We start from the raw sequence: 141,075 nt of genomic DNA, 5'->3' as shown, positions 1-141,075 counted from the left end.
GCGTGCGCGATATGTCGGCCGGCAGGTGGGGCTGGTCCGGGCGCAGGAGGCGGCAGAGCAGGAGCAGCAGGGGGAGCCAGGCTGGCCGAGCTGGGGGTGATCACGTTTGTCTCAGGCAGCTCATCGCCTGACATCCCCGGGAACGGGCTCTGCCCCGAGGCCTAAAATGAGGGAAGATGAGGAAATGGGGGTGGGGACGATGGAGAGGATGGAAGGGGCGGGGGGGTGCGGTGGTCTGCGCGGTACAGCAGCGTCCCTGTGGGTTCCCCTCGTTTAGTCCTCAGAACAACCTTGCCGCGGGTTGTGGTTGTCTCTTTTCACAGACGGAGAAAAATTGCTGCAGGGAGACTGCTCTTGGCCTCCCCTCAGCTTTTGTTCAGCATCGAAGGGGCAACATCTGTTCTCAGAGTTGGACGCCCAGGTGTGCCTGAATTTCATCACAGCGGCCCCAAAGTGCTGACCATGGCTGTGTCTGGGTGTCTCCATCCTCATCCCGTCTGTGAACTAGGGCTCCACCTGGGTCAGGTACCCTAAATACTGTCAGGAGACTTCAGTTCCAGTTTCTGCCCTAACACTTTCTGTGTGACTCCAGGACAGTCATTTAACTCTCTGGGCCTCAACAGCCCCATTGCTTTGTGCTTGATTAGGTAAGCACGTCCTGGGCTGAGGAAATTTTCTCTGCAGCCTAAGCCCCATGCTGCTCCTCATCCCACACCTGCTCTCTGGTTAATGTCATCCTTGGCCCTTGGCAGTCCCCGAGCAGGACCTCTGGAGTGGTCCTTCAGCCATCCCTTGCCCTTACCCAATCCAGGCAGCTGGCAGGTGCTGCTGAGTGTGCCCCTTAAATACCCTGCATTCAGGGTCCTGAATGCTGCCCTCAGCTCTGGCACTCATGGCAGCCATCTGACTGGCCTCTCGCTTCACCCCCCTGCCCCCCAACCACCACCCACAGCTCATCCTCTGGCTTAAAAAAATCTCCTATTCACTCATGGAGTAAATTCATTACCTACCTCAGCAGGCAGTGGAGGGGATTAGGGGGGATGATGGACAGAAAGTACTGCACACCAGGCCCGGTGTTTGGTAGATGCCTTTCTTCAAGGCTAGTTTTTTTTTCTTACCAGTTCCTCTTTCTGCTATGAAAAGGATCAAGTGATCTGAAAATGTGAGTGTCAGCCAGGCGCAGTGGCTCCACGCCTTTAATCCCAGCACTTTGGGAGGCCAAGGCGGGTGGATCACCTGAGGTCAGGAGTTTGAGACCAGCCTGACCAGTATGGTGAAACCTCATCTCTACTAAAAATACAAAAATTAGCCAGGTGGGGTGGTGTGAGCCTGTAATCCCAACTACTCAGGAGGCTGAGACAGGAGAATTGCTTGAACCAGGGAGGCGGAGGTTGCAGTGAGCAGAGATGGCGCCACTGTACTCCAGCCTGGGTGACAGAGTGAGACTCAGTCTAAATAAAAAAAAAAAAAGAAAATGTGAGTGTCACTGTGACACAGCCGGATTCCTGAGCCTCCCTTCTCACCTGTCTACCTGTCATGGTACCCCAATCCCCACCCCAGAGGCTGAGGCTTTAAAACAGTCTATCACCCAGTTCCCATCACATGACCTGGGGCCAGGCTCTCGTGGCCCCCTGGGTGGTAGTATGCCAAAGTGGTTAAGCACAGAGGCTTTGGACTCCAACCCCAGTTCTGCCACTAACTAGCTGTGTGACCTGGGCCAAGTTGCTTAATCTCTGTGTGTGCTTCAGCCTCTATATATGTAAAGTAGTTAGAACAGTGCCTGGCAAAAAAAAAAAAAAAAAAAAAAAAAGCAACCCACAAAGAAGCATTCAACAAATATTAGTTAGCTTTTGTAATTACTGCCTAGAGTATAATAATAACCTTCCAAATGGTGTCTTCCTGCTTCCAGTTTTGTTCCCTCCAATACATTCTCCACTCAGTGCCCAGAGAACTTTCTCTGTTGGTCCCATGCAGGATTGCCAGATAAAAGACAGGATGGTCAGTTCACATTCAAATTTAACTGGATGTCTGGTATTCTTATTTGCTAAATTTGGTAATTCTACACCCATGCTTAAAATTTTCCCTTGGTTCTCCATTACCTTTAAAATAAAATCTAAGCTTTGTAGCATAACATTCAAGCTCTCCATGCTTCAAGCCCCTGCCTTCACCATTTAATCTCATCTCTTTATTTCTTATCACCCACAGCCCCCTCATCTTCTGCTCCAGCCACTTCCAACTGCCTTCCTGGAATCCCAGCGACTGAATCAGAGCATTTTGGAGCTAGGCAGACCACTTGCCACATTTTCAGCTGAGGCAGTTGGGGCCCAGAGAGGTTAAGGGCCTGCCCAATGCCACACAGCCAGTGGGTAAGGCCTACAGTGCTCTTACCAGGACCTCAAACCTTCATTCTGAAACACCAAAAGCCGCCGTCAGGCCAGAGAAGGACCCTTTTGAAATAAACATATTAGCTTTGAAATCCCTGGCCTCAGGAGGACCAGCCATGTGCTTCTCATTTGCAGAGTAGAGGGGAGGCTGGATTTGCTGGCCTGGAGCAGTTCCTAGGGACTGGCCTGGCAGGCTGGAATGCCCAAGAGGTTTTGAGGGGGCAGGAGAGATGACCTGGAAGTGTTTGGGACACCTAGTGTATAGAAGAGTGCTTCTGGGACTTGAGGCTGGAAAAGCAAGGCCCTACTTGCAGACCTGTACTTGGGGGTTCAGCCTTGAATGGAAACTTATTTCCTTGACTCCAGGCAGCTGACAGTGAGGACATGTTAGGCTGGGGATTCTGAAATGGGCAGAATCATTCTCGGGGGCAAACACTGAGTGGAAGTCATCTTGATGGGAGGGGATGCCTTTCCCACTGGGCATCTGGGCAGGTCTCACCATTCTGCAGTCACTCCCAGCATAAAATATGAAGTGGAACAGCTTCCCTGCCAGATCCCTGGGAGGCTCTGGCTCCGTTACAGCAACTCGATGAAAATATCTCTGCTCAGTGCTGAGAACTTGGTCTTAGTAATTGACTTGTATAATGTCCAAAGACTGTACATATAACTGGCCCAAAGTGATACATCATCTTTCTCAAAAAGATTTATCATGGAATCTGCAGCAGCCTCCTGTTTGTCTGGAGCAGAAATAGGAACAACTGCCCTTGCCAGGAGTCATCCTTTGTCTTCAAAGCAAATTCCTCCATGGTTGGAAGCTTCCTGGGCCCAGGCTGAGGCCTATGGCCAACTTCCTGGCCGAGGTCCCAGAGCCCCAGCACGTCTATCTCAAGAACCTCAGCCACAGGCAGCAGCTCCACAGAACGTGGAGCACTGGGTTTAGGAGTCCTGAGTTCTAGGACTGACTCTGCCATCAGCTGGCTTGTGACCTTGGACAAGTCACTGAATACCCCCGGGCTTTTCCTTCTCCATCTGTAAGATGGAATTTGTGATTTCTGCTTGAACTATCTCACAGGAGAAATGGATGAGGAGTTACCCATCACCCACTGTGTAGAGGGGCCCCATAGTATCATGGTTTAGAGCATGGGCTTTGGGATCCGAAGGATCTAGGGTCAAATCCCAGCTCTGTTGTTTGGTTATTTCACATTGGACGAGTTTCTTAACCTGTTGAGAAAGTGAGGATACTAACAGTATCTACTTTGTAACGTTGTAAGGAATAAAATGAACGGATGCACAAGGAGCGCTTAGATTATGCACTCAGGTATTAGCTGGAGCTTTCATTGAGTGTACCCAGCTGCCTGGGAGCAAACAGGAAGCGTGAGTGCAAATGTTTGTTGTTATAAAACAGCTCCATCACTACATGTCATATCATTTAAACGAACCCTTCAGTAACTCAAGATGAGGAAACTGATATTGGAGAAGGTAACAACTCACACAAGGTCACCCACCCAGTCAGTGGCAAAGGCAAGCTTTCAACCCATTTCGAACTGACTCCAGGGCTTGTGTTTTTCCTGACACACACTGGCTTATACTGTAGTTGAAGTAGTTGGAGAGAGTCAAGATTTCAAGTGAGTAACAGTAAGGATGCAGAGCAGCAATGTGCAGCATGTGTAAGCATGGGATTGTAGGGGCTTGGGCTTATTTTCCACTTTTGCCACCTTTTGGCTGTGTGATCATGGACAAGTCAGTTACCCTCTCCAAGTCTCATATATGTCAGATTCTTGGCACAGTAAATGGTGTTCCATGAGATACTTCTCACTGTTGCTGTTACAGGCAGGGTGTGCTATGTGCTGAAGGATGGTGCTGTGGCCACGCATAAGTGCTGGAAGAGTTGGCCTGTGGAACATCACTCTGGGTTGGAGGTGATCAGGCAAGACAGGTAGGAATGACATTTAAATGGGACTTTGAAGGACAGAGAGGCTTTGGATGAGTGGAGCCAAGTGGGAGGACCTTCTGGGCAGAAGGGATGATGCACAGAAAGGAGCTAGGTATGAAGTCTCAGGAGAATTCGAGTTGAGGTGGAAGCTGGAAACCCATGAGGAAATGCTTCCATTCATCCGCCTACTGTAATAGAAGTGACTACCTTCAAAATCACTTTCTATGTGCCACTTTGTAATCATCGCGTCTACTGTTCACAGCCATTCATCAGGGCAGGTGACATTATCCCCTTTTGCAAGATAAGCAGTTGAGGCTCAGATAGACTAAAGAAGGTCCCCAAGGCCATGAAAGTAAGTGACACAGCCAGGACTGAGATTCAGGTCTGTCTCCAAGGTGTGCCCTGTCTGCACCGGCATGCTAAATACCAACCCCTCCCAGGCCCACCCAGATGACTTTGTGCTTCCATTCAATGCACCTTGTTACAAGCCAGGGGAGGGGTTTATAGAATTAGGTTGGGCATTGTCTCAGGACTCCAGCAGCTTGCAGTTCTGGTAAACACACACAGCATGGGCGCTCAGCTGGTTGAGAAGCACAGAGGAAGTGTGGCATTCACACGGGCTGTCACAGCCTCCCTTATCAGACTACATGCTCTCACCCTTCCAGGTGGGAGGAGGCTGTGATGGTCAGTCTACTCTGCCGGCAAACAGATGGTGGGGTGGGGACAGGTGAGGTGCTCTGCCTTCTGCTTCACCCCTGCCTTCTGCCCTTACCCCTAAGATCCACCAGGATGGCATCAGTGAAGAAGGAGAGAGGCAAAGCCTCAGGCTGGGACACTCTGGCTGCTACCAGGCTCCAGCATGGGGAATTTTAACCTCCGTGAAGCCTGCTGGACTGCTGTCTCAAGACCAGGTGGTGACAGAGCTCACAACGGCTGCTGACAGTCTTCCGGCCCCATGATGATGTCTGCTTTGTTCTTGGTCTCTTTCAGGAATATTTCAATGCAAGTATTTTTTTGTCTTCTCTGAATCCATCTCCTCCTGGACCCTCACTGCCAGCTGCTTGCGCCCACGTGATTGAACCATATGAATCAGCTATGCGATTGGCAGCCGACCTATCTGAAGGCTTGGCCACCTCAGTCAAATATACTCTCCCCTACCCCGCCCACTTAATTCCTGCTCCACTATCTGATGCCCCTGAGAATGTGCCTTCTCATCTGCCTGCCAGGCCACTTCCTTATCCTCACCTCCTGCTGGAAGCCTTCCCCAACTCCAGTGGCCTGTCCTATTTCTAGACCTGAGAACTCCCTAGAGCATAGCTTCTTGGGTAACAAGATTCTCTTCTACTTACTTATCCATATGTACGTAAGCATGGGAGGTCTGTGAAGGCAGGATGCATTCTTTTCCTGCCTCTTCATCTTATCCCCAATACCCAGCAAGGAAGGGTACAGGACTTGGTGATGTTTGAGGGATTCAGCAGTGGAGGCAGATCTGAGACATTCTGATCAAAAAGAGATTTCCATAGATTACCAAGGATTACATCTAGCTTTGCTCAATAATGCAAGACCTCTCATGATTTATTAGCCACTGTCTCCCACATTTATTAGCCAAGGGGCCAGGACTGAGCCTTGGCACAGATGAAATGATCTGTTTTTACCTCCTTTGGAGGACCTATGACTCCAGCTGTGTTGAATTACCTGGGTGCAAAGGTACCTAAAGTCCCACTCATCAGAGTCACACTTAAATCTGTGGCCCACCACAAACCCCAGCCCAGAGGCCCCAGTTAGATGGAGAGGAATCTGACAATGACAAATAGCCTGGTTCTTGCCCCAGTTTTGCAACTGGCTTGCTGTGTGACCTTGGAAGAGTTAGTCCACCTTTCTGAGTCTTGTTTTCATCTGTATAATCAAGGGTAGTGGCCTAGAGGATTGTTACGATGCTTTCCAGCTGTAAACCTTTGATTCTCTGACTCAAAGGCAAGGCTTCTTGAATAAATATATTCCTCTCCTGACAGCGAGCCTGGGGAAATCGATAATTCTGTCAGAGCATCCTTGCAGTAAACCTAGAGCTCTGCAGTCTCCCCCAAGGCTGGAAACTTTATCTTTATTCATTGTTCAACCTCATTCTCCCTCTCCTCGGCCCTCCCTCCAGCCGTGTTTCGCTACCCCACTCCCAATCCAGGACGCTGCAACCTGTCATGAATGAAGAGTGGCTGGTCACATGGCCCGGTCACCATGGCGACGGATCCCCGCAGACAAAGTAGGCATCAAAGTCACATGAGAACCCCGGAAAACTGGCTGAGGTATTTATAGAAGCAGCGGCTGGTGCCTTTATGGAAATGGGTCTATATTTGACTCTGGTACTGAAACCTCCATGCTGTCCCTGGGGCAAGGCAGGTTTTGCATCTGATTCTCTCTCCTCATGCCTGGTGGGGCAAATATTCCCCTCCCCTTCTTGTTGTCTCCTGGCACAACCCCCCACCCCTACTCCCAGCTGATGCCGGTCCTGCCAGAGCTGACTCCCCTATTCTATTTACATTGAACGATGCTTCCTTCCAGGCTGGAGTTTGGGGCCCCAGGATGCTGGGTGTGTTGGGAATTTGAGACACCCTTCTTTACCCTTTTCCCCATGTACAAACTGGAGGAATGTCCTTGCTGCTCTCTAAATACTAGAGGGATACTGCTTTTCTCAAAGCCTTTGCCACTTGTTTCTTCCTTAAGAGTTTGGAGGTTGCTGGTAAAGGGAGGGAGGATATTTCTGTGTCCAAGCCACAGAAAGGTTCAGCCACCTCTGCCCTTCATGGGTATGATAGTCGTGTTGCAGAAAAGCGAGCCAGCAGGAACTGTTGTTTTTGAGCACTCACTTTATAAGTTATCTCATGTAATTCGCACCACACCCTATAACATACTGCTTTTATCCCCATTTTACAGATGAGGACGAGGACGCTCAGAGTCAGTGTGAGAACCTGGATCATCCAATTCTAAAGTCCATGCTCTTCCCACGGTGCCCTCCCATGGAGTGTGGCAGATAGTGTGCTCAAAAGGAGGAGGCAGGAGGAAGGCTGGCGCTGAGGACAGATCCACAGAAAGGGCAGTCTAGAGGAGCAGGGAGAAATGCATTTTGTTATTTTAATGAACAGGTAACACAGGCACATAGTCAAGAAAAAGAAATCAAACAAAATTAAAATAAGTCCAATACTAAGTTTCCCTTCTCAGGGTCCTCTAGAGGAAGTCACTGTGGCTGGTTTCAGATATTCTCCTTCCAGAGATCTCATGTGCATATAGGAGCAGATATGGATGTACTGAATATATATGGTACAGACATATGGCACGAAATTCAAAAGGCGGATGATGAAAAGTAAATCTTTCTCCCATGCCTGCCCCCACTCATGCACTTCTTCACCCTAGAGGCAAGCATTATTATGTTTCTTATGTACCATTCCAGAAGTATTCAATGCCTCTGAAAGTACCTGTATCATATACAAATGGCCATACCCGCTGTACACTATTCTGCATTTTTTTTTTTCACTTAACAATGTGTCTTGGAGATGTTTCCAGATCAGAACCTATAGGGCAGACCTGTTCACTTTAATGTTTGCAAAGAATTTCATTGCTGGAGGTACCATAAATTATTTAAATGGTTTCTTGTTGATAGACATCTAATTGTTTCCTTTTTTTTTAAATTACAAACACTGCTACAAGGGGTATCTTTAAATGAATGTCTTTAAACAAACACGTGCAAAATGAGTATGTGACTTCATAATTTTGATAGATATGGCCAAATGGTCAATGCGTATGTGCCTTTATAATTTTAATAAATATGGCCTAATTATCTTCCACAGAGATTGTATAATTTAACTCTTCTCTCATTAGGAACATGTGTGTTATTAACTTTTGGTCATTTGTTTTAATTATTTGCCAACATAATAGGTAAAATGGAATCTCATTATTTTTCAATTTGCATTTCTCTGATTATGAATGAAATTGAACATCTTTCTACATGTGTAAGGGCCTTTATATTTCATTTTCTATGAGATTTCTATTCATACCCTTTTCTATCTTTTTCTTACTGATTTTCAGAAGGTTTTTGCTCATTAAAGAAATCTGTCCACCTTCTTTAACAATCACTCAATGAATATTTCTGAACACCTACTATGTGTCAGGACTGTTCTAGGCGCTGGTGATACAGCTTTCATCTAGTTTGCTTTCATCTTCAAACAAATGAACAGGAAAGTGAGTGGAATGCCAGATGGTGATACGTGATTTCAAGAGCAATAAAGCAGAATGAGGCAAAGGGAAAACCGGTGATCATGTCATATTTAGAGAGGTCTCACCACCCATTTCACCCAACATAACAATTTTTTCTGTGTTTTCTTTTCCCATAGTATTTTTATGATTTTTTAAAAAATAATTGGACTTTGCAAAAACAAACTTTTTTGATACAATTGTACATACTTATGAGGTACATAGTGATGTTGTAATACATATAATGTATAGTGATCAGATCAGAGTAATTAGCATATCCATGATCTCAAACACTTATTATTTCTTTGTATTGGGAACATTCAATATCTTTCTTCTAGCTATTTGAAATCATATAATATATTATTGTTAACTGTAGCTGTAACTGTAGTGCTATAGACACTAGAGCTTATTTCTCCTATCTAGCTCCTATCCCTCCCTTCTCTCTACCCTTCCCAGCCTCTGGTATCCCCTTTTGCAAAGAACAAACTTCTGACTTTGGTAATCCTTTCTATTGTATGTTTGCTTTCCTATTTGATTAATTTCTACATTCCCTCCTTCTATTTCCTTTGGGTCTATTTTGTAGTTCTTTCCCTGCATTTTTGAGATGGTTGCTTGGTTCATTTATTTCAACATTCCTTCTTTTCTATCTATTTAAAGCTATAAATATCCCTCTATATACTGCTTTTGATGCATTCCTGTGGCTTTTTTTCATTTATCAATATTGATACATCTACAATTTATTTTGGTATGAAGAGTAAGGTAAGGAGTCAAACTTACTTTTTTCAAATGACCAAATCAATATCATTGATTAAAAATCCATCTTTCTTCTGCTCATTTAAAATATAACCTTTATCATGTTCTAAATGACCGTATCTGAGTTTACTTCTGGACTGTGTGTTCTGCCTCATGTATTTCTCATAACTAAGTCCACACTAATTTATTTTTATTTACTTATTTATGTATTTTTGAGGCGGGGTCTCACTCTGTCACCCAGGTTGGAGTGCAGTGGTGCCATCTCTGAGTCCACACTAATTTAAACTTGTAGCTTGTAATGTGTTTCACCCTCTGGTAGGCTAATTCCTCACCTGACACCCACTAATTCTCCCTTTCCTAATTCCACTGCTTTTTCTTTGTTTCTTTTTCTATATGAGTGTTAGTTTAACTAGCTTGTTTAGTTAAAAAGAAGAAAAGCTTTTGTTATTTTCACTGGGGTCATTTTAGAATCATGGATTAATTCAGAGAGAATTAACATGCTTCTTCTGTTTTGTCTCCCACTCTGAGGACATATAATTTCTTTTCCTACGTTCACACCTTCTTTTGGATCTCTGAGTAGCATTCGGAAGCTTTCTTCACTTAGATTTTCTAGAAATCTTTTAAAGTTTATTCCTAAGTATTTTTCTTTTTTATTGTTGTTGCTATTGTAACTGAAGCATTTTTTATATCTTCTTACTACTGGCTGTTGTATATCTGAAGGTGTAGATATTTAATAAGTTAATTTTGTATCCAACCATGTTACTGAATTATCTTGTATAAGTTTTTTAGTTGTAAATTATTTTTTATTTTTATTTTTATTTTTTGAGACGGAGCCTTACTCTGTAGCCCAGGCTGGAGTGCAGTGGCATGATCTTGGCTCACTGCAGCTCTACCTCTTGGGTTCAAGCGATTCTCATGCCTCAGCCTCCCGAGTAGCTGGGATTACAGACCGCACCACCACACCTGGCTAATTTTTGTATTTTTAGTAGAAACGGGGATTCACCACGTTGGCCAGATTGATCTTGAACTCCTGACCTCAGGTGATCCGCCCACCTCAGCCTCCCAAAGTGCTGGGATTATAGGCGTTAGCCATCGCGCCCAGCCAGTTGTAAATTATTTTTTAAATGAGGCTTTCAGCCTTTAAGGGAAGAATGCACATTATATTTAAAACCCCCAGGGTAAATGGCTATTTAAGGATTCGATGAGCTAATAAATGTAAGTTGCTTAGAGTAGTGCCTGGCACATCTTCTGAGCTATCGCTAATAGCAACAGTGATAATATTGCCTTGACTTTACAGAGTTTCATCTCATTTAATCTTTACAATGACCCCCATGAGGTTAGAGGACAGATTTTACTTCCATTTTCCAAATAAAGATTCTGAAGGTCACATTCTTTTGACATAGTGATATGTCAAAAGTCACCTGTTAGGCCAGACATGGTGTGGCTTACGCCTGTAATCCCAGCACTTTAGGAGGCTGAGGTGGGCGGATTGCTTGAGTCCAGGTGTTTGAGACTAGCCTGGGCAACATAGCAAAACCCCATCTCTACAAAAAATACAAAAATATCAGCTGGGTGTGATGGTGTGCACCTGTGGTTCCAGCTTCTTGGGAGGCTGAGGTGGGAGGATTGTTTGAATGTGGGAAGTGGAGGTTGCAGTGAGCTGAGATTGCGCCCATGCACTGCCTGGACGCAGAGTGAGACTCTGTCTCAAGAAAAAAAAACAAAGTCATCTGTCAAGGTAGTGCTTGGGTCAGAATCTGAGTTTTTCTGACTATATACATCACATTGTCTCGAAGAAAAGAAAGAGAGGTGAATCTTTTTGTAAAGTGAAGGGTCCTTCAGAATCACTCGTTCCAAAGGTCTGCTTTGATTTTCACTCTGGATGTTCACACACAGGTATGTTTAGCTGGGGGGCACGCCTGCCCTGCTCGATAAGGATTCTATAGAGTCAGATTCTCCAGGGGCAATATGCTGTGCCTCTGAGCTCCAACAAGCCAAAGAGGCACGGCTGCCTTGGGAGTTTGGGCAAGGGGGCCTGACCTCTATTTGCGTATGCCTCTTGCTCCTGTGAAGAGTTGTCCAGTTGTCTCCTTCATCACGGGGCATGGTGGTTCGGAGGCTCCTCTGAGTCATGACGGAGGAAGGTGAGGTGACAGGCATGGGAAAGGATTTGGAGGCACTTCCTCTTGGCCTCCAGGGCCTCTGACCCCTCTCTGCCCCTCTCTCTCCTCACATTCTGCCCCATTTCTCCTCCACCTCCCTCAACCCTGCTCGCCACTGGGGTTTGTTAGTGTCAGGAATCCTCCTCAGGCCCTGCAGGGAGGCTTCCATTTTATAGTCTGAATGAAGAACTTTCTAGAAGTTCCTGTGAGGTGGAACCTGGGAATAGAAATTGAAGTCTCCTCTCAGGGAGTAGGGATGCTTCAGAAGGGTTCTGAAGTTTCTACCTCCCATTTAAGCCTAGATAGAAAGTCATCCCCACAATGTCACTATCATGCTCTAAAACTTTCAATGGCTCCCTATTATCCTCTGACATAAGTAGAGGCTTTCCACCGTGACATGTCAGGCCTCCACATTAGAGAATCAAGATCACCTTCCAGCTTTAGTTTCCACTAGTTCCCTAAGCCCACAGCTTCTAAATGGCACACCTGGATCCAGACCCAGGTCTGTGAGATCGGGTACATGCTGATCTTCATGAGCTAATCCCTGCTTGTTCTCTGTTTCTTTACAGTGGTTTCCTAGCTCCGATAGGAAGCTAGATGGACTTGTTTAATCATTTTTTGTCTGAAAAATGTAATTCTGTTAATGCATCTCAAATTTAAGTTTACTGTTTTAGTGGCTGTTTCACATTGTTGCCTCATTTTTCTTTAGCTTGGAATAAACTAAAACTCTAGGTAGTTTTCATATACACTCTGATGGAATTGAGAGATGTATATGGAGAGAGAGAAAGAGAGAGTATCAATTTTCTTTCTTTCTTCAAAGCAACATAACAAAGTCCCCTTGTCACTGCTTTAGGAAACATCAGGAAACATCTCTTATATCTGAATGAAGTTTGTCACTGTCTCTCCTTTCCTCTGGAGCTGCTTTGGGGCTCTTACTAGGCCCTGGTCCCTACAGAGGAAAGTTGTTTAGCTCCTTGACATCTTCCAAGTTGTCCTTGGCTGACTGTAAAACCTTTCCTCTGGATTCTGCCAGGTGCTGGCTGAACTTGGCACAATACCTGACGGACAGTAGATTTCCCCCAAATATGACTTGCTGGACTTGAAACCCAGACCACTGCCTGCAGACAGGAGCAGGTGGGCACGGAGATGTGGGAAGGGCTGCCACACCCAAGCTTGGCACCAGGTGGGCCAGGGGAGAAGGGGCAGCTGCCTACTCTCTCCTGAGTCTGCGCGAGGAAGTCCCTGTCCCCTTTCAGATTTTCACTGCTCCTTGCTCAACACATGGCTCATGTTGGGACAGGTGACCTTCTGGACAGCCTGGCTTGCAATGCAGAGCTCCCTCTGTGGGATCAAAGTTCTGTTCCATCCACACAGGATCCCTGGATGAAGAGCTCTGACCTGAAACATCCCTCCCCACCACCCCCCCGCCTTCCAAACTCCTGATCCCGCCCCTCACAATGTTGTCATCTTCACCTTCATCATCATCATCATTATCACAGCGGCAGCAGTTTACATATATTGAGTCCTCGCAGTGTGCCAGGCTGCTGTTATAAACGTGTTGCTTGGAAAAAATCTCATTTATTACTCAACACCCTGTGAGGAAAGGAACTGTTATCATCTCCATTCCACAGGTGAGGATATGCAGGCCCTGAGACGTCCCAAGCTGGCAATGATGGGGTGAGACGATGAACCCTGGCACCTCCACTCCTGGGCCGAGTTTTTAACCACACCCTTAGTGTGCTGTCTTACTATGCTGCCCCCTCGTCCCTGCCTCTGAGAGCTGAAGCTTCATGTCTCCTCATTTTCCAACCCAGGGTGGCAAATGTGCTTCATTTCTTCTGCTGACTCCACCTGACTGGTGATGTAATGAGGCCAAGTAGGGTTTCAATGGGAAATCAAACCAAAATGTATTAGGGATGGTGGCCATGGGCAAGGAAAGGGAATGAAGGAAACTGGAGTGTCATGGATGTGGGTTAGCCCTGCAGAATCATGGAGCTCGTGTTCCAGGTCCCAGTTTCTACTTCCCCCAGGGAATGACACTGGCATTTGCCTCTTCCTTCATGTAGAATGCCACCTACCCACATGGATCAGCTTTTTCCTCAGAGGCCACAAGAGGATAACCATATCTCAAGGCACCACACAGCCTAGCATTCATTCTACAGGTACATTTATACAGTAACGATGGGTGGCTGGGGACTTTCTTGTCAGCTGTGTTTGAGATTTTGAATGCTAATTTGGTGAGGTTTACTCATCCTCTTTGCTGATCTAACACAATCTAGGAGGATGGGGTTCCTATGATGGCTATGAGAAGAGGCCCCACTTACTGCTTACTGGGTGAGGGAAATCTCAAAGGTGTGGAGGAGCAGGTGGATAAGTGGTCCCCGGTCATCTTGCTACTTCCACACTTATTCAATGATTACAGGGATGTTCTGGTTATTTATTGCTGCATAACAAATCATCCTATACTGTAGTGGCTTAAAACAACAGTCATTTTTTCTCCCTTGTGGTTTCTGTGGGTCAGGTGTTTGGGAAGGACTGAGGGGCAGTGGTTCTGCTTCATGCAGTGTCAGCTGTGAGGCTTGGCTGGAGGCTGGAGGAGCTGCTTCCAAGATAACTCACTCACATGGCTGGCAGGTTGGGGATGGTTGTAGGTCAGGAGCTCAGCCAGGGCTGTGGGCTGAGGGTCTCAGTTTCTCTCCCATGGGCCACTCCATAGGCTGCTTGGGCTTCCTCACAGAATGGTAGGTAGATTCCAAGAGCAAGCATACCAAGACAGAGATAATGGAAGCTACTGTGTTCTTATGGTCTGTGTCCAGAAATAAACATGATATTAATTATCTTGTTTACATAGTCTCAGAGCGCAGATTCAAAGGGAGGGAATATAGACTTCACTTCTTGAAGACAGCATTGTCAAAGAATTTTGAGGCCATGTTTTAAAACACACACAGTAAGGAAACTCTAATAACTGTGCCACCAAGAACAAAGGAGAGGGTGTATCTCAGCATCTGTATGTTTAAGACACTCAGAAACACAAACACGACTTAGGTGAATTGCAATTTGGGTTGTTTCCATGTCCTGGGAAAAGGCCAATATGTCCTCCTACATCTTCCTACTTAACATAGTTGGGAATAGTATCTTTGAGGCTTATGTAGAAGAAGATGAACATTAGGAACATCACTTCAATGCCTTTCTTTTCAGGAAAGCAGGCTTGAGTGGATGGGGGATAGCTGGGAAGGAAAGGTTAGCCAGTACACGTGTCTCCTCTTTCAAGGAGGACTAGTGCTGGGATGAGTGGATTAGGTCATCGTGTTGGATCCACCATGTTTGACACGGCTACCCAGTGTGTAAGCTTTGACTGAGCACCTACTGTATGTAAGTCACTGTGCTGGGGCTGTACGGCATGAAGCTATGAAGAAGAAAAGGTCCCTCCCCTGTAAGGAATCACACTCTAATTTGAGAGGAAGGCATAGACACGTGAACACAGACGTATGTTATAAAGCCCTAAAGGTTGGGATTGAGAACAAGGACTTTAGACCCAGGATGCATCTCACTGTATGACTTGGACAGATTATCTAACCACACTAAGCCTTGATTTTCCCTTTAGTGAAATGGGAATTTGAATAATACTGACCTTATAATATTACACTGCATAAGTTTATATATTTCCATATGCCATAGAAAAGGAAGAATTTGTTTTCTAGATGCTCAGAGGAGAGTTGGCCACTGACAGCTGGAGTGTTCAGGAAGATTTCATGGTGGAGGCCTTTCTTCCCATTCCATGTCAGCCCCTTCCTGTGGCTTCAGGCCCACCTCCCCATGAGTGCTGTCATTGAGGACACCTCTCAGGCTTCATCTTTTTAACTTTGCTGCAGATTTCAACACTGTGAACTACCTTTCCTTCTTACAATTTTCTTTCTTTTGTGATACATGTCATCTTCTCAGCTCTTGACTCTTCTTCTCTGTCTTCTTTCCTGCCTCTCCTGATCCTCAGAAATAAGCACGTCCTGCCAAGCGTCTATCCTCATGACCATCTTCTGTGTGCTTCCTCCAGAGGGTCTCGCCTTCCCCCAAACCCTTTATGGTTATGACTTCCAAGTGTGTGTCTCCTGCCCTCTTTCCTGGACTTTCTACTCATATTTCTAACCACACCTTATGTATTCTTTCATCAACTATTTATGGACAGTCTACTCTGTGTTAAAGTTGGGCATGGCCTCTGTCCTGTGGAGCTTCCACATCAACCAAGGAGACTGTCCCTAAGCAACCAGTCATGCCCTCAGTACTTAATTACAATTGTGACAAGGGCTAAAAAGGAGGAGAAAAGTCCAGCTGGGAGGTTGACCCAGTTCTTCTCCATGGTCAGGAGAGGGTCCAGTTCATGGTGAACTCTGTTGGACGAGTGGGCAGGCAGTGAGGGAAGAGAACAAGGGGGACTGAGCAGATCCCTGTCAGAGAGGGCTTATGGGCTAAAGTCTGAGTCAGGCAGGAGTGGGAGGGTAGGAAGAGCTGAAAGAAGGGTGGTGTATTAGTGGGCTACAGGGAAGGCCATGGGGGGAGGGGTGTGAGATGAGGCTGGAGACAGGGAAGGTCCCTGAAAGACATGCTGAAGATGTGGTTGCAACTCTGCAAGCTTGAAAAGGGTGCGATTATATTTGCACTTCTAAAAGATCACTCTTGCTGCTGTGTGGAGAGAAGGGAGTAAGACTGGAGTTGGTGTCAAGAGGGGACTGTGAGTCCAGGTGAGTGATTATTGTAGTTTGGAATAGGCAGTTGGGGCCGGGAGGTGATGGCAGCAGAATTAAAGAGAAACGACCAGATCCCAGAGGTGAGTAGCAAGTAAGATCTCCAGTATTTACTGATAGATTTTATGAAGGGGGAAGTCTCAAGGGTGATTATTGGGGTTTTGGCTGGCTCAACTATTCACAGAGCCAGGGAGCACAGGAGGAGAAGCAAGAAGCCAAATGCTGAATGTTCTGCAGGGTAGATCTTTGAATGTTGAGTTCATTTCTTCAACATGTGTAGCTCTGTGGAGCCAAGTGGAAAGGTGGAGTTGGAGGGTGAATATGTGGAGCTCAGAAGACTGTCTGGAATGGAGACAGACATGCAGAAGTCATCGGTGTAGGAGATGGTCTAGGAAGGGTAGAGAGTGAGAAGAGGGTTTGGCTGGGAGACATCCAACACTTAAAGATCAGCAACGGAAACTGACGGGTGAGCAGAAGGCTAGGAGGAAAACCTGGGAGTGCGGAGTTCCAGAAGGGGAGGGAACAGAGTGTCAGAAGGAAGGAGACGGCATCCACAATAAGCATTACAGAAAGGTCAGTAAGATGAGGACTGGAAGATGTCCTGTGGATTTAGTGACACAGAGGTCACTGGTGACCTTAGTGAGATCCTTCTTGGCAGCATGATGGGGCAGAAGTGTGTTAAGGAGTGTGTTGGGGTGAGGAAATGGAGGCAGAAAATGAAGAAGAAATGAGGGATGAGAGCCTAGTGACATTTTTTTTTTGAGATGGACTCTAGTGACATTTTAAAGGAAGATACTTGCATATGCTCACGAGCTGCTAAAAAGGATCCAGGAGAAAGGGAAAGTTGATGAGACAGACAGGAGAGACTGAATTAACTAATGGGTGGCTGAGGTTCTCAAGAAGGTGTGGGGCCATGGGACCCAGGGGACAGCTGGGGGCTGGTCTAGAGAGAAGGAGAGACTCTCCCTACTGTATCCAGGGAAGAGGGAGAAGAGGGTACGTGCAGATGGAAACAGTTTAATTCTCATTGGAAAACCGAGGGGGCTTCCAAATGAAGTAAGGCAGTTCCTGAGACAGCAGGGAAGTATGCCGTGGGGGGAAAGTAGCATGAGTGTTTGGGGAGAGTTCTGGTTGGAATGGCCTTGATCAGAGTGGGGAAGTAAGTTGACCAGAGAATCACAGGGAAGTCCTTAGGAAGCGTGAGGAGCCCACTTGAAGTTGGTGGCCATAAAGACAGACAGAGACTGGTCTGTGGTGTGTTTCTGTCTAGAGAACTTGGCACAAAGAAACCAGGTATTAAGTTCATTCAAGGTTGGGGTTTCACTGGGTAGATGTGATAAAAGGCAGTGAAGCAAAGGCATCTTCTAGTTGTCACCTTGATAACTCACAGACATGTCATTTTCAGTATGTCCCAAATCCATTATCTCTTTACCTTCTTCCCCAAATCTGCTCCTCTTTCTAAATTCCCCATCTTGATTAATAACAATACAATCATCTAGTAATACTCCCAATAACAGTTATTTATTAAGAACATGCTATCCGATATGATAACAGATATTTTACTATTTTTTTTTTTTAGAGAAGAGCACTTGCTATGTTGCCCACGCTGGGCTTAAGCAATCCTCCCAACTTGGCCTCCCAAAGTGCTGGGATTGCAGGTGTGAGCCACCGTGCCTGGCCAATACCAGATATTTTAGAACAATCATCTCATGATCATCATAACAACCTTATGGGGTATGTACCATTCATTTTACAGACATGGAAACAGAAGTTCAGAGAGGTTATGTCACTAGCTTAAGGTCTCTAGTAAATGGCAGTCAGGATGAAAACTTAGATCTATGAGGCTCCAAAGTCCTTCCCCTTTCCCATGACCACACCACCTGTAAGTTCTCTTGCCTTAACACTGCCTATCTCTGATAGGTTCCTTCCTCCCACCTCCCACACCACGTCAGTTGTCACATTCTATTTGTTCATCTCTGTCCTGTCTCTTGCTACTTCCTGCCATGCCACTCCACCCCATCTGCTTCCCTGGTTGCTTCCACCAGAATGTAAACCCTATAAGGGCAGAGATTATTATCTGTCTCATTTTCTGCTGTCTCCTCAGGGCCTGGAACAGCGTAAAGTAACCATTAGGCTCACTAAATAGTTGTTGAAAGAATTTTTCTATCAGGAGATAATTCTCTATGGGTTTTTTGTGTTCCCACAAGTCTTGTGGGCAGAGGCACTGATGACTTTTTTGTTCCCATTATCTTTTGGAGGATGGTTGCATAGCAAACAGCCTCCAACGATAGCGTCTCCCTCTAGCGGAGAGCAGCTCTGTTTGCTGTCCAGTATAATAAAGATATGTCTAAGGCAAATGTCGGGCAAGTTTGCTTGCAGCGCATTATAAAAGATTGGGGTTTCCTAAGCTTGGAGTTTCTCAGTGTGTGTGGTCCAGTCTCATGTCCCTCCCATAGGACTTCAGAGTTAAGGGAAGGTGATCTGAACATGAAGCTTTTGCAGCCTGCTGTGCCATGAGTAATTAAAGTCCTTTGTGTCTGGCCCAGAGTTTCCCGTCTTCCACTGGCATCCATGAAACTGGCAGGGTAACTTAGATTGTAAGTGTAAAATCTCAGACCCTTCAGAGTTCTTGACAACTGCCCTTACCACCTTTCACTAAGACAAGTGAGACAACCTCCATGTCCCATTCCTCCCAAACACCTCCCTTGGATGCCAAAGGCCCTCTTAGTGTTCCCTAGAGGAGAGAGAATTCATCCAGACTCCCGTAACAGCCCCCCAAGGCCCTGGCAGGATGGCTCCTGCCTCCCTGTCTAACTTCACCTCTCATCATCCCCACCCCTGCTCCAGCTGAGGCAACCACAACACCACCCCACGCATACATTTCTACTCTCTTGCATCTATGCCCTTGTCATGCTGTCCACTCCACAGGGGTCATCCTTCTCCCCTTCTGACTGTCCATCCTTTAGGCCAGGATCTTCCAAGAGGCCTACTCAGAGACCCGTCAGAATTTCCCTGTCACTGTCTCCCCACTTTACTCATCTTGTACGGTTCTCCAATCCTTTCGCTTTGTACTGTGAAGACCTGGGTCAACCCACACTGCCTCTCCGGGAGGTTCCATTCCCTCAAGTCTGTGATCCTTTCAGCCTCTGCAGCCCCTGGCATACAGTAGGTGCTCAACAGATGAGTGATGTCCTGAAGAGTTGACCTGCACAGGGAACGGCCTTGCAGAATGGTAGGATGGAAGGACGGAGGAGTGGAAGGACATCTCGAGGAAAGGGAACAGAAGCACGGAGGTGGAAATGTCTAGGGCAGGGGAAATAACCACATGAATTGAGATTGAGTTCATGAAAGAAGGCCAAAAGAGGTGAGTCTGAAAAGAAGAAAGTGAGGCCCAGGGTCCAGGAGGGCTTTAACCATTGGGGCCCCATTCCTCTCCGAGGGCAGAAGCCCTGGCGAGGGCTCCAAGGTCTACATCCCCTGACCAGGCGCCTCAAGAAGCTAAGCCCGCTTGCGACTCCCTCTCCCGCCCCACGCCCACCCTCTCCGCCTACGTCGGCCATCAGAGCCTCGCTTGCTGCCCGAGAGCCTCGCATTGACGCGGGCCCGCGCGTGAGTCAAGCCTGCGTCACGGCGCCCCGCCGCCAGGGTGGCCTTTCGGAAAGCGAGGGAACAGTGCGCGCAGCGCTCCGCCCAGCTCCGTTCCGCTCCGCAGAGCCGGCGCGGCCAGGGCGCAGGGAGGGCGGCACTCGGCCCCTGTCTTCGCAATCCCGCGCGCTGTCTCCGCCGTGGGACCTGGGTCCCCGCGCCGCTCCTCTGAGCCCCGAGCGCGCGGCGGGCGGGAGCCAGGTTGGGACTGGTGGTGAGGCAGGGAGTGAGGAGCGAGCGGTGTCGCGTGCGCCGGCGCGCAGCTCCGGGTAGCCCCAGCCCCAGCCGGGGGCCTGTGGCCCGGGGGAGGAGCTGTGCGTCCGCGACCCGTCGGGGACCGCAGCTGCTCGGCCGGAGTGCACGGGCCGAGTCTGCGCGACTACCCACGCGTGACAGGTGAGTCCCTGGCCGCGCCCCGCCTGGCTTTACCGGGCCGGCCACTGCAACTTTCCTTGTTCTGGCCCCGCCCCAGCCAGGGAGGGCTGAGGACCAAGGTGCGAGGCGGCGCTGCCCCCGCATCCGCCCGACCCTGCGCTGGTTCCGGGCTCCTCTCGCCGCTCCAGCCGCCGTTGCCTGGCGACGGAGCCCCGGGGCCGGCTCTCCTTCGCGCATCGGGGTGCCCAGCGGCGTACGCACGGGTTGGACACCGGGCTTCAGCTTCTGGTGCTCAGAAGGGCCCAAGAACTCCGGAGGAAATTGGGCTGAGCTGCGGAGGCAAGCGCCCGCGGAGAACCGGAGGGGGCCTGCCCGGCCCATCCGCGGCTTGAAACTGCGCGCCCAGGGCGCAGTTCCACTGGGAGCCTCCTACGCAGCTGGAGACCCCAGCCCCAGCCGCTCGGCCTCAGGCCTGTGACCTTGACAGTAACATTGGCAAGCGAAGCAGAACTCTCACGCCCGAGATGAATATTTAATTCTCAGTCCTGGGGCTGGTCCTCGCTGGATTCGGAGCTAGCAGAGAGCCCTTCCTCCCTCGTGGGAAGCGCATCTGGGGAACGGAATGGCTGAGACAGGGGACGTGCGTGTGGTGCCCATCTGGAGGGGGCGCCGTCCTGGCCGGGCGAGAGGCCTCTGCTACATTTATGCCTGTGTGCGCCGTGCTCTGAAGCGATGCTGGATGCTCGCAGTACTATGGGGAGGGCCGCTCCCCTAGGGGCGCGGCCGCCTTGGAAAGAAGCGTGATGTTTCCTTTTAAAGCCCAGACAGCCCTGTCTGAAATCAAATTCAGAAATCCCAAGGCCATTCACCTTACAGGACCTAGGCCCTGTCAAGTTGGCTTTAGAAAATATGTTTTGATCCCATTCCTCTTTCCTTTTTTTTTTTTTTTTTTTTTAAAGAAATACTTTAACAGGCCTTTTGGATTAGGAGATTTCTAACCAGAGCTACCTTTGGGGCAATTCAGCTGTGAACTTGAGGCAGGTGAGGGTGAGTTGGGGAGACAGGGAAGTGGTAATGAGGAGGAAGATTCTTTTCCGGGCATTGGCCTTGTTAACAGGAACTTCAGGAACAAAGACAATCCTGTAATGGCTCCAAAAAAATTCAGCCAAAACTTTAGTTAGCGCCTAACTGTTAAGGCCTTGCTGGACACGCTCACTGATGTCTGGAGAACAAGGTCAGAGTGTGTTGAGGTTAACAGTGGGAAGTTCTTGTGTCTTCTTCTGTGCTTACGTTATCCCATGGCTCTGTGAGGCGGACCCATCACCTGGGCAGGAAGAGCTTTGAAGTCACACCTGATTGTCCTTGGCCATGGCCCATCCACGGGGACCATCAGAGGCTTTAGCTCCACTGCCGGATTTTTCTCCAGTGGAACATCTGTGGCTAAGTAGGTGGTTGAGTTTCAGCGAATCCCTGCAGCTCAGCCTGGAGGGTGACTCAGTGCAGAAGGCAAATGGTGCCCACCAGCTCTGATTGGAGTGAGTTTGTTTGGCCTGAGTCACACACAGAGTCGTGTGTCAGCTGTTTGTGAGTTGATTGGAGTTCTTTACCAGGACTCGTGAGCAGGAATGGCCTGAGCCCAAGTGTTTTGGGCAGAGGTGGGCAAGTCCTCTGAGGGAGCTAAGCAGAGCTCTGGCTGCTGAGCAAGGGTCCTGGAGCTCTGACTCCTTGGGAAGGTGAGCAGGGCCAGGCTGGGCTAGGCAGGGAGATGGGGAGAGGTGAAGGGGAGGGTAAGGAAAGGCTCTGTGATTGTGGTCAGAACTGGGCCCAGTGTTCTGCCATGTGCCAGTGGGGTGACCCTGGGCAAGTCACTTCACCTCGGGAGTCTCAGTTTCCTCAGTTGTAAAACAGGGATGCCCATGATATTATTTCTGCAGGCTTATTTTGAGCCAGGTGCTAGACACAGCAGGTGCTCATTAGATGTTAGTTCCCCATCCCTTCCCTTATGGGCCTTAACCAGAGGCAATTCTTTCTCTCCTTGCTTCTGCTCCATCATGAAAGGGGATGTGGGGACACATGAAGGTTCGGTGCTTCCCATGTGATTAAGAAGGACCTGTAACTCAGCTTCACATAGACCTGTTTCCAACCCTCAAGTCTCCCCATGAGACCCTAAATTGGGAAGCTTGATTAAGAGCAGGATTAGTGTTGGGGTAGGGGTGGGGTTCAGCTGTGCTGGGTCTGCTGGCTGCCCTTGGCCACCTGCAACAGCTCTGGGGTGACTCCAGCACCACAAACCTTGACTCTTTGGGGTTGTTTCTGACTGTGACCTGGTCCCAAGCTGCAGCACGTGCTGGGTGGACTTCAGGGGTCATTTCTCTTTGTTCAGGTCTTGCCATCCTCCTCCCCACCCATTCTATCCATAATAGAATTGAAAGTTACAGGAGAACTGTTCAGGAGAGCTGAGACTGGCCTCTCCTGGAGAGGAAAGTGAGGTGTGTGATTCCTGTTTTCCTGAAGGACCCTGGGCCCCTAGTTTTCTCCGTCTATAAAATGTCCAGATTTGGTGCTGAGCTAAGATGTGTGTGCCTTAAGAGTGAAGGAAATAAGGGGATCCCCAATGCAGCAAGAAAGAAGCCATGCTGCCTCAGGGGACTCTGATCTGCTACTGGAAATGGGTGTGTGTGTGTGTGTGTGTGTGTGTGTGTGTGCGTGTGTGTATGCATTGCATTCACCATTCATTCTGTAGCCAATGCCCTCCCCATTGGATCCAGGAGCAAATTCCAAGGATGACAGAAACAGAGATGAAAAGATTCCAGAGAAGCAGGTTCCTTCTGCTTGTGTACCCTCCCTTCCTTTATACTCCTTTTCTGTCCAGGTTTGCTGCAGCAGGACAATTCATCATTAATCCCTTTAAAGCTGCTAAGATAAGCAGCAGAATAGTTTAAAGGGAAGATGGATTTAAGCTTTTTTGCTAGAACTAGCTCTGAGTTATCACTCGCTCCCAGACTGAGCTACAAGAAGTCCTCACAGCCAAACATCTGGAGCACCAGGATGGGGGAAAAAAAACCTGTCACCTCAGCCCCTGTGCTTCCCTCCCCTGAATGATGTTGCCGGCCGCCAGAGGTCAGAAGCACAGTGCCATAGGTAGATCTGATTGCTAGAGCACTATCCCAAACTCAAGTGGGGCAGTGATCTGTGAGGAAATGCCTACTTTGCATGCTTTTAGGAGGGGTGAGTGCTGTTCTGGATTCCAGTGGCTCACACTGTGCTTGGCACAAATTGATAATATTCAGTTGCTTATTGAGGCTTCTGTGCTGTGCTAAGTGCTTTATTCCCAGGCCATCTCATTTAATCTTCACCACAATCCCAGGAGACAGATATTGCTATCTCCAGTTTACAGATTGTAAAATTTAAGGTTCAGAGAGGTTAAATAATTTGTTCAAGGTCACACAGGTAGTGAGTGGCAACTGGAGAAGTGGAACTCTATCAGTCCAAACTTCATGTTCCTAACCTCTATGTGATACTTTTCCGCAATACATTCTTAATAAATGCTGACAACCTAGGCATTTACCCAAACAAGATTGTCTAGAGCTGTGGGTCCAGTTTTTTTAAGTTAGTGCCCCGGGAAAGGGGGAAATGGGCCTGTACTAATTGGAAATTGGTGGAAAACAAACATAACCAAATGTCCAAGGTTTGGGGAATATGGTATTTGGCTCCAGGTGGGTTGAAATCCAGAAAAAGATCCTAGGCTCCATCTTGGTGCTTTCTTGTCCTTTCCCTGCCCTTCTCTTCCTGACCTCTACTGCCCTTGACCTCATTCCCTTAAAATCTGTGCAAGCTAGGGGTTCGTGTGTAGAGCAGTGAGAGGAGTCAGAGCCGGTGGATGTTGCCCTGAGAATTTCTGCATATGCAGAATCAAGGACGGCCACTTGCTGATGGGAGCTTGGTGGGTCAGGTTTCTCTGCTGAAGAGTGTATGCCAGGGATTTGTAGCAGTTTCTGGTGAGGCCCCAGACCCCAGAGAAAACTGCTAATGCTTCAAGGTTATTTACAGCAGCTGCTGGCAGGGCTGCTTGGGGAGATTCCACTTGCTTCTCCGTGGATCTTTTCCCACGGAGAGCCCACTTTCTCCTCACTCCAAAACTCTGCCACACGTGTCCGTGGCCGTTCTGGGAAACATGGCAACTGATTCCTCCAGCTTCTCTGTCTCTTCTCTTTCTCTCAAAAATCGCCATCCCCAGAACAGGCCCATGCTGTCCTAGCCTGCCCATCATCTTCAAACCACCTGAGATCTCAGTGGGGAAGTTCCTGAAGGTGGAGAACTGAATGTAAGTATTAATGCTCCTCACTAGCAGTGGACGAAGAGGACTTCCCAGAAACCTTTGCTCATAGGCAGCCATTTTGTGGAGATAAGTCCTTTGATAATTCTCTTTCTCTTCCTCCTCCTCCTCCCATGAGTGATTCTTAAAACATTGCTCATTTATGGGCAAATCCAGTTTTTTTTTTTAAATACATAGTTAGACATTCAATATGTACAGAAAATTCACATGTAAGAACATAAGCTCAGATGCAATATGAATTACTGTGTACGCTTATTCTCATGTTCAAAACCAGGTGTGTTTTGTTAGAGAATGATTCTGGGTCAGGTGAGTTCTAGGCTGCCTGAGTCCCCAACTAGGGAGTTGAGGCACAAAGCCCTGTCCAGTCTATGTCCTCTTGTGGAGTGGGAGTGAGGCACATATAGAGCAGAGGAGTGAGTACCCCAGCTCACAGGCCCTGGGGTCACCTCATTAGCTGCAGTTGTCCCACTGAGCTGCCACTCTGCCTTCCCGAGCCTACCTAGCAGTTTATTTGAAGATAACAAGTTGCCTGTCACTGTACGCCATCATTTCTAATTAGTGGTTTACTTAGAATTTCTGCTGGATTCTGCATAACACTAATTTACCACCTTCTATTTTGCTTGCAAATGGAATTCACTGGTCCACACCCCAAAATTCTGCCAGTTACATTTTTCTTTAATTATAAGACTCCTGGGTTCCTGAGGCTTTAAATCCCACACCAGCTCTAAATGGAGCAGAAGCAATGTTTGCTAAAACTACCTTGCAAGAGGAATGAATAGTCACTCGATATGGTGGTTCCAGAATGTACTGCCAAGTGAGTATTCATTGAGGACATGGGTCTCCCTTCCTTTGCCCAGGTCTAAAGGAAGGAGAGCAGATGTTCTGTACTGCGCAACCTGGGGCTGGCTCTCAGAATAACCCGGTGGGCGCTGTCCATGGTCCTGCCACACCACTGGAGCCATCTGCCTGCTAGTAATTTGGGACTCCACATAACAGCTGAAAGGAATCTCCTTGACCAGTTCCCCAAATTGCTTTATATTGTGAGTTTTAGAAGAGAACTTGGTCAAGTGAGGAAGATCCTGCTCTCTGGGAGAAATGGTGGTAGATGGGCTCAGTCCACTGTTGACTTCCTGAATGTATCATTTTGCAAGGCTGCATGGTGCACTGCAGAACTTCCCAACCAGTGCCACAGATGGGTAACATGTGGCCCAGAAATAATGATGCCCTCATCCCTTGGAATAGCCTGGGATGGCCTAGCATGGTGGCGCCTCCTCCATGTACCCCAGTGTGCCATGCTAGTGTTATTTTCTGTGTCATGACATGCAAAAGATTGGAACATACCAGTATGTCAAAAAGAATATAGCTACAGTTTAGTAGATGACAGTCTGAATCCCCGCTCTTCCATTTTATGGCTGGGTAATCTTGTACATGATAGAGGCTTCTTTGTCTTGAAGATAATAATTGTATTTTATCTTAAGTTGTTGGGAGGATAAATAACATATGTAAGCACAGTGGGTCACCTGTGGCTTGTCCCAATAGGATGTTTTTCTGCCCAGCCCTCTACAAAGCTGCACTGGAGGCTGGTGAGAAAAGAGACACAAACCCTTCTCATTTTCAGGAAAGAGACATCATGTTGGGACTGTAATTAAGAGTTTCTGATCACTATTCCTTCAAGAGCTCTTCAGCAGTCCTTTTGGTAACTCAGGTAATTGAACACCCTTGGTTCTCTCTGTCTCTTTCTAAGACAACAGAAAATAGTGGTTTTAAGAAAATCCAGGTCAGATTATTTTGGCAGATGCTGTGAGGACTCATCTGTCCCCATGCTGGTCCCCCCATGAATGAGGAAAGAAGGGAATGAGGCTTTCACTAGTTGTTCCTGGACTTTTATATGCACATCTGGTTTTAAAAATTTTTCTTTTTCCAAACTGGTATACTCTCACGGGTCCTTTATCTGTCTGAGACCTGGTGTGCCCTTCAGCACCTCAGGTCCTCAGTTTCCCTTTTTCTTCAAATCTTAAGTCTCATCCAACAGCCTGATCCATATCACCATCATCACTTACCTACCCTCCCTGTTTCTTCACTTGTCCTACCGGCAGCCATTGATCCCTATAAAAACAGTCAGGTCAGGCCGGGTGCAGTGGCTCACACCTGTAATCTCAGCACTTTGAGAGGCCGAGGCAGGTAAATCACGAGGTCAGGAGATTCAGACCATCCTTGCCAACATGGTGAAACCCCGTCTCTACTAAAAATACAAAAATTAGCCGGGTGTGCTGGCATGCGCCTGTAATCCCAGCTACTCAGGAGGCTGAGGCAGGAGAATCGCTTGAACCCGGGAGGTGGAGGTTGCAGTGAGCCAAGATCGCGCCACTGCACTGCAGCCTGGGCGACAAAGCAAGACTCCATCTCAAAAAAAATAAATAAATAAAAATAAAATAAAATAAAAATAAAAATAGTCAGGTCGCATTACTCCTCTGCTTGAAAACCTCCAACAGCTTCCCATTAGCCTTGAAAGAAAACCCTAACTCCTTTCCATGCTCCTTGAGTCCTGCCTGCTCTGGACACTCACTGTCTTCCTAGCCCAGCACCTCCCACTCTTCCATTGTTCAGGGTGCTCTAGGCACATGGCCGTCTGTCTGTTCCTTGTACTCACCGGGCATGCAGGTCCTGCCTCAGGACATTTGCACTTTCTGTTCCCTCTGCTCTGAATGCTTTCCCAGGACATCCACATGGCCCACTCTCTCACTCCGTTCAAGTCTTTATGTCACCTTATCGGAGCATACTTCCTTACCCCCATCTCTGTTGTAGCATCCCTGCTGTGCTCCACCCCCTCATACTCTATATTGTATATGTTTATTTGATATATATACTATCAGATATAGTGTATGTTTATATGTACATTATAAATTATATATTTGTCTGATTTCTATTTGTCCCTCTGCACTAGAATATAAATCCAATGGAGCAGGGACATTATTTGCTCTGTTCTCTGTTGTACTAGAACAGGGCCTAGAACATAATGTTCAGCAAATATTTGTTGAAAGAAGTAAAGGAAAAGAAGGAGGGAAAGAGATTTAAAAATATTTTAAATCCCATATTTTAAAATCCCATATTTCAGCAGTACCTCTAGTTCATAGGAGTTGCTGGGCTGTATTCTCCTTCCAGGCCAAAAAGGGAGTAGAAGTCGGAGAACTGAGCCCCAGCATCCCCTGTCAGCCCACTGTATCCTTGGGCTCGCACGTGCACGTCCCGCCCAGCTCCAGGGCATTGTGGGATGTGGGTGAGTACACCTTGATTCCTGGCTAAGCCCATTTCCCACATGTTCTCACATGAAGATGGTAGCTGGCACTGGTTGATGGCATGCCCCTGAGGGCCTGGCCTGAGCGGAGCACAACTCTTTTGTTACCTCATTTTATACTCATGACAACCCTATGAGGTGTAGCATCCTTCATCCCTATCTTTTCGGGTCCAGAAGGTAAAACCAAGACGGGTTATGTACTTTCCCAAAGACTAACATTTCATAAGTGGCAGAGCAGGACTTTAGGTTTTCCTGGCCCTAAAACCCATGATAGTATTGAGGTTGAGAGTCAGGCTCCAGGGTCAGTCTGTCAGTGCAGATCCAGGGGCTTTGGATGACTTGCCTTATTTCATCAATTCCAAAATGCGTATTTTTGCACATTGCCACATCTTAAAATCAGGACATGACATGCAATCAATAGCTGTTTCAAAATGGCTGTGGGTCTATGGCAGCTCACCCTAGTTGGGTGGGAAACTTTGATGGACCCTTTCTGGTAAGTTCAAGAAAGTGCCAGCATCAGAGGATCCTAGATTCAATGAAATATAGGTAATTATCCCTCTCAGCTTCCATGTCTTCATTTGTAAAATGGGAGTAACAGTGGTGTATCTACCTGATATAATTACTGGCAGGATTAAAGGAGCTAATATCTGTTTGGTGCTCAGCATGGTGGCTGCCACAGAGATGGGACTCAAGAATTATGGCCTATGTGCTGTGTTGTCATTGTTATTATTACTACACCCCACTCTGCCTTCAGAAGTTCCCCCAGTGGATCCCTCAGCACCTGAATTCTAGTAAAGAGAGAATGCATGGGTTGGGGGGGTGCTTCCTGGGGCTGCCCTTGTTTACATGCACACAGAGCATGCGTTCTCCCACGTGAGATGGTAAAATGGAACCACAAGATCTGTTTGCACTGGCCACACCCACATTTTTCAGTGCCAGTTCCTCCCCCTCTGGACCATCTGTCCCCTTTCCTGCTTCCCTTCCTTCTTGACTAAGAAAACAAGATATTGACTCAAGAGAACAGACTCGGCAAATGCAACAGGAAAGTAAGAAAGGGCTGCAGAAGGTGCCACTGGCTCCTCAGCTAGATTTCTTGTTGGAATGGTCCCACAAGTCCCAAGCCATGCTGTGTGTCAGGACTGTGCCCACCCAAAGGTGATTTCCCCGAGGTGAGGATGGATTCTGTCTACAAAGTAGGGAAGGTACAGCACAAATACTGGCTCTTTTGAAAGTGGCCAAAAGTCACAAAGGGATGGCCAGGCTTCTTAGTGTATCCTGGCTTTCAAACTGTCACTTGGGGCATCCTTGGGTCATGATATGGTCCTGGCATCAGAATATTGCATCAGAAAATGGAAAAAACTAGAAGCTGGAAAAACACATCAGACTCCAGGAACTTTGGGGTGTTCAAAAATGGATCAATTCATTTATGCACTCATTCAATTCCATCATATCATATTTATCATGCTCATATTATAATAAGATACCAGGATTTGGCCTTGCAGAAGCAAAGATGGTGTCAATTGAGGTATGAAATGGAAGACCAAAACACAAACCCGACAAATCTGTGAAATGGAGTAAAAAGAAATCACCACTCTGTTCATTTGATTTTTCAATAAGCTTCTGTTTCTCTTTCTCCTTCCATCCATGTGGTAACCAGATGCAGCTGGTAGGTAAGCAGGCAAGCACTGCTCCTCATTTTACAGACGAATAAGAAACAAACTGGCTTCCAAGTCTTGGGGCTCTCCCCATGTGTGCTGCAGGGCTGCACCGGATTACAGTCCCCCTGGCTGGGACATGCAGACTTCCGGTAGGTTCAAATGTCTCTCTAGTCACTGCTGTTCGTGTTTTACCCCGCCTCTTTGTTTCAAAGGTGAGGCAGTAGTAAGATTTCAACATGAGAAGCAGGTTGTTCTCAGAGGGTTGGGAGGCAGGGACCCTAGAACACCTGTAAATACCATGTTCTGCCCACAGATATGTGTAGGATAATCTGTGTGTGTGAAGCACTGGGTGGGTAGGAAGCAGTGAAGGGTGGGCACAAAGCTGAATGCACCTTCGCTCCTGCCTCAAGGAGCTTGCTGTTCAGAAAAGGGATCAGGCGTAACGACAACTAGTTGTACCAGACAGCCAAATAGTAAAATAGTGTAAAAGAGTGTTACGAGGAGTGTGCTGAGAAGGGCAGAGCGTTAATGCTCACTCACAGACTCGCAGGAGTTGTCATAGAGGCGAGGCAGGGGACCTAGAAGGCTTCAGCTGTCAGGATGGGAAGTGGTTAGTCTAGAGTGAGTGGTGAGTGGGCTGGGAGGAAGTGGAAGCCGAGGCCCGGGAGATAGAGGGGGCCCAAATGCCTCGGAAAGGGCCTTGGGCTCCCTTCAGTAGGCAGTGGGAGTGGGGCGGCGTGGCATTTCCAGAAGATGCCACTGAAGGCAACGTGTAGGATGCCGGCGGGGAAAGTGAGCTGGGAGCCTGCTGCAGGCATCTAGCCAGAGAGCAGGCTTGAACTAGAGCAGAGGGGTGGGAAGAGGACAGAGCTGAGCACACCTACAGGACTTGTGACACCTGGTGGGGGTGGAGGAAAGAGAGGTCAAGAAGGGTGCAGGGTCCCTGCCTGTGTCCTGGGCCAGCAGCATCCAGGGGCAGCAGCCTCCAAGTCAAGGCCAGGCCCTGTCAGGAACAGTTTGCCCCAGGTGACTGTCAGAGGTTTTAATAAAACAATTAAAAATAATTTGTGTCTCTGGTAACAGTCCGGCCTGTTTTGGGCTCAGTAAAAGCTCAGAGGCTCTTGAGGTTAAAATTAGAACAGTTTGGGCCACAACTGCCTGTCATGAAGAAATCAGGAAGCTGCCAAGCATCCTCTGACATGGTTCCTACTCACCACCAATTATACCTGAGTTAGATGTTGGCTTTGAGGTCCTGAGTGGGGACCACTTCCACTGATTTCCTCTTCTTGGGGGCTCTTCAGGGTGCCTGTTGGAACACCCTGAAGAGGTGCTTTTTAAGGATGTGCTTGGCCACAGCCACTCTTTCCAGAGCCATAAGACCCAAGGGTAGCAGGGTCAGGAGCATGGGGGGTGGGGGGGAGGCGGGGCAGGGTGGGTACTGTGGTGTCTGTGGTCGTTGTAATTAGGTGACTGCCTGCTTCCCCAAAGATGGTGGCTCCCCCACTCACCTCCCCTGGGGAGTCTGACTCGGAAAATAAATGATTCTTTTTGTCTCTTGAGTTACCTGAACCTTCCCCAGCAAGAAACACCCCAGGCCCAGGAGGTGGGTGCTCAGGGAACTGCCTTCATCATTACAAAAGGGCCCCTCTTCCCGTTTCCTCCTCTCTGGCTGCTGTGGGGTGCAGGGGCTCCAGGCTTTGTCCTGGTGCCAGGGTGAGAGCAGCCATCCCCCACCACCTTGAGCTAATTGCCGGATGCTGTGCTTGAAAAATTTTCATGGAGCCCTCACCCCTCTGGCAGGAGATATTTTTACCTGTCTGCCTCCCAGTCACACTATTTTTTCTCCTTTCAGAAGATTTGCAGTTCACTTGCTCCGACCTGCTTCTCTCACAGGAGCTATTCTGAGCTGCAAGCCACCTCTGTTGCTAAGTGACAAGCTGGCACCGAGGGCCTTCTCGGTGCTCGTGCCCCTCTGCGCTGTGCTTTCAGGGATGGAGGCACTCCTTTAAGAGAGTACCTTGCAGCTTTATCATCCGACGTGTTGCTCGTGAAAGCCACTTCACAACCCACCCTAGCTACTATGGGGGGGATAACTAGAATATGGCTGGGCTGGCTGTCACCACATCTCTACCATGCTCCAGTGGGCTCTCAGCTGATGGAGGGTGGCAGGGCAGACAGAACTTACCTTTCGCATCCATTGTTACAGGTGCCTGGGGCAGGTGGCTCCTTGCTCACACCCACAAGCAGGAGGGACTCTCAGTAGATATCTGCTAGAGCTGAAGGGGGTCTTGGAGGCCATCCATGCCAACCCATTTTACACACAGGAAAACTGAGATCCGAAGAAGTTAGGGCAATGGTACCAGTTTGCACAGTAGGTTGGTCAGGCCCAGCACCTAGCTGGCCTGCTGATACCTGGATTGTGGCTGGTTCCATGAGATACATGGGTATGGGAAGAGAGGAATCGCCCCTCTCAGGGTCCTTCTCTGATCCTGATGCTTCTCCCAGACAAGGCTTTGGGGTCATTGGCTGGGTACACTTTGGATTCCCAGGCCCTGCCTGCTCTAAAAGCTGGCCTTTCACCAGCACATGGCTTCAGGGAACTGGGGGTGGAGCAGGGAGGGTTGTTCCAAGTCACTGCTTCCACTGGGGTATGAATTGAATGAGAGCTGAAGAAGAGGTACCATTCGTGAGCACTTCTTGGGTGCCGGCATCGTTCTAAGACCAGTACAATGTATCCTCCTCACAGTATGGTGAGGTGGACACCACTGGCACCCTCCCTTGACACATGAAGCTCAGAGAGGCTAGAAAAGTTGCCCAGGCCAGGTGGCTGGCACACAGTGAGCTGGGGTTGGAACCCAGGCCATCTTACTCCTGAGCAGGATCACCAACCCATGTTGGTAAAAAACAAAAAAAAGGTTTTAAGTGGTCTCAAGCTATTCCAAACATGAGGTACATTTTAATAACAATAATGCTAAACTTTTAATACAGGCCTTGTTTTTATTAATAATAATATTGCTGGTCTTTTGGATCCAAGCTGGGAGCTGCGGGACCTTTGCCTGGCTTCCTTTGACACTGGGGTGTGGTGCATGGTAGGACTTTCTAGGGCACACCCTAGGTGGACACCAGTTCTGGAGAAGAAAGTGGGCATTGCTGAGGTGGTGCAGGTTGCTTCTCTCCACCCACCTCCACTCCCATGGTCAGCTCTCTTTGGCCTTTCTTGAGAAGAAATGGGATTGATGGGACCAAATATCAATATGGGGACTTACATATTTTTTAAATGTATAAAGGTAAACAACGCAAGGCTTCCAGGCAGTGGCTGCTACCATTTGGGTCCTTTCTGTGTGCCAAGTTCTATGCCAGGCACTCTGTGTGCGGCCACTCATTGGACCCTCACAGCAGCCCTCCCTGGGAGACGGGAGCCATCATTAAATGCAACCTTTTCACCTATGAGGAGACAGACGCTCACATAATTAAAGTGCCTTGTCCAAGAGCACGCAGCTAGTGTGTGGCCAAGACCCCAGGGCTGCCCACCTCCCTCAGAGCACCTGCCCCAGTCCTCACACACAGCACAGCCGTGCTCCTCCCTCCCCAGCACACCTCTCCCTGTCTCCGCCTCATTCTGCCCCGGGGCTCTGGCCACCTTGCTCTTCCTGGAATTCCCAGGGTTGCTTCCTTTTTGGGAGCTTTGTGTCTGCTGTTCGCTCTGCCAATGCTCTTTCCTGTCATTCACGCCTCTGCTCAAATGTCACCTCCTCAGAGATGCCCTTCCTGACTGCCCCCCCAACCCCCGCATCCAGCATAAAAGAGCCGCCTGCCAGCTTGCTCCACCCCTCTGGTGTGATTCTCTTTACAGCATGTATCACCCCTGGCCATTACATTATCCATCGATTTCTTTAGTATCCGGCCCTTCCACATGAAATGCAAATTCCACAAGAGGAGACACTTCGCCTGTTTTGTTTGCTGCTGTATCCCTCACACCTAGAACAGAGGTTGGCATATAGGAGGCATTCAGGAAATGTATGTCAGGTGAGTGAGTGAGTCAATGAATGAAGTGAGAACTCTCAACTCCAGGCCTGTCTGGCTTCACAGCCCATGCCTCACACTCCCACACCCAGTGATCTTCTCCCTGTGTCCCCCACCTCTACTGAGTCTGACTCTGTCCCAGACAAGGCTCTGGTCAGGGTGTTAGGAGAACCTGACTAGCTTTGGGCAATTCAGTTCCTCTCTCTGGGCCTCAGTTTCCTCAGAGATAAAATGGGAACGTTGAGTTGGACAATTGCTAGGGTCCCTCAAGCTTTAATTTCTGAGTCTGACCCTGCTGTCACCTGGGCATATTCACTGGACACAGAGGGTTCCAGTCATGACTGCAGCCCAGCCCAGTGCCTCAGCCTGGAGGTTTGTACAAGCCCTTTGCATCCTGCAGACCTAATGGCACAGGAGTCCTTGGGCCCCCATCCCTCAGTGCGGCATGCGCATGGCGTCAGTGACATCTTGGGAAGAAGGAGGAAGCTCGTATTAGCTGATGCCCTGTGGTTGCTGGATGCTGCTGTAGGTATCCTTCTTCTGCTTTACCAGAATGTCCTTGAGTCCTCCTCGTTTAAAATGATGCTTTTTTCCTCCCAGCCCTTTCTCATCTTGGTGACCGAAGCTGCCACTCACTAGGCTATTTATGGAGAAACATGTGCTCCAATTGGTCAGCAGCAAGATAAATTCTGCAGACTTGCAGGAAACCCCCTTGGTTTTCTCTAGTTGTGGCTTGATGATCAGTACATCATACCTAATGCACTGCAGATTGCTCTGATCAAACCCTGCTGCAGGTAGAGTGGCCGGAGACAGGCTCTGAGCCAAGGAACTCTAGTGATTGCAGGCTCTAGAGGGACTCACACCCTTCTTCCCAGCTCTCGTCTTTAGTAACAGCTCTGGATGTAAGCTGTAGGGGAGGGGGGAGATGCCTTGACAGGAAGCCATTTCTCTGTTTGCACGCACTGCAGACAGGGACCTGCTGAGTGAGGAGAGGAGCTCATCCTGGCAGCCCAGGCAAGGACACAGGCCTCTCCATTGCGTAACTGCTAGGGCCGCACTTCACTTGTGTAGCACAGGCAACACGGCAGCCCTGGGGGGAGGCCCAGGGCTGAAAGTTCCACAGATGCACAAGTGCCACCCGTGGGACACCTTTCAGGACACAATGGGGTGTTCAACTGACCCACTGTGAAGTGAGTCCCAGCAGAGAGCTTCTTATAGGCTGGACCTGTCATAGTTACCCCCAAAGCCTAACCCTGTCTATTCTTGAGGTGTGAGGGGGCAGTCACTAAAGACTCACTGTCCCCTTGGAAGAGGAGGGCAGCAGGTATCACCTGCTAATGTGGTCCAAGACCTGGCCTAGGGAGGGCTAGCCAACCCCATAAACCTCCCAGTTTCATTACATGTGTAACAGGGCCTGGCTGGCAGGTCTCCTTGATGGTCGGGCCTTGGCTGGGGTCAGCCAGGAGGTCTGGGTCAAGGCTGGCAGGAAGGACGGGCCTGGCCCTTGTACTGCACAGCAACCTTGCCTGTGCCATTCAGGTGGCATGTACCTACGAGGAGAACAAACAGGGAGCCCGGCTTCCAGAGACAGCTCTTTCCCTTAATAAAGTAATTACAGAGCTGGGTAAGTTACATCCCTAGAAAGATGCAGGGCAACCGCAGGCTGGGGTGTGTGTGTTTAATTTTAAATCCTCCAACCTTCCCTTAATGAGGGGGTGCCTTGAAATATAACGGAATGGTGGAATTCTTCAAAGGCTTCATTTTCTTGGTGCTTTATTTCTTTAAGGGAAAGCATGAAAGACAAATGAGGACTGGCAGGAGCAGGGGAGGGTTTTGCCTCCCCCGCCAGTGTTGTGCAGACATTATCTGCTGTAAAACTGTCGCTGAAGGATGGAGAACCAGCTCTTGGCTGCAGAAGTCCTCAGATAATGTCAGTGCTGAGCAATGACCCAAGATTCGTTGGCACTGAGCAAACAGCTCTTGGCTTCTGGTGCCAGAATCTTTAGCTGAGCCTGGTCAACCAGTCCAGCCAGGGGAATGGAGATGCCATAGGCACTGGTGTCCAGGGGCCCCCTGGTGATGGCTCAAGAGCCTTTTTTTTTTTTTTTTTAAATCACCTAGGGATCCTGTAAAAAGGCAGAGATTGATTCAGGAGGTCTGGTGCGAGCCTAAGATGCCCCTTTCTAACCAGTTCCTGGTATAATCCCTGCATTTTGAGTGAAAAGGCCCTAAGGAAGGAAGGTGCTGGCTTCCGTGGCTCCCGCCAGGTGGGTTTGGCTAAGCAGAACACCTGGAAGGGGAAGGCTGTATGGGCCTCCAAAGGGGCTTGAGCACTCTAAGTGCTGCAGTATGGAAGAGAGAAATGTCTTCACGGATAACGCTCTACTTGGGTTTGGAGTATGGCTTTGCCTATTTTGCCCCTTTAGGTTTACTTTTCAAATACTGCTCGGGTCAGGCCTCTGGAGGAACTGAGTCTGTAGGCCTTGAGCTCCTCACCGGGCAGCCCCTGATGGGGAGGGAGGGCAAGCTGAATATATGAGGCCCTTGACCTGCCTCAGAGTGTGATGGGGAGTTAATTTGGGTTGTGTCCACGTTGGGCTCCTCACGTTCCTGGTGTGGTCAGATAATCCTCTACTGCTCACCTGGTTTCCTAGGTCCCTGGATGAGAAGGAGCTGACAGCAGCTGAATTCTATCTTCTCTGTGTGCTGGGGAGCAGGGCTACACGGCCCAGGTGGCATCAATGCCGAAGAACAGCAAAGTGACCCAGCGTGAGCACAGCAGTGAGCATGTCACTGAGTCGGTGGCCGACCTGCTGGCCCTCGAGGAGCCTGTGGACTATAAGCAGAGTGTACTGAATGTGGCTGGTGAGGCAGGCAGCAAGCAGAAGGCGGTGGAGGAGGAGCTGGACGCAGAGGACCGGCCGGCCTGGAACAGTAAGCTGCAGTACATCCTGGCCCAGATTGGCTTCTCTGTGGGCCTTGGCAACATCTGGAGGTTCCCCTACCTGTGCCAGAAAAATGGAGGAGGTAAGAGACAGCTCTGCCTGCATCAGGGGTCCCCTGCAAATAGGCCGGGCTGAGGGGTAAAAAAGAACACCCCTTTGCTGAGGCAGAACTGGAGCCCTTGTAGGTTGGAGCTCAGGATTCCAGAGTAAGACGCCCCAGGAATAGCTATAATGATGGTTAGTAGCTACCAAGAGACTACAGGACATGATAAGAAAGTGGGCTCTGGCCCCAGACTGCCTGGGTTCAGATTCCAGCCCTGCCAATCAACTTTGGGACCTACTACAAATTGCTTAACCTCTCTGTGCCTCATCTGCAAAATGAGAATAATAGTAGCTCCTGCCTCACAGGGTAGTTGGGAAGATTAAATGAGCTTTACATGCAGAATGGGCAACACACTACCCGACACGGTAAGGAGCACCTGTTGGCCATTATTACTAAATGCTTACGAGGTACTAGGCACTGTTCTAAGGGCTTAATGGATAATGGGGCTAAGTGCCTGAAACTGCTGATATTTGAGCATCTTAGAACAACCAAAGCACGAATTTTATGTGATTAAACCATCAAATCCTCCCAACAGCCTTATATGAAGGAGTTGTTATCATCCTTGTTTTACAGACTACAATACTGAGGCACAAATTGGTTAGGTAACTTGTTCAAGGTTGTGGGTGATCAAGGTTACAGCTAGTGATAAAGTCAGGATTCAAACCTGGATAGGCTTGCCCAGAGCCTGGGCACTTAGCCTCCACACCTACTGCCTCCGCGTAGGAGGGGCCTTCACATTGCCCCCTAGGCTTGAATCCCTCTTGAGGATGTTGCCCCTGGTATCAAACCACTACCACCACTTCCAGCCCCCAGGAATTGGCCAAAGGCAGCTTTCCCTGAAACCAGGGATCAACTAACTAAAAATAAAGAAAACCCCAATAGGCTGGAAACAAAGAGGTTTGCTAGCCCAGACCTCTGGTCCTGGGAAAGTCAACTAGCAAGAGCTCTTGTACGCCTGAGTCCCCGTGCCTGGCATGGCATGCTCCAGCCTGTTGGGTGGCCCCAGCTTGGCAGGCATTTTACCCCAGCTCCTTCCTTCCTTGCTTGTGGAACTCTTGCCATGTAACCTTTTCCAAAGACGCAGTCCCCTCCTCTCCAGGATGCATCTTTCCCTAGTTTAGAAGGCCACGTTTGGCTGGGAGGCTTCTCCTTTCCAGTTTCTTTTGAAGGGCAGGGAGTCAGAATGCCCACCTGAACTCTTATGATTGAATTAGGCCAAAGGCGTCCATCTTTCCCCCATAGCATGTTATATTAGCTGCATGGTCTCCTTGCTTGAAAGATGTTTTTTACTTTTTAATAAGTAACTGTCAATCAGAGCTTGTGGCCTGCAGGGCATGGTAACTGAGTTGATGTAAGACTAGCCCAAAGCAAAGATATACAAGTATATGGTTACTTTATGCCCTGTGTGATGTTGAGAAGAGCTCCAAGGCAACTAAAATGACTTCAAAGGACATGTGGCATTGGAGTACTTAGCTGGGAACCTCTAACCGTGTTCTTTCTAGCTTAGATGATCAGTACTGCCTGGGCACTTGGTGATGAATTACAGAATCCCTTTCTATGCCACACACAAGCACTCACACCCAGGGTAGTGTTCTTGCCACAGTCTGACTGTTCACAGTGACACCAATCACCATGGCACCAGACATAAAGAACTACCCTAGAGGAAAAGCATTGTCAACTCTCAGAATTCTGAGCTTTCTATTCCACATTCCTGCCTTCCTTTTCCTATCTTCTCTGATTCCTGCAATCCCTTTTTATCTCTACCTTTAACTGTCTCGTATTTTTACAGGTTTTTCTTTGTTTGTTTTTTGAGACAGAGTCTATATCAAGTTGTCTTAAATATGTTTAAGGAGGAGGCAAATTATCACAGGAAGGAGACAGCTGTTTGGTCTGAGAGTTGAGTCTGTGCTTTTGAGCCATAGTCGATGTAATCAAACTTTGCATAGTTCTGGACAGAAACTCTGGAACACTCTCCTTAGCTCCACGAAATGTTGACAGCTTCCTAGTTTGCTTTTTCTTCTGTTTGTTTTTATGAGAAAAAGACAAATGTTCAACCAGTGCTTACTATGGGTAAGCCACTCATTCAATCTTTGTAACAGCCCTGTGTGATAGGTGTTGGGTCAAAGCTTATGAAATGGCCATTTTTGTAAGTCAAAAATGGTCAAATATCAGCAATTTTATACATAACGTTTTCATCCTCTTTACCCAGATGAGAAAACCAGCAGCACAGAGAGATCGAATAATTTTCCCAAAGTCACACAGCTAGTAAGTCATTAAAACCAGGAGGTCTGACTTCAGGACCTGGCTCTTACTGCCAAGATGGTCTTTTAAACCCCAGGAATAACCTCGGGGTTTGCCAGAAGTAAGGCTTAGAATACTGACTGAGGCATAGGTGATTAGAGATCCAGAAGGCCTCAGAGATCCTGGATCCTGGCCCTGTCCTGATAAATCTCCTAACATCCTGAGCAGTGCTCCCTGCTATTCGGATGAACAACTTTAGGCTCCCGAAAGCTGTTGAAACATAAAAGGAAATCCAATTGTGTCCGCAAGTTGTATTTTCTAAGGCGGAAGAGGGTGCTGTTGCATTTTCAAGTGATTGCAACAAAGGTTGATATGAAAAAATACCTCTTATTAACCACAAATTCTGCCTATCTTGACCGCGGCCCCCTGAGCACTCTGGTTAGTTTAGGCCTTGGTGTGGTAGAGAGACCTGCAGTCAACTCGGCCTGGCGGCCTGCCTGAGGTGGACAGAGCCTGGATGGTGAGGGTCCAGTACCTTGTCTTTGCACTACCACCCCTGTCACTTTTTGGCGGCAGTTACCTGGAGGCTTTCCCTGATTCTTTGGGGAGAAAAAAGAGGCATCCATAGAAGGTGCCAACCCACTTTGCAGACACCCTGAAACTCACCTCCCTGCACATCTTGCCCCACCCAGAACACTGGGGCGAAATACAAAACCAGTGAGGCTGGCCAGGCGCAGTGGCTCACGCCTGTAATCCCAGCACTTTGGGAGGCCAAGGCGGGTGGATCACAAGGTCAGGAGATCGAGACCATCCTGGCTAACACGGTGAAACCCCGTCTCTACTAAAAATACAAAAAATTAGCCGGGTGTGGTCGTGGGCGCCTGTAGACCCAGCTACTCGAGAGGCTGAGGCAGGAGAATGGTGTGAACCCGGGAGGCAGAGCTTGCAGTGAGCCGAGATCGTGCCACTGCCCTCCAGCCTGGGCAACAGAGCGAGAGTCCGTCTCAAAAAAAAAAAAACAAAAAACCAGTGAGGCTGTCTCCCTTTGACTTTCTGCAGCAGATCACTTAGCTCCTTTTCCATTTCCCCACACCCAAAACCAAGAGACCGGGTTAAAGACAGACCTAGGGGTCTAAGCATGTGGCCCTTTGGGCCCTCTCCCCTTTGAGCACCATGATGGGGCTGCTTGTTAGTGACGAGTTGAATGTATGTGTGCATGTGCGCATCTAGTGAGTTAGATGCTGTCATATAAAGCTCGGTGGGTTGCCTCCCCGGTAGGCTTTCCTGATTAGCTCCATTGGACCCTGGCCCCTTCCTCAGCATGTATGTGCTTGGTTGGCCTGTGTGACTAGTCTGTGGTGTGTGTGTGTGTGTGTGTATACACGTGCATGCTCATATTGCTCACGTGACTCTGCCTGCCTCCCCGGCAGATCGTGAACTGTTACAGGATAGTGTCTGTGCCTTCTGTTACTCCACTGTCCCCCCGCTGCCTGTGCATGGCTCAGAGTGGACCTGCAGTAAATAGCTGATTGTTGCCAAGTGCCAGAATTTGTGCCTAGGAGATGGCTGATTGCCAGTGTTCATTGGCAGATTGGGCACATGTTGGTGAACATGTGGGATGTTATGTTATGGGGGCAGAGCAGTGTAGCTGGGGGCTTCTGGAGGCTCTCTACTGGCAAGGCTTAGTCAGAGGGTGCTGGGTGACCATCAGGGCCCTGGTGACTGGGGCTGGCCTGACAGTGTTTGACAGACAGGCAGGGCCTTGCTAACAGGACTAGGTTGTTGGCACAGCTCTCAGCGGGGTGCACTCGTCTGTGTCCAGACATGGTTTTAATTCTCCTGCTAAATGCCCTGTCACTTGGAATTGAGATTGTTTCTGCAGTGAGACCCAGGACAGCGAGATTAATTTATCATCTGGACTCTTTAGCGAGACCCATTCTATCCTTTATGGTCCTCCTGGCTATGCTTTCCTGAACTGCTAATTTCTCTCCTGTTCCTCTCAATTAGCTGTAGATTAATGGCAAAGCTGGTCAGACCCCCCTCTCCCTGGAGAGCTTCCAAGCTCTGCTTCCCTGGAGCTGCCCAGTCTGCTGCATCAGCGTCTGGTTCAGACTCTGGGAAGGCTGCACCCGGTGTCTGTGCATCTGGGGGCGAGTGAGCCCCCATGCCATCTGGGGCTGCTTCTCTGTGGTCAGGAGGGGGTGTGAACAGGTGTCCACGGAGCGCCTCATGAGGTGAGTGTGTCTGCTGCGTGTGACTTGACATGTGGATTCTGGAGAGGCAGTGCAATGTCTGTCTGTTTCTGAACCTAGCCTTGTGAGTTGACATACATACGCTTCCTCCCTTAGTGTTTCGGGTCAGGGGAGTCAAGCGGGAGAAGGAGGGTCTGGGTGGGCTGCTGTGTGGTAGGCCACACGTATGGCCAGATCATTCATGGAGGAGCACGGGGACTGGTGACAATTTGCGGATGACCAGAGATGTGGCTGAGACTGGAGGACATGGCTGCGGCCCCTTCCCTCACTCTGCTGCTGTGCTCCAGAGCCCCTCTGCCATCCCTCTGCTCTCCCCACAGGTGCTTACCTGGTGCCCTACCTGGTGCTGCTGATCATCATCGGGATTCCCCTCTTCTTCCTGGAGCTGGCTGTGGGTCAGAGGATCCGCCGCGGCAGCATCGGTGTGTGGCACTATGTATGTCCCCGCCTGGGGGGCATCGGCTTCTCCAGCTGCATAGTGAGTCAAGGGCTGGGGCAGGCACTGAGTGGGAGGCAGGGGGCTGCTCCTGGGCATTGGAGACAAGGTCACCGAGTTTCCAGGCCAGAGTCCTACGTCAGGACAAGGGCAGGGAGGGTGATCCTCAACATGGGAATTACTCACAGCTGGGGTTCCAGGACCCCAGTCACCATGTTTCCTAAACTGAGAGTCGACCACATTGCCTGAAACAGCATGGAAGATTTGCCATTGGTGCTAAGGAGGAAAAGCCGGGACATATTCACATGGGGCTGCCTGGGACAGTGCAGCCAGAGTTCTCTGGGGACATATGGACTAGCCCAGATGCCCTTCTCTGCTTACCAGTCCCTCAGCTCCCCATGAGGGAGGTCCCTCCTCTTTCCTTGGTCAAAGAGTATTTTAAGAAGGCAAGCAGGGAGCTCAGGAAAAGGCAGGCCTGGGGCTCAGGGTCTCCTTGCCATTTTGCTGTGCCAAAGAGCAGAGTTGGAGAACTTACACAGGAAACTTAAGGTCAACCCAAGGGGGGTGAGGCTTTGGAACAGCGAGAGACAGGGAGACTCCAGTGGCCCTGGATGGAGAACTTTGTGAGGTCTCCAGGCTCATCCACAAGGCTACAGATGAGACCCTGCTCAGAGCTCTAGGTGAGGAAACAGCATCCCTTAAGGGCAAAGCCTACAGGGGCCCATGCTCACTGCTCACACCTGGGATAAAGACTGGAATGAACTTCTGGAAGGGACTAAGGATTCCGCCAGGCCTGGCATTAGGGCCAGCCCAAACTTGCCTCAGGCAGAGACTGGGAGAGGGCCTGTTGCACCCCACTGCTCTCACGTCAGCCATCAGCTTTGCACTGGCCAATGCCGTGTATTCTGCTGGGGCTGGCTGTGTGCTGATACACAAGAGCGTATGTATGGTCTCCCACTTGGACTGAAGTGGGAGTAAAGGAAGTGGGTGTCTCACTCTGTCTATGCTCCCAGAAAGTTCTGCTGTATGAGCAGCTGCTCCTGCACACACGTGCTCAGGTGAGACTGATGAAGCAAGTGGCCCTCAGCTCTCACACTGACGCCAGTCTCACTGATGCAGGAGACAGCCAGACCTCTGGAAGGGACCACTCTGTGTCCAGAGTGGATGTAGCAAATCCCTGCCCATAGAAACATTGCTTTCAAAGAAGCCCCTTGGACCCTCAGGCAGAGTCCATGCACTCCTATTTTAAATAAAATTCTACCAACGTTAGTTATTGTGTTTCCAAGAAATGACAAGTGCCATCTTTCTAGAGGCAGGCTGCTAACATGCGCGAGAGAGTAGAAACACCCACAAAGTCTCTAAAAGCACAGCAATCTGGGTCTGTTTACCATAGGGGCCAAAGCTGTGCATGCCTTCACAGTCCTGGAGAGCATCTCTGTCATTACAATCCCCAGTCTTCAGGAAATGAGGAGGAGAAAGTACTTCAAGTATCTTAGAAGAATTTCAAACTGGAAAGGATTAACATTTTAAGAGTTTGTTGCTTAAAAGAGAGAACTTTAACATCTGAAAAATTCCTTTGTGGATTCCCTGAATACCAGATGAATGGAGCGTGAGGGGAGCTCCTCCACGGCCCGCACCCCATCCCTCCTTGCCTCCCTTGAGGCTGTGCTGCTGTGTTTATGGCGCTGCCCACGTGCTGGGCCTCGGGTGGAGCGTGGGGGCAGCGTGGAGTTGCCTGCAGCCTCAGTGACCCTGCAGTGGGCTTGTCCCCAGGTGTGTCTCTTTGTGGGGCTGTATTATAATGTGATCATCGGGTGGAGCATCTTCTATTTCTTCAAGTCCTTCCAGTATCCGCTGCCCTGGAGTGAATGTCCTGTCGTCAGGAATGGGAGCGTGGCAGGCAAGTATGGGGCCCAGCTGGGGATGCCAGCCAGCCCTGTCCCAGGAAGGGTTCTCAAGGCTTAGCGCACACATTTGGCATTTCAGACTTGTTGTGTCACCTCGGATAAGTCACTTAACATCTCTGATCCTCATTTCCCCTTCCCCAGTGGGAATGGTCTCTTTTCCAGCCTGTTTCTGACAGGATTGAATAAAACAGTGAGTGTAGGTAAAACTCTGGAAAGTGTGACTTTAATTGTCATTACTCACCCTGTTATTCCATTCCACAGATGAGGAAACCGAGGCCCAGAAGTGACTTTCCCATGTTCACACCACTCATCTAACCAATAATCTGGGATGAGAATCCAGGTCTCTAGCTCCCAGCTCAGGACTTTCCCCAAGGAACTTTAGGCCAATTCAGCCTCACGTTTCCTCCCTTCCATGGAGAGACATGGGCAGCAGGAGGCATGGGTGGGAATCAGCCAGGCCGGTGTGTCCTGAAGCCTCCCAGACCCCACTGGGAGCCTAGGATTCCTCAGGGTCTGCCAGATCCCGGCTAACCCAGGATGAGCACAGCCCCTCCCAGCTGTCCACCCTCAGCAGCTCCCTCACCCACTGCTGCCCTGAGTGGGGGTCCAGCAGAGGAAGTGACCCCATAGGCCCCGCCACTGAGGCCCTGTGACCTTTGCTGCTATTTCAGTGGTGGAGGCAGAGTGTGAAAAGAGCTCAGCCACTACCTACTTCTGGTACCGAGAGGCCTTGGACATCTCTGACTCCATCTCGGAGAGTGGGGGCCTCAACTGGAAGATGACCCTGTGCCTCCTCGTGGCCTGGAGCATCGTGGGGATGGCTGTTGTTAAGGGCATCCAGTCCTCGGGGAAGGTGAGTGCTGGGGGGGGCACCCAGGACCCAAATGGGGAACAGCAGAAAGGCACAGAGGACACAGGGCTAAGAATTCCAGGCTGCCCCTTTCAGGGTCCTCCCGGTGGGCTTGGGCTCCAGATGGCTCTGGATGATAACACAGGCCCCCAGAGGAGGGTGTGGAAGTATCATTCCTATAGTATTGCTCACCGTGGACAGCCCACCTGGAATGGAATAGCTGGAAAGTCATTGCCCTGGACCCCAGCTGCTTCCATGCTCAGATAACTCAGGCCTGCTCTAATGCAAACATTAGAGAGGAGGAAAACTAGAAGTATTACCCAGGGACATCTGTCTAGATTCTAGACCCTCAGGTTCCCAAGAGCAAAAGCTCTAGAAGAGCCTGCTTTGAGCAGTTTTTGGTGAAAACCAGCAGCTTGCCATGCCTACAGCTAAAGGGCCCTTTGAGCAGGTAGATGCTATGAGTGAAGGGGGCCTTGGAGGCCTCAGGGGGCAGCTCCATAGCAGTCTCTGAGGGGTAGACCAGCCAAGCCCTGCACCTCTTCCCAGCATTTCAGATCCCCTTTAAATAAGGGCCCTTTCTTACTTGTCACATATCAGTATTCATGTGCTGCCAGGGATGGGAAGGATTGAATTAGAGATCCTGTATCCCAGACTACTCATTTACAGACGAGGAAAGTGAGGCCCAGAGAGGGGAAAGCACCTCAGCTAACATCACGCAGCCAGTCAGGTCTCAGAGCTGCAACTAGAACCCTGGCTGTTTGAGGCTTCAGGTTCTTTTCCAGATTTGATGAGCAAGGAAGCTAAGCTCTGGAAAGGTAGAGTGACCCCAGCCACTGACCTCTTCCCTTTCCAGAGGCTGAAATAGTAGCTGATGCTTCATGGCACTTCTCAGGTACTGCCACCTGTATGAACGCATTTGGTCCACAACAAGGTTATGAGTTAGAGATGATTACACCCATTTTAGAGATGAGGAGATGGAGGCTCATGGAGGTTAAATGAAATGCCTGAGGTCACATGTTCGTAAGTGGTAGAGCCAGGGTTAGAACTCAGGCAGCCTAACACCAGACTTGCATTCTCTGAGCCTTTACACCACCCTGCCCTCATTTGTTTCAGTGAAGCAAACATTTTGTGAGCATCTCTTGTGTGAGGCCATCTACCACGCATGCAGGGATATAGACATATGCGAGAAATGCTGTGGTAGAGAAGAGTACACGATTCATCCTCACAAGGGGCTGGGGACTTCTTCAGATGTCTTCTGTTTGGGAGCCGTGTCTATAACCTCCTGAAGGTCTTCCGTCAAAGGAGCTCTAAGGACAGAGGAGATCCTTAGGGGGCCCACTGGGGGAATGAGACATGGGAGAATGAGGAGGGGACAGCAAAGGACTTCCTCACCCCCTTGGCAGCCCTCTGGGGTGAGGAGGCTGTTAGCTCAGCCCCAGCAGCTCTGGAAGGGAGAAAACCAACCCCAGGCACAGCCATGCAGACTCCAGCTTGTCCTGTTCCTGCTTCTGCCTTGGCTGCGTGCCAGATGTGTGGCAGGTTTGGCCCTATGCCCAGGAGTTCCAGGGCTCTGCTTTCTGCTGCCATCGGGGCGGCTCATGTGCCCCAGATGTGAGCAGGGATGGGGGGTGCCAGCTGCAGGAAGGGCTCTGCCTGATGGGGGGGTCCCTGTCCTCTCTGCAGGTGATGTATTTCAGCTCCCTCTTCCCCTATGTGGTGCTGGCCTGCTTCCTGGTCCGAGGGCTGTTGCTGCGAGGGGCAGTTGATGGCATCCTACACATGTTCACTCCCAAGGTAAGGGTTTGGGGCTCCCATATGCCAGGGAACAGCAACAGGTCTACTGGGCCTGGTCAGCTTCCTGCAATTTCATGGAATTTAATGCACTCCGAACACCTGCTATGTGTTGGGTATTGTGCCAGGCCCTGGAGAGATGCACAGGGAAGGGGACATGGGCCCTGCCCTCCAGGTTCCAAGGAGAGGCATGTCACATCGATTTGGGTGAAATTAGAAAAAGCTTCAGAGAGGAGGTAACATCTGAAAGAGCGTTAGGGAGCAGGTAGGATTGCAGTGAGCTGCCATAGGACATTATAATCAAAGGGAACTGCATGACCAAGGGTGTGGGAAAACACTGGGCATGCTTGAGGCAACAGTGGGAAGTCAGGTTTGGCTAGGGCATGCGAGCAGGGAGCTTCATTCATTCATTCATTCATGGGGGCTTTCATTGTGTGGCAGCAGGAACCAAGAAGATGCGTAAGAGAAGAAAGCTCCTGGGAATCTCCCCTTGTACCCAAATCAGAGGAAAGGAGTTACTATTTTATTAAAGATAATAGACTACATGAGTAGTGACTTTAACCTTACCAAAGCCATTCACACTTCCTCTTAATTCTCTCAATAGCCCAGGGAGCAAGATGAGCAGGATCACTGTTCACATTTCACGAAGGGTGCAGTAGAGGCACGGGCATCCTGAAGATGTATACCCAGGTTCCCTAAAGATGGTCTGTCTCCACCCATGGCCTTGCCTCTCTATGACCCTTCAGACCACTGGGCACAACTGGCATGCCTCAGTCCATGGAGGAATAAAAGATTTTCAAATGCAGATTGGCAGTCCCTTCAAGTTGCCTCAAGGCATGTACATCAGAAACTCCAGCTGGTCAGGCTGAGAGTCCATCTCTAAATGCCAGCTGGTCAGTAGCAACCAGCAGGGACCTGGTGAGACTGTAGCCCATGGGCACAGGGTCAGAGCTCAGTCAGGCCTGCTTGAAGGCCTCAGTGTTCATTGGTGCCATCTTGCACATATGTGTACAGACACACACACACACACCCCTTTACACAGACAGTTCGTGCAGGATGACGCAATGACACAGGAAGAAGAACCCAGATCTGATAGGGTTGGAAATCCCCGTAGGCTCCTGATGTCTCAGCGGTAGCACTGGCTAGGGCACACGCCACTCCATAGTCACCAGACAGTGCCTAAATGGTCCCTCAGTGTTCTTGGATATAACATCTGAGGTTTACACATGACCAACTTCAAAGGTCCTCTTTATGAAGCACTTAATGAATCTCCTGAGGCATGAATGTGAATCCTGAGCCATGTGGCTGGCTGTAGGGTTGTTGTAAACACATGATATCTGACAAAGAAAAAATAAAAACCTGGTTTATTTGGGAGAAAATAGCCATGAAAAGAAAGCCAACTGTTTTTAACAAATTAGAACTGTGTCTCTAGAACCATGATCAGTCTAAAATGTTCACTTCAGTTTTCCAATTCTACTTTACTAAACTTTAGGAGGAAATTATATGCTCTGGTGTTGTTCCTAAGGGTGGACTTTCACAAAGGTCTCCAGATGGGCCCCTCAATGGTGTTAAGGGCCCCCTGTATGTAACTCTAGGAGCAAGAAGAACAGATTCACAGGAGCAGCTGCTGGTCTCAACACACACAATACTGCTCCCCACTGGATTCAGACACACTTTAAATTATCTCTTTAATTATGAAATATCTCAGGCATATAAACACATATCTAATAATATAATAAAAATTCTTAGGAAATAAAATATTACAGATGCCATTAAAGGGCCATTGTAGCCCTCCCTGATCCCATTCCCTTCCCTTCCCAAAGATAGCAACTGTCTTATTCCATTCCTGCTGCTACTACAAAAATTCCTTAGACTGGATAATTTGTAAACAATTGAAATTTATTGCTCACAGTTCTGGAGGCTGGGAAGTCCAAGATCAAGGCACTCAGCTTCAGTATCTAGTGAGGACTCTCTGCTTCAAAGATGGTGCTTTCTCACTGCATCCTCACATGGCAGAAGTTCAAGGGAGCTCACTTGAGCCTCTTTTTATAGGGGCACTAATCCCGTCAGGGCTCCACTGTCATGACCTAATCACCTCCCAAAGACCCCTACCTCTTAATACTATCACATTGAGTATTAGGTTCTGTCATGGGAATTTTGAAGGGATACTAACATTCAGATTGTAGCAACCACTATCCTGAATTGGGATTTGTCTTGATCATACATTCTTTGAAATTTGTTATACATATATCTGTATCCATAAACAATGTTTAGCATTTCTGCATACCTTTAACCTTTACATAAATGGCATCATATTATATGTATTCTACAACTTGCTTTTATTTTTGCTTAACATGATTTTTTAAGATTTACCAATTTTGGTGTATAGCTCTAGTGCGTCAGTTTTCATGGATGCATAGTATTTCGTTGTAGGACTAAACTGAAATATATTTATTCGTTCTCTGGTTAATGATCATTTAAGTTGTTTCCAGTTTTCACCATTGCTAATAATGTTACAATAAACACTACGCAGGTCTTCATGCATACATGTTTCTCTAGGGTATCTATGTTTAGGAGTGGAATTGCTGTCTCACAGGATATGCATATCTTCAGTCTTATTCAGTGTTGACTAAATTGCACTCCCAAATGGTTGTATCTGCTAACACTCCCACAAGTTGTACATGAAAATCCCAGTTGTTCCACATTTGTCAGTCTTCAATTTTTGCCAATTGGATGGGTGCAAAATGGTTTATGTACGCTTTGAGCAGTAGGGGGTGCTTCTTTCCTTCCTTCTTCCTTCCCTTCCCCTCCTCTCCCTTCCCCTCTCCTTCCCTTTCTTTCTTTTTTGAGGCAGAGTGTAGCTCCTGTTGCCCAGTCTGGAGTGCAATGGCACAATCTCAGCTCACTGCAATGTCCGCCTCCCGGGTTCAAGCTGTTCTCCTGCCTCAGCCTCCCGAGTAGCTGGGGTTACAGTCATGCGCCACCACACCTGAGTAATTTTGTGTTTTTAGTAGAGACAGAGTTTCTCCATCTTGGTCAGGCTGGTCTCGAACTCCCGACCTCAGGTGATCCACCCGCCTTGGCCTCCCAAACTGTTGGGATTACAGGTGTGAGCCACTGCACCTGGCCTTGGGATGATTCTTTCTAAAACAGTTTCCTGGATGTTCAGGAAACCATGTGAATCCACTTTGGCATTTGCAGAGGCCAGGGTCTTCATGAGACTTTAAAAAATCAAATCCAGGAGCCAGGCGCAATGGCGTGTGCCTGTAATTTCAGCTACTTTGGAGGCTGGGTGGGAGGATCCCTCGAGTCTAAGAGTTAGATACCAGCCTGAGTAACAATAGTGAAACCCCATCTCCAAAAAATGATTAATTAATTAAAAATCAACATAAAAATAAAGTGACTCTCCTGAAGCTACACAGCCGGCAAGAAGCAGAGGCAAACCTGAACTCATGTCCACAGACTCCACATCCCATGCTCTCCAGCTGATAAACTGGCTTCATGAAAATTGGTGGCTGAAGGCCAGGTGGCAAGAGTAGAAAGTTAAATAGAAATGTCCCCTACCTTACAATTTCATCTAAAATCATTCCTTCTTATATTCCTGGGAATGGCTAAAAACAAACCCACATTTTGGGGGTTGGGCAGGAGAGGTTTTGCAGGAACAAAAAGCCCAGCACGCTACTGCTAATCTGCCTTTCCGCATCTCACACCGCATAGTTGAGCTCAGCTGGCTGAGAAGGAAGCTCTGGGGGGCTCCATCCAAGCCCCCTCAGGGAGTCAGGCAAGTGAGGCCAATGGTGATGGCTGGGGTGAGGTTCCTATTTACAAATCCCTCTAAGTCATCTGCAGAAAGGATGGGCCGACTCTCAGAAACAACTGCCTGACAGTCTATATGTGGCAAACTACTGTTGCAGAGCTGTGACTGTTTCAGCACAGGATTGGGGAGATATGAGGGGTCCTAGGAACCATTTCAAGTTCTTGCCCTAGAATGATGCTGTAAAGTACCAGGTCACTGTTCTAGCTGCCCATGCTGTGCACTGCTCCATTCATATAGACTATAATGTAAAAGACATCCCCAGGGGTCATGCTGTTTGGTACCTCTGGCAGAGTCCAAGAGTTTTTGGCCAGGGCATCTCAGAACCCATGTGGGAGAAACATAGGCTCTCCATAGATTGTGCTAAATGACCTGGAAGGCCTTCCCTTCCATAGAGCCTTCCAACATCAGAAATAACTCAGGCTATTGGATCTGGACTTTGCAGTCCATGTCTTCAAGCAGACAGTTACCGGGTATGATGAATGCAATGTGGCCAAGCTGCCATGATGACCCACTAGCATCGTTGTTAGGACAGTAACTCATGTTGATGGCTAATGAACTTCTTGAATTCCTTGGGCAGCTTTTCTCCTGATTACTTTCTTTCCATGTAGGTAAAAACCCAGGTCAGCATGGGCTACCTGCAATTAATCATGTGATTTGCTCAATATAAAGTGGTAGATTATGGTAGGATTTTTAACCACCAAAATGTTCAGAGAATGTTTATCAAAATTACAACTGTTCATATCCTTCAGCCCAGCAATTTAACTTCTACATATTTGTCCTACAGATGTACTCATACATAAGCAAAATGATCAGTGTACAATGTTGTTCATTACAGCATTTGTTTTAGTGGAAAAAGATTGAAAACAACCCAAATAACCATCATTCACTTATTCATTCAACAAAAGTTTATTGAACGCCTGTTACATGCACTGTTCCGAGTCACGGGATCCAGCAGTGAACAAAGCAGACAGACTTCCTGGTCCTCATGGAGCTTACGTTCTGGTGGAGGGAGACAGATGTTGTCAGATAATATAAGATAAAGAATTGTCATTAACTGTTGATGCCAAGGGGAAAAAGAAAGCAGAGAAAGGAGATTTAGGGCATTCGGGGAGAAGAGTTGCAATTATGGACAGTACCGTCAAGGAACGCCTTGCTGAGAAGTGATGTATGAATGAAGACCTGAAGGAGGCCAGGGAGCAGACTGTGGATATTTAGAAGTAATGCATTCCATCCTGAACAGAGGGAACAATGAGTGAAAAGGGCTTGAGACTGGCTGTGGCTGGCATATTCAAAGAGGCCAGTGTGGCTCGAACAGGAGGGGAAAGAGGTAGGACATATGGTCGGTAGTAATGTACAGCCAGATCATGCGGGTCCTGTGGTTAAGGTAAGAAGTTTGACATTAACTGTGGTGAAAAGGGAGCCATTGAGTGTTCTCAGCAGAGGAGTAGCATGATCTGACTTCTTAGGATGATCATTCTAAGCCTCTTAAGTGGCTTCTATAGAAAATCTGAGGGAATAAGGACAGGACCGGGAGACCTGCCAGGAGGTCCTCCAGGTGAGAGATGACTGGGGTTTGAGCCCAGGTGATGGCGATGGGAGTGATGAGAGTTGGTTCGACGGAAGATACATTTCAGAAGCAGAGTCAGAAGGATTTGCTGTTGGATTGGTTGTGAGATATGAGAGGAAGAGAGGAGTCAAGGGTGAGTGTGGCCCTTTACATGAGCAGTTGGAAGGATGGAATTGACATTCATGGAGATGGGGAAGACAGTGGAGGGAACAGATTTGGTGGGGAACATCAAGAGTACTCTTTTGGACATGGCAGGCTTAAAATATCTAATAGATCTCCACATGGAGATGCTGAGGAGGCAGTTGGATGTATGGATCTCGAGGTCAGGTGTGGAGGTCTACATTTGGGAGTCTGGGATAACAGAGAGAATTTAAAGCCATAGATTGGTTCACAATCACCTAGAGAATGAACAAAGACAGAGAAGAGAGCTGAGCACTGGGGCCCTGGTGTTTAGAGGCTGAGGGCGGAATAGCTGTGGGTGGGTGGTGGCGGGGAGGTTGAAGAATAGGAGCAGAGAGAGAGAGACAGGCAGGCTGACAGACAAACAGACATTCTAGACACAGAGTGAAGAAAATGTTTTAAGAAAGAGGGAACAATCAGCCATGTCCAAAGCTGCTGAGAGGTCAGGTGATGAGGTCTGAGAATTGACCGAGGCACTTGGCAACAGAGGGGTCACTGGTGACCTCAACAAGAGCTACTTTGGTGGAGTGCTGAGGACAAATCTAATAATTAATGGGTTGAAGGGAAAAGGGGAGTGAGGAATTGGAGACAAGTAATAGATACCAGTTATTCTCAGGAGTTTTGCTATAGAGGAGCAGAGAAATGAGAAATGGGATGGTAACTGGAGAGGGCCATGGGGTCAAGGGTGTTATTTCACAATTTATATGATAAAAATAATCCATCATACACCACTGGTGGGAATGTGAAATGGTATAATGGCTTTGGAAAACAGCCTGGCAGTTCCTCAAAAGGTTAAACAGAGTTAGCATATGACCCAGCAGTTCCACTCCTAGGCACATATCCAAGAGAACTGAAAGCATGTTGACACAAAAACTTATACACAAATGGTCATAGCAGCATTGTGCATTATAGCCAAAAAGTAGAAACAACACAATGTCCATCAACTGATGAATAAATTTTTTAAATGTGGTATATGCATACAGTGGGATATTATCCAGCCATAAAAAGGAATGAGGCAGTGATACACATTGCAACATGCAACTCCTGAAAACTTTAAGCTAAATGAAAGAAGCCAAACACAAAAGACCACACACGGTATGATTCCAATGATATGAAATGTCCAGAATAGGTGAATCCATAGAGAAAGAAGGTGGATTAGTGGTTAGTACTGGGCTTGTGGGGAGGTTGGGGGAGACATGGGGAATGACTCTATGTGTTTGGGTTTTCTTTTTGGGGTGATGAAGAGGTTTTAAAATTGAGTGTGGTAATAGTTACACAACAGTGTGATATGCTAAAAACGATTGAATTGTGCACTTAAAAAATTCAAAAAAGAGGAGGTAGTTTATGTTATAGGAGAGGAGAAATAAGCAGGAGGAAGAGACTGCAGTGCTCAGCTGAAAGATTTGGCCTCAGCTAGGACCACACACAGTCCCCATAGTAGCAGGAGGGAAAGGTTGGGCCATGGCGCATGGACGCTGGCAGGTGAGATGCTGTGGGGAGGAACTCTCTTCTGATTGTGTCATTTTTCACAGTGAAGTAGGAGACAAGGTGATCGTCTGAGAGCAGGAAGGGAGGAGGAGGACTTGGAGAGCTAAGGAGGAGTGAGTGTGAAGTAAATGTGTAAGAGATGGGAGAAATGTGTGGGCAGCACGAAGGGCCCCCTGGAGGCTAGGGGTCAGGAGTGTGCAGTGGACTCTCCAGCATGGAGATCGCCAACACTTCTGCAACTCCGAGATAGACAGTTTTTCACATTTGAACATCTCTGAAAGCACGCTGTTTCTAACAATCAGTGAGGCAATTATACAAGCCTGTTTTTTTGTTTTTGTTTGTTTTTTTTTGACGGAGTCTCGCGCTGTTGCCCAGGTCGGAGTGCAGTGACGCGATCTCGGCTCACTGCAACCTCCGCCTCCTGGGTTCAAACGATTCTCCTGCCTCAGCCTCCCGAGTAGCTGGGACTACAGGCATGTGCCACAATGCCCGGCTAATTTTTTGTATTTTTAGTAGGGGTTTCACCATATTAGCTAGGATGGTCTCGATCTCCTGACCTTGTGATCTGCCCACCTCGGCCTCCCAAAGTGCTGGGATTACAGGTGTGAGCCACTGCGCGTGGCCCACAAGCCTGTGTTTTACAATGGATGGTGCTTACTCTGTGCCAGGCACTTTTGTGTGCACTTTGCATATATTAATCCATTTAAACCTCCTAACAACCCTGGAGAGGTCGGTACTCTCATTATCACCACTGTGCAGATGGGAAAACTGAAGCACAGAAAGGGTGGATAACTGTAGGGAGGAGGCTGTGAGTGGGCAAGAGCAGAGGGGGCAGTGTGCCAGGAGCTCTGGGACTCTGTGGGTTCCCAACTTAGCACATTGAGGAAGTGCCGAGGCTGGGAGCAAGGGCAGTGGCCCCAGAAGTGTGGAGAGTTCTGTGACCACTCTGGTGTGGACAGTAAGGAAAAAGAGGAACACACCCACACATATTCACGTGCGTGTATGTATATGTGTATGTAATGTATGTGTTTGTGTATACTGCTGGTATATGCATAAAATATCACAGGCGGGTACACAGGAAACTGACATCATGGGTACATCTGGAGAAGAAGAACCAGGTGTTACAGGATACAGGGATGAGGAAAAGGAGACCGAGGGATCAGGGGTGTGTATCAACTCCTAGAGAAGAGAAGTGGGATCTCTGCAAGTTCTGAAAGCCCAGGGGTGGAGGTTAGGGGTGGAGCTTCTTGACTCCCACAGTTAGAGAGAGGGCTTCTCAGCAGGATGATAAAGGTGGCCCAGCCTCATTACCAGAGCGTGGGCTCTGGAGCCAGACGATCTGGTTCAGACTCTAGCTCATCATTCAGCAGTTGTTGGGCAAGTTCCTTTGCCCTCAGGGCCTCAGTTTCTGCAATGGCAAGATGGGGTAGACAGTGGCACCTCCCCAACGGGGTTGTCGGGAAAGTGCTTAGGACTGCTCCTGGCAAGTGGAGAGCATGTGGTAAATGTTAGCTATTATTATCCTCGTCCCTTGTGAAGGTGACACTGTTCTTGGGCAGCGGGAGCCCAGTGCTCCAGTGCCATCTGGTGCCTCGTGGCCCCGGCTGGCTCCACACCAGCAGGTGCACAGCAGTGCTGAGAAGCAAGGTGTGTGCTCCTGTCACACATGCGCTCAGGCTAGGGCTCAGCAGCTGCTTGTGGACTCAAAAGCATCATCATGCCCATGAGTCAAATGCCTTGATACACTTTGTTTCCCTGAGTGAGGAAGTAGTTCAGCCATCATGCTGAAGAATTGGCAGGAAGCTGTTCCTCTGTTTTAGAGCAGACACCCCGAGGAGGGGGTGAGCCTTCTTTTCTGAGGGAAAAGCCCATTGCTCATCCTCCTCTTGCAGTCACATCCTGATGCCTGGAAGGGGTGTAGGGTTTTCTGAGTCTGGCCAGGGGTTCATCTTCTATTGCTGTTTGTTAGAATCATGCACCATCACCCCAGGAATCCTGGAAAGAGCCCCTTTAAATGCAAGGAACAATAAGCATTCTGTACTGAAGGTGCCAGGCTCAATTTACCCCCAGATTAGCGCCGGGCATCTGTGGTCATCTCCATCAGCAAGAGTAAACCTCTGAGCTGCAGGCTGGAAGGGAGGGTGCCCAGGGACCACCTGCACCAGGCACTTTTCTCCTCAAAGGTCAAGTTCACCCTCAGATGCTTTCCTGGGCCCTATCAACATCAGATTTGGTTCCATCAATTTGCTGGGTGATACGTATGTGGGTGATGGCTATTCATTACACTATCTTCTCTACCTTTGTACATTTTATAATAAATATTCCATAATTTTTTAGTGGAAAAAGAGCAATCTTAACAAACAAATTTTTGTTCTATCCAAAGTTGTTGAATATTCCATTCTCCAAGAAATCTCCAAGCTATATAGGGCCAGCTCTGATCTGCAGTTTGGGATTGTGGTATCTTCCCAGGAGTGGCTGTCTCCATTTATGAAATTTGACCCTGAAGTGTGACTAGGCTGAGGAATTTATTCACACCTTCATTTATCCTAAACCTTTTAGGTTTAGGGTGTGATGGAAATCTTAATGATGATATGAATTTGGGTCTCACAGGTAGTCTGGACCTTTTTGTAAAAATGATTGACATAGATAAAAAAGGAAATAATTACCAAAAAAAAAAAAAAAAAGGAAAGAAAGAGAAGAGGAAAGGATAATAAAATGAGGACAGTGTTAAAATAGCCATGTTTTAGAAAGTAGAAGTTTGAAGTCCTAAGATCATCCTCTTATTCTAGAAGACAGCATCTTAGCCCAAAAGGCTGGTACAACTTTGTAGCCCCTTGTCTGGTTCCTCCTGCTCAGCTCACAACTCATAGAAAAGGGTTAGCTTTTGTCTAATCTCTCTCTCTCTTGCTCCCGACTCTTTCCTTCTCTCACACATGCCGGGCACTGTTCATACAAACAGGAGAGGAGATGGGCTCCACCCCTAAGCACAAAGTGTTGAAAGGAAGACGAGACACATAAACCTGTGACGCGGGTATTGACAAGAGCTGTGAGAGCTCAAGGACCAGAGGCAATTAGGAAAAACTTTAAAGAAGAAATGATATTCATGGTGGGTTTTGAGAAATTTGTAGAGTTTACCAGAAAGTGAGTAGGAGGAAGGGAATTTCAGGAAAAAATTACAGCTTAGGCAAAGGCCAGAGGTGTGAAAGACCGTCATGCTTTTGAAGAGGAGTAAGTTACCTGCATGTAGAATGTTCAGAACATAAAGGAATGGAAAAAGATTTTCTAGAAGACAGTGGGGAACCATCAAATATTTTTCAGCATGCAAGCGACGTGACCAGAGCTATGTTCATCTTGTTAAAAAAACAAAAACAAAAACAAAAACAAACACTTCAGCTAGATTAAATGTAAAAGTTTAATTGAGCAATGAACAATTCGCGAATCAGGCAGCCTTCCGAGACAGAGTAGGTTCAGAGACTCCAGTGCAGTCATGTGATGGAAGATTTATGGACAGAAAAAGGAAAGTGACTTACGGAAGACGGAAGTGAGGTACAGAAACAGCTGGGTTGGTCACAGCTTGGCGTTTGCCTTATTTGAAGTCGGTTCGAACAGTTGGCCACATTTGATTGGCCAAAACTCAGTGATTGGCACAAGAGTAGGCTACGGTCTGTTTACACCTCCACTTCTTATAGTTCATGATGTACAGAGAAACCTTTAGGCCAAACTTAAAATATGTAAGGAGGCAGCTTTAGGCTAAACTTGATTTAATCATCTCAGCATACCTTCTTTTAGAAAACTTCATAATTCTTCCTAGTTAGAACTCACCAAACTGCTCAGAGCCCTCCCATAAGGTGCTGGTTTCTAGCCTAGGAGAAGCGCCCAGGCTCCAGCAGATTGTGGTAGAGCTGTTGTGATTGATATTTGCGAATACCAGAGGAGGCCAGCCAGCATGCCTTCCAGGCATAAGTCACCCTTATGCCCATTTCTGGAGCATTCTTGAAAAATTATTTTTCAAAAACTCACCCAAGAGATGGGAATTAACACAAGTCCTTTCCCAGTGGAACTATAATTATTTTCTTCTCCTTTTCTATTCTCCAAATTTCTACTAGGCACAGTACAGGCCCCCATTTCCTTATCCACAATACCAAAATCCAAATAGCCATGAAAAACAAAAGTTGGTTTGGTTTGCTTTTGATCCTCCAGAACTCACTTGGAAGCAAAATGACCTGCACAGATGTGAGGGTATTTATAGTCTTTATTGATTCACTTAGTGTGAATATTCATATTTTGCTGCAGAAATACTAACGTGTTTGATTACAGGGTGCTGCCCCAGACCCCGCTGGGGGTGATATGTAATTAAGTAGCATATGCATCACATTACCTTTCTAAAATTAAATGCGAAACAAAAGTTTGTATTCCGAAACCAGTCGGCCCCCAGGGCTTTTAGATAAGGAACCGTGGGCCTGTATTACTTTTGTAAAGAAGGTAACATTTCATCTTACTTTAAAAACCAGACATCCGCCTATGCAAGGGGGTGGGCCCCCAGCAGTACAGGACAGCCCTGCCCTGTTTCTCTGGTCACTTGGCTTTCCCATGCTCCTCTGTGGCTATTTTAAACCCTTCCAATCCTTCACACCCTCTGACCTTCCTTCCGGCATACTCATCCCCAGCAGATGATTTTACCTCCTGCTTTACAGGGAAAACAGAAGCTGCCAAGAAACTCCCTCAGATGACAGAGACAGAAACCGACCATAAAACCTGCCTGCAGCTGCCCCATCCTGTCCTCCCTCCCTCCTTTCTCAAATGAGCAGCCCAAGGGTGGTCCTATGGAGGATAGCTTCCCACCACACCCCGATCCCTACCCTCCAGCTTTTCAAGACACTCCACTGAAAACAAAAACAAAAAAGAAGTCAAGACAACATATAAAAATGCAACCCTCTGTTGATTTCATAGCCTTCTCCTGATACTGCCCTTCTCCTCCTGATCCGAGTCTTGCTTCTCCGAGGACCTGCTTACCCACATTGCCTCCATTTCCTCCCCTCTGCCTCTCTCCTTTCTTCACTTCCCCTGGCTTCTTGCCAGGGAGCAACTCTGAGGAAGCCTCTGAAGCCCCCTGCGGCCTCCTGTGCGGACTCCCTCAGGGTCTTTCACTGGCAGCACTGACCCTTCCTCCTCCAGGCTCTGGGTTTTCCTCTTGCCTCTGCTGCTTCTCCTTCTCTGACTCCCTTTCAGGAGACTCTCCCTCTTCCCTGCATTCAGTGTTAGAGATAGGAGCAGGCTTTTGCTTCTTATCCCTCTGTAACTACCGCCACAGCCTCAGCTCCTGCCAGCACACCTGCTACTCAGAAAGTCTGTCTCCAGCTTGCCTCTCTCTGACTCCAGGCTCATCTGTCCAGCGGACCACTTGGCATTTCATTTTAGATGTCTTAAAGACACATTCAGCTCAACCTTTCTAGAACTAATGTCCTGATCCTCCCTGCCCAACACCATCGACCTGTTCCTCTCCCACTGTCCCCGTCTCCACCTGCTCAGGTATGCAGGCCAGAGACATGGCCCTCACCTCGGCCTCTCCCTCTCCAGCATCTCCCATCTCCAGTCCATCCTGAAGGTCTCCTTGGTTTGTCCTGTGAAGATCTCTCCATTGGCACCACCCAGCCCCTTAGCAAAGCCACTGTCTCCTCCAGCCTGGACCCCAGAAGCTGCTTCCTCAAAGGTCTGCTGCATCCACTTATTTCTTTTGGAAATGCACATGATTGTGTCCCCACTTCTTTAAACCCCTTGGTGGCTTCTTGGGTTAGGTGGTTTCTTAGGGTGAAGACAGGATCTGTACAGGCCTTTGATCTAACTTCTCTCCTGTCCCAGCCCTGCCTGTGCCACCCCCACCTCGCCCTCACTGCTTCAGCCACCCTGGCACCTTCCATTCCCTTTTACACACCATCCTCTGTCCTATCTCAGGACCTCTGTCTACGCTTCTTCCCAAATGCTCTTCCCTCTCCGTGTGGCCTCGCTTTCATCAGCTTTCAAATGTCAGCTTGAGGACCCCTTCCTCTGGGAAGCCTTGCCTGGCCTCCCAACTTGTTCAAATCCCTTTCTTATGGGCTCTCCGAGCACTGGGTGCCCAGCCTTCACAGCCCTTGTCACATTTGCAATTTAACATTTGTTCGTGGGATCATTTGACCAATGTGTCTCTCTCCAACTAGAATGTAAACTCAGAGACCCTGATTGCCTCTGTTCCCCATGGCCTCTGCATCGCCTAGCACCAGGCCTGGCCCACAGCAGGTGCTCAGAGATTGATGGATGAGTGGCTACATGTCATTACCACAGGGAGGCCTTGACACCTTATACCTAATAAGTACACAGGGGTGGACTGGGGAGAGGGTCTCCTCATGGATGCCAAGGGGCCCTTAGATCCTTAAGGCCTGGGTTCTGGGCTTTCTTGGTGGACTAAAGATGGTTTTACTTATTTTGTGCTGGATGGGGGACCTTAATCTCCCCTGGAGTACACGTGCTGTCTGATCAGACAGTCCTTTTGGGTCTCCATTTGTGCCCAGGCCCTGAAGCTCAAAGGCTCAACTACCGTCCCCCACCTCTTTCCTCTCAGCATGGGGGTGCTGCCCTCAGCCTCACTGCTCTGCCAGCCCTCTGAGCTTGCCAACATCTCAGCTGTTGGAGTGCTGCCAGGAGTTAAGACATGCCTAGGAAGCTGCTGAGATGGTGGCAGGTGGGCCCTGTGTCCTGGATGTTATTTAGGGCTGTGATATTAAAGATAACTAAAGTCCAGACGGACCCTAAAGTCCAACACCTCACTGTTCAGGTGAGGACTTACCACAGGTACTCAGAAGGGGCAGCCGGGCCAGGACCCACACAGGGCTTGTCACCACAGGGAAGTAAACTCTCTTAATTGGCTCCTTGCCTCCTTAGTCTGTCTGGAGTGAGGTCACTTAGGTTCACCTCAGCAGCAAAGGTCGCAGGGGAAAATGCTTTAGAGAGTATAGGTGATAGAAAAACTGAGTCAGGAGTTGGTGCTGGGGCCGGGGGCGGGGGCCTGGCCCAGAATATCTATATTTTAGTTATCACTCTGCCCCGACTAACCGGCTCCATTACCTTGAGCAAGTAATTTCATCTTTGGGGTCTCAGTTTACCCTTTAAAAATGTGAATAGTAATCCTTGCTTCCTGCACCCCCGCAAAACACAAAACACCCTGTCCTGACGAGGTCAGCGTCATTCTGTTGGGATTGAGTGCCGCTATGTACAGGCATTACTTGTTGCTTTACATTTGATCCTCACATTCACTCCGAGACTCTATTACTATTCCCTTTTCTCAGATGAGTAAACTGAAGCTCATAACACAGTCAGTGCCACTTACCGAAGGCTTCATAGCCATTTAAAGATGGGAGTCAGGATTTGGATCTGGATCTGTCTGAGACTCTAAAGCTCTGTGCTGGGTCCAAGGCTTGGTCCCTGCCCCAAGGAACAAACAGTAAAAGGAAAATAGGTTGGAAAGGGGCTTTGGAAATTGCTCCATGCCATCCAAATGCTGTTGCAGTTCAGGCTCCTGTCAGGTGTGAGGGCAGATGGAAGCTTAGGCGGAGGCCCTTTCTCCAGGAATTGTCTAGGTTCTGTGCTTCAGGTTGGGTGGTGGTGGGGAAAAGCAGGTGGTTTGGGTTTTTTTTCCTTTCATGAGGTAGAGGAGTTTGAGGTGGAGAAGGCGTCGTGGAGATTCTGGTATTCTCAGTTTTCTTGTGCTGCTGTGCAAGCTGTTCACTGCAGGACTCTAGGAGGCACCTGTCACACTGTAGTCCAAGTGAATGGCACTCTCTAGAGCTATGTACTACATGACCATATGCGATGGCCTTGACGATGTTCCTTAGTATGATGTCTGCATGGGAAGCCATGGTGGCAGTTAAATTACTATGTAAGCATTCAGCATTGATGTTGTCTTACCAAGGCCTCACAGTCATCCTCTGAAGTTGATACTCTTGTGATCTGCGTATTGGGGAAACTGAGGCTCAGTTTCTTACCACTATGGGCTGCTGCCTCTGAACTCTGTTGAGGCTGAGAAAGGGGGTGTGCATGTGAGAAAGGGGGTGTGCACATGAATAAAACCATCCTCTCTGTGTCTCTTTTCTTCCTCGCCTTGGTCTTCTGCCATAGCTGGACAAGATGCTGGACCCCCAGGTGTGGCGGGAGGCAGCCACCCAGGTCTTCTTTGCCTTGGGCCTGGGCTTTGGTGGTGTCATTGCCTTCTCCAGCTACAACAAGCAGGACAACAACTGCCACTTCGATGCCGCCCTGGTGTCCTTCATCAACTTCTTCACGTCAGTGTTGGCCACCCTTGTGGTGTTTGCTGTGCTGGGCTTCAAGGCCAACATCATGAATGAGAAGTGTGTGGTCGAGTAGGTGGCATCTCTCCTCCCGTCCCTCCTTCTCTCTGTCTACCTTACCTGGGAGTGTGCGGGGGTGGGGGCGCAGGTGTGCATGGGGAGAGAGGTCCCCTCCACTCAGGCTGCGGAATGGAGATCAGAGGAGCACTCTCTGTCCCCAGCTCTGGGCCACAAGGACAAGCTCAGAGATGCCTCTGTCAGTGACCCATGAGGGTCCCACCTGGGTGCCTGGGAGGAGCCTCCAGGATCTCACCCATTGCCCACCCCTGCCTTCTTACCTGGCCCTCTCGGTTTTGTGCTGCAGGAATGCTGAGAAAATCCTAGGGTACCTTAACACCAACGTCCTGAGCCGGGACCTCATCCCACCCCACGTCAACTTCTCCCACCTGACCACAAAGGACTACATGGAGATGTACAATGTCATCATGACCGTGAAGGAGGACCAGTTCTCAGCCCTGGGCCTTGACCCCTGCCTTCTGGAGGACGAGCTGGACAAGGTGCGGGGACAGGCTGCCCTTCCCAGGACAGGCAGGAACCCAGAGAGCAGCTGTGGCCGGCAGGAGCTTGGGCTCAGGCCTTAGGATGCTGACAGGTAGTCATTAGTTTACTTGGTAAGCAAGGATCTGCTGTGTGTCCAGAGGGAGTGAAAGGGAAGAAAGGTATTGGCCAAAGTCCCTGACCAGAGGTAGGCTTGAGCCTAGACAAGAAGTAAGGCAGACACACACCTCTCAGAAGTCACAGTAAGTGTATGGGACGATGTTTCCATTTACTGAGTGGGCTTCTCGTGCATCAGTCACTGCCATAGGTAATGTACTCAGAACAGTGCCTAGACATGGTATGCATCAAAGAAGTGTTGAAGTTAGTGTTTGCCCATTGCTGTCTATCTCCTTTGACGCTCAAGACAGCTCTATGAGTTGAGTATTCATATCGTTCCCTACCTTACAGATGAGTAGCCTATGAGATGGGGGGCTTGATCAAGGTCTCACAACTAGTAAGTGAGAGAGGCAGTTAGTTGGGTCCAAATCCAGTTAGTTGGGTCCAGAGCCCATGCTCAGAATCACCTCTTGATGCTTCTGCCCCTCCCCAACCTGTTCCCATTCCAATCTCACCGCCGTGATGACACTTAGACTTTAGGGTGGTGCTGGGGGTGCTGACTCCTCCTCAATGCTCAGGCCCAAGTTAGGACACCTTGCTTCTATTTATACTTACATAGCTGGACACTTTCAGAATGACTGTTCTGTTAGAAGGGGTAACAGGAAAGGGACATACCCACAGCATCTTGGGAACCAGGCTGGAGCCAAGGCTCACATGGGGCAGAGCCAGCTCCCATCAGCCTGGGTCAAGCCTGTCCTTCATGGGACCGGGGAAGGAAGGGGGTGCTTTCCCTGGGCTCCATGTTAAAAGTCAGCTCCATTGGACGGTACCATCCTAATGCTGAGGGAGCAGCATCCTGCACCCCGACCCTTTCCCTGGGGATCAAGAGCAAAAGAGCCCAATCTCGGGCCCCCTGCCCTGGTTTCTTCCCCAGGTAACTGGCAGCATAAAGGACCTCCCCTTTTCACACTCTCTGAAGCATGGCCTGGTTCTCTCATGAGCATGGCCTGGTTCTCTGAATAAAACTAGGTTTATAGCAGTGTTTTCATACAACTCCGATAGCATTCAAATGACAAGAATTATACATTCACTTAGTGGGGAAGAAATGTTCCCTTACAATCACTGAACATTACAGGGCAACGTGTAAGTGACAGGGGGCAGTGTGTGGTCACCGGACCCACAAGCATGGCCCAAGCATTAAAGCAGTGATTCTCTACCTTGGCTACCCATTAGAGTTCCTGCATTTTTTTTGTTTGTTTTAAAAAAAACTCCGACACCCAGCTTCACCCCAGACCATCCAGTCATTGTCCCTGGGGTGAGACCCAGGTGTCAGTGTTTCTAAAGGCTCTAGTGTGCTTCCGTTGAGAGCCAAGGCTGAGACCACTGCATGAAGATCTGCAGTTCAGAAGTTCTGAGCTGGGAGCGGCCACAGTGTAGCTGGAGCAATCAGGAAAGACATCTTAGAGGAGCAGGGTCCTGAGCTGGGTGTATTTCTAAATGTGAGCATCTTCATTTGAATCACCTAAGCTCCTAGTACAACCTGTAGATTCCAGGTCCCACAGGTGAACTCCCAAGTTGGTGTTTTTGAGCTACCTCTAGGGGATTCCAATGCCTTCTAAAGTTCGAAATCAACAGGCCAAAACCAACAGGATTTAGGTGGAGGTGGGAACCCCTGTGAAAGAGGGAATAGTTATTCCAAAAGTTCGAAGGGCAGAGGGAAGGAAGCGGTGGGCTCCCCCGGGAGGGGTGACCTCACAGGCCCTGCTTTCCACCCCACCTTCAGTCCGTGCAGGGCACAGGCCTGGCCTTCATCGCCTTCACTGAGGCCATGACGCACTTCCCCGCCTCCCCGTTCTGGTCCGTCATGTTCTTCTTGATGCTTATCAACCTGGGCCTGGGCAGCATGATCGGGACCATGGCGGGTATCACCACGCCCATCATCGACACCTTCAAGGTGCCCAAGGAGATGTTCACAGGTAACTCCTCCCTGCCCCCATGCCCAGGCTCTGCAGGCTGCCCTTGTGGACAACAATTCCATTCTGGCTTCTGACTGGGTCCTTCATGACCCCACACCCAGAAGGCTCCACCCCACACTGGGACACAGCTGGAGCCTGGCTGTGCCACTCAGTGATTAGCACTCACAAGCCAGGAAGAGAAAGCTACTTGGAAATCTGGAGCAAACATGAGCCGGGAGGCCTGCATCTAGGCCCCTTTGTTAGTTCACTTGCCCCTCTCCCCAAGGGCCTGCTGAGTCGTCTTGGGCAGGGGTGCTGAGTTGTCTTGGGCAGGGGCGCTCACTGGCCTTGTGCCCTGTTCCATCTTTGTCACTCCGGTCCCGGGCTGTGTCCACAGTTCCCTTTGGGGTCTGCTGAGTTGATCTAGGGCCCATAGAGGGATACCTCTCATCTGCATCCCTAGAGCGGGGTATCTTTCTGTTCTCAAATGGGGAAACTGAGGTGGAGAAAAAGACTGGTAACAATCAGATGAATCATTTAAGTTAAATACAGCAATTAAGTAGAGCACCTGCCACGGGCCAGGCACTGTGCTGGGGCAGAGGCATGGGATGAAAGTTAGACACAATGCCTTCCTCAGGTGCTCCCCTACTAGTAGAGTGGGGCTCAGAACCTGAGCATCTGGATCCCTCGTTCAGGACTGGGCCTGCTAGCAGGAGGGCTGCAGGCATGCTTGGGGGAGGGATGTGATGGGAGGGGCCTGGGTGCCGCCGAGACCCCCAGGGCCCCACCCACCCTGCACCTTTGTCCCCAAACCGGCCTCCCGGCTCTCTGTAGTGGGCTGCTGTGTCTTTGCATTCCTCGTGGGGCTGTTGTTCGTCCAGCGCTCTGGAAACTACTTTGTCACCATGTTCGATGACTACTCGGCCACCCTGCCACTCACTCTCATCGTCATCCTTGAGAACATCGCTGTGGCCTGGATTTATGGAACCAAGAAGTAAGAGGAACATGGGGGAAAGGTGGGACGGGAGGAGGGGTCTGTCCTATCATGACTCCCTGGAGAGGCAGATCATAGAGTCACAATGGCAGAGCTGAAAGTGCCCTTACAGATCATTTAGGGAAACTGAGGCGTAGTGCAAGGACATGGCTGCCTAAGGCCACTTGTCCAGGGAGAAACAGAGCCAGTCTGAGGACTGGGTGTCCTGGGTACAGGTCCTGGCATCATCCTTAAATTACCACAGCACCTTTCCTGGGTACCAACTCTTCAGAATTCTGTTAAGTTTTTGTGAAGGGCTTAATGGGTCTACAAGAGGCCCTTGCCTTCAGAGAACATGTAGACTTCAGCAGCCTGGTTCACAATTGTAAGGGCCTAGATAAGGGTATGAGATGAGGTGTGATTTTGGCCCCAAGTTTGGGGTCGTGCAGGGTAAGAGGATTCAGCTCTAAGAAAGGATTGGGTCTCACAGCCTAAGCCTAGGGCAGTTGTACACTTACTGTAAACTCTTGGCCTCATCCCTCATGTTAGGGCAAATACGTATTCCCAGGAGTTCTAGAACTAGGTCTCTCTGACTCACTCAGCATCGACCATGATCACATTGTCCTTGTCCTTGGCAAGACCCACCTCCACTAACCCAGTTGGTCTGACCCTCCCTGATGCCTGGACCTGGTTTGGCAGTGGGGCTCTTTCACAGGGGCCGTCTGCTTCCTAGGAGAGCACAGGAGGGGACAGGGAGTTGGGGGAAGGACACTCCTCTGCTTCCACCCGCTGTGGGCCAGGGCTGTAAGACACTGCCACAAAGGACTCTGGCTGATTTTTGTATCCCGGACTCCTTCGGCAGTCTGGTGATGTCCCTGTATGTTACTTTAAATGCATAAGATAAAATGTGTAGGGTTATATAAGAAACTTATTATATCGAAAAATAGCGAAATATTGTTTAAAATTTGTGATATAGTAATGTATGAGCACTTTATTTTTAATGCATTGTTACAAGATCTAGCTATAGATCTAATAACAGTGGTAACTTTGAAGTAGTGGTGAAAATCAACGATGACTCAATGTTTTCAATAACTGGGATGTAATATGAAAATATAATTTAATCTATTGGTGACAGTCACAGGTATTGTCAATGCTACTGTGTTTGCTTGCATTCATAATATAATAGAAAGTAATGCAAGATTTCAGTTAGGGGTTATTGAGGTAAAGATGATTCTTTTGTATGCCATTCAAGCACAAGCCTGCCTGCCCTCCGGAATTCTGCTCACCCCTTGGTGAGAAACCCCTGAGTCAGCGCAGCTCTCTACCTTTGGACTCTAGAGAAGTGCACTTCTACTGCTTTTCCAGCAGGGGGAGCCTTCAGCCAGGCCAGTGTGAAAGGGCTAGGCACTCCCTGAACACACAAGCTGTCTATACATAAAACAGACGTGCACCTGCCCAGGGTGTGTCTGGTGGGCCCTGTCATATCTCTGGGTGGGGTATGATGTGACGGAATCAGAGGAGGTTAGAGGAGGACAGTAGAGCCTTCCCAGAGGCCAGCCAGACCACACACAATGAGCACTGAATGTGAAGAATAGAAGAGCCCAGGAGGGAGGGACTGGGAAACAAAGACTTTCTGGAGGAGATGGTGATGAGGGAAGAGGGAGGTGTGACTGAGGGATGCCAACTGCTGGACCCTCTGCTATGCCTGGCAGGTTCATGCAGGAGCTGACGGAGATGCTGGGCTTCCGCCCCTACCGCTTCTATTTCTACATGTGGAAGTTCGTGTCTCCGCTATGCATGGCTGTGCTCACCACAGCCAGCATCATCCAGCTGGGGGTCACGCCCCCGGGCTACAGCGCCTGGATCAAGGAGGAGGTGAGGGGTGGGGACCCAAACCCCAGGGACATTTGCATCTTCTCAGGCCTTTAATGCAACCACTGATAGGGATACACCTTTCTAGGGCAGCTGCTATGTGCCAGGCCCTGCCGGGTGCCTCACACCTAAAGCTCAATCTTACAACAACCCAAAGACAGAAGTGGCATCATCCCTGTAGCACAAATGGGGACACCGAGGCTCAGAAAGATTAGTGCACTTATCCAGTCTTTCTAACCCATATTCTCTCTCCATGCCTGTGGAGTGGAATTAGTCCGTTTTATAATAGGAGAAACCACCCTAGACCCTTTCACCAAGGTGACCAGGTACACCCCCATCCTTGGCTGTGCCTGGCCGGGATGGTGGGAGGGGAGAGGAGTGGAAGGCCATGGGTGAGGGCAGGAGAGCAGTCTTTGAGGGCCTGGGAGGGGAGGGCTGTCACAGTGCCGGCAGCAGCCCTTAAGGCAGCCCACCCGCAGGCTGCCGAGCGCTACCTGTATTTCCCCAACTGGGCCATGGCGCTCCTGATCACCCTCATCATCGTGGCGACGCTGCCCATCCCTGTGGTGTTTGTCCTGCGGCACTTCCACCTGCTCTCTGATGGCTCCAACACCCTCTCCGTGTCCTACAAGAAGGGCCGCATGATGAAGGACATCTCCAACCTGGAGGAGAACGATGAGACCCGCTTCATCCTCAGCAAGGTGCCCAGTGAGGCACCTTCCCCCATGCCCACTCACCGTTCCTATCTGGGGCCCGGCAGCACATCGCCCCTGGAGACCAGCGGTAACCCCAATGGACGCTATGGGAGCGGCTACCTCCTGGCCAGCACCCCTGAGTCGGAGCTGTGACCACTGCCCCAGCCCTGCCCGCCTCTCCCCCCAACGCTCAACCTGCCCATTTGTCCAGGCCTGGCCTCTTCCTTGAGGTGGCCACCAGGCCCAGGCCAGGCCCTTTGCCCAAGAAGAGAGGGTCTGCCCTGCCTCACTCCCCTCTTCAGTCCCAGTAGACTCTGCTCCCTAGCCCTGAGCAGGAGGCTGGAAGCAGCTCTGTTTCCCAATTTAGGACCCCACTCATCTAGCCCTCCAAGAGCCTCCGCCAAATTGCAGCCATGTAATTGGAACAACCCATCAGTCCTGCTTCCCAGTCCATGGGAGATTCCAAGTGGCCACTGCAGTAGTTGCTCACCTCCCTCTCTCCCTGTAACTTGCCACCTGCAGTTCTTACGGCTCTGGGGTTCCCTGAACTGCCAGATGGTGGTGGTGAGAGGCCTTGGGGCCGGGGAAGGAGAGCGGACTTTGGCTCACTCTGCCATGAGAACAGGACACCATCCTGCCCAGCCCAGACGGGGTTGCTCCTGGTCCAAGAGGCTACCTGCTTGAAGGCGGAGGGTGGGAGCAGGTGTGCCAGGGCTCAGGGCTCAGACTTGGGAGGGCCTAGGCAGAAGCCCCAAGTTCTGTTTTCTGAAGTATGTGCTGCCCTCAGCTTCAGCATGAGCCTTGGTAGCAGAAGGTGAGGAACCTCCTCTGCCCTGGTCCCTGGGTGGAATCTTCCCATGTCCTTAGCCCTGCCTGGGGTGGGTGGTGTGTGCTCCTGCATCTTGTCTGGGAGTGCAGTGACCGGGACCAGAACCTTCCTCACCTCAATTAGGGCTTAGCCATCTCCCTGTCCCCAGCACCCCTCCCCAGCCCACAGTGGTGGCCTCTGCCTCTTTCCTGGAGAGAGAAGGATAGTGCAAGGAGAGGTTTCCAGAGCACAAATTGTTGGTTCCTAGCACAAATTAGATGGTTTGGAGCACAGTTGTGAAGCACACTCCCCTCCCTCCTCACCTGGGGTCCAATGTTCTGTCTAGTGGCAGCTTTTCCCCTGGAACAGGGGTCCCCAGAGTTCAGGGGCTTATCCCCAGGAACCCTCATTCCTGGGGAAAGACAGAGAATTTCACTGCCCCTTTGAGCCGCCACTCACTCTCCTTATTACACAAGCACAGCCACCCAGTGTGCACATCATGTGCAGACACCGTGGAAACCTTTCTCAAGCCTTCCTGGCCCATAGTAGCCAGTGCCACAGGCAGTGCTGTGGACAGTAGAGGCTGCCAAAGGCAAGGGCTGGTCTTCAGGATGGAGGCCAGCCTGTGCAGAAGGCTGCAGCTGACAACAGCGACCCCACCTGCCATTACCTTCAGGGCCTCCTCTGGAAGAGAACCCATTCTCAGAGTGCAGCCAGGGAGGAACCTGACCCAAGAGTAAATGTCTGCAGAGAGATGGATGGATGGATGGATGGATGGATGGATGGATGGATGGATGGATGGATGGATGGATGGATGGATGGATGGGTGGGGTGGGGGAGGGAAGGAAAGGAAGGAGAAAGGAGGGAATACTGGCTCCATCTTTGAGAGCTCTGGTGGGCAGGGCAGAAACGGGCCACAGTGCTCAACCTGGACACCCTCACGAAGGGTCGCAAGTCACTCTTGTGGCTCAGATTGCTCTTAGGACCTGGAGGGACAGACCAGAATCAGGGTCCCCTCCTTCACCCCCGAGTTCCTTACTGTTCCCCCAAGCCTGGGAGCGGTCTATCCCCCAACCCTGCCATCTCCCTTACTCATCCCTCTTCTACACCTTCCCCTTTCTAGCCCCCTCTGCCCTACCTGTCTTTCCTGAGTGAGGGGAGAGAGAGACCCACATCTCCCCAAAGAGATGAGCTTTTGGGGCACAACATCCCCCCATAGGCCCCCTCACCTGACAACACCTCCTACCTGGCCCCTTGCCAAATCCCAAGCAGAATTAGCAACAGGAAAAGCAAAGCCCCAGGAGAGACATTCTACTATATATACTCTTCTATATATTCTGTTTCTATTGTATATTCACTCTGTACATGTGGGTGTAAATGCTGTTAAATGACAAACCCAATATTATACTGTGGCTGGTGGACTATTTTCATCCTCAGTGCTGTACAGATCTATTTTCATTGTATATTTGATATATTTTTAATTTTGTAGCGTGTGGCTGGGCCAGGCCCCAGCGGGAGGGGCTGAGCTGGGGCTGTGTGCTTGCTAGGTGTGGGCGCGCTAGTGCTCGTTGTAGCCTTTTGCTGTGTCTTTGCTGTGTGTTAGACGTAGGGCCTAGAGCTCGGGGTGTGTGTGTGCGTGCTGTGTGTATGGTGTGCACATACGTGAGTGTGGGTGTGTGTAGCGTGCTGATCTGTGACTCCCAGTGTTCACCACCTTCCTGAAGACCACGCTCCCTCCCCCTGCCTCCTCCTCCTCCTCTTGGCTCTATCGGGAGCCTCAGGGCCGGCAGGGTGCCTCGGGAGCCCCCTGCTATGGGGAAAGGCATGTGTTTCTTGCTGGTGACTCATTGCCTTCACACCACTGGGTTTGCCAGAAACAGGGAAGGAGGGCGTTAAGGGAAAAAAAAAAAAAAAAAATCCTCAAATTTATTTACCAGTCAGCTTCTTGCTGTTCCCAGTAGAATCGCTAGCTCTTCTCCAGAGGAAAAGTACTAGGATTCTTAAGATGGCGAGACCCCAAGAGGGATCTCATAGCACTGCTGCATTTGCCGTTGACGCAGTCCTGACAGTGTTTGAAAAGGGCCGCCTGCCCCCTCCCCACTGTGCTTCTGACGCCTTTGGAGTCACAGGCAGGTGGGGTCACCTGATGAGCTAAGATCCAGCCCCAGAATCCTGGAGGAGCAGGAGGTAGCAGGAGAGGACCAGGTCCCCAAGTCCCTTCACAGGGTCCCCACCCCCACTGGCTTTGGTGCTGTCCACACAGTGCCCACCAGAAGGCAGAGGGAACTCCAGGGCAGGGATGTGCCTGAAAGAGTCAACAGTCCCCTGATCCCCTACCTGTGCCTGCCCTCCAGCCCCATCACCAGCTTCTTGCTCAGGGAGCCTTCTGCCCTCCTCACTGAGGCAACATGAAGCCCGAGGCCCAGATGGTGGCTGAACAGGTAGGGCAAATCAGTTAATGCCAGTGAGGTCGGCTTCTGCCCTCCAGCAATACATGTGCAGGGGTTGCTGCTTTCCCAGTGCCAGGAGAACCCCCGCTCCGAGTCAGCCTGTGTGGGCATGCGGCTGGGGCCCAGGAGCCATGGTCCCAGGCACTGCACAGGCCTGCAGTATTACCAGGGAGAGGGGCTGCTTTTCTGCCCTTCCTCACCCCCACCTCCCACCCCACTCCCCCAGAGTACTCCCCACTGTGAAAAGAGCTGGAAACTAAACCAGTTAGAATGAACCTGGCTCCCTGAGCATCCCTGGATCCTTCAGATAGGCCCTGAGATGTGAGGTCTGCTGCTTCACTGGGGCCCGATGACTTTGGCTGGGGGAGGGGGCCTAGGGCCCCTTCTAATTGAAAGCTCTGCTTTGTACAGACCCAAGCATACACACCAGGCCGTCAGTTTGGGTTCTGGCATAAGTTCAGAACAATTCAAGTCCATGTGTCCCGTGGCTGGTCAGAGCCCTGGGTCAAAACCACTCAGCCCAGGGGAGGGGATGAGGCATTGTCACCGTAGACCCCTCTTCCTCTCTCCCCCACCATGGTGTGCAATAAAGTGTCTGTTCTTACCAAACCCTTCTTGCCTTTCTCACCTGCTCTTGCAAGGAGGGAGAGGGAAGGGTGGCCAAGGATCCTGCGGGAAGCTTTGGGGTGAAAAGCTTGAACTGGGATGGGTGGACAGGACTGCTGAGTGGGGGTTGTGGGTTCTGGCTGGCTGAGGAGCAGCACGGGGAGTGTGCACAGGTTCATATCTGTATTTTCCTAGGAATTGTCCTAGGTATTAACAATGCACGCACTTGTAGAGGGCCCTGTTGAGGTCCAGCGATTCCACATGTCTAATTTCCTGTCATCTTTGCAACCGTTTCCTAAGGGAGATCCTTTGCTGTCTACATTTTTCCAGGTGAAACTGCATCTGAAAAGAGGATGGTATTTGGTGGTCTCTTAGAGGACCATGTAGGGGAAACTCCTGTCCCACCTGACTACCAGGAAAAGCTATACTTGTCAGTCTGGCAAGGGCAGGGTGTGTGGAGGCCCACCTCAGGGAAGGACAGGGGTGGGAAGGTGCCAGTGTTCAGAGGTCTGAGAGCGAGGACCAGGACTCTCTTGGGTGCTGGGGGGGTAGGCTCCCCTGGAACAGGCATATTCTAAAGTTCTGCCCCTCTCTTCAAGATAGCTATCCCTTTTGCAAACTTCAGTAGAAGGTAAAGATGAACTAGGGGATCTGACATCACCTCTGTTCTAACATTCCAGCCCCAAGTATTCATGTATTAAACACCCACTGAATACTCAGCACTGTGAAGAATGGAATGTGCTGGTGGCTGGGGAAGCTCTTCTTCCTGCCTCACCCTCTAGGAGCACCGACATTGAAAGAAACAAGAAGTCTGGCTCCTGGAGGAGGCCTCACCCCCACCCCACCCAGCTCCAGGCTGGAATGATGCTGCTTGCACTCAGACGCACACAGCGAAGGACCCTGAAGGAACCTGCCATTTTCTTCTCTTGCCATAGAAGGTGTTGTTCCAGGAATAGCCACCAGATGGCAGGAAAACTTTTCTCGCCAGATCACAGCCTGCTTGCCTTCCTCTCCTCTCTGTCATTTATTCCTTTGTGGGTCAGTTCATTTGTTGAAAAAACATTTATTACGTACCCACCCTGGACAGGCTCCATGCCAGCTATAGATTAATAAAGATAAAATCAGCCCCTGCTGTCCTGAGTTTGGCAGAGGGAGGGGCCCGGCCCTATGACTCCACATCTCCCCATGTATCTTTCAAACCGGGAAACGGCCTGGTGCTGGAAAAGTCACTCCTTGTAAAGTATTCAGTCTTTTGGTTGAAGGTAATGTTTTTGGTTGAGATGCAAGCCCTCCTGCCAGGAGGGGCACACAGATCCGCCAAGATGCAGCATAACAAGGGCTTTGGTTTGAAGGAGCTCTAGAGTCATACTTCTCAAGTTCAAGTTCAAATGCCACCCAGCTTCCTGCTTCCTGGGAGGCCTTGAGCAAGTCATTTAATCGCTCTGAGCTTCAATGTCCTAGTCTGTAAAACAGACATAATAAATAGATTCGATGAGATAACACATGTTGGTCCAGTTATCTATTGCTGTGTTCCAAGTTACTCCAAATCTGAGTGGCTTAAAACAACCATCCTATCTCGCAGTTTTGTGAGTAACGAATTCAGGCAGGACTTGTCTGAGCAACTCTTCTGGTGGCAACCAAGGTCACTCAGTGATATTCAACTAGCAGCGAACTAGTCTGGAGGGTCCAAGGCAGCTGCCCTCACATTCACTCAAATGCCTGGCACTACAGTGAGAATGGCTGGAAGACTGAGTTCAGCTGAGCCTGCCGGCCAGAGTGAGCACCTACAGCTGCATCTCCAGCATGGCTACTCGGCCAGACTTCTGACTGAAGGGCTCAAGGTCCCCAGAGAGACCATTTCAAGAGACAGGAGGTGGAAGCTGCCAGGTTTTTAAGGCCTGGGGCTGGAAAATGGCACAGTACCTCTACCATCTTCTGTGGGTCACAGCATCTGCCCAAATAAAGGGGAGGGCACACAGAAGCCTCCCTTGTTGATGGGGAATAGGGAGAGTCTGGCTGCCCATGTAATGGGCTGATTCTAGAGTGTTAGGGATCTTTGTCATCAGTCACCAGCTCCTGCGTGGAAGCTTTCTCCTGAGGGGATATCAGCTTAGAGACACAGAACTGGGACACACAGCAGGTCATTTCTGGTGGGGAGATGAGTGGTTAAGTTTGGGCCCTGGGTGGAGGGAGCAGTTGGAGGAGGATGAGAAGGGCATGCAGGAGGACAGGCGAGGCCACTGCTTCTGCCTCAGGTTTGCCCCAGGGCGGGTGGCATGAGTGGTTTGAATCATGGGTCTGTCGCCAACCATACCACCCTGGGGAAGCCACTTAAACCCTGGAATCTCCATTTTCTGATCTGTAAAAGGAGGACGACAATAAAATCTCTTCCTTAGAGACGGTATGAGGGAAAAATGAACTTCATTTTCCCTCCATGAAAGGTGTCCACATTTTCAAGGTGTCCATGAGCTTCTGGTCCACTTCATACTGGAATACAGTATTGACTTCTTTCCATATGGGGATACAATAGGTGCTCATTAAGTATTTCCTTCCTTCCTTCTTGCGATCCTGGGCAAGGCCATGGGGCCTACTTCATTCTGGGGGCCCCATCACCCATGCAATGAGCCATCTCCTAAAGCTCTTCACAAAGGACAGTTTCAGCCTAAAATCCAGAGAAGCCAAGGAAGGAAGGCAGAAAAGGAACTCTCTCCAGGAAAGGGAGTACCAGAGTGTGGGGGTCTCACTGATCCTGTACATTATCGTGTTCACCCCACCAGTCACCACCAGACAGCTCCAGTCACAGGGACTTGGGCCAAGGCTAAAGTATTCCACAGACCACAAGGCTATTGTGGGGTTTTGTTTTTGTTTTCTTTGTTGTTGGTTGGCCCCAAATTCTTTTTAATACTTCTCCCATCAAAAGTGGAGTCTATGCTCCTCCTCTTGAATCTGGGTGAGCAAACGCTTCCTGTGACCAACAGGGTATAGTAGAAGTGATGCTATGTGACTTCCAAGGCTAGATTAGGAAAGGCCGTGCCACTTCCACCTGGTGTTCTAGGGATACTGGTTCTTTAGGCAGCCAGCTGCCATGTAAAACAGCCAACCACCCTGAGACTGCCATGCTAGGGAGGCGATATGTTTGCAGATGCTTAGGTTGACAGCTTCAGCTGAGCTTCCAGCCAACAGCCAGTGTCAACTGCCAGCCACATGAACACATCATACTGAACGTTTAGCCCAGCTGAGCTTCAGATGTTTGCAGCCCGCTGACATCTGATTGTAGCTACATAAGAGACCCTAAGCAAGAACTGTTCAACTGAGCCCTTCCTAATTTCCTGACCCATAAAATAATGAACAAAATAAAATGGCTGTTGGGTTTCTATCACTACATACTGGGGGTAATTTGTTTCATAACAATAGTAACCAGAATATGAACCTTAGTGATTATCTGGCCAAACCTCCTTGTACAACAATGGGGGAAACTGAGGCCCAAAGAGAAAAAGACCAGACTTCCCACAACCAAGCAAGGGAAAGATTGGGGCCAATGCCTGGGTTTCTTGACTCCCAGTCTAGTGCACTCTCTGCCACACACCAAGAAACTGACAGGGAGGACTCCTCCCCTGCCACTCCCCACCTCATTAATTCCATGCACCAAGCAAGCATGAATCAGGTATTCTGAGTGCCTGGGATTATGCTGAGCACTGGGAATATACAAAGGACCAGGCAAGAGTCCCTGGCTCGCAGAGGCAGTCACAATCTGACTTGGGCGTCTCCCCTCCTGGCACACTCATTGGTGCCAGGCATGCTGCTGCATTCTTTACTTACATCATCTTAGGTGGGAAGAAACCTGCGAGATGGGAGAAGACTATGCCTGTCATTCAACCACAAACCCTTACAAAGATTGATCCATGCCAGGCACAGTCCTGCCCGCAGAGCATAAAGACTCAATGGGGACCTGCTCTCTGTCCCTGGGTCCGAGCTGCCTGGGTTCTGGGTCCCTCCATTCTGCTCAGGGCTGACCCAAGCAGGGAAGAATCCCTGGACTTCAGGAGCACCCAAGAGGAACCTGAGTTTGGCCTGTCTCTCCAGACAGCTGCTTCCCCTTTCCCCAGGACATTGCTGGAGGGGACTGGGCCCATCAGGACTAATTAACTACTCTAATGGAATGAACCAGTTTTTCCTGGAACTTAGCCTAGGTGGGAGCAATCTGTACTTTTCTAGATGGAGAAATGCTAAGTGTCAAGAGGTCTTGCCAGCCGGACCCTGGGCTAGCGTGCATGTGGCAGGCGCGGCGCGGGGGTGTGCTGTCTGGATGCAGGCTGAGTTCCCAGCCCAGGAGCCTTAAACAAGAAGGCCTCTAGGGTCCACTCAGCTGGTGGCCCCCACATCGTTCTCTGTCCTTGGCCCAACCCCAGCCCTAGCTCCGTCTCTCAGAGTTTGCTGCTGCTGCTTAGGCCTGACATCCCTAAGTGGGGGGAAGGTGTCCATGAGCTAACATTCAGGTCCCCTCCAACCCTATGACTCCAGGTCCATAGTGTATGACGCCCTGAGCCCTGCCCAGGCCTGAGCTTCTGGTCTCTTCTCTTTAAGAGCTGGGCCCTCAAAGGCCGCCTTTGAGCCCCAGATACAGCTTCACTGGGATTATCACAGCAACCCAACCCTGCTTTCAGTCCTGAGGCAAAGCCATTCTACTGATCTTCACAAGACCTGAATCACTGGGGCTAGGTTCTCCCCAGAGCCCCTCCCCCACCAAGCCCCCTCCCCCCCAAGAAGGCTCTCACATTTGATTTGGAGCCTGCAAGTCTCTGCAGGCTGCTTGGAGTTGGGGGAGGCAGGATGAAGTGAGCTGAGACACAGACAGGAGGCTGCCAGCCTGCTCTTGCCTTCCCTTCTCTTGTTCCCCCATGAGCGGGGAGGCCCTATCACCCTCTGATGAGTCTGATAAAGCAATTCAATTTTCCAGGCTGGGAGAGAGTGAGGCATGCTGGGAAAGGATGCTGGCTCCTTGGCCTGGACCTGAAAGAGGAAGGTCAGTCCCTGGCAGGAGCTAGAATATCAAAAAGGGAAAGTGTGAGCACCAATGGATAGGACCTCGCCTTGGCCTGGAGCCCCTCACCACAAACGGGTTTCAAAGAAGGAAGATGGAGAGGAGATTGGATGGCTCCAGTCATCCTAAAGAGCCTGAGCCCATACAAAGCTCCCAGTAGGGAAAGGGGAAGGGTAAATGGCTTTGATTTCAGGCTCTCAGCTTCCTACGGACAGGATCAGTGTCGGCATTAAGAGGGTGAGGACTTTATTATGTGGGGGGGTGGGGGGGAGGCCCTGGAAAGGGTGCAGGTGCTTGACAGCCTCCATTGGTGCCCCTTTAGAACCTCCCATGGCCCTCTCTTCCTATTCTTTCACCACACCCTCAGCCCTGATGAGGGAAACCCGCTGTGGCTGACACCTTCTGTGAACTGGCTTTCAGACAGGTGCTCTTCCCTGACAGCCTGAAGAAACCAGGGCACTCAGGAGAGGACAGAAGAGAAAAGGTGAAAATGAGGGAAAGAAGCTTGGGTAACTAGGAATTTCCAATAGTGGCTGCTTTGTGGTCTTGCTTAAGCCCATCAGGTATCAAGGTCTTGGAGGAATGAAGAAGGGAGGGAGTAGGCAGAGTCTCAATGGCAGAGTTAGGCTAGAAGATGTACCTGAGGTCCTGGAATCAACAGGAAGCCCAGAATCAGATGCCACCCCATCTGCCCACATCACAGCCCCCAGAGCTCAGGGCGAGGTCTGGAGCCAGGACATTCTAGCACCACCAGGGGGCAGCACCCTCACATCCATGGTAGGTTGTATCACAGTAGGCTGGGCAGGGGGCTCTCCTATCCTTCCCCGGCTCTGCGTTTTGAGGGAACACCAAGACCTCACACAAATAAATGATGGGGACAAGTCCCATAGTGCTAACTGCAGCATATCGACTCCCTCAGAGAGGTACAGGTAACAGGTGAGCCCAGAGTTCTAGAATAAACCTTCAACAAGGGTGAGGCATTCTCTGGAAGCCTCGGGACTGAGGCTGAGCTCCCCTCTCCCAAGCTGGTCAGTGTACAGAGCTGGGAGCCCTGGTCCCATGCACCTTTACCCAGCTGCCTCTCTCAGGCTGGGCCCTCTGTTTTTGTCAGCTCTTCCTAGGTTCCCATGCCCGCGTCCCAACTTTCTGATCTTCCTCCCTTCCCTCCCGGCCTCCTTTTTCCCTGGCAGCTTTCTCCCTCTACCCATCTCCCCAGGTGCTCATCACCATCCACAAGCACCGCAGAGTGGAAGCACCAGTTGGGCAGATTTACTAGGATGAGTGGCTGTTTTATTCACTGATGTATTTCCAGTGCCCGGAACTGCTTCTGGCATATCGTAGATATTCAGTAAGTATTCATTGAGTTAATAAGTCAATCAGGGGTGGGATACTATGGGTTTTGTCCCCTTGCCCACTACACTCCCTTTCTTAGAATTACTGAGCTCAGTCATCCTGATGAACGGAAAGCAGGGGAGAGACCCCAATGGACTTTGCCAGGACGTGGACCAGATAGGACTTGAAAGTTATTCATTACATTTTCTGTGGTTCTTTCTTCCTCACTCCAGCTTCTGGCCTGTCCCCGGTCTTCTCTTCCCAGTTACACTTGGGATATTTATTTTCCCTGCAGCAAACTCAAAGCCAGCTAAACTCTGAAATACAAACATCAGTTTCGAGGAGCAGGGACTGGGCACAAAGGGGGTGCCAGTAAATGTGTGTTTCTGATTAACTCACCTCTCCTGCTTATCAGTACAGATCATCAAAGATCATTGTCATTTTGGTTTTCTGGCCTCATTAATAATGAGACTTTTGCTTGTAAAAATCCTTTGCATTGGCACTGGGCTTTTAACCTTTCTGGAGACACACATAGGTCCTCGTCTTGTTTTTCCCAGTTGAGCTAGGTACTGCCTGATCTGGAAATGGGAAGGTGCACAGGTGTCACCTTTCATTTCTGCCTCAAGATCTCCTTACGTCAGACAGGCATGGAGGCTGCCTGAAGCTGTAAAAAAGAAAAAAAAAAACCCAATGGGGATTAATATGAAGATGTAAAATAGGTTCTGGACTTAACAAAAACAAATGAATCTGGAAATTGCTCTTGGGATAGGGCCAGTAAAGTCCTGTTGGTGCCTATGTTTTGGGTATGGCAGCTTCTCAATCACTTAGCAAACAGGTTCTCAGAGGCAGGCACTGTGGGAGCCATCAAGATGAAAAAGCACAATGCCGCCTGCAGGAGCTCAGGGTTAGGGAGGGGAGAGGAGACATATACACAGGCAAAGTCAAATTGTAATGGGTAGAAGAGTAGAAGCAGGAGGGAGTCATGAGGCAGGACACAGGCACTTCCTATGTGGACCCCAGAGCAATGACGAGCAAAGGCTTTAACTAATGACTTTTCAGGGCCACCCACCCATCCCACATCCACAACACGTTTCGCGGTGAACACAGCCAGAGCTACGGTTTCCTTCCAATCCGGCACAAGAAGCGCTTCTCTGCCCAAGGCCACCCCGTCCCCCATTCCATCGCGGGGGCTTTGGTGGCTGGGACAGAGGCGGAGAGCATGGGTGTCCTGGGCTCCGTTGGGCCTCTGAGGCGCAGGATGCGGGGCGGGGTGCTCAGAAGGCCCCAACACGGTGCCTGGGAAAGGAGAGGGCAGCCTGATCCTCGCGACAGCGTCTCTACCCTCTTTCTTCCTTGGCCTTCCGTCAGCCGCAGTGAAACGGCAACAGTGCGACCAGCTTGGCGGGGAGGGGGCGACCGACGAAGCAAGAAGAGCCGGGCGGAGGTTAGAGGTCAGGGGTCGAGAGCGCATCGGTGTCGGCAGGCTGCAGTGGGAGGAGCTGCGGGCCCGGGGGAGGCGCGGAGCAGGGCCGAGGGGGGCTGGAGGGGCTGCCGGCGGAGGCGCGCAGGGGCGGCGCGCTGGGCTGGGCACTGGCGGCGAGGAGGTGACGCGCTTGGTTGGGGCTCGGCTCCGGGAAGGAAGACTGCGCTCGGTCGCCGGGGCCTGCAGTGAGCCGGATGGGCCCCGCGCCGCGCCCCGCCCACCCCGCCCCGCGAAGGGCGCGTCTGGGCTAGGCGGGGCCCCGGAGGAAAAGGCGCCAGTGGAGCGTGGCGGCCGCTGCCAGCGCCGGAGGGAGACCAGGAGCCCCTAGGGCCCCAGCCCACCGGCGCCGAGGCGCCCCCTCCCCTATGCCACCTGGCGCCCGCCCCCTGCCGCGCGCGAGCCAAGGCCGGCGCCCCGCCCGGAGATGGGCAGACGCGTAGATGGCGTGGCTCCCAGCGCCGCCAGATCGCAGGAACCAGGCGCCGGGGCGTTGCGCTGAGGCTCCCTCTCCGCGCGGCCCGGGAAGCCTGCAGGTGTCCTTGGCCGCTCGGCCGCCGCCCCGGGTACTCCTTCGCCGGTGCCCAGAGCCCAGCTCCCCAGAGCGGCCCCGCCCCCCAGGCTCGGCGCCGCGCAGGACGCCCCGTCTGAGGCCCCCCCGCCCCAGCGCGGCCCCCGCAGCGCTGCGCCCGGTCCAGCGCAGCTCCCAGCCGCGGACGCAGTACCCGAGGCTCGCTCCTGCGAGCGCGCTTGTTTTCCAGCTGCCGCCTCGCCCTGCGCAGCCCCCGCCCGCCCGGCCGCTGCGCTCTGCTCTGCCCCGCCTGCCTTCCTCGCCCGGCGCTGGATTTATGAATGGGGGGAAGAGGCCACATGCCGCCGCCGCCGCCTTGTGTTGACCGCAAGCAGCCCGGGCCCACGGAGCTCCGGCTGCCGTGAGAGTGTCGGCCCGGCCCCGGCAGCCGCTCGGAGGACTTGTTGCTGCTGCGCTGCCGCCGCTGCGGGGAAGCCGGCTGCTCCGGCGCTTGGTGCGGTCTGGGAGCCGGAGGGTGGCCCGTGTGAGTGTGAGCGCGAGCGCCCCGGACCTTCGCCGTGTGCGTGGATTGTGCGCTTCCTCGTCTTTGGTCGGGGTGAAGGCGGGGGCGTGTCCCCGGCCCAGAGCGTTTGTGTGTCCCGTCCTGGCGGGGGACCGCGTGTGTGCTTGCTTCTACTTCTCCGGGTCCTCCCTCTCTCCGCCTCCCTCTCTCCGGAGCTTCCTGCCCTAATCCCAACCACCTGTGTACCGGAGAAATCCAACTCCTCCCGCTCCGCGTCCTGGGGGGATAGGCAGGGGCAGGGCCAAGCCGCAGAGGGGGCCGCCACCGCCTCCTGCCTCCTCTTCGTCTCCTCCCCCTCCCCCGTCTGACGCTGCCTCCTCGGGAAGGGTGTTTGGAGGGCAGCGGCCGCCCCAAGCCGGAGCCCCGCAGCGCTTCTTATGATCAGCTCGGTGTGTGTCTCCTCCTACCGCGGGCGCAAGTCGGGGAACAAGCCTCCGTCCAAAACATGTCTGAAGGAGGAGATGGCCAAGGGCGAGGCGTCGGAGAAGATCATCATCAACGTGGGCGGCACGCGACATGAGACCTACCGCAGCACCCTGCGCACCCTACCGGGAACCCGCCTCGCCTGGCTGGCCGACCCCGACGGCGGGGGCCGGCCCGAGACCGATGGCGGCGGTGTGGGCAGCAGCGGCAGCAGCGGCGGCGGGGGCTGCGAGTTCTTCTTCGACAGGCACCCGGGCGTCTTCGCCTACGTGCTCAACTACTACCGCACCGGCAAGCTGCACTGCCCCGCCGACGTGTGCGGGCCGCTCTTCGAGGAGGAGCTCACCTTCTGGGGCATCGACGAGACCGACGTGGAACCCTGCTGCTGGATGACCTACCGGCAGCACCGCGACGCCGAGGAGGCGCTCGACATCTTCGAGAGCCCGGACGGAGGCGGCAGCGGCCCGGGGCCCAGCGACGAGGCCGGCGACGATGAGCGGGAGCTGGCCCTGCAGCGACTGGGCCCCCACGAGGGAGGCGCGAGCCATGGCGCCGGGTCTGGGGGCTGCCGTGGCTGGCAGCCCCGCATGTGGGCGCTCTTCGAGGATCCCTACTCCTCCCGGGCCGCTAGGGTGAGTGACAGGAGCCCGTGTCTCCCCATCTTGGGTCTGCAAGGGGTCCGTGGTGGGTGGTGGGTAGGGGCCGGGAGGAGCAGGGACAGAGCCTGACTTACCTTACCACCGCAGATTGTTCCCGCCTTCCTCTCAACCCCCCTCCGTGGCCCGCAGGGGAATTACACACTCCCACCCTCTCCCCTGCACGCTCCATCAGGAGATTGCACACACTTGACTTACTACTTGGACCCAGTCCCAGCTGCCTGCTTTGCCGCATCCCCTCCAGTGAGTGGGGTGCCCAGCTCAGCTCTTCCACCGCCTTCTTTGGTCTGCACAGGCTGCCCTATCTTCAGCTGCCCTCCACTCCACACAGGACTACGGTCCTGGAAGAGCTGGAATTTGGCCTTCTGCTGGGGGCAGGCAGGGTTGAAAGGAAGGAAACTAGGGTGGGTTTTGTTGGATGCTTCCATGCCTTGCCACCTCATTTACATCCTCCCAGCAGCTCAGTGTGCTCACAACTATGCACTTCAGAGAGGAGGATATAGGCTTCAGCATCTTAAGCTCAGAAGAGGCAAAGCTGAGACCACAATCCGGCCTCCTTTCCAGATTTAGGAAAGGCATTCTTTCTCCCAGGGAGGATACCATGCCCCTGAGGCTTCCTGCACACCTGGGATGTCCTGGCCTCAGCTGGGGTGAGAGGAGAATTAAACACGAAGGGCCTAGTGTTCTAGGCCCTGCAGGCTCCCACGGCCAGTGGCCAGCCACAGGCTTCCTGGTGATGATACCAGATTTTTGTTGCCGCTTCTTTTCTTTCTGCTGCAGCACAAACTGTCTTTCCAGAAAGCCCTGGTTCAGGTTACTGCTTGAAATGGGTATATGAGGGAAGGGGGAAGCACAGGTTGATTTAGGCAAGACCTACCACCTCCTCCCCAAGTAAATCTAGTTTCCCTAACCTCTTTAGGTGAAAGGGGAGAGTGGGGGAGATGCTTGCCCCATTATGCTTGGACAGCTAAAAAAAAAAAAAAAAAAAAATCCCTGAAGGATGGCTTTAGATTCTTTAAAGAAAGAGAAGTCTGGGGGCTGGTGTCGTATCTCATGGTCAGCAGCCTAAAGCCTGGCTGCGGTCTGTCTGGGAGACAGGAAAGAGCAATGTAACTTGTTGGGTCTGGGGACTGCTGCTTGCTGTGGAACCTGGTTGGGTCCTCCAGCATCCCAAATTGTCATGTTAATGAGTCTCAGAGCACCCTCCCTTTCCCAGTACCCCTGTGCTGGACTCCTTCCTAGTTATAGAATAAGGCAGCGTAGGGAATTGGGGAACAGGCCTGCAGGGAAAAGCCAGGCTGGCATAAATGCCAGGCCAGGGCAGATGCATCTTCTGCCTGGAAGAGAAGGGAGGAGCAGAGGTCTCAGGGGCCATGGCATACCAGGCTGGGGCTGCAGGCAGCCACGAGAAGGCAGGGATCTTTCTCAGGACTGAGTACAAAGCTAGAGGCAACTGCCTGGGTTTCTTTCCTTGCAGCCCTGAGACCAGCTAAGAAGGTGAGGGCATAGTGATGCCCCTGGCCTGGGTCTGCTGTGAGTTCTACGGGCTTCTCATGTAGGTCACTAACCTTGCTAGTGTTAGCACTTGGCTGTCTGCATTAGGGGAGAGAGGTCAGGCACAGATCATTCAGACTCTTTCAAAGTTGGGGGTCAGGGAGGAGAGATAGAGATAGAGATGGGGAAAGGGGACAAACCAGGGAAGCAGGGATGAGATGAGGTGGTTAGGGGAGCTAGGACCTATTTCTGAGCATTCTGGGACTTCTGGGGGCTTTTCACCTGCTCTTCTTCTCCTCTGGAATTCCAAGTGGCACCCCACATATCATTGAGTTTATTTTCTTCCTAACTCACTGCCGAATGGTCAAGCCAGGGGGCCTCTTTGAGTAAGCTCAGAGCCTGGCCTGCCCCTGGAAGTCTTCCAGGAACCCAAGGTGCTTTGCCCTTTGACATGGAATCACATCGGCCCAGGCATTCCAGTTGAGGTATTGAAGTTTATGATGGGGCAAGGTTAATTCTTCCATTTAAACATTGAGAAAACCAGGATTCAGAGACATTAAGTTTCTTGCCAAAGACATTTAACTAATAGCAGAGCCAGGAAACCACCCCTAGTTTCCAGACTTCTGGTTGTTCATCCTGATGTGAATATCTGGATGGAGCTCTGGCCAACACATGCACTAAAAGAGGACTTGCCTCCTGCTCAGGAGCCCAGGCAAAGGCAACCCTCACCTGCTCCCGGGACACACAAGTGGGAATACATAATTTTTACAAATTAATGAATAACTGCTCATTATTGAGCACCCCAGACAGATACATTGCTGTATATACTTTACATTAATCTCTAATCCTCCCAATAAACTTAAAACTTGGTGATTATCCCCATTTAATAGATTGAGGCTGTGAGAAGGTAAACAACTTGACTGAGATCACACAGCCAGATAGTGGCCAGGCTTTGAATCAAAGCCAGAGTCCCTGACTCCCAAGCCCTTGCTCTTGTGATTACAACACCTTCTTTCCACTGAACTAGGCTGTTTTTGAGGCAGAGAGCTTGTTTCTTACTCTGGCCTGAGAAGTGTCCTTCTGAGGTTCTGTACCTCCTGTGGATGGCATCAGAAAACCCAGGGGCAGATGGAGACGTCAGAAGGAAGACTTACTGTATTACCCCTCCAGGCCTGAGGGTACTATGCCATGCGGGGAGTTCTGGGGCTGCACTTTCCCCCCTCCATTTGCCCCTGGCTTGTCACACTGTTGCATCCTTCCCAGCCCTGTTCCCCCGGGTATATGTGCTACCTTCCCTCGCTCACAGCTACCTCCTCCCTGGAAGGGCCCTGCAGCACTGTGGGGTGGTGGGTGAAGAGGGGAAGAGGAGCAGTGCTCTGCCCTGAGGCATCCTTTCGCACACAGCAACGTGGTCATTTGAGTAGTGCATTATGACAGGCAAAACGATACAAATGGAAAGTGAACTGAGCTGATTATGAGAGCCTGTTGCCTAGCTACAGGCCTGGCCCAAGGAGCTGTTCCGCTCAGGCAGGCTCCTGGACTGGGATGCTCACCCCTGCTCCACTGTGCTGGGCCCATGGGCAGCTGCTGCTGTGGTTCTGTTTCTGTGGCCTGAGCTGGGAACAGGCACGAGGGGCAGGGCAGAGTGAAGGCTCACCATGGAGCCTTCACAGCCTCAGGGGGCCCAGTGGAGGTTTGGCAGCATCCGAAACTTTAGAAACCTGCACCTTCTTTTCTGAGAGCAGACAAGAGGCCTGAAGAATGGGGCCAGGATGCCCTTCCCCTACCCTAGTCTCCAGGGGTCTCCAGGGCAGGCCTGGCTTTAGCTCAGCTATCAGCCTTGTTAAGGATTACAGTTCCTCTCCTTTGGCTAAATCAGCGCATTTTTTCCTGTGATGTTTCCCTTTTGAGTAGAGGAGGGGACCCACGGGAACTCCCTGCTCCAGGAAGGCAGCTCCAGCACGGTCCTCCCCTTTGTTAAGTGTCAGTTACTGTGTGGGAAGCTTGGCCTGTGCTTTCTGCTACTGCTCATCTGGCCTAGGTGAGGCAGGTATTGTTAACGTCTGTGTGTCAGTATACAGATAAGGAAGCAGGCCTGGTGGGGCTTTCTCAAGGTCGCACCGCTTGTGGTACAACTAGGATCCAAACCCAGCTTTCATGAATCTAAGTCCGTGCTCCCTCTATGGCCTCTGGCTTCTGCCCAGAGAGGATCTCTGGTTTCCAGAGGGTGGCCCCTCACTGGAGAGCTTCTTCCTCCACTCTGCTCTTATCTGTTCCTTTACTTCTCACTCCCTAGAATTGGTCAAGTCTAACCTCTCTTCTCACTGTGGGATTTCCATAGGAAAAATGAAGGGAGGCATGGTTAGGAGAAAAGACTAAGGGAAGCTCCCTGGCCCAGGCAGAGCATGAAACCAAGGCCTTCTAGGAAAGGAGCAGAGCTGCATTCCTGCCTGCCCGCTTCTGAAGTTCCCTGGCTTCTCTGGTCTGGGCATTGCCTGGGGGACAGGTCAGTGATCACGACAGGCTTTAAAGTGAGGGCCAGGACTCACTGATGCTGTGCCCTCTGAGCTAGGGTGAGCCAGCAACCTGATCCCAGGAGGGCAGTACCCTGGCTTTCTGAGCTCCCCAGGAGGGCAGTGCCAGCCTGTCCTGGGCAGCCCCTCCGCCTCCTTCCCGAGGAGCAGGCAGGCGCTGGGCTGAAGGCTGCAGGACTCCCTGCAGACCCTGCCCGCAGGGCAACCTCCCAGTTTCCTCTTGGGTTTGTTTTCTTCTCTTGTTCTGAACAGATCAACATTTGTCTCTGAACATCTTGTCTCTGAATGCTGAGGTGTTTCTGGTTGTCACATTAGGGGTGGGGTGTGGAGCAGGGGAAGGGGAGAAAATAAACAAGCTATTTTGGAGATTTGGGGGAAGAGCAGGCAGGCAGGAGCAGAGCCAGGCAGCTTGGCCTTGAGGGTAGGAGACCCTGGGCCCTTCACCCCCACCCATGGGCAGCATCAGCCTGGGATGCTGGGCACCAGAGCTCTGTGCCACCCTTATTCCCTGTGCATAACGGACTTGTCATGATCTCTGGCCCTGCTCCCTGCTGGAATTCTCTTCAGGCTAAGGGGTGGTCACCTGGCCCCTAGCAAGGGTCCTTATCAGGAAGTGGACCTGGCTCACTCTGGAGGGCAGCAGAGGTCCTAGGGCCCCAGTACCTAGAGGTATTACTGGGCATATACCCTTGTCACTTTGTCCCAGTCAGTGGAGCTGATGACCTCTTCTTCTGACAGGCTCATCAGGACCAGGAGAGAGAGCAGGGGGTCACCTTGGCCCCAGTCATTCAGAAGACACTTACTGCGCACTTACCATACACATGGGGGGGTTCTAGAAACCCAAAGATGAGTCAGAGGGGGGCCCCTGCTCCTGACGAAAGCCAAGTCGGGTGGAGTAAGTGGCAGTCAAGGGAAATTAGGTGACAAGAAATGGCAACAGTAATACAAGATGGATCATGAGAGGTGCCACAGGAGTCATAAAAAAATAAAGTTCAATAGAAAGTGAGAGGAGGAATCAATAAATCCCACCTCTACGTGGGATGAGGTGTAGGAGGTGTTCAGAGAGGCTTCCACAAGGAAATAGAAGTTGAATTGGGTGGGCCTTGTAGGATACTGACTTAGTGCCTTAAATAATTTTTTCAAAGAGGCACATTGTAAATACATACATAAATAAATAAAATTTCCATGTGGGTAGAGCTAAACCATGCAGCGTTAGGGAAAGGGGGGATTTTCTGGTCAGGTGACCAGCTCAAGCAGAGCTTGGACAGCATGGGGCCTGGGTGGGCAATAACGAGGAATTCCGTTTGACTGAATAGTGGGTTCTTGGATAGTGATCCGGGCTAGACTGAATTCCTTCTGGGGTAGAGACTTATCTGTTCTGGGCAACCCAGAGGCCCTGAGAGGCCCCAAGTGCTGGCTCATCGGAGGGTGAGCATAGGTAGAGGTGAGTTCTGGACACTGGGACCAGAAGGTCCTGGCTCAGCATGGGGTGGGGGCAGGGCCAGGTCCTGTTCCTAGGGGCACCCATGGAGGGGAAAGGATGGGATGTTTCTCTACTGGGACCTAGGCCTTAGTGCGGGCCCTCAGCCAGGAGCCAGGGATAGCTCAGAGATGCTTTGTTTGGCAGACCCTCTCATTTCCTGCCTCTTACCCCCAGGACTGCCCCACTGTCTTCCAGCACAGCCTGGGCACGAGGATCTTGCTTCCCTGGAAGGCTCAGTCCCTCAGTCCCTCACCCCATCCCCACAGATCTTACTCTGCCAGTGTCTTTGGCTGTGTTCTCAATTTTCCCTTCTCCTACACTTCATCCTTAATATAGGTTTTTGGGCCTGAGTCTTCTTATGTTTATCTGTCCATCTGTCTCCCTGGCCCTTCTTCCCTGGGCTCTCCTCCCCTGCCCCCGCTGATTGTATTCAGTTCCCAATGATTGGTGTCTGTCACCTCTCCCCTCGACCCAGCCTGTGCCAGATTCCTGGAATGCTCTAGGCTTTGTGCTGAGTTTTACAAGTATCATTTCTTTGCATCCTCAAAACAACTGTACCAGGTAGATACTACCCTCATCCCCTCAAACATAGCAAGCAGATTGTAGCCTCAGGACCTTTGCACTACTCATCCCTTCTGCCTCGAACTCTCTGGTTCTTTGTATGACTCACTGCCTCACTGTTCAGGGCTGTTCAGGTGTCACCTTGTCATTAAGGCCTTACCTGACCTCTCTATTGGAAACAACTCCCCTATCCTCCCACCCCTTATCTCCTTTTTCTCTTTATTTTTTTTCATAACCCTTAGACCACCTGACATACTGTGTATTTTGCTTGTTTATTTGTTAACAGTCTGCCTCCACTAGAATGTAAGGTCCCAGGGGCAAGGGTGGTTGTCTGGTATTTTCCCAAACACAGTGTCTTGTACTTGGTAGGCGCTCCCTTTTCCATTTTATAAATGAAGACCTTAAGGCTTGGAGAGGTTAAGGAACTCATGCAGGTCTCATATGCAGTCAGTAGCAGAGCCCAACTTGAACCCAGAAGTGTGTGGCTTTACATTTCTAGGGACAGTCCAACGGTGGGGTTGGTGGAGGAGGCTGGTAATAGGGCTGAATGCCTGGGTCTTTGGAGATGGGTGAGTTTTCAACGGGACACAGGAGGCCAGGGGGCGCAGGGAGTTGGGAGGAGAGGCAGTCTCCTGCTTAGAGGATGGGAGCCTGCTGTCCAGGGTGCTGAGACCCTCCTGCATCCTCCCAGCAGGAGAGGAGCTGCCCCTGGTGGAGCCAGTTCACCGGCAGTTTTCTACTTGGGAAGTTTTGACTTCCAGCAGAATCCATGCCCTTTGTGGTGGAAAGAACTAGCAGCTTCAGCCATGAAAATCAGGACAAGCCACTCCTCCCTGGGCCTCAGTTTCTTCATCTGTAAAACAGCAGAAATGGAGTTGAACTGGATAACTTCCTCAGTTTCAGTTTTTCACTTCTAAAAAGCAAAGATTCTGTGATATTTTGGCTCCAGATTCGGCTCACCTTCAAAAGCTGCACGCAGAGGACCCTAACCCTCCTCAACTCTTATCTCCATTTTATGGAGCACCTATTGGGTGCCAGGCATTTACCATGTAGAAGCTCATTTAATCCTACTGTAACACTGTGAAGGGGGTACTAGTACTGTCCCCATTTTATATAGAGGAAACAGGTGCAGAAGTTACCTTTCATTTACCTGGTTGAGTAGCAGGGCCAAGATGAGGAATCCCGGAAGTCTAAACCTGGGCCCAAGGCTTCTAGTGCAGGATTCCTTAGCTGTTCTCTGCCCTTAGTCTGTCAGCACAGGGGCCCATGAGAGGGAGGCTCGGATCTCCACTGTCAGCTCTATAGGATGGCAGGATGGTCCAGTGGGGAATGAATAGAAGGCTCGAGGCTGAGGCTTTGGCCTCTAAGCAGGGTGGTGTTGCTGCAACCACCTCTTCTTCCCTTGGCCCCCTTTAGTGCTAGGAAGCCCTAGTCAAGGGAGCTGTGTATCCCTGCCCCCAGAGGGGAAGGCCTGGTGAAAAGCACCATTTGCAAGCAGGGTCAACCACTTATGAAATAATTCAGTTTGGGGAGCAACTTAGGGCAGAAAGGAATAATTTGGGCCTTGAAGGGGAACCTGTAACCTTGGGACCCACCTGGAGCAAGGTGCCATAGCTCAGGCCGCATCTCTGTCTCCTTGGGGAGTGAGGGCTTCTTGGGGCCTGCTGAGTGCCTGCTGCCCCAGCCCTGGAGAGGCCACAGTGGAGCTTGAGGCCCCAACAAGGTTTCAACAAAGGAGGAGGGGATTATACCTACCTGCTTGGTCAGAGGGGCCAATTGGAAAGAGCTTTGAGCTGAGAGTCAGGAGACTTGGCCTCAGTGTGATCCTGAGCAAATCATCTGCCCTTTCTTGTGCCTCTATTTCACTTAAAAAATGGGCACACATGACCACTCTTTAGCTCCCCTCCTCTTCTCGGGGTGGAGGTGAGGGGTAGCAGTTAATAGTAGATGGAAAAGTTCTGTGTTTTGAAAAAAAAGCAAAGGTGAGTGGACAGACAGGAATCCAGGGGGTTGTTCCCTAATCCAGGATGTGGCTGGTGCCCATGGGGCCTGAAGGACTCTCTTGCCTGCTGCAGAATGAGCCCATGGTGGTAGCAGTTGAGGAGGGTAGCAAGGCAGGCTCCCTGGCCCTGCTATGAGAGGATGGCCAGGGCCATGCTGTCCTCCCTTCCTCCCTCCCTCTGCTCACCCTCTTGGCAGCTCTTCCTGAACTTGTTTTTCCAAGTCACTAATTAACTTCACGCTCAATCTCCCAGGTGGGCCTACTCTCCTGGCTAACTTTTCCTCAGAGAACCAGCTTCTGCTTCCCATGGTTCCTGGCAGAATTGGGATATGCTGTCCCTGCCCCTTACCTCAACCACTCTGTTTTTCAGGAGAGAGGGTGGTGCCAGGACTGGATTCCCAGCATGGGCATGGCCACGGACAGGCACTTTTGCCAGCCCACCTAGGGATGGCCATGGAGAGCCCACAGGCTGGAGCCATTTATTTAATGCCCATATCAGCCTGTATTGACTTGGCAGCCCCTTTCTCAGAGGAGGAAGGATGAGGCTAGAAAAGGAACTTAAATTTACCTTCACTGGGGAGAAGCAAGCAGGAAAAACTCCAGCAGTGTTGTAAAATTGGTAAAGTGTGTCTGTGTAATTGTTATTACACGTGCATTTCATCTGCATTCACCCCCTGGACCCAGCCTTCTCCTTCCATGCTGTTTCTGATCAACCCATCCAAGTTAAAGTGCAAATGAGGTACAGTGAGTTGTGTGATGGGGGACCTGTCCTAAGCCCGAGGCACACTTTCCCACGGGTGAAATAACAGTCATCAGGGAGCTAACTGGGAACAGGATCAGTGATTCAGAGATGGCTTTCCCAGGCCTGTGAATTGACCCTGCCTGGGAGGTGGTGAAAACATTGTGGTATGACGAAAAGGTACAGCTTTTGAAGTTAAACAGTTCTGAGTTCAAATCTGGTTTTCATCCCTTCCAGGCTGTGTGACCTTAAGCAAGTATGTAACGTCTCTGATGTTCAGTTCATCCTGCATAAAATGGGATGATGAGGCGTGCCTCACAGGGTCATTGGGAGGATTGAAGGCGATTGAAGCATATACAGAGTGCTTAACAGTACCAGGCACAGAAGAGACAGCTGATAACTCTTCATTCCCAGATTTTCCCCCTCAAACTTCCTTCTGCTCCAGAAGCCCTGGAGGTGCTGCTTCTTGCTTCATTTTCCCAGGTCCCCTTGTATTCTTCATTGGTGTTTTGCAGTACTAAGAACAAGGTATGCCCTCCCCATCCCAGTGCAGACTCCCAGGGAGGAAAACCTCTCTGAGTCCTCACTGGACAGGGGACGGGTACATGCCAGTGCCTGCCCACACAGCCAGGTGGAAGTCAGGGTAGGTGAGACAGGTATGGGGATTACCAAATGGTACCGTGAGGCCACAGACCTCCCTTACCCACCTATTTAGGCTCAGCCGTCTGGTCAAGGAGGAAGTCCAGTCCAGCCATCATGCAGGACAGGCGGCAGCAGGAGGCATGAGACTGGACCCCATCAGTGGGCATCCTGACAGTGGTGGATGGCACGGCATGAATAACACATGAAGGCTCCATAATTGGTGTTATTACACATGCATTTCATCTCCATTCATAATGATTGGACACTTAAACCCAGCCGCCGTTCCTCTGCGGAGTGCTGCTGTCATCCTTCTAGCCGAGATCCCAGCAGCTGTCGAGATCAGCCCCTGCCACTCTGATGCTGATGGGTGTGGTTCCTTTTTCTTTGGCGCCCAGAGTTCCAGGAAATGTTGGTTTGTGGAAAGGAGTGAGACTGGTTCTTCTGACCAGACCACCCTCTCAACTGCCATGGTGCATGTTGTCTGCCTTTAGGGGTTTCCTCACCATCTAGGCAGTCAGTGGGGACATCCTAAGGTGAGAGGCAGGAGAAGAGACTATGGCTAATAGGCTCAGCCAGCAGAAAGTGGTCCAGGGTCATTCCTTGCAGCAACCTGCCTCTGAGCATCCCTTCATACAGCGGACTTCAAACTAGTGTGCATTAGGATTGCTTAGAAGGTTTGTTAAAACATTGCTGGATCTTACCCTCAGCATTTCTCACTCAGTAGCTTTAGGTAAAGTTTGAAATTTGCGTTTCTAACCAAAGGACCAGAGACCTAATGCTTCTGGTCCAGGACCATACTTTGAGGACCGTTGCCTTAAAGCCCAGTTACTGCAACTGTGGTGCATGGACAAAGAGCCTCACCTGAGTGCTTATTACAAATGCAGAATCACAGGACCTGCCCCAAGCCTCTGGATCAGGAATGCATTGTAGCAAGATTCCCATTGCAGCTTGAGAAGCCTTAAAATGCAAATGGGTCAGAGGTGGGCAGAGCTATCAAAGGCAGGTCTAGCAGCTATAGATCCCTGACCAGTGCTTCCAGCCAAGAGCAGCTTCTATCTTCTGTGACAAAGATTGGGAAACATTGCCCGAGAGCCCCCAGGCATATGGATAAAGACCCTCTGAGGAGGGACTTCCAGCCCTGACTCCATACGTTAATCCCACCTCTCACTCTGGAATGCCCTTCCTGGTAACCTTCATGCAGAAGTCCATGTCCCCAGCTGGGCCCATCCATCCCTGTCTGACAGCTGCCCCCTGCTCTCCTCCCCTGCCCATAGGTAGTGGCCTTTGCCTCTCTCTTCTTCATCCTGGTCTCCATCACCACTTTCTGCCTGGAGACCCATGAGGCCTTTAATATCGACCGCAACGTGACAGAGATCCTCCGCGTAGGGAACATCACCAGCGTGCACTTCCGGCGGGAGGTAGAGACAGAGCCCATCCTGACCTACATCGAGGGCGTATGTGTGCTGTGGTTCACACTGGAGTTCCTGGTGCGCATCGTGTGCTGCCCCGACACGCTGGACTTCGTCAAGAACCTGCTCAACATCATCGACTTTGTGGCCATCCTGCCCTTCTACCTGGAGGTGGGGCTGAGCGGGCTGTCATCCAAGGCGGCCCGCGACGTGCTGGGCTTCCTGCGCGTGGTGCGCTTCGTGCGCATCCTGCGTATCTTCAAGCTTACACGCCACTTCGTGGGGCTGCGTGTGCTGGGCCACACCCTGAGGGCCAGCACCAATGAGTTCCTGCTGCTTATCATCTTCCTGGCCCTGGGTGTGCTCATCTTTGCCACCATGATCTACTACGCTGAGCGCATTGGGGCCAGGCCCTCCGACCCTCGGGGTAATGACCACACCGACTTCAAGAACATCCCCATTGGCTTCTGGTGGGCTGTGGTCACCATGACGACACTGGGCTATGGAGACATGTACCCCAAGACGTGGTCAGGCATGCTGGTAGGGGCACTGTGTGCGCTGGCTGGCGTGCTCACCATCGCCATGCCAGTGCCTGTCATCGTCAACAACTTCGGCATGTACTACTCCCTGGCCATGGCCAAGCAGAAGCTGCCCAAGAAACGGAAGAAGCACGTGCCACGGCCGGCCCAGCTGGAGTCACCCAGGTACTGCAAGTCTGAGGAGACCTCCCCCCGGGACAGCACCTACAGTGATACCAGCCCCCCTGCCCGGGAAGAGGGTATGATCGAGAGGAAACGGGCAGGTGAGATTAGGGGTTGGGAAGGAAAATCTCTTTTCCCCCAGTGGCCTAGGGAGTTTCCAAATGGACCTCAGCCCTTAGGATTTGGCATGTGTTTTGTGTGGGGCTTCCCTAAGTATAAGATGTGCCTTTATGAGGGCAAAGTGTTGAGGCCGAATTTCTCTATCCTCTGGCTGGGTCTCCAATAGCTTCCCAAACATCAGATCTTTGGAGTGAGTATTCCACCCAGGGTAGGGTGTGATGGGCAGTACATGGGGCTGTGTATTAGATGCCCTGGTTTTAAATCCAGTCTTGGCCACTGTGCTGTGTGCCCTGAGGCCAGTCACTCACCCTCTCTAGGCACCTGTAAAATGGGAATAATACCATATCCTACCCTCAAGACTTCGAGAGACCCAAATGAATGACAGATATGAAAGTACTTTGGGAAGTTAAAACCACTTTACAAATGTCAGGTACTGTCAATATTAGCCAATGAGCAGGGCAGCTGTTCTTCCAAGGTACATCAACACATGAATCACTTCTTTGCAAACGTTCGAGTCTGGTATCTTGGCCTAATAAATGTGATAACATAATAGCAGTGGGAGGCTGCCTTCTGTTCAGCACAAGCTAGATTGAGTCCTGGGCTCAGGGTTTGACATGGGATGGAAAGGAACTGAGGAAGGAGTGGCCCAGACAGTGTTGGGAAGGGGAGGAACATGGAAGAAACTGATATCTGTGCCCTGGAAGGGGAGAGCCTGGGCATCTGAATCCTGTCCCTCAAGGATGGGAAAGGCCATCCCAAGAAAGCTCGTCTCCGCCCCTGAATCAGGAGTTGGGAAATGGAAAACAGCTTAATCCCCAGCAACGTGGACTTAGGTTGGAGAGTGGGAAAGGCATCCTGACTGTTATGTGTAGGCTGGGCTCCTGGGAAAGGTATGGAATTCCGGGTATGGGGAGCTGGACTGGAGCCAGGAGACTAAGGCTAAGCTCTGGGGCAAAGTGGGACTGACCCTGCAGGAGAGGCGCCTAGCTTAGGACACTTACCTATGGCCTTTGGCATGTGCCTATCATACATGCCCGGGTCCACTCATTCCCTGGGGTCATGTCAGGGGCCTGGGTCTTCCAAAGGCCTTGATAGAATAGCACCCGTCAGGCTTCCCATTTCTCCCCCACCAAAGTGGCACTGCTTCCTAATTTGTGACTATTAATCTCCCGGGGAATTTCAGCTGCACTCTGAGGCCCATTCAGGGTATAAAGAGAATCCCAGTATTAAAATGTAGAAGTCCTTAGGTCAGCTCCTCAAGGTACACTTAACTGTGGCCCTATCAGCCTTGCCCTTAGCCTGACCCTGACAGCAGACACAGTAAGGGTATGCCTGGTCAATGGCAGGGCCACTGTCTTCAGATAGAGTAGCACCCCCTTCTCCAGATCCAAGGGCTCAGCTTCACCTGTGCTACTGCCTGACAGAGGCAAGGGGTGGGGACTAAGCCCACAGCACTTGGGAGCTGCATCGGAGCTTTCCCCATGGTATCCTCCCCAGACAAAGGTCAGCCCTAATTGCAGAGGGCTCTAGGTCTTTTGGGCACAGGACTCTGGCCTAGATGCCTAGTGAACAAGAATTACTGTCATCCAGGGAGAAAGCATGGACACCACTTTATAGGTTTAACCCTTGCCGTGCCACCCCTCACCCCTAGCAAGCCAGGTATTCTCCACGGGAATGCAGACTCATCCAAGAGTCAGCCTGAGCCAGACCCAAGGAGGAAGTAGAGTCTGCGGCCTGCTTTGGGCTGATCTCCTGGGGCAGCCGTCAGCAGGCAGATTTGGGGAGTCACTGCTGTAGGGCATCTGCACTGTGGCTTCATCCCTGAGGAGAGACCCTAGGCTGAGGCTGGGAGGGAAGTCAGTCTTCACACCAAGTGTAGCATCCCTGCCTTTTGCCCTCTGCTCCCCGACTCTGGCAATGCTGCCTCCCAGGTAGATGCTAGGCCCCTCCTGAGGTTGAGGAAGTAACACTCTGGGTCTGGGAGACCCCAGATGACCCATGAGCAAGGCTTAGGCGGCCCCTCATGCAGCCTCCTTTCTGTGTGCCCCCTTCAGACTCTAAGCAGAATGGCGATGCCAACGCAGTGCTGTCCGATGAGGAGGGAGCTGGCCTCACCCAACCCCTGGCCTCCTCCCCCACCCCCGAGGAGCGCCGGGCCCTGCGACGCTCCACCACTCGAGACAGAAACAAGAAGGCAGCTGCCTGCTTCCTGCTCAGCACTGGGGACTATGCCTGCGCCGATGGTAGTGTCCGGAAAGGTATGGCTTCCCAAGCTGAACAGGTGGCGAGCCCCCACAGAGCTGAGTCTCCTGAGTCCCCCTCCAAGAGTTTGAGGTCCCCCCCTCCCCTGAGACCATGGCCGCCATCTCCTCTGCCTTGGATGCACCCCCACTTTTAGAATGGGTACCTGATCTCCCAGTCCCTGGATTAGAAAGGCCTTCTCCATCTCAGAAGGGCACACGGCTCCTGTCCAGCTGCCCGTGGGAAAGAGCAGCGCTAGAGGGTTGAGGGTGCACAAGGCCAGGGTCCCCGCCCCGTGCTTCCATTGCATCTCTTTCTCTACCTCTGGTTCCCGCTGCTGCCTTCAGGCCCCATTCCACAGGGTCACTGCCAACCTCTCCCTAGGCCTCCCTTAAACACAGCTAAGGCTTCCCAAGTAGCTCACCCCTCGAGGTGCCAGCAATGTTCCAAGAGTCAGGGAGCCCCACACAGGCCCTGCATCCTCCCATCCTGCGCCAGGGGTCCTGGAGCACAGGATGGGCAGACTTCCATCTGCAAGCACCTAGTGGGTGACTGTCCTCTTGAGGCAGTGCCAGAGATGACCAAGGGGTGGGATAGGTGGGCAGGAAGAGTGGGTCCCAGCTGAGGAATGTTCTGAGTATTTGGAGAGAGAGGGAACAGCCCATCCTCTGCTCGTTGGAAAAGGCTGAAATTCCATCCCCAGGCCCCAAGCCTGCGGCAAGGCAAGGGCAGAGGTTGGGCTGTGGAGCTGGGGATTCCTGGCTTCGGAAAGGGGGTAGGAATGATCAAGGATGGTGGAGGGCCCGTGGTGGCTGAGAACCAGGGGTCTTAGGACCAGGCCCTCCCACCCAGTTTTCGATCACTTATTCATCTCTCTCACCCTGTCCCTGTTACCTAACCTCCCTCAATGTTCTACCTATTTCTAGAATAAACCCTGACTCCCTCCAAAACAGAGCTCTTCCCCAGGTTCTCTGCCACTTCTTAACCAGCTGGATTTCCCATCCCCCACTTCCCTCTGTCCCCAAACCCCAGACCCAAACTAGGTTGAGTGAGGAAGGGGCAGTGGCAGCTACGGGAATAGCCTGTGATGCCTCTGTCCCTCTGAAGATGTCCCGATGTCCCGTGGCATGCCAGCCCATGCAGGCTCTGTGGGCACCTTCTAGTTTCTTTCCCAGACCTTTCAGTACCACTGTTCCCATGGAAGCCCCAGGCCGCCCTGAGTCTAACCAGCCCCTGAAAGGTGTGTGTCCAGCTTTGTTGGGCATGTATTCTGTGGACTGGCAGAAACAGGAATAGCGATCTGGTGCCTAGAAGGAAGTGGTCCAGCAACCCCAGCAAAAGGCAGCAGACAGAGGGTGCTCAGACCTCTACCCTCGCCTGTGTTCCTTTGTTCACCCCCGTGTCCTACCTTTGGGCCCTGGATTTGGCCTTCTGTCCCGCCTACCATCCCAAACAGGCAGTGGCTTCCACTGTGTCCTTGTTCAGGCCCAAAGCCTTGCTCTGGCTGGACCATGCTAAGCAGACAGTCTAGAACGAGCAGTCCCTGTGTAGGACTCGAGCACACAGAGCTGAGTGCCATGCACACCTGCTTTCCTCCCTGGGCTGTGAGGGGCTCAGTGGAAATAGGTGTGGAAGAGGCCATGAGGGTACCAGTCAGGAGGGACCATGAGGTACTGGGAGTGGACTGCACCTGGGGAAGGAGTTTCATGGGCACGTGCACGGGGCAGGGGAGCCAGCATCCCACCATCCAATATCCCTGGGGTGCCTGTGGGGCCTGTCTGCTCCATTTTCAAGATGCCTCCACACTGCTTCTTGGCAACAGGCATGTAGCTCAGCCAATTAGAGTGACCTTCAATAGGGAACATGTGGGTTGCTGGGAAACAGGCCCTGCTAAGCAAGTGTGGCAGTTAACATCGCCAAACTCCCAATGCACACTCGGCAACTTTCCCCACACTGTACCGTGCCGCACTTCTCCACACTCAGGTTATGCTTAAGACCAGGAGTGAGTGAGTCTGGGCCTCCTCCACACAGGCCCATGTATCAGAGTGTCAGTTCCCTGGGAGGATGGTGGCAGGTGCTAATTAGGGCTTCTTAGAGTCAAGAAGGCTGATGCTGGAGGCTGTGGGGTCTTTGTCTAGCTGGGCTATCAAGGAGCTGGTGGGGAGCTTACCTGGGGGCAGGACAGGACAAAAGTCAGCTGGGTGTGGGGCCCTGGAGTCTGTCCTCAGGAGCCCAGGAGACCTAGAGGCCAGGGGGAGTCAAGGAGGGCCAGGCCCCTCCACACCAGCCCAGGGCCACCCACCCTGCAGTGTCTCCTGGAGCGTGGACCCTGAGGAGCTGCGCCCGCTGACCCATGTGCCTTTTCTTCACCAAGGCTGTGGAAAGTCCCGGAGTCTAAACAACATAGCTGGAGCAGCTGGAACCAGCCTGGGGCTGTCTCCACTGGCATCGCGATACAGCTCGCCCTACCCTCTGAGAAAGTTCCTGCTCACCCCCTTCCACCCCCTCACTGGCCCACCCCCTGGTCACTCTGCCCTTTAGCTGCACCTTCTCCTCTGGGCACACGCGCACAAACAGGCACCCTTCCATGCCCTCAGCGCTCACTCCCCAGGGCCCACGGGGGCAGCAGGAGGGAGCAGGGGGGAGCAGTCAGGACAGAAGAGAACTTAGGCCCCCGAGCCTCTCCTCCATAGCTCCCAGCTTCCCAGAAGGTTCAGCCCTGGAACCAGAGAGCAAAGGGGAAAGCGATCCCAGAGCTTCTCCCCATATTGGCCTCTTCCTGGGCTGTAGGTGCACACCCCGCACCTGTCTTTCGGCCTTGCCTCCCTCTCGGGGTCCCACCAGGGCCAGTCTCAGCCACCAGGCGTTTATGTGTGCACAGAGCGCCTGGGGCCAGTCAGCCTTGCTGGGGAGCCATGCCTATGTTAATATTTTTAATCACTGCGAATGTATTTCCATTCCTCATAGCCTTTAACTAGTAGCCGAACAGCCTGTCTGTCTGTCTGTCTGTCCACCCCACACCCAGACCAGCAAGGAACAAGGCTGTCATGTCGGGCATCTCTGCTGGTATAAAGGTGGTTTGACTCCTTGGAAGAGCAGTGCCTATGGGCAGTGCTGCCCTGGGAGAAGAGGCCTGATGTTTTCTATCCCTGGCTTGGGGCGCAGGTAGGGGTCCCTAGCGTTGTAGCCTCAGGCTTGGTGCAGGCCGTGGGCGGGCTGCCTAGGCGAGGGAGGCCCTTCCCTCAGGAAGCCTCTGCCCAGATTCAATGGTGACTCCCACTGGCGGCACCTGGTGTCCCTTCTGCGCCCCGAGCTGCAGCATCGCTCTCCACGCTGCTTCCTCTGCTTCTGCGACAGTTTTTCTTCCCTCTGCCTCTCCCTCAAACTCCCAGCCCTGCCTCTGAGTCACCTGCCGTTCCCACCCAGCCTCTGCGCTCTGTATTCCTGCCAGAACTGGAGACTCATCTAATTTCTATAATTAAGTGTATTCATTTACCTAACAAGCCCAGGAGCACAACAGGTTTGTGAGTCACTGGGTGAGCAGGGGTACACCTTGCGCAGGGGCAGCTGAGGGGAAGTGTGGGGACAGAAGCCATCTTGCCCCCACCTGCTCCTGCCACTCCCAGGAAGGGGACCCTCCACAGCCTGAGGAACAAGGTTGCCTCAGCCAAGACATTTCCTCTTTCACCTGATGGGAATTAGACCTGACAGCAGAGCCGTGCGCCTGGCAATTTTTAGAGTCAGATTATGCAATTTTGCGGAGAGAATGACTAAGTAAGGTCCAGATCTGCTCCTTCCATGGTCGGCAAAGATAGGATGGCAGGGCAGCGTCAGGGCTGGGCAGAGGCTGGGAAATCTGAGGCTCCCGGAAAGGCAGACTGGGCAGAGCAGATTATTGCATGGGGTTGGGGGTATTGTGTAAAGCCTGTGCCCGGAGTGTCCCCATCTCGGCACCTCCCTCAGTCTTGGGCAGACACAGAAATGTCCTTCTGGAAAGGTCTGTTCAGAGTGGGCACTGGGATACCCCCACCCCGCAGTGGTTTGTGGGGCCTGCCTCCCATTTGCTCTCAGAATGAAGTGACCTGACCCATAAGAATTGAGAAGAGGGGATGTGGGGGCATCCATGCAACTGCCCTTCAGGAGGGAGCAGGCCCTTGAAGTGACAGGGATGGGGAAGCCTGTGGAACAGGATGGAGACGCGAGGGCCCCTCGCCCAACAGTGAGAGGGCTCCCTGGCACGGAGGGCCTGGGCTCTGACAGGGACACATTGAGCCGGGTGTGCAGGTTCACAGGGATGCCACCACTTTTTTCTCCTCTGACTTGCCTTTCTGGTTCAGGGAACCGGGGCCGCTATTTCTGTGGCAGCCCTCAAGTTGTCAGGAGCCCAAGTTTCCACGGCACCCACCGCCTCCTTCCCTCTCTTCCCTCCCACAGGGCTGGGCCTGCTTATGGCACCCCTACGGTGGGCACAGATGTCCCTGGGCGACAAGATGCAGCATTGCCAGGCTGGAGCCCTAATGCCTCGGGGAGCTGGCTCCCACACATCCCTCCTGGCTCTCTGGCTTCATCTGGGAGAGATAGAACCCAGATAGCAGGAGGGCTGGGTAGACTGTCTGCCCTTACAACCTCTCAGCACCTCTGGGCCTGCCCAGGGCCCTGGGAAAGGGCAGGGTGAGCCCAGGCATTTGCAGAACCTGTGCATACCAGGCACTGCCACAGGAAGTGGCTGCCTGTACAGGCATCAGGCTCACCCAGGCCTTGAGCCTCCCTCCTTGGGAGAAGGCTCTCTCCCACCCACCATCTGAGAGTAGAGTTTGTTTTCCTTGGGCTAGACTTGGACTTGCACCCACTACTTTGCTGTCAGACGCCTTTCCCCTGCAGCTGGAGCTCAGCCCCTTCCCACAGAACTGGGAGGCAGTCTGGGTAGGAGTTCACAACCTCACCTTCCAGTCTGTAGCAGGGTTACTGGCAACCTAGAGGCCAATTTTCAGGGCTTCTGAGAGGTAGAACCAGAGGGGAGGGCACTGCAACCTAGAAGCTGGCTGACAGGAGCCAGAGGGGAGTCCATAGACTGGCTGCAGGCCCAGGCTGCCCTTTCACAGAGCTTCCTGGGAGAGGAGGGCCTGCTCTGCTCTGGCCAGTGTCACCCTCTGAAATCCCTGCCCCACCCCTGGTGGGTCAAATAGGTAAGAATCCAGGACGAGATTCCTAGGAAGACCCCTCCCCAACTCTCAGAGGTCCCTGAGGATGGAGAGTCCATGGAAGCCAGTGGAAAAGCAATCTAAGGCCATTATCTCAGTATGGGCTGCTCTGCTCCCTGGCTTCTGGGACACTTGACAGCCTTGCTGTGACTCCTTCTGTCTCATCCTAGACCCATCTTAGACCCCTCAGTAGCCCAGGCATTCTCACCAGTGCATCTTAGGGCCTAATTGCCTATAGGGAGCCCAGAGGCACTCCCCTGTCCCCTAATGAGTGGGGATCAGTGGCAGGTGTTGCTTAAGTTATGCAGACAGGAGTACAGGGCAAGACCACAGCTCTGTCTGCGTGTCCTCAGAAATGGGGCTCTGAAGAACCCTGACCTCCTCTGATTTCAAGGATAGTACTCAAAGGCCCAGAACACTTGTAGGCAAAGGGGCAGTGTTTAAGGAGGTGGCTGGGGCATACAGTCTTAAGAAGATGGAAACAGCATCACCCCAAGATGAGGACACCCCTTCCCTAGAAAGGTGATGGAGGTACCCTGAAGCCCAGAATGGAAGCTGTGAGGTCTGGATGCCACATCTGCACTCCACCTTGACAGGAGGCCTAGCCCTAGACCTCAGACCCGAGAGCTGCAGGGGTTGTCCCAGCGGGTCTGGAACTCCCACCTCCACTGTTGACCCAGATCTGCAGCTGGGACAGCAGTACTCCTACCTGCCCTACCTGTGCTCCCACTGTAAGGTAGGGGAAGGAAAGGCCCAGGTCGTAGACATCCCAGGCTGAAGATAGGATCCCAAAAGGGCTCTCTGAGGGGTCGGGTTTCTCAATGAGGTACTATTTCCTGACCTTCTCTCCTGAGACAGGCACATTCGTCCTCCGTGACCTTCCCCTTCAGCATTCACCTGAGGCTGCATGCCCTCCAACTGCTGGGACTCTGTTCCTGCCACATTGAGGAAGGGGGCTGGGCACGACATGGCATCATACTCAGGAGCCTTCTTCACCAGCTCCTTGGGACAATGGAATATCCCAGGGTGGTGACAGCAGATGGAGCTACTTGGGGGAGAGCTCAAGTTGGTCAGGCAACAGCTGGGGTGATGGCCTGTGAGCCACAAGCCACATCAGGAACTTTCCCCACTGCCTCCATGCAAGGCTGCAGAGCTATGGTCCCTTTCTCCACTGCACTGGAGCTTTGAAGACCTAAGAGGCTAGTGGTTCCTGGAGCTAGTGGTTACCTGAACAGGTATGGCAATGAACTACAACATCACCTGAGTCACCAGAGTTGGGTTGGCAGAGGGGTGAAGGGCTCACCCCATTCCCTGACCCATCCATGCTCTTCCTGGCCTTTTAGCCCTGGGTTCCTCATGCCTTCCAGCTCTGTTCCTGGCCTACTCCTCAGCCCACACCCTGTGGGTCAGCAGCTGGCTTCCTTCTAATATCTCATTCTTTGTTTCTCCCTTTCTTTTGCTGAACTCCCTGTCCCCCCAACCCTAGAAGGCAATGTTGAGCCGAAAGCGTGCGTCCCAGTGTCTCACACCTGTGCTCTTTAAACACAGAGACCTGCCAAGACGCCCTCTCGTCCAACTATGCCCAGGCTGAAGTCCTCACCCTCTCTTAAAGCGGCACCAACGTGAGAGAGACAGGCAGACAGACAGAAAGCCAGAGGCTTAGGCAAACTCTGGAACCCAGACAAGAATCTTTTCGCTGAGAAAGACTCAGATATCCTTGTTTGCACAGGACTGGTGGAAAATCTCTCATGCGACCCTCGGGGCCCAGAGCCATCTGGGTCTGATGTTCTGTTCCATTGTACATTGAAGAGATATATATGCACATATAGTATCTATATTCATACATACTATACTCTTGTGTGTAGTGCACGTGCTCTTGGTGGTTTGTCTTCTTTGTTAGGCTGTGTCTCCCTAAGCCCTTTTGCCCCACCCAGAGTTTCCCATCCCCTTCACTGATTTCTGTTGTTTCTGCTGACTGTGTGGGTGGAATGTCCCAAGAAAAGTGCATCTGGGAATTGCCAGTCCAGCTGGGTGGTCCCAGGCTCCTGTCTTGGGGATGTTTCCCCTGTCAGCAAGTAACCTGGTGAAGTCTATAGAAGGCCAGACTGCCCCCTAGGGTCACTGCTTCACTAGCCCCACCCCACCCTAGATTGGGGTTCTACCTCCCACCCCACATCCTCATTGTGGGGGGACTTCCAGGGGCTCCTCTGCAGCCTCCTCCACTCCTTCCTCCACCCCATCTATGTCCTTGATTTAGGGGGGCATTTTGTCTTTTTTATTTTTGATTTTGTTCTGTCTCCTTTGTCTGTTTGTTGTCAAAGATGCTGCTGGGCAGACGGGCAGGGAAAGGATCTGTCTGCCCATCTGGCCCAGGGGGTCTGAGAAGGGAAGCTTTGGGCAAGAGGAGACCAGTTGCAATACTGTACTTCCTGGCCAGTGGCCAGAGGATGCGTGCAATAGCAGAGGCCAGGTGACCCCTTCAGCCTTGGCCTCTGCCCCTCCCTTGGCCCTCCCTCCCTGCTCCTCCCTGGTGTTGGTCAGTCCTTTTCTAAAGCTGTCCCCTCGTGTGTGTCTGGGGCATGCCCAGGCTGGGCCCTATGCCCTGTCTGCATGTCTCCAACTGTCATGCTGTGCTTGAGCCCCAATAAAGACATCTGGAGCATCCTGCTGCTCCTGCTGTGTGAGCACCTGCCTCTGCCTCTCCTTTCTGGCTCTGTGTCTGTTGGGACCTCCTGGGGCTCTCACCCCTGATACCTGAGGAGTGCACACACTCAGCGTAACCCCACTCCAGCAGGAATCATCAGTGTGGCCTGACCCCTGCATTTTCCAGGGAGAGACTAGTGCTCAGAGAGGACAAGTCATCTGCCCAAAGCCACACAAAGAGGACTAACCCAGGACCCCGAGTCCCAAACAGTGTTCTAATATCCACTGCTGTCCCCAAGCCCCTGCCATAACATGGAAGAAAAGACTGTTCTTTGTTTAAGGAATTCCACTGCATTCCGTTTGTGCAGGGGGCCTCCCCTCCTCCCTGGAATTGTACCAGTTCTAAATGGGCCAAGACCCTGGGGATGCCAAAGTTATTGGCTGGATGGCTGATGAACTGAGGCCAACTAGAGACTGGTGGCACAACTGGGAACCACTTAGGGATGGAGAGTGAACACATCCTGTGCCTAGATAGGACGGGGAGATGGCGAGTGATGGTCAGACGTGGCCCTTGGCTCTCACTGTTGTTATCCCTCTCACATTCACATAGGGGCACACGCAGGGCCAGCTTCATGGGTGGGCAACCTGTGCAGCCACTCAGAAGGGCCTCATGCTGGGTTTAATGCTTGGCTGTCACCATCATGAAATTAATAATGGTTGAACAGGGGCCCTGCGTTTCCATCTTGCACCAGGCTCTGGCGGGTCTGGTTGCCTGCTCGCCTCTCCTTATTCTTGTCTTACTCCTAACTCTTAGTCTGGGCATCTGCGTAGGACCATAGGGGCCTCAATTCAAAGTCTTGCTTTGCTGCTTGCTAGCTGGATGACTCACCGAACCTGTTTCCCTGTTTGTTAGGGGATAATGATGGCCCCTGTTTCAGAGACAGAGTGAAGAGCCTGGCCTGGTGTCACGTGTCTACCTGTGACATGACATATAGTAGCGGCACAGTGTCAGCTCCCTCCCTGCCCTGTTCCTGTCACTCTCAGGCTTTTCTCCACAGATTTCTGAGATCTCCGTGTCCAGCTGCACCAAGAAAGGACAAGAACACACCCGGGAGCTGTCTTGGGCAGTGTAGAACAGCAGGGTGAGGACCGAATGGCCGAGGAGAGGGAAGAAGCCAGGGGAAGCCTGTTCCTGAAGTGTAAAGAAAGATCGGGCTTGGAGCCTGGGCCAGCCGAGGCAAGGGGGTGGCAGGCAGCCAGTGTCAATTATAGATAAAATCTCTCCTCTGGTAGTGGAGGGCAAACAGCGGCTGTGGCCCCCCTAGACAGGAGAAAGCCATTTGCAGCCAGGCTGGCCTTGGAAAAGCTTGGCCAGGCGATAATGGGACGGGATGCGCTGATGACTCCATAATGATATTCCGCATCAGGGCCCACGGCCAAAGTGGCTGTTTTTTCTGTAGATCGATGTGGAACCATTTCATGGTCAGGGGCTGAGAACCCAGCCAGCAGCAGGGGTACCAGATGCCAGAGTGGTCCTGAGGGGACTGAAGGGGTGGCAACTGGGGTCCCCAGTGACCCTTTCAGGCTGCTGGAAGAGGAGGGGGCAGTGTGCAGGAGGGTGGAGGGGTGGATGAGAGAAGCAGCAGACTGCCCCTCCTCCCCACCTCACAGAAACAGCAGGCCGTGCTGTCAAGGAAGAAAGGGCTCTGGCTTCCTCCTGTCCCCCAAAGCTGGAGTCGAGCCCAAGGTAGGGAGCTGGTTAAAAGAACAGGACATTGTTTAAAAGAATAAGACAGACTTTTGAAGTCAGGCAGACTTGGGTTTGAGTCCTGACTCCATCACTTCCTTGTTGTGTGACCCTAGGCAAGTTACTCAACCTCTCTGAACCTCTATTTCCTCGTCTTTTAAATGTAGTATCTGCCTGAGGTAGTGTCTCTCTCATTGAGCCATGAGGAGAAATGAGTCGGCGCCTGTAAAGCCTTGCGCACAGTGCCTAGCACATAACCATTGCTAGAGGGAGGGGAGTATTTTGGGGCAACTCACTCCAGTAACAGATGACCAGTTTGGTTTGATGTCCTCACTTTTCAACAAATCAGCCTCATTTCAGTGAAGTCCTTAGTCCTTATCTCCTTGTGAAGGAGTAAGAGGGGATGATTATACCTAACAGCGAACACTTATTGAGTGCTGGGCAGTACATTTCATGCTTATAAAGATGCATTCCAAGATTAATGTTATCATCACCTTTGTTTTACGAGGAGGAAACCAACACAACAATGTCAGGTCATTTCTCCAAAGTCACACAGCCATTAAGTAGCAAAGCTGGGATTCAAACTCAGTCTGGCTCTGTGGGTCCAATGCTTAGCCACTCTCTGAACTGAGTGGGGCTTGTGAGTCATAACCTCCAGTGTAGGAGTTTATGCTTTTAGTGTTATTTCCTTAATTGCAATTGATTCTCATAGCAAAGGTATTGTTTTCCCCTTTTACAGATAAGAAACCAAGGCTTGGAGAAGTGAATCATTAAGCTCACTCTCCCTTTTACGTGTGTGTACCCCACCCCACACACACATAAAGTGAGGAGGAATGTCCTCTTGGGATTCATTCATTAATTAGCAGCAGGTAACGCCCAGCTCAGTGACTGCTTGCTTCCTTCCCTCTGTGACCCCACTGGAGTTTTATTCTCTGACACACAGAAGTGGGTAAGTGGGGTAGGACTGCTCTGGAACCCAAGTTACATGAGGAGTGGCTCAAGCTGGAGAAGTCTTGGAAACCTGATCCCAACTACCAGGTGTTTAAAGGGTACCTTTGGGGAAGTGGGTTTAGATTATTCTCTGATTGCAGAGAGCAGATCTGGAAATAATAAGTGGAAATGTTAGGAGGGCAGATTGGGTTTAAATTTTAAAAAATCTTTTTTTAATGAAATTTTTGATTTGTAATTTTTGTGGGTACACAGTAGGTATATAAAAGAACCTTATTTTCTGTTGTTTCCCTTGCTATTATAAATTTATTACTGCCAGGCATGGTGGCTCATGCCTGTAATCCTAACACTTTGGGAAGTTGAGGAGAGTGGATTGCTTGAGGCCAGAAGTTTGAGACCAGCCTGGATAACATAGTGAGACCCCATCTCTACACCAAAAAAAAAAAAAAAAGAAAAAGAAAAAGAAAAAATTAGCCAGGTGTGATGGCATGTGCCTGTAGCCCCAGCTTCTCGGGAGGATTGCTTGAGCCCAGGAGGTTGAGGCTGCAGTGAACTATGATCATACCACTGCACTCCAGCCTGGGCGACAGAACGAGACCCTGTCTCAAGCAAACATTTATTTAATACAAGGTACTGGAAGCCATCCCCATACCAAATCAACAGGGAATCCCCTGTCACCATTCCTCAGTCCCACTTTCCTCCCCAGAGGTGACACGGTTAACATCTGGTGTGGGTCCTCCCAGGCTTTTTGAAAAAAAAAACTTTCTAACAAAATTACCAAATCAAAATGGGTTTCCCTGCGGGGTAGTGAAGTTCCCTTCCCTGAAAATGTTTGGAGACACAGTGGATGATCATGTGCTGCACCAGGGTTCGTGGGAAGTATTTCTGCTTGGCGTGGGAGGTGGAATTAGAAGACTGTTTCCAATCCTAAGACTTTCTGACTCACGTGGCACACACAGCTAGTTAGTGGTGGAGGCAGGTCCAGAACACAGGTATTCAGATGGGGTTCAGATGAACTCCTTTCCTAGCAAGATTTTCCTTAAATTCTTCTCTGCCTCTTCCCAGCCCATCAGGGATATAGGGCAAGGCAGAGAGACATCTGTGTCTCCTCTAGTCTGGAGCGAGGGGAGTGTCCTGGGCCTGGGTTGTGATGCCATCCAGTGCCCACCCTCTTGGGGCTCCTGTGGCATTATTGCAGTGAGCACTTTCCTTCCGTTCCTGGCTCCAAGCCCTGTGTGTGCATACACTGGTACCCACGCAAGAGGTAGCACATGAGCTGGCTCAGTCACTTGGGGCTGTGGTAACCACATTCAAAATGCAGCATCATGCTAAAGAGCCACCAGGGACTCTGGGGACAAGGCTGTCTCCTGGACAGCCTCAGCTGGGCCTGACCCAGCTTTAGGGGCTGAAGAGAGGGAGCCAAACGGCTACAGCTGCAAGTCAAAGGGGTCAGAGGCCTTCTGATGTTGGTGCTGGAAGCTTCTCCTTTCTTTCCCCACAGGGTTATGGGGGCTCTCCACTCCCCGCTCTTATTTGCCTGCTTCTCCAGGGATCCCTAGAAGAGCAGTGGTTAGCAAGCATATGCTAGAGTCATCAAATACAAGTCTACAGAAATGTAGGCTTCCACTTGGGGCTGAGTTAGGGTCTCTGCTTCTGAAATTAGCAACCTCTGGTTGCTGGTGGGGGCCAGGGCTTGCTCCCTTTCTCTCCTCACATACTCTTTCCTGGGTGACCTCATCCCCTCCCGCTGCCTTAAACATCTTCCAGGTACTGGTGTCATCCACTTGTATAGTTCCAGTTCAGAAATCCCCTATCAGCTCCATTCATTCATTTGTTCATTCATTCAGCAAACATATGTGGCATCTCTGTCCCAGGTACTGCTCTACAAGCTGGATGTACAATAGGGACCCAAACAGACACCCCCTCCCCCATGCTCTCCCTGCTCACAGACACACCTGCGTGGCCGTGCCTGGGTGTCTTCACAGCTCCCTGATGCTGAGCTGTGATCCCACCCTTCTGCCTCCCTGGTCCCCCTCAGTGTGCTGCCACCATCCACCTTGAGGCTGAGACAGATGTTGTCAAAACCACCCTCTCATTCCTTAATTCACTCACTCATTTTTCGTGCATTAAATCTTTATTAAATACCTGTGAACTCTGTCCTTGGGGAAACAATGGTGAACAAGACCAACAGGATCCCTGCCCTCATGGGACTTACATTCTAATCAGGGAGAGAGGCCAGAAGACCAATAGACAAAAAATATCTCCCACCCACATTCCAACCTATTACCAAGTTCTATATTTCTAGCTCTGAAATACATGTTAGGGATTTCCCATTTCCTGCTCTTCATCCCATTCCTGCAGCCGGACTCCTGCAGGAGCCTCCTCCCAGGTCTCCCTGGGTCCCATCTGCCCTTCTGCCACCAGTCTCCACCCAGCGACCAGAGAGAGAGCATCTTAAAATGGAAACTGGATCAGATCATGTCACCCCTGCTTAGAACCCTGTCAATGGCTGGGTTCCCACTTCATGTACAATCCAGATTCCTTAGGAGGGCCTATGACACCCTGCTGCTCCTCATGCCCTTCCTGCCTCCGCAGACCTATTCATGCCTCTGCTCTCAGCCCCTGAGACCAGCAGCTCACTTTCCTGTCAGTTTCCCACACATCCCCAGCTCTCACCTTCAGTGTTTTTGCACTTGCTTTTCCCTCACAGGGACCACTTTACCCCAGCCCAGCCCAGCCCCACCCCACCTCCTTCTCTTGGCTGAGAAGGCCTGGCTGTAAATTTCACTTTCTTGGTGAGGTGTTTTCCCCTCACACATCCACGTCCCTCTGCCTCTGTCAGTTTCCATCACTGCAGCCAGTGCATTTTCTTCATGGTACTTACAGTCCTTTGTAACTATGAATTGTGTATTGCCTGCTTCCCTGTAAGTTGCTAGGGCCTATAGGGGCTCAGTAAATATTTTATGAACAAATGAATGAATGGGCTGGAGATAGGCCTGGCATGAGCAGCTGCTGAACTCCATCCTCTCTTATTCCTCGCAAGCCCTGTCTCCAGCTGGCTTTTGCACCTCACTTCTAGGGCATTCCTGGGAGTCCTTGGGGAATAACGTGAGCGCTCTTCTTTTTACATTATGCATTTCCTGCCTGAGAAACTGTCAGAATAGTGAGGAAGCCTTAGAGAGAGAGTTCCCATAGCCCTTCCTCCCTCTTCCTTTTAGAACCTACCATTTTCTACCTGGTACTTTTCGGTACTTGTCAAATTCCCCTTCCCGCAGCGGCGAGTTGCTCAGAGGTGCTGGTTCATCCAGCTCCCACTCGAGGGCCTAGCTTGGTGGTCCGTGCAGAGTAGATGCTCAGCAAAATGTTGAAGTGAATGAAGAAGATGGTGAGAAAGGAAGCAATGAGTAAGAAGGAAGAGTGAGAAAGAAGGAAAGAGGAAGAGGAGGGAGGGGCAAAGGGGTTGATGAAGAGTGAAGAAGCAGAGGGAGGGAAGTGAGGTCAGGGAGTGGGAAAGAGGGAAAGAGAACCCTGGCCCAGTGTCCACCTCAAGCCAGCACCCTACCCCACCCCTTCCAGTCTTCTTGGACTCGGAGCCTACTGGGCCTGCCCCAGCCTTAGGTGGGACAGCAGGATTCCTCCAGCCTGCCACTGACACCAAGGGCACCCTGAACTCTCAGCTTAGACCCCGGGCTGCCCGAAGCAGGAGAGACTGCTCCTGAAGAGACCTCTGCAGGGACCAGAGCCCAGGATTCCTTAACGTGAGGCCCAGCTCCATCCCTGAGATCCCTAGAGACTCCCCTCAGCTCCCCTCCCCTCAGCTTCTCATATTGAGCCCCTGATCCAAGGATGATTAACTCCAAATCCAGCATCAGTGATCAAATGTTCATAGCAAACGAAGGAAAACAAACACCACCTTTCCTCCATGCCTCAGCCCTGGGGCCCCAGAGGCTTGGCTCAGAGACAGGTACCCTGCCTCCTCCCCACGCCCGGCCCAGGCCTGCCAGCTGCCCCTCGAGAAGACCAGGGGCCAGCCTCAGAGGCCCGGAGGATCTGTTCCCGGAGTAGCTGTTGCCACGGTGACCCTCCCTGGGGTGGCGGCTTCTAAGCTGCCATGGGAGGCAGAGCTGTGCCACTACCACGGTCACCATCACCACCACCAGCGCTGCCACCACAGCAAAGCTGCCCCTGGGGCCTCCCTCCTAGTTAGGCTGCTGAGAGACCAGTCTGTGCTATCCTGTCACCACGCCAGGCAGCCACAGTACCAGGGAACAGGAGTCACAATCAGCCCCCTTCCAACACCCCGGCAGCATCCCACTGTGTGCCCCAGGACCCGCTCCTCCCCTGAGGGGACGACACTGCCCCCCTGGAAAATTGATTCGGGACCTCATTTCTGTCAGCACCCCACTAGAGATGGCAACCAGCTCCCAGGGCGCCTGGGGGCAGGATGTCGAGGGCAGCAGGGAGGTAAGAAGGCTCCAGTGATACCAGGCTCCCTCTGGGCCTCAGTGCTAGGTGGTGACAAGCTGGGTTTCCCTGGACAGGACTGGAGAGTTGCTCTCTAATACTCTCCATCTTTCTTCTTGGGTTCTTTCCCACCCCTGCCAGAGGCTCTTGCTAACTACTGTCCCCTTACATACTGGCCCCCAAACATACACACACATTTCCAGAGTCGTCCTGCTCTCTTCATTTTCTAACCTATGCACAAGAAAGTATCTTGTGTCAGTCATCAGCACTCTAGTATGAATTTAGGGTCCATGTATATTTTATTTCCCAGGAGATAGGACTGTTGACCTTCCCTCAACTTGTGGAGTGAGAGCCTTGTTCTCTGTGATAGGAAGTCCTAGCAGCAGAGAGCTCCAAGCAGGATAGATAATTTTTTTGATTAGGAGAGGAAGAAATCCAAAACTTCCTGTGTGGGTCAAATTAGGGGCTGGAGCTCTACAAGGAATTCTGGCCTGACTCCAATTAACAAAGAAGGACATGGAGCAGAAAAGAGAAATCCAAAGTGATATGCAATGGAAGCTGCCTCTGTCTGGAAGATCTTCCTGCTACTTGTGCTCCCCTCTTACATTCCACTATTGTGTCCTCAGCCTGGCAAACTCTTACTCATCTCTCAAGACCCACTCAACTGTCACCTCTGAGAATCCTTCCTGGGCTCTCCCAGGTAGAATTCCTCTGTCCTTTATGCTCTCACAGAACCTTGTATATTCCTCCATTATAGCACTTACTGCAGTGATAACTTGTTGCTTGTTTACTCATTTATGGATGCTTTCCTTATTGTTTTTACCTCCAGCCCCTGCTCAGTGGTCAGGAGCTCAAAGGTGAACAAAGGAATGAGTGAATGAATAAGGAGTGAATGAATTAGCTGCCCTCTGCTGACTTCTGCCCTTCACCCCTGTCATTCTAGTCCATGGTTGGGTTGTAAGATTTGTCCAGAATAATTATCTGGGATGCTGGACCTCTCACTCTGCCATCCCACCACCATGTGCCAGCCAAGTCTCCTCTCACCCACGCCACCCTCACCATCAGTACTCCCTTCCAAAGTTCCCCATTTCCCCTCAACTATCCAGGCTTCAGCCATCTGGGCCTTTCTTTTCTGATGTTAGTAGCTGCAATTTACATCACAGTTAACTTGGAACAGCGGAGGGCCATATCCTGGGTCCTTTCTCCCTCCATCTGCTTCCTTCTCAGTCTTCATTAGTGGTGTTCTGTGAGCCTCCCACCCACCCCAACTCTCCGAGTGCTAGTTAGGTGCTCAGGTTTGTGCTCTTGGACGAAACTCCTGCTACATAAGTGGACATAGAAAAAGAGGCTGGCAAGGGTTGTTTCCAGAGGGGTCTGAGCCAATCCCACGCTATTGCTGGGCTTGAGATTCCACATCTGTGAATGGGAGTTAAGCTTCCCCTGCCTTCATCCAAGGTGGGATGATAATTAAATGAGAGTGGATGGATGGGTCCTTTGGAACTCCTGAAGCACCACTGGAGGCAAGGGGTTATCATTCTTCTGGCTTTCTCTTGAGGACTTGGGTGTTCCTCCAGAGTCAGAGGGCAGGTGCCTCTGGAAGTCATAATAGCTAACGTGGATTGAGTGTTTACGACCAGCCCAAGCCCCCTACATGGCTTAATGGATCAGAGCAGCCCCAGGAGGTAAGGGCTCTTTTTATCACTCACATTTTACAGGTGAGGAAACCAGAGAGTAATTTGACGGAGATCTCACAGATAGATTTCACAGGCGATTTTGACCATGCTTCTACACTGGCTCTGTGGCCAGCCCCTTGGCACCAGCACCACCACTGCCATTGATTTCTGGTCCACGGCCAGATTGCTAATTCTGGCTCCACTGGCTTTGCCACTTGTGAGCTGCGTGACCTTGGGCAAATGACTTAACCTTTCTAAGCATGGTCTGTGAAATGGAGATAATGATACATCTCCAGATTTTGCCCAGAGGAGTAAATGGAGGTGGAATATGTGAAGTGGCTCTAGACCCAGGCAGTAAACAGTGCTCAGTGTGTGTCCTTCCCCATTGACACTGAGAGACCCTGCCTGGCAGGCCTGACTTGCACAACAGCAGCACTAGAAGTCCTTTTCCAGAAATTCCTTGCTAGGGCCTCTCACTGTGGACTGAGAGGATGGAGGCAGGTCAAACTCGAGGCAGGGCCTTGGGACACCAGTGCTCATGAGACAACTCACTGTCATGACCATTTCTGCCTTGGTGACCCAGAAGTGGTGACACCTGTGTGCTTGCTTCCCAAAGCAGTGAGAAGCCAGAGGGAGACCCATACAGCTGCTGGCTCCAAAGGCTGCTTCCTGTGCGTGGGCACCTCGGCCCCACCTTCCATTCCCCTCTCTCCCTGCTTCCCCAGGACCTGCTGGGGCCAGGAGCTGCCCCCAAGTCCTTTCTACACACACCTGTGAGCTCCTGGGAATGAGATTCAAGGAGGCAGGGAGGTGAGAGGAAGCACAGGGGAAGACTGAAAGCAGATCTCAGAAGCTGAGAAGAGGAAGATGAAGAGGAGGAGGAGGGGGAAGGGAGAGTGACAGAGAGAGGAGCAGGAGCTGGCGGAGCAGGGAGAGAAAAAGCAGGCAGGGAAGGGGGAGGGGCAGAGGAGGGGAAGGAGGAGGGACTGCGCCCGGCTGTGGGCAGAGGCTGCGGGGCCTAAAATGAACTGAACAGGCTGGAAATAGAACAGCTGGGCAAACCCCAAACGCTTTGTTTGGGTGTCTGCTGAGCAAGCACGTGAATGAGCAGAACAGGGGCAACAATGCAAGGAAGAAGTGGCTCATTTCACTCTGGAGGCAGGTCAGAACAAGAGGCATGTGTTCCAGTCCAGCACAGATTAGTCGGAATTCTTTTTCCAGGATGTTTTCTTTACGTAATCATTATTTTTAACAGGCTGGCTTGGTGGCGGGATTAGCCTGACGCCACCCCATCCTTGGCAGGTGGAAGGTTTGAGTTACTTTGAGACCAAGACCACTCTGGGTTCTTATTCTGACTGTAGATGCCACTGGCTTCGGGAGAAGAGATCTTAGTCCATTTTCTAAATGGAGGTTTAGGAATCTAAGCTGTGTAATGGAATACTATTTCCCTTATTAGAACAAACCCTAACTCGGGTGTGGTGGCACACGTCTGTAGTCCCAGCTACTCAGCAGGCCGAGATGGGAGGATGGCTTGAGCCCAGGAGTTTGAGGTTGCAGTGCACTATGATAGCACCTCTAAATTAGTCACGACACTGCAGCCTGGGCAACATAGCGAGACTCTGTCTAAAAATAATAATAATAAAAAATAACAAAACCCAGTTCCAGGAAGGGTCAGGACTAGCCTGAGGGGCCCTGCCTGTCTCAGCTCACAGAACGGCACCATGCCTCACACACACCAGCACACTTCGCCCTGGGAGGTGCCCAGGCCACCTGAGGTTCTGCCATGGGCTGGTTCCTTCCCTGATCACCAGCAGCGCCACCTCTGTGTTTTTCCTCTCCTCTCCCCACAACCCCCGACACACAATACGAAGAACCTTCAGTCCAGAAATTAGATACGGGACCAGCAGAGGCTGTGAAGATAACTGGAGCCAAGTGGCCCTAAGAGCTGCCATTTAGCCCGATCCAAGGCGTCTGCACTGTGGGGCATTTGCTTCATCACTGACTTCTCTAGAATTCAGGTCAGCTCTACTTGGGCCTGAATGTGGACAGGAATTAGGGGGTCCAAACTCCAGCCTCGCTTCCACCATGGGCCGTGCAGTCTTTGGCAACTTGCTTAACTTGGCTGAGTTTCAGTTCCCCGTTTGTAAAATTGGGGATAATACTGCCCACCTCAGCGGGTTCTCATAAATGAGATCCCGTGTCCCTCCTACTTAGCTCAATAACTTGACATTTTATAAGGTTTAATTTCCTTCCTTCCTCTCTCCTTTCTTTTCTGAATGAGCTCTAAGAACCTTTCCCAATTCGCTAGAGAACCTTTGAGGAAAGCTAAATTGAGGAGAAAAGGAACACAGCCCAGCCCACAGCCTCCCCATGAGGGGCTGGGGCTGGAGGAGCAGGTCTGGCGGAGGAAGGAAGGGGAGACATGGGTGATCAGAAGGTCTCAATCTAAGTGCTGATGGCTTCTGTGACAGAGAGGCAACTGAACCTGTATATGGTATTTGGATCACAGCTGGAAATCAGACTGGATTTTGGCTTTAATAAAATATTTGACATTTTGTGGAGCTCAGTTTTAAACATGGGGCTGGGAGCTGGCAGACCTAGGTCCATTCCTCAAGTTCTAACTCAGTTCCCCCTGCTGCTCTGGGCTTCAGTATTCTCTGCTCTCCCTGTCATCAGATGGCATTCACATGAAGACCCAGCTGGTGATCAATTCATGGCAAAAAGTGTCAGAAGCTAGAAGACTTATCTCGGGTCAGTGTTTTCGACGGGGTAGTTACCCTGCACGTGGTGATTGTACAACCCTAAATGGAAATAGGACCCTAAAGTCCATTCTCTTCTAATACTAGCCACTTAGAAACATATCAGCAACCATAAGGAAGCTGATTTAAGACCCCTCGGCCCCACTCCCATAATGCACGCCCAACAGAGTTGGCTTGACTATGGAACCATCCCAAAATCTCTCCTCCACACTGCCTCTTCTCTTCCTCTTCTCTTCTCTTGGCCTGAAGAAGCTTGCTCAGTGCACGTATCTTGTCTTCAGGTGGAACTAGAAGTTGAACAAGTCAGTTTCCTCTTTCTGACATTGAAAGGGTGGGGATCAAGGAGGATGTTTCAGAGAACGAAGAGGTTCTTGGCTCTTTGTACTATCTGTGCCTATTCCAGCTCTAGCTGCCCTTGTTTGACCTGCTTCTTGCAGGAGGTAGTGACCAGCATCGTAGGGAATGCCCATGAAGTACTCTGGGCTTTTCCGATGTAAAGGGCGAGAAAAATCAAAGCCAGCTCTTATCTCCATCCAGATGGTGGGGATAAAAACAGTCCAAGCCCGTTTCTTGCCTCACTTGTCCAGTGGCTAAGCTAATGCCAAACTGGGATTTCTCTGAACTCGTGTTAACCCGACCTCAAGGCTGCCAGAGTATCAGCTACTAAATCACCAATCTATAAAAGTCATCTTGCAGCCTTTTCCAGATCCCAAAAGGAGTCTTTAGTCCATCCTGACCTCAGAAGCCACCTTGCATCCTCTGCCAATGCTTTCTTCTTCCTGTATTTAGGAATCTATCACTTGGGGTCCAGAAAATATTTTTAGCTACCAACCATGACTCAGACTTCATCCCCATTTACAACCGTGTGACTAGAGGGTAGGGAGTTGGAGAAGATTCCTCCAGCCACAGAACAGCTCCTTGAACAAGCTTTTGCTAAAAGACAAGTCTGGTCATGCCCTTCCTTTTCCGAAAAGTCCTCTCTGACTCCCTGCTGGATAAAGGTTAGAAGCCTGAGCGTGGCTTCCCCAGAACCTTCACCATCTGGTCCCAGCCTCTCTTTTGGACCTCAGTCAGTCCCTGCCCTCCCACACACTCGCACTCCAATCCCATGCACATAGAAGTGTTTGAATGTATGTACTTTCCTGCTTTGGGTCGCACACTTCCCTTTGCTTGGGGTGTCCCCTGGCCTTCCTCCACCTGTGAATCTGCTCATCCTTTGTGAAGTCTTTTCTTTCTTTTTCTTTTCTTTTTTTTTTTTTTTTTTGGTACACATTTATTGGGTACAAGTGCAATTTTGTCGCATGCATAGTTGCACAGTAGTTATATCAGGGCTTTTAGAGTATCGGTCACTCAAATAACATACATTGTACCCATTAAGTAATTTCTCATTGTCCACCCCTCTCCCACCCTCTCTGCCTCTGAGTCTCCATTGTCTGTCATTCCACTCTCTACATCCATGTGTACACATTTTTAAGCTCCCACTTATGAGTGAGAACATATTTGTCTTTCTATGTCTAACTTATTTCACCTCTTGTTCCAGCTATGTTGGTGTAAAAGACACAATTTCATTCTTTTTGTGGCTGAATAGTATTCTGTGTGTATGTGTATCACATTTTCTTTATCTACTAATCATCTATTGGTGGGCAGGGCATTTAGGTTGATTCCATGTCTTTGCTATTGTGAATAATACTGCAGTAAACATACGAGTGCGGGTATCTTTTTTTTTTTTTTTTTCAGGCAAGATCTAGCTCTGTCACCAAGACTGGAGTGCAATGATACCATCACAGCTCACGGCAGCCTTGACCTCTCAGGCCCAAGTGATCCTCCTCTGAGTAGCTGGGACCACATGCCATCATGCCCGGCTAAGTTTTCATTTTTTGTAGAGATGGGGTCTTGCCATGTTACCCAGGCTGGTCTGGAACTTCTGGGCTTGGGCAATCCTCCCGCCTCAGCCTCCCAAAGTGTAGGGAATATAGGTGGGAGCCACTAGGCCTGGCTTTCTTTTAGATTTATTGATTTCTTTTATGAAGTCTTTTCTTTTTTCTTTTCTTTTTTTTAAACAGTCTTGCTCTGTCACCCAGGCTGGAGTGCAGTGGCACAATCTCAGCTCACTGCAACCTCTGCCTTCTGGGTTCAAGCGATTCTTCTGCCTCAGCCTCTCAAGTAGCTGGGACTACAGGTGCGTGCCACCACGCCTGGCTAATTTTTGTATTTTTAGTAAAGACGGGTTTTTTGGTCAGGCTGGTCTCAAACTCTGACCTTGTGATCCACCCACCTCAGCCTCCCAAAGTGCTGGGATTACAGGCGTGAGCCACCACACCCGGCCTTGTGAAGTCTTTTCTAATCCACCCTGTCCCACCGGCAGAATGTTTTGCCCCTCAGCCAGTGATATGCTTTACAAGAGCATTTGTTGCACTAGATGTTTGCTCGGCTGCTTTCCACAGGCCCTTTCAAAGGCCATAGATTAGACCCACCTTTCCTGTAGCCCTGGCCAACTAGATCACAGGGACCTATGTAGATATGGTAGGAAAAATGATCCAGAATGTAGCTGTGACCTAGAGGATGCCTGCATGTTCCTTCAATATCGTACTAAGGCTTTGTCTGTCATGAAGATTATTAATTCTCTAGAAGTGTGCTATCAACAGATGGCTATTGAACACTTGAAATGTGGCTAGTGCCTCATGTCAAAATGACAATATTTTGAATGTGTTAAATAAATTATTAAAATGAATTTCTCCTGTTTGTTTTTATTTTTTAATGTGGCTACTAGAAAAATTTAAATTATACACCTGGTTCACTTTATATATCCACTGGAAAGTGCTGCAGTAGAAGACAATAATTGTTTGACTTTGTCATTTGCTATTATTAATTAAGGGCTCAGAGTGTGAAGTTACATATTAACTTATAGGTTTTTTGTTTGTTTGTTTGTTTTTGCCTGATAGAGATTCAAATGATTTGTATCCAGCAGGAAAAATAACCCCAGTTTTATTTCCCTGTAGGACATTAACTAGATTTGTATTTTTTTAAAAATTATTTTGGTGTGCCTTTCTTTTAAATCCCAGTTCCTCAAATGCTCTTTGAATCAACTTTATTATCGTATTGTTTCCCTTGTCAGTTAATGAGTTCAGTAAAATCTTTGATACGTATTCATACTTTAACTGTATGAGACTTGTGTTTCTAACTTTTTGGAAATTATACTTTGACATATCTCTGTCTCCTGTTCGGCTTGAGGGCAGAGACTCAATTATTAACTTACCTAGTATTAAGTGGGGCTCAGTAAATGTTGAATGAATAAAAAGCACTTGTTTAGAATTGAGGCCAAAAGTTTAAACTGCCAGCCAAACTTTGTGGTGGGATCCCTATCAGCCACATGTCTGGAGAGTGGCAGATGTAGGAAAGATGAGACATTCTTTTCAGGATCCTGAACTATTTGGGTGGTTTCCCAGTTTGGGGGGCCTGTGATCCCAAGGGGATGCTGGCCAAAGCAAGTCCCTTCTGTCAGCTCAAGGGTGAGGTCCTCTCAGGCTCCCCACCCTGTCCACCCACCTAGGGTGCTGCAGGAAGTATGGAGCCCAGATAGGACTCTTGTCCCTTCCTGCCCAATGGCCAACTACATCACTATGAAGATTCTGTCAGACAACCCTAACTGCTTCTCACCATCTGGACACAGAGGCACCTTTGTTGTTAGAGGTCAGTAGCAGAGCAGGCCACTTTTTTTCTGGGGGCCCTAGAAAAAATTCTTTCGGTCCTGCATCCTGGCAGACAATTGCAAGAATGTCTCTTCCCCTTTACCCTCCTGCCCATCTCCACAATAAGGGATGGCAGGCTGGTAACTGAGGGTGAAAGTTGCTTGCAAATTCCTTGAGGAGAGAAGCTGTTGATTTGTATGCCTGGCACCTGGTTAGCACGTTGCCTGGCATACAGCAGACACTCAGTGAATGCTAATCCACCTCCCCTCCCTCGGCCCGACTTCAGCACCAGAGCCAGCTTCCTTCCAATGAGCCTGATATATAGACTCCTTGGCCTGGACAGAACACTGATTAATCAATCCCCCCTCTGGGAGTCTTGAGCAGGATCAGCTGATAATTAGGCATCAAGCTCAGAGTTGGTGACCTTTTAGAAGTGTCACTGCTCTTGTCTGCTCTCCTTAAAAGAAAAGAGAAATTGGTAGAGGCTTTGCTTCTGGAGAAGGAGAATAAAAGCATTGCTTTAAAAAAATTGTTGCCAAATAGACATAACATAGATTTATTATTTTAACCATTTTTTTTCAGTGACATTAAGTACATTCACATGTTGTGCAACCTATACAGCCATCCATCTCCAGAACTCTTTTTATCTTTCCAAACTGAGACTCTGCACCCATTAAACAATGACTCCTCATTCTCTTCTCCCCCAGTCTCTAGCAACCAGCATTCTACTGTCTTTGTGAATTTGACTAAGTACTCCATATGAGTGGAATCATACGTTTTCAAGTCCCACCTTGAAGCTGTTATCAGCGAACACTTTCCTTAATTAACAATTAACACCTTAGCAAGAATTAGTTGCTGACAACAGGAATGGGTCATCACTCCTTTTCTCATGCCAAATGAAACACTCTCTTCCATATGGTTCCCAGACACAGCTCCCCTTTCCCGGGCTCCCCCACCTCCCTCCTCCTACATGACCAGGCCTCGCACACTCATCTGGCTGATGCCTACTCAGCTCAACCCTCATCTCCAGCCAGAAGTCCAGACAGACCCCTGGAAGGGGTCTCTCCTCCCTCCTCCATGTCCTCTAGGCTGCCATCTGGTAGGCCACCCCGTATCTTGCCCTACTGCCTTCTACACTCACTCCCTCTGGCCACAAGCTCCCTGAGGGCACAGTTCCCACCAGTCTCTTTGTATGGCTTGCACCTACCAAACCAGGCCTTTGAGTTGCTTAGAATAATTCATATGTCACATTTGGCACCACTGCACAAGCCTGAGCCATTTTGTGGTTGGAAACTCCCAGGAAAAGAGATGGAGTTATCCTCTTGGAGAAATATGCCTGCATGGTTGGTGTAAGGAAGGGCCAGGGGCACTGTCAGTGTGGATAGAGATTCCTGTCCTTAGGAAAAGCAAATTGCCAAGGGGATGAATTAGTTTTGAGACCTTCAGCACAGTTATTCCTTCCTTTATTCACTCAGTCATCCTACAAATATGCAGTGGCACTTGCTCTGAGTGAGGCACCCAGCAAGGCCCCCAAGGGAAAAGAGGAAAGGAAGACCCCCTCGGAGGTACTGTGTGCTCATACACAGCCAGTCTGCTGGGAAAGGACCAGTCTCCTAGGAGAGGCCCTGGGCTTCTCTGGGAGGAGGAGAGGAGCAACTAGGGTAGGGGAGGCTAGGCCAAGCCCATCAGGTGGAGAAGCAGGTGGCTGTTTCTGAAGCCTCAAGCCCATGGACTGCCTTGAAGCCCTGGCCTCACCTCCTGGAGGCTTAGCTATTCTCCAGCTTTTGAGGTCAGTTCTGGGGGATAGGACTAGGGCCATGTAGCAGGCAGAGAGGGGAGACAGGTCCTAGGCAAACAGGAACAACCAGGTATCCCTTGTGGCAGCTGCTTCTACCCAGAGGGTGGCAGGGGAGTGCCTGCAGGGTAGAGTGGTCTATTGGCAGGAGTCCCTGTAGGACCTCTATGTGAGGGGCCCCAACGTCACTGCATGCTAGTCTGGCTTGACTTAGAGAGTCCACTTAGAGGACTTCAAGCTCCACAGGCCAAGAACATTGTTATGGTTTGGCTGTGTCCCCACTCAAATCTCATCTTGAATTGTAGCACCCATAATTCCCATGTGTTGTGGGAGGGACCTGGTGGGAGGTAACTGAATCATGGGGCAGGTCTTTCCCATGCTGTTCTCATGATAGTGAATACATGTCATGAGAACTGATGGTTTTATAAAGGGGAGTTCCCCTGCACACTCTCTCTTGCCTGCCACCATGTAAGACGTGCCTTTGCTCCTCCTCCACCTTCCGCCATGATTGTGAGGCCTCCCCAGCCATGTGGAACTGTGAGTCCATTAAACCTCTTTCTTTTGTAAATTACTCAGTCTCAGGTATGTCTTCATTAGCAGCTTGGGAACAGACTAATAGAAACATGAAGTCTATAGTAGAAAGTGACATAATTTGAATCTGCTCAGAGGGCAAGCATTTGGGATTATTTACCCAAGAGAGAAGGAGGAATTTAAGTGACTTGGTTATCATGATTATTTTTAAGGTGTTAAGCTGACAACATTAACTCGAGTGGTCCTCACAGCAACCCTATGAGAGGAGCAGGGCAGAAACAGTGATCCCATTATGCAGGCAAAGACAACAAGGCACAAAAGGTTAAGGCCCTTGCTGGCCACTCACTTCATCAGTAGAAGAGGTGGGGTTTGACCCCAGTGTTTCTGTCCTTGGTGCAGGGTCCTTGCTCAACCAGCCTGCCTCTCCTTACTTCATGGGTCTAATGGGGGCCCCACATTAGGGGGACTTTGAGAGCAAGCCCATGATGGTGAGCGCTCCAGCTGCTCCAGGCAGCCCTTCTGAGGAGGGGCCAAAGGAGGGAGCAAGAGGTGGGGCAGGCTCTGAGTCACTCCAGGCCTGCACAGCCCACCAACCTCTCATCCCCACTCCTAATCAAGGTGCCCAGAACCCAGAAAGCCTGGAGCTTGAGTTCATTTATCTTACCAGGCATTGGCAGGGGCAGCTTGGGGAGCTCGGAGGCCTCCTGGCTGGGGGAGGATGTTCCAGGTTCTGTGACTCTCAGTGTGCCCATAAGAAAATAAATCCATTAAAGTGATTTCTTTTTCCTTCCAACCAAAAAATGAGGTTCATAACCCATCCTTGGCTACCAGAGAACAGCCCTCTCCGAATTCCTTCCCTACCTTGGTTACAGCTATTAAATTGGTCATTTGGGTTTCACAGGATGAAAGTCTGCCCTGCAAAACCTGTGACTGGGCCTGGTTAATTTACTGGCTCAGGCCTGAGAGAAGGGTGGAGAGAGGCTTAGCTTTCCACTCCACTGGCTGTCTTGGGCACAGATGGAACTTGCCTGGATGGAGCACTCAGAAATGCTCTCCCTTGATCACTGGAGAGAGGTTGGATGGCTCAGCTGAAACCCTGCCCCTCTGCTCAAGAAACTTCCTGATGCCCTGCCTCCCGAGAATGGCTCTGGTACAATATCACATTCATTGAGCATCTACTGTGTGCCAAATATTTTACATATCTCACTCAATTCTAACACAATCCTTCAAAAGAGATATTATCTCCACTCTAAAAATGAGAAATCTGAGCATCAGGGAAGTTAAGTTAACTTGTCTGTGTCAGGCAGCTAGTGAGTTGCAGAACCATGGCGTGGATCTATTGTAATCTCACCACAGTCCCTTCAGGTATGTGTTGTTATCAACTTTTCTTAGGATAGGAGAAGAAATTAGGACTCAAATAGGCTAATTATAGGCTAATTATGTCTGCCCAAGGCAAGCAACTCCCCAATGTATGTTTGTGATCTTATCTCCCTGCTCTCCCAGGCAGGCCGATTCCCTCACCCCATATTTAGTGGGGCCTCCACGCCTTTGCTAGGTCTCCTCCACTCAACACTCTTCCCCAGCCCCATCCTCTCTGCCAGCTCTCTGAAGCCGGTATATCTTCCCAGTCCAATGCACAATGGCTCCCTCCACAAAGCCTTCCCCAGTACTTGGGGCCATGCTGACCCCATGCTGATCATCCCTTCCCTTTCCAATCTCCAACCACATTTACTGACCATGAGGGCACTTCATTGTTGTCTGTTTATGCGTCTTCTTCTTTTGCACATGTGTGCCTTGTTTCTGTCCGCTCTGGTCTTCCCTAAAGAATAACAACCAATCATGAGAGATGTCTCATTGCTTACAGCCCTGAGATGTCAACTCTAGGTTCTACAAGTGTCTTCACAGTGGAGACCACATTCATGCATCTGCCACAGCATCTAGCATAGTGTCAACCACAAACAGAGTGTTGAATAAATTCCACACATCTGTATGTTATTGTTCAAAGCATTTGAATGTCCCCTGTCTTGATGCATTCTCCTGAGAACAGTGTGAGGTGGGGTCCAGGCTCTGAGGGGCTAGTGCTGTAGCTAAGGTCAGTGGAAGACCCGGACCAGGACCCAGATTTTCTGATCCTGAGTCTAGGGCTCTTTCCTCTGCTCAGGCCACAGATAATCAACTGTTTCTTGGAACATGTTCCAATCAGCTTATTTTCTCCACTGTTCCTTATTCCACAGAGCCATGAGAAGGGAGCCTTCCTTGTTGACAGTGTTATCAGACTGGCTCTGAGGGCAGCAGAAGTCAGAGGGCAGGGGTGGTGAAAGCATCTCAAATGAAGCTCTGAATGAGTCCAGCCACCTGGCTAGGCTGAAGTCCTGGTCAAGAGAGGCCCTTCCCAGTTCCCCTCAGGGGTTCTTGGGTCTATAGGGCCCCTACCCTACTTCACGGCTGTGCAGAGAGCCACCAATAGAGGCAGGTGATCAGTTGCAGACCAAGCTCCAGGTACCCTCAGGAGCCTTCCTCTAGCAGGAAGGGGAAGGAAAACCCTCAGAGGCCTGCTACTGCCTCATGAGAAGGAAGAAATAGGCAGAAGTGGGGGGGTGTTTCTGTTGTTGTTTTGCCTGCAGGGTTCCAGGAAGGAACCCCAAGCAGCTCTGCTGTGGATATCCCCCATCAGACATATCTGGAGATGCTTTGTCAGAAAGGAGGATTCGGTTGCATGCAACCATTCCCATTCTCAGCTAGACAGCCTGCGGGATTTGGGTGCATCCAGGAGCCCAGCCCCTTCTCTCTGCTCTAAGCCAACCAGCTAGCCACAGGATCTGACCCCTGAGGCTTGGGAGGATGGTCAGGGCCATTGTGGCATCTTCATGTGATCCAGTGCATCATTTGCACCTCATGTTCCTTCATAGCACCCACTGCACATCCAAGAACATCCCCAGAGAGTCATGGTCATTTTCCATTTCTCCATCTTGTGGCTTATCTGCCATGTGGAGGAGGCCAGGTTGGAGCTAAAGACTGGGGCTGAGCGTGTGACACCTGCTTTTTGAGAGCAGCCCTGGCACAGGCTGCCTGCTGTAAACTCTGTACAGCTTCCTGCCCTGGGAAATGCAGAATTAATTGAATGACATGTGCAGTGATTACAGGAACAAGGAGATGAGTTGGGGGGAGGACTGTCTGTAGATCCTGCCAAGGAGACTAGGAATAAATTCAAACCGTCACCTTATACTGAGCTCCCTTAGCAGGTGTCAGTGTAGCAGTCACCTCGTCTATCCCAAATACAGCACCTTACAGCCTGAGCACATACTTTGCAGAGCCAGCCAGAGCCTCTGGGAGGCCCACAAGAAGGCTGCAGCAGTGCTGTAGAACAGCCCACAGCAGTTATAGCAATGCCATTCCAGTCCATCCCATTCCATTCAATTCTGTATTAGCTCACCACCTACTACGTTCTGGAAAAGGTGCCAACATTATAAGTAAAATAATCTTCAAGTTGATGAAGCTCACTGCATAGCAGAGGAGACATCCAAGTATATACAGATAGCATTTCTGGACTTGCAGAGATGATTCTGATTTAAGACGTTTGGTAAACTCTGGTGACAGCAGGGAACATACACTCTCTGTTTTTCACCCCTGTAATCCCAGTGCCTGGCACAGAGCCTGGAGCAGAGTAGGTGCTTAATAGATGGTTGGCAAATGAGCAAATGCCTAGATCGTCTGAGGTGGACAAACAAGTTCCCTAGAGCTCTGCAGGGAGTTAAGATTCAATGTGCTCTCTGCTGGTTGTGCCCCTGGAACCCCCTGGTTTCCTCTCAGGAGGTCCTCTTCACTTCAGCCTCTTCTCTCCAACCCACCCCTCAGACTTAGGCTCTGCAGTTTTGCATTCAACATCCTACTCCATGTCCCCAAGCACAAGTTGCCAAAGATAACTAATATTAGCAGGTTAGAGTCAGCACAGATATACTTTAAGATGCTTAGCAGGGCTGGAGAGCCCTAGACAGAGCCGGGTGTATTTTTAGCTCTTTGGGTATCTGGAAAGGTATTGAGATGCAGTCATTGCTACAGACACCCAGGCAAATCAGTATTCTGCTACTGGCCTCCCCATACCAGGCAGTTTCCATTCAGTGTCTCAAAAGCAAGGGTTGCCATGGAGATTGAGTGCCAGGACAACCGAACTTCCTCTCAGGAAACAACAGCACAGGTGGAGCTCTGGGCCAATGGGGATCAAGAAGCTCCTCAGATGGCCACAGCTTTCTCTCCTGAAGGCAAATGATGGCAAGAGGTCCCTGGCACCCTCCGAAGGGGTCAGCCAGAAGATGGAGGACACTGTCTCTGGAACTTCATTCAGGGAGGGGTTGATTCTATTTCTCACTCACACTTGCTGTGGACTGCTTTAGTTCTCTTCCTGGCCCTTCCTTCCACAAAGGGATTTGGCCACCCAAGAAGCAGTCTGGAAGCTGCTCAGGGAGGAAGGTGGCAGGGCCATTTTGTAGTAGAGGCCAGTTCTGGCAAACACCTAGAACACAAGCTCTGCATGAGGCTGGGGGAGGCCAGGTCAGTCCTGCAGCCATTAGAATTACAGTAGCCCACTCTTCTGGGTGGCACTGTACAGGACCATCTTATCCTATTCTTGCTATCATCTGGGGAAGCAGCCAAGACAGGTGGCATGATCTCCACTTTCCTCCTGCATTCAACAAACATTTCCTGTGTACCTGACATGTTAGACAACCGACATGAAAACCCAAGGCTCCAAGAGGCTATGAAACCCACCTACAGTTACAAAGCTATTAAGGGTGGAACCAGAAGAGCTCCCAGATCTCTCCAATCCATAGATTCAGAGGGATATGAGCCCAAAGAATCTTTTAGAGAATATTTAGTGTGACCCTCACACTTCAGAGAAAATAAACTGAGGCCCCGAAAGAGCACATAACTTGGTCACTCAAAACTTGTAGTGGAGCAAGGCCAAGATTCTTATGCCCAGTCTTCTCATCACCCGTAGCTCTTCCCAGATGTTCCAGCTTTTACTGGACATCACGCTGTGTCAGGCAGTGGATCAGCTAAGAATTACATTTAGTTGTGATTAATGAAGACCTGACCACAGTGACTTAAACAGGGGCTTACGTCTCACTCATAAAAGTCCAGAGGCGATGGAGGCCTTGCTCACTCCCGGCCCGGTCGCAGTGGTTGCAGCGGAAGAAAGACGAGTCCGCAGTGGACGGGAAGCGCCGTCATGCCCCAGTATTACAAGGACAAGCTAGAGGGCTGCGTGTGCGCGGGTGTGAAGGAGGACCTGGGCGTGTGTCTGTTGCAGTCCAACTGTGTGGTCCAGGAAGGAAAATCCCCTCTGCAGTGTTTGAAGGAAGGATACTGCAAAGCTTTGAAATACTCATTTTTTGAGTATAAAAGATCAGTGTTGGATACTAGGTCAAGAATCAGAGGAAGAAAGGGATATTGATACATTATTTTGAAGCCAAGATGAAAACAACAAAGGATTTTCTCTGGTTATCAACACAAAGAAGGCAAAACAGGAAACATACTTTTTACTACATCTGTTTTGTTGGACCAGTTTTCCCCTCCATGGAACACTAAAGAAAATGAATGAGTTCTGTTTTTGAATATGTATAAAGTAAATGATTCTCTTGATCCAAGTTATTTTTAGAAGAAAAACCTAATTAAACAGTTATGAGTTGGGAGCATAATAAATGTGTTTTGAGAATTGTTCTAAAGCACAGAGAATGGAAAGATTGTTATTTGCAAACTTGACTCTTCAATCGAATTACACAATTTGTACAGGCCACTGATGTGACTGACACAGTTGATAACATGGAGCCTGTCCAGAAGATGTCAGTTGGGAAAGTTTAGGGTAAAACTTTTTCTTTAGTTCAGTCTTTCCTGTCTAGTTCTAAAATAGTGTTTGATTCCCTCCCCTGCCGCAAAAAAAAAAGTCCCTGGGCCGGGTGCGTTGGCTCACGCCTGTAATCCCAGCACTTCGGAAGGCCAAGGCGGGTGGATCACGAGGTCAGGAGATCGAGACCATCCTGGCTAACACGGTGAAACCCCGTCTCTACTAAAAATACAAATAAATAAATAAATAAATAAATTAGCCAGGCAAGATGGCGGGCGCCTGTAGTCCCAGCTACTCGGGAGGCTGAGGCAGGAGAATGGCGTAAACCCAGAAGGCGGAGCTTGCAGTGAGCCGAGATCGCGCTACTGCACTCCAGCCTGGGCGACAGAGCGAGACTCCATCTCAAAAAAAAAAAAAAAAAAAAAAGTCCAGAGGCAGGTGTTCCAGGGCTGGTATGGCAGCTCTAACCAAGTCATCAGGGATGCAGCTTTCTTCTAGCTTTCCGCATCACTGTCTTTTGCACACAGCTTTAATCCTAAAATGTCCAAGACTACTGCTGGTGTTTTAGCCATCACATCCACATTTCAGGCAGGAAAAGTGAGAACAGAAAGGAACAAAAGGACATGACATGCATGCCTGACCTGTCTGCCCCGTTAGGAGTCTTTCTGCAATCCCATCCAAGTTCTACTTATAATCCTTTCGCACTTGCCAGTAAGGGAGGTTAAGAAATGTTGTCTTTTACCTGGGCACATTGCTATGCTAAATGGGTTTGAGCTTGTGGTAGGAATGAAGAATGATATTGGGAGCAACCAGAAATTTCTGCCATAGACACTTTCCTAGGCACTATATGGAGATACTATTCATATATCTAGAATCTGTATCTAGATTTGTATTTCTCCTAAGATTTATGAAGGGTTTTTGTTTCCTGCTTCTCTTTTTTTGAGACAGAGTCTTGCTCTGTTGACAGGCTGGAGTACAGTGGCGCGATCTCGGCTCACTACAACCTCTGCCTCCTGGGTTCAAGCGATTCTCCTGCCTCAGCCTCCTGAGTAGCTGAGACTACAGGCACACGCCACCATGCCCAGCTAGTCTTTGTACTTTTAGTTGAGACAAGATTTCACCACATTGGCCAGGATGGTCTCGATCTCTTGACCTCATGATCCACCCGCCTCAGCCTCCCAAAGTGCTGGGATTACAGGGGTAAGCCACAGTGCCTGGCCGTTTCCTGCTTCTTAAAATTGTTCTGTACTTTCTAAATTTTCTTCAGCGTATATGTGTTGATTTCACAACGAGAGAAAAAAACCCATCCATCCTCCTTCAAATCATTCACACAGATGACTATTAACCCTGCCCAGAGTCACCTAGGCTATGCTGCTTTCACGAGGATGGCACAAAAATTCTTAAAACAGGATTTGAGCAAGATATCAATTCTATTCAGCTTGAATGAAATCTACCATATCACCCTTTGAGGAGGCATGGAGCAGAAGTGGTGAATCCTCCAAGGCGCTGATGAGAATCCCAGCTTCATGCACAGCCAGCTCCCCAGCCCTCAGCCTCCCCTCCTCCTGCTCCCATCTCCTCTTGTCTGGGAGTACCTCCCACACAAGGTCTTCTCCACGCTGAAATCCAATGCCCTCAGGGGCTGCTGGGCTGCATGCCCATCTGGACTCAGAGCTGAATAGCAGGGGTGGATGCTGTGGCTCTGCGGGTGAGGCTCAGCCTTTGCATAGCCTGTCACAGATGGCTCTGTTTATTTGTGAATCGGAGGTATCCTCCTCAAGCACCCAGAAGGTAGGTCAAGGACCTGGAGGAGTCTCCTTTTCCTCACAGTAAACCAAAGGCTGGGCCCAGGCATCCTGACCCCTACTGTCCCCAAGGAAATTGTTCAGGAATGAATCGTAGGCCAGCTCAGCATGTGACTAGGGCACACGGGGAACCCACCGGAACACTTTCTCTCAGTGTGCTGCTTGTCTAAGGCATGATGAACAGGTGTTTGAGAGGGGACAGTGGACAAGCAAGGATCAGTCTATTCCATATGGAATTGAAGCATAGGTGCTTAATTCATGAGAAGAGCCCAGACATTCCTACTTAGTCCAGAATCTTTCCTCCCCTCATCTTACTAAATGGACATCAATTTTATTTGGGGCTGTAATGTGCTCAGTTGATACCTGATCTCTCAGACTCTCTTGCAGATGTTCACAGTGCTGGACCTTGAAATGTAGGTTCAGGGCTCTGGGAAGGGTATGTGTGCCTGCAGAGAAAGGCCCAAGAGGCTGCATTTGGCCTCACCCTTCCCCTTCTTCCCGCCTGGAGGAGGAGATGCCTGGGAATGATGCAGCTGCCTCACACTCCTGAAAAGGAAAGCTCCATGCTAGGATGGTGGGGCAGGAAGCTAGAAGGATCTGAGGTTCTTCTTGACTTTCTTGACAATATCTCTGGACTATCTACTTCCTGATTTCTTGACACAAATAAAAGCCTCATTTGGGTAAGCCAGCATGGTTGGCTTTCTAGTACAGGGAGCCAAATACAATTTTAAGTAATGCCTAAAGATTGTCAAAGAGGGTGCCTTTTTGTGTGATTGCAGACTCGCCAACCAATGTGCATTTCCTGTCCAGGTTCTGTCCTCAGGCTCACTTCCTCTTAGGTTAGACCTGGCCAGGCTGCATTGTCCCAGCAGAATGCCCAGCAGACCTGGGCATACATCTCAGATGAGGCTGAGCTCTTCTACTGTTCATCTGTATTTATCACTATGGGGGAAAGTGAAGAATAAAATACCATGGATTGTTTTTACTCCTCTCAAGAGACAATGTGGCATACAAGAAAATACAACTTGGCTGAGAAGTCCCTGAGAATTAAAAATTTGATCCTCCTGAACTAGGAACAGGGGGGATTTTCCCTCTCTTTATCAAACCATTTAGGGCATAAGGGTGCTTCCCACTGGTAGCCCCGTGGATTGCAGATCTTGAAAATCCTTTGGGATCTGTAAGATCTTAGGACTTTGTAAAGAGAAATTGATGATCTTAGACTAGATAGCATGAGAAAAAAAAAGGAAATGATGAATATATCATCTATCAGGTTTCAGGTATTTCTCAATCGACCAACATCTTTTCGAATGCCTACCATGTGTCTATGTAACTTTCACAAAATGAACAAATGTCTTTAAAAGATTCCTGCAAAGAAATTCGGGTTGGAGATAATATCAATAGTAAAAGCATAAAAAACAAAAAGAATATTTCTGGGGTGACCCTTTTCTTTCTTTATAAGTTCTTTGTTAGCCACTTTATAAGGCAAAAGCAATGAGAATCCAATCAGATCTGAAAAGAAGTTGACAGAAAAATGCAACATTTAAAAAACAATTCTCTCTCTGGGAGGTCGAGGTGGGTGAATCACGAGGTCGAGAGATCGAGACCATCCTGGCTAACACGGTGAAACTCCATCTCTACTAAAAATACAAAAAATTAGCTGGGTGTGGAGATGTGCGCCTGTAGTCCCAGCTACTCGGGAGGCTGAGGCAGGAGAATGGTGTGAACCTGGGAGGCGGAGCTTGCAGTGAGCTGAGATCACGCCACTGCACTCCAGCCTGGGCTACAGAGCAAGAGTCCATCTCAAAAAAAAAAAAAAAAAAAAAAAAAGCAAAAGCAATTCTCTGAAACTTGGTTGCCATTTATTATTGTTAATGAAGGATATTGTCCTAAGAGTTTTTGTCTTGAGATATTAGCTAATGATAGCAGAAAATTTCCCAATTAGTAAGATATTTAAAAATTAAGCATCTAGACCATGAAGAAAAACTTTCTCAATTTTTTCATTGATGCTTAAAGTCATTACAATGCTTAATCCGGTATTTAACAACATTTCATTAAGTCTGATGATAAACATATGCATGAATCCTTTAGTGTTCTTAGTAATTGCAAAACACAAAAAGCCATATGCCCTTAGGGAAACACTTGCTTTTTCTACCATGAAAAATGGCTGAAATAAGACATGAAAAACAATATGGCAATAAAAAATGCAATCTTTTGTCAGCAGTCATTATTGAAAGATGCATAAAAAACATTGCTGAAAAAATTTTAAATGAATATTAGGACAAAGTATGACTGATAGGAAATCTGCTATATATTTGATTTAAAGTATAGAGATTTCTACCATCTCAGTTAATGGGATTTGCTACATTTTGTTGAAATACGAGAATTATATGAGAAACTATTTTTGAGCCACTAAAGGGAAGATGAGTGGGAAAAGAGTAAATGACTTCCTTAATAAAAATGCTTTATAGAAAAAGTATTGACTGGAATAAAAAGAGGGATCTGGTGTGGTTACAAAGATAGAACCACACTTAATATTCCTTTACTGGGCAGCAAAGAAGTTAAAGCCATATGTGCACAAAATGCTGTGTTGTCATTGATGATGTTAATTTTATAAAAAGAAGGTCTGTAAAATATAACAGAATTCTTATAACACTTTGTAATGGCATATGGAGTGACCAGGGAGGTCTTTTGATTCCCATAAAGGTTTACCAATTTTCTCATGGCAAGTACTTAAGATTTATCAAAATTAAAAAGTTACTTGTTTTTCTTATACAAAACAACAAGCATTCCATTTTAAAGGTGATGCTTTATCATCTTTTAAAAATTGACGACATGCTAAGGAAAAAACATTTGAAAACAGATGTTTAGATGTTTCCATCATTACACAATTTTGCCCAAAGCACTGTTTTGTAATACCTTTAAATCTCTCATACCTGTACACTTAAAAAAGGATTGGAAACAAAATGTTCTACCTTATTTTAAAATCTTGTGAATGAGGCCATAGGTTTTGATTCCATTTTATTAGAACTATAAAGATATAATTATATAATAAATGCTTACAAAATATAAAGTTATAAAAATATTTCTGTTTGCTTAAAAGAACAGACTCTGGGCGCTATAGCAATTATGTGATGCTTATTGTATACTGCCTTAGACCTCTGGCTTCTTATCTTGAACGCCTGACCTCAAGCCATCCTTGAGTGCTGGGATTACAGGCATGAGCCATTGCACCCAGCCAACCTCTGGCTTCTTATAGAGTACTTTGTCTTTTGACGCAACTGGGAGCTCAGTGACTGCTTCTTCTTCTTTCTGTGCCTTTCCTCTTCCCTAACTTCCCCAACCCTACCCTGCCCCAGTGCCTACCTCTTTGATCTGCAGCTACTGCATTTATGAAAGTGAATTTAAAGTTCAGGCCAATAGGGAGTTTCCAGTTCTTGTATCATACATTTTAAGGTCCATTTACTTGACCTACTCTGGCTCCCAGAAGCCCATAGGATAAGCTCTAATTTCTTAGCAATACAGCTGTCCTTCTGCCTCACTGTCTCTATCAACCTTCTCAAACCCATCTTTCCCCTATACTTCTCCAGAAGCCCTTCCTCTCCCCTACTAAGTGGAGGTCTAGATTTGTGACAAGGTACTTCTTAGGTCCCATTTCTTCGGCGCTGACCCCCTCCTTTTGGTCTTTTCCTCCTCTGAGGGCTTTCCTATAGTGCTTACCTGCACAGTCAGGACTGATAATATGCATTGGTCATGATGAGGATGTCCTGTCTTTCCCGCCTGTCAAGCCTTGAGCACCTGTGGTGAGACTCCGTGTAACCCCATCAACTAGGATAGCCCTGTGAACAACAGAGGATGCTGTGCACAGGCCCTGTCAGGAAATGCTCATTGGTGACAGCATGACCTCTGGTGTCTGTTTCATGACCTGTTTGCATCTGTCACTTGCACATTTTTCTATGGTGGAGGGAATTGCTGTGTGCTGTGGTTCTAGAATGGCTGCCTGCCTGGCGGCAAAAGGGACATGTGGGGTCAGCAGTGGTGGGGCTTTTCAACCTGTTTTGGGGACAGCCAGCTATCCTGAGCCCAGGAAACTGAGGGCTGGATGCTGGCTCATCCCCTGGGTAAGAGATACGGTAATAACAGCTGTTCTGGGCCAAAATACATTTAGTGACATCCTGGGAGATTTTGGTGCATGAGGCATGCTTTAAAAATACATGAGAATTTAAGGGTTTTTTTTTCCACACCTGCTGGGGAAACATGTCCACACATCTAGGCTAATATTAGGGCTGTTTATTTCCTAGGGTTGACATTTCTTTGGCTGTCTAAGATTGCTGCTGGAGATAGAATGACCGATATTCACTTTGGCATCCTTCAGCCAGAAAGGATGATCAAGGTTAAATAGGAGCACGTCTGGGCAACACAGACAGACAGACACCCAGAAATATGTAGGCCAGTCCAAACAGGGTCATCATCTGACCCACAGTGTTGCTGGGGCTCAAAGTGGCCCTTACATAAAGGACTCCAGTTTAGAGGGTACATTTCATATGGGAGACTGATAGATAGGTTCAAAAATCCAGTTTTATACATAGAATAAGAAACAGCTCTTCCCGTGGGAAAGACTACTTTGGGGAACAAATTGAGGCCCGGAAGGCAACCAGCCTTCCTATCTAAAAAAACCAAGCTCTAGCAAGCTTTCAGTGAGTGGGGGAGCTGAATGGGGGTCTCCATTTGGGGAGAGTGCTTCTCAAGCATCTCTACCTCTGGGCTTTTTCTCTACTCTGGGTACAAAACTCTGCCTTCTCCCTGGTCAAATGGATGGAGTAGGGGAGTCTCTTTCCCATGTTATTCTTGGTACAACTGAAGAATTCCAAAAGGGACTTTGCATACAAAAAAAAAAAAAAAGGGTGTTTTTTTAACTGAACAGGTGTCTTCTGGCCCCGGGCGGTAAAGCCCAACACTGACATTGGGACTGCAGTGAAAGAAACCGAGGCATTTATTGTAGGGCACCAAGCAAGGAGAATTGGGCCACTAATGCTTAAGCCCTGAAGTCCTCAGTGGCTTACAGGTAAGAGTTGTTAAAGGCAAGGAGACAGAGGTTACAGGCAAAGTCATAAATCAATACATAGAGTCTGTGCATTGGTTTGACCTAAAAAGGCAAGACATCTCAAAGTGGGGGAGAGAGGAACAGGTCATAGGTGGATTCAAAGATTTTTTTGATTTGTGATTGGTTAAGGAGGCTTTGTCTAAAAATTTGGGAGCAGCAGAAAAGAATATTAGCTCTGGCTCATGGGCATGACCTCCTCCAAGCCCTTCAGGAAGAAATTTAGAAGAAAGAACAGAGGTCAGAGTTCAGTCCTTAGTCCCCCCTTATCTGAGGTCGACATGCCAGCAGATCCATTTAGTAGGGGTCCAGGTTTCTGAAAAACAACTCAGGGACATATGTTGAGATGTTATCTTTAGTTTCTAAAGGGAACCAAACATGACCTTAACTTCCTTGGCTATTGCTTTAAGCCACTGTTACCTTCCTGCTTACCAAGTTGCTTATTTACTTCTCAAGGCTAGCCAGGAGCCTGCAATTTTCCTGGAAGGAACTCAAGATTTTTCTTTATTTAGACCCCTAAGAGGGATCCCTTCTCGTCTCTGCAGAAGGAGGGGGAGAAAGAAGGGAGAGAGCGAACCGGGTGCAGTGGCTCATGCCTGTAATTCCACCACTTTGGGAAGCCGAGGCGGGCAGATGGCTTAAGGTCGGGAGTTCGAGACCAGTCTGGCCAACATGGTGAAACCCCATCTCTACTAAAAATACAAAAATTATCCAGGCATGGTGGCACACACCTGTAATCTCAACTACTCGGGAGGCTGGGGAGGGAGAATCACTAGAACCCGGGAGGCGGAGGTTGCAGTGAGCCGAGATTGTGCCACTGCACTCCAGCCTGGGCAATAGAACCAAGACTCTGTCTCGGAAGAAGAAAGATGGGGGAGAGTGAAAGAAAATAAAGTACAAAACCACTTGCAATCAAAACAGAATTTATTGATGCTACACTGGTAACTTTTACCCTGTCCCTTCCCCCACACTCTTTGAGCATCTTCAGAGAAAGATCTCCTTTATAGTGTTCAGGTTCTTCCTAGGCTAGAAGCCTCGGAAAAATAAGTTTACAAGTGGCTGATGAGTGAACAGTAGAACTCTCAGGCTCCCTGAGTTTCCAGCAGCAGAAATAAAACATAAATAAAATAAAATAAAATAAAATAAAATATTCCCCACCCAGAGGATGGTCCCTAGCAGTCAGGTTTTAGGCTGCTAGAAGAGGGCTCCCAAAGGAGCTTTTAGAGAGGGCTGCCCAAGAAGTCATCCAGGCCGCTGTTCCCAGGCAACACTGAGGAACTCCGCACTCCTCTGGGCTGCTTGAGTTTCTTGCATTACAACGGTACTTATGTCAAAAGGTTAACCCTCTCTGGTTTGGAGAGAAAGCCCCAGTAGTCATCATCTTCCATTTTAGCACCAGGGAGCCTGTTCAGGGGCCCCAAAGAGGAACTCAGAGCCAGGGAGGAGGCCCTTGGAGGTGGGTAGGACGGGGTAGGTCCTGACCAGCACTAGACCCTCTCCTCCTGAAAACATGGAGAAACTGGACTGGTGGTGCTCCAGCCCCAGAGAGGCCCTTGGTTCCTTTGTTGACCCTCCCAAGTGACTTGTTGCACCTACCTTCCTACCTTGTTTGTCATTTCATTCATTCATTCTTTCAGCACAGATAGACCCAGCCTACCATGTGATAACATTAAACCTCAGAGCACTGCAGGAATACAAAATAAATACATGTAGCCTTGTTCCCTTTTCACATAGAGAGCTAGGGACAGGGTGGGGACTGCCTCTTGAAGTTCCATGAAGGCAGAAGAGGCACTGTGGAGCATTTAATAGATGCAGCCATTCTTCTGCTTAAGTACAATTCACCCAATTCCCCTGACAGCCCCGGAAATAGGGGGAGAAATAATGGGCAGGGAAGCAAGTTAAGTGGCTGATCAGGGACACAAGTACTGGCTTTGTGGTAACCAGATCCCAACACTGTTGCATGGGGAGAGAGTCTCAGCTGACTGAAAGGATCAGATATTGAAACATTCATAGCCACAACACTGAAACTGCACCCTGGAGGGCTGAGTGAGGAGGGGAGGGGCTGGAGTGCAGAACAAACCTGGTCCCACAGATAAATCCAGCCCCAGGACATCACTTTCCTAATGAGAAGCAGCAAGAATTTCTGCAAGGTTCTTGGAAGACCCTTTGGAAACAGTCATTCATTGTTGGTAACCCTCACTGAGTCCTTAGGAACAGCCAGGCTTGCTCTAAGCACTTTACGTGAGATAACTCCTTTAGTCTCCCTAGCAACCCTAGGAAGTAAGTACTATTACTATTCCCATTTTGCTAATGAGGAAAGGTAAAACGACTTGCCCAAGGGCACAGAACCCATAAGGGGCAGGGCTGGGATTTGAACCCAGCCTAGCTCCAGCCTCTGTTCCTAGCTATAAGTCTTCCACAGTTGTTGTTGCCATTCTTGACCCAGATTGGCCCCCTTGCTCTTTGTATGGGCCCCATTTCTTCCCCTTAAGTCCTTGGCATTTGTACCCCAAGGGACCTGAATATCAGGAGAGACCTAAAGTCTGTGTTCCCCGGACCCGAGGACCCTGTGCCTTGATGTGCCATTGTCATGGGGATGTTTGCTCCTTCTGATGTCTCCTTCTTAGTTCCTGGTTAGTTCTCTTGAAGCATCCCACTTTCTCACTTTGGCTTGCGGGGCAGGCTGAGCAAACACCATCTGCCAAGGGGCCTGCAGCAAAACAAACTGCAGCAGCCCCAGAGGTCTTGTAGCTTCCATTTAGCAAGCAGACCGCACACTTCTGTGGGCAGAACTCTTGGGGAGAGGGCTGCTATTCATCACTTGTTTGGCTGTGGGAGGCTCAGGAGTCTGTATAGGGTGGGCTTTGCTGGGAAGGTGCTGGTTTTCTGAGAGCTGAGGAGGACACTGGGAGGGTTTGGGGCCCAGGAGGGCTGCTGCTGGACTCCAGGTTGCTCAGGACCAATGTCTTTTCTCCATTCTGTTGCAGAAGAACGATGTGTTTGCTTGTTTGCTATTTATACTGCAGTTGCTGTCTAGGGGTTTTCTTTGAAGGGAATGAATAGACTCTGAGGCTCTAAGTACATTTCTGGCTCAGTGCTGTGCTGCACACACCCCAGTTCAGCTGATATGAGGCCCGTCCTTATTCCCCGCTGCCTCCACGTCCTTCTGGAATCCGTACATTCCAGATAGCACCACTCTCCCAATGCCTCCACCGCCCGCATGAACACACTAAGTACATTTAGAATTCGGTTCCTGCCTCCTTCCCAGGCCAGCAAAACTTCATTTCAGCCTCTCTTAGGATGAGGTTATGCCCCTAGCCATCATCTCATTCTGTTGCTTTTAGCAAGATGCGACCCTCTACATTCAGTCGTTCTTAATCCTCCTTGGCCTCACTTCCTATGTATCTCACCACCAGGAAGGGACTGAAATCGCCTTTGCAGAATTATAAGTAATGAGAGGAATCGAACATGACAGACTCCATCTTGCTTCTAACCTCACAGGCTAAATTGGTGTTTTGCTTATTCTAGTCTGGAGGCCAATATAACTATGAGAGGAATTTGGTTTACAGTTAAACTTTGAGGACAGAAAAACTGTCCCTTCCTTGTTCAGAGATTGAAGTCGCATTCGTAATACATGGTTAGAATCATGGTAAGGGCTCTAACTTTGCTAAAGAATAGGCATAGTTAAGCAATAACCTGCCATGACTTAGCATGTTTTTCTAGAAGTTTTTTACTACCCCAGAGTCATGTAAGCAGGGGTCACAAGATTTATAACTTCCCCAGCTATTCCTATAGATAACATCACTATTGTGAAACCTAAAGAACTTCCCCATATGTATCTGAGATATTTTTGAGATTTTTTTCAGATTTGGCATTTTGGCAGACCAAGAGATAGATGCCACCTGGTCTTGAGACCCCTTCCCAGTACCTGACTCAGCTGCACAAAGGCAGCTTTAGACACTCCTGTGATCTCATCCCCTGCCAATCAATTGTTTCAATTCCCCAGCCCCCTGGCTGCCAGAGTGCCCTTAAGAAACCCTAGCCTTGGCCGGGTGCCGTGGCTCACGCCTGTAATCCCAGCACTTTGGGAGGCCGAGGCGGGCAGATCACAAGGTCGGGAGATCGAGACCATCCTGGCTAACACGGTGAAACCCCATCTCTAATAAAATACAAAAAATTAGCCTGGCGTGGTGGCGGGCGCCTGTAGTCCCAGCTACTCCGGAGGCTGAGGCGGGAGAATGGCGTGAACCCAGGAGGCAGAGGTTGCAGTGAGCCGAGATAGCGCCACTGCACTCCAGCCTGGGCGACAGAGCAAGAGACCGTCTCAAAAGAAAAAGAAAAAAAAGAAAAAAAAAAAAAAGAAAAAAAAGAAACCCTAGCCTTGGAATTCTCAGGAAGACAGGCTTGAGAATTTTCTCCCATTCTGCTCACGCGGCTGGCCCTGAGATTTTTTTTTTTTTTTTTTTTTTGAGACGGAGTCTCGCTGTGTCACCCAGGCTGGAGTGCAGTGGCGCGATCTCGGCTCACTGCAAGCTCCGCCTCCCGGGTTCACTCCATTCTCCTGCCTCAGCCTCTCCGAGTAGCTGGGACTACAGGGGCCTGCCACCACGCCTGGCTAATTTTTTGTATTTTTAGTAGAGATGGGGTTTCACCGCGGTCTCGATCTCCTGACCTCATGATCCGCCCGCCTCCACCTCCCAAAGTGCTGGGATTACAAGCGTGAGCCACCGCGCCTGGCCTGCCCTGCCCTGAGATTATTAAATTCTTTCTTTGCTGCAACAACCTGCTGTTCTCATTGTTTTCTTCAGGGCAGCAGGCAAGAAGAACCCATCAGGCTGTGACAGGGCCATCTTTTCAGAAAGCAAATCTCCCTGGGCCTTCCTGTAGCCTGGTATTTTGTTTTTTTCATTCAGGTTTATTAAAGTGCAATTTACACCAAGTAAAATACAACTCAAGATTTTTGACAGACACATCAGTTGAGTAACCACCACCACAATCAAGATACAGAACAATTCCATCACCCCAAAACATTCTCTCATACACCTTTAAAGCCAACAACTTCCCCCATCCCCAGCTTCTCGCAACCACGGATCTAATCTGTGGTGGTTTTATTTTTCTCCCCTGTGGTTTCGCCTTTCCCAGAATGTTACATAAATGAAATCTGGAGTCTAGCTTCTTTCACTCAGAGAGATTCAGCCATGTTGTTGCAAGCAGCAGTAGTCCATTGCCAGGTAGTATTCTGAAGTATGGATGTACCACAGTTTATCAGTTCACCAGTTGAAGGACATTAGAGTTGTTTCAAGTTTTGGGCAATTATGAATAAAGCTGCTATAAACATTCATGTAGAATTTTTATGTGAACATATGTTTTCATTTCTCCTAAATACCTAGGAATGGGATTTCTGAGTTGTAAGGTAAGTATACATTTAACTTTTTTTTTTTTGGTTACCAGATCTCAGGCAAGGGGATATATTTAACTTTTAAGAAACTGCCAAACTGTTTTCCAAAGTGGCTGTATTATTTTGCATTTCTCCCAGCAGTGTGTGACAGATCCAGTTATTTTGCATTTTTACAATGTCAGGTATTGCCAGTTTCCGCATTCCAACCTCCCTCCATTCTAAAGATGTGCTACATGGCACTTTTGTGATCTATTTTTGTGCTTCTTTTTCTCAAGTGGCAGTCCTAGAAGGCAGGAAATGGGATTTGTTTATTTCTATATTGCCTACACAGAATATATCAGGGTAGGAGCTCAATATATCTTTAACACATATATGAATGAACACATGAAGCTTTCTAGGTTGCTTGGCAGTTTCTAGAGGACAGAGCTACTGATGCTCCATCCTTCTCACCTGGAAAAACACTGATGTCCAACCAGCTTCCCTTGGTCATGAGCAGTTCCTGATCTACCTCTGTCCTCACCCCTTCTTGAAGTCATGCCGCCCTCAGACTCTCCTCTCTGGGTCCTTTCTGTTTGGATGTTGCCTGCTGCATTGGCCTCATTCCTCTGGAAATAAGCTGAGTGCAGAGAGGACCTTCCCCTCCAGTACCAGGTTATGGTCAGCAGATCCCCCAGGGAACAAGCTACTGGAAAGATTTAAGGACTGTGTGATTAAGAGAGGGAACAGCCATGAAGAACAGTTGCATCTGCCTGAAGATCAAACCAAAGCTAACGAGTTGGATGAGGCTATACTAATAACCTCAGGGTGGACTTAGAGGCAGCCTGATGACCCTGTACACACAGGCATTGCGAGTCCTACAAGTTGTCCCCATATGTGTCTACTGAACTTCTTTAGGGAGATAAGCTGCTGACTGGAGGGTGTGCACACAAACCAGGAGGCTGAGCGAATGACCTTCAAGAAAGGAACAGGTGCGAGGGAGCTGGTTGTGAGGAAGATAAATAGAAGCAGTATGTTCAGGGGAAACAAGGCTACAAAGGTGGGAAGGGATTGCCTCCAGAGTGGGCCTGGCTCTTCTCACCCAACCACACTGCATCAGAGGTGGGCAGCCTATCAGGGCCTGAGGGTCTGAACACAGGATGCCTGGCCTACCCTCTCAGTCGCATTGCATTTTTCAGCCCCTGCAGACAGGCTCTGCGGTGGCCTCAATTCAGAGGTACACATTCCAGGACATTGGAGGAGTCTATTGATGTGGAAGATCAGCTCTTCAGTAGATTTAGACCCTGGGAGGCTGAATGGAACCCTCTTGAAAGATCTTTTCAGGAAGGCTTGGAAGCAAATGGAAGGATCCTGAGGATGACAGTTCTGGAGAGGGTAGAAATAGAAAACAAACAAACAAGGAATGACTCTCCAGAGTCAAAGGCATGCAATTCTCCTTGTGTGAACTGGCAAGGGCCAGATGCCGCTCAGATCCTGGAGAAATTGAGCAAAGAGAAAAGAGAGGTTAAACCTTCAGAGGTGGGAAGGTTGTGAGAGTTCAGGGCATATTCCCGGAGGTGAGGACAGCTGAGCACTGATGGTGTGGTTGGGTAAAAGCTGGGTAACAGAAGGTCAAGAAGAAAAGAGCATTAAAGATCGTCTACTCCAAATTCCGTCTTTATACAGGGGAGAGATCTGAAGCTTAGGGTGGGGAAGGGATAGCCCACAGTTACATTGCTAGTTAGTAGTAGAGCTAAAACTGGAACCCAAGTCTCTGGACTCTTGAGAGTAGTTTTGAATCCTGGCAGCTCATGAGAAAAATCTAGTCTAGAAAATTTCTCTTAAAGAGCAAAAAGCTAAGAATGGGAAGCAAGACTCGTGTGAATCCAGATCTGTATGGACTGGTTTATTCCTATCCCAAATACCTGCACTTGTGTAGCCTCTGATTACAGGGGCTTAAGCTTGTGAGTTCAGTGCCAGCAGACAACTTTCTCATTCTTTAGAAGGCCATTCCAACAAAAAGTGGGCTAGCTGCCTCTGGAAACATTTAGGTCCAGTTTTGCTAGGAAGCAAACAATCATGTGGAGGCTGTTTCTAG

The 141,075-nt window shown here is 50.1% G+C and overlaps 3 protein-coding genes, 1 long non-coding RNA gene and 1 pseudogene across 11 annotated transcripts in view; all 5 read left to right on the top strand.

Moving 5' to 3' along the window:
• The window catches only part of LOC129049716 (uncharacterized), a 59,345-nt gene extending 51,192 nt beyond the window's left edge, over window positions 1-8,153 (top strand). The window contains exons 3-6 of one of the 2 annotated variants that reach the window (XR_010141767.1): window positions 2,206-2,366; window positions 4,215-4,320; window positions 5,097-6,617; window positions 7,246-8,153. This is a non-coding gene — a long non-coding RNA (uncharacterized LOC129049716). The remainder of the gene's footprint in view (window positions 1-2,205; window positions 2,367-4,214; window positions 4,321-5,096; window positions 6,618-7,245) is intronic. The other variant, XR_010141768.1, reaches the window with a different exon arrangement.
• Window positions 8,154-19,927: 11,774 nt separating this feature from the next.
• On the top strand, window positions 19,928-71,462 carry SLC6A17 (solute carrier family 6 member 17). Its single transcript, XM_024252881.2, has 12 exons — window positions 19,928-20,254; window positions 36,200-36,572; window positions 41,407-41,564; window positions 43,296-43,422; window positions 44,101-44,282; window positions 45,966-46,076; window positions 61,277-61,518; window positions 61,811-62,003; window positions 63,884-64,076; window positions 64,890-65,049; window positions 66,741-66,903; window positions 67,380-71,462. Exons 2-12 carry the CDS (start codon window positions 36,287-36,289, stop codon window positions 67,746-67,748), a joined length of 2,184 nt encoding a protein of 727 aa, XP_024108649.1. The 5' UTR covers window positions 19,928-20,254; window positions 36,200-36,286; the 3' UTR covers window positions 67,749-71,462.
• LOC100938320 (uncharacterized) lies at window positions 68,151-71,462 on the top strand (annotated as a pseudogene).
• A 9,290-nt stretch (window positions 71,463-80,752) lies between these two features.
• On the top strand, window positions 80,753-117,934 carry KCNC4 (potassium voltage-gated channel subfamily C member 4). Of its 7 annotated transcripts, none has more exons than XM_054529827.2 (4): window positions 80,753-81,461; window positions 92,215-93,151; window positions 95,225-95,428; window positions 116,584-117,934. In XM_054529827.2, the coding sequence occupies exons 1-4, from the start codon at window positions 80,784-80,786 to the stop codon at window positions 116,592-116,594; spliced, it is 1,830 nt and encodes a 609-aa protein (XP_054385802.1). In that variant the 5' UTR covers window positions 80,753-80,783; the 3' UTR covers window positions 116,595-117,934. The 7 variants fall into 7 exon arrangements, with proteins under 7 accessions (XP_054385802.1, XP_002810517.3, XP_002810518.2 ...); XM_002810471.6 differs by lacking the exon at window positions 116,584-117,934 and adding an exon at window positions 102,161-115,991; XM_002810472.6 differs by lacking the exon at window positions 116,584-117,934 and adding an exon at window positions 101,471-115,991.
• An 8,130-nt stretch (window positions 117,935-126,064) lies between these two features.
• On the top strand, window positions 126,065-126,699 carry LOC100447495 (cytochrome c oxidase assembly factor 5-like). Its single transcript, XM_009246595.4, has one exon. It carries the CDS (start codon window positions 126,086-126,088, stop codon window positions 126,308-126,310), a length of 225 nt encoding a protein of 74 aa, XP_009244870.3. The 5' UTR covers window positions 126,065-126,085; the 3' UTR covers window positions 126,311-126,699.
• Window positions 126,700-141,075: the final 14,376 nt, after the last annotated feature.

This window comes from Pongo abelii, chromosome 1 (assembly GCF_028885655.2).
Source record: "Pongo abelii isolate AG06213 chromosome 1, NHGRI_mPonAbe1-v2.0_pri, whole genome shotgun sequence".
Taxonomy (NCBI): domain Eukaryota; kingdom Metazoa; phylum Chordata; class Mammalia; order Primates; family Hominidae; genus Pongo; species Pongo abelii.
This window is presented reverse-complemented; position numbering and strand designations above follow the sequence as displayed.

Bases quoted from the DNA above. Each gene is read 5' to 3' on its own strand.
- KCNC4 (XM_054529809.2), top strand. From the start codon at position 80,784: ATGATCAGCTCGGTGTGTGTCTCCTCCTACCGCGGGCGCAAGTCGGGG. The intron at 81,462-92,214 runs GTGAGTGACAGG...CCCTGCCCATAG, and splicing joins ACTCCTCCCGGGCCGCTAGG to GTAGTGGCCTTTGCCTCTCT. The intron at 95,429-97,785 runs GTATGGCTTCCC...TTCTTCACCAAG, and splicing joins CGATGGTAGTGTCCGGAAAG to GCTGTGGAAAGTCCCGGAGT.
- LOC100447495 (XM_009246595.4), top strand. From the start codon at position 126,086: ATGCCCCAGTATTACAAGGACAAGCTAGAGGGCTGCGTGTGCGCGGGT.
- SLC6A17 (XM_024252881.2), top strand. From the start codon at position 36,287: ATGCCGAAGAACAGCAAAGTGACCCAGCGTGAGCACAGCAGTGAGCAT. The intron at 61,519-61,810 runs GTAGGTGGCATC...TTTGTGCTGCAG, and splicing joins AATGAGAAGTGTGTGGTCGA to GAATGCTGAGAAAATCCTAG. The intron at 65,050-66,740 runs GTAAGAGGAACA...TATGCCTGGCAG, and splicing joins TGGATTTATGGAACCAAGAA to GTTCATGCAGGAGCTGACGG.